Source organism: Nyctereutes procyonoides, unplaced genomic scaffold (genome assembly GCF_905146905.1).
Source record: "Nyctereutes procyonoides isolate TBG_1078 unplaced genomic scaffold, NYPRO_anot_genome, whole genome shotgun sequence".
Taxonomy (NCBI): Eukaryota; Metazoa; Chordata; class Mammalia; order Carnivora; family Canidae; genus Nyctereutes; species Nyctereutes procyonoides.
Window position 1 is genome coordinate 9,510,110 of NW_026575082.1, and position 144,179 is coordinate 9,654,288.

The 144,179-nt window shown below is 35.5% G+C and overlaps 1 pseudogene; it reads left to right on the forward strand.

Annotated features, from left to right (window-relative positions):
- Positions 1 to 129,181: 129,181 nt before the first annotated feature.
- On the forward strand, positions 129,182 to 129,643 carry LOC129514465 (nucleoside diphosphate kinase A-like; annotated as a pseudogene).
- The last annotated feature ends 14,536 nt before the right edge of the window (positions 129,644 to 144,179 follow it).

A 144,179-nucleotide genomic window follows, 5' to 3' on the forward strand; every position in this document is an offset into this window, starting at 1 on the left:
AACCGTTTTTTTTTCCCCACTCTCTCCTATCATACGCAGGTTTTTCTTCTTTCATTTCTAGGTTTCTTTTCCATTCTTTCAGTTGTGCTGGGTCTCCCTGCATCAGTGACAGAATTTGGCACTAAAGCTACAGTTTTGCTGCCTTATCGAACCTCATAGGCTCACAAATGGTAAAAATGTAATTATCTTCTCAATTTTCAATCATTTCCTAATTTGTCTAAGCAAAGAAAAGATGAATTGACAATCCTGTTGTCCAATATTTCTTAAATAAATAGGCATAGTGCCCCATTATCTTTAATCTTGAGTATATGAATGGAATGTTTTGTTTGTAAAAATCATTTCTTTTTTTTTTTTTTTTCATTTCAGTTTTTAAAGATCTCCCCTATGTGTCATGATTTGCACCTATAAAATGGTCCTGGGTTAGAAAAGGAATTTTTAGGGAGGAGAAACATTGATATTTATAGGACTGTATCTAGTGGCCACTTACTAATAAGTAATGGACCTGAGAAAAATCAGGAATGACTTTTTTGATTTAAAAAAATGATAAAAGCTTATTTTTGAGGAAAAAAATTAATTCATCAGGAGTAAATGGATAGCCAAAGCCATATCTGCAACCAATTGCTATCGCAAATTTCGGGAGGAAGTTTGAAGCATATGCTGTGAGTTTATTAGAGCGGACATAAAATACCACAGACTGAGTAGTTTAAGCAAGAAAAATGTATTGTCTCACAGGTCTGGAGACTCGAAATCCAAAATCAGAGTTGTGATAGGGTTGGTTTCCTCTGACACCTCTCCTGGCTTGCTGATAGTCACCTTCTTGCCACCTATCCACATGTCCATCTGAACCTCTGTGTCTTAGATTAGGGTCCATGCTATGGGTCTCATTTTACCTCAACCACCTCTTGAAAGATCCTGTCTCCAAGGCAGTCACACTCTGAGGTGCAGGAGGTTCAAGGCTTCAATATACGAATTTGGCAGGGGTGGAAGGTGCAAGTTTTATTTCAACCCATAACACACATGGGAGCCTGTGATCACTTCCATGATTGTCTTCTTTAATTATGCTTTTCTTTTATTGTTTTCCTGGGTGCAGTTTGGAAGATATTGAAGTCATGCTGCTCTTTCTTAGACTGGTGTGTGTGTGTCCTTCTCAGTTGTTTTCTAGTGGCTTCCTAGGAGGAGCAAGAAAATTTAGTTAGGAACTTTCTTTTCATATTATTTTCTCTCTTTTCCTACTTGTAATTTGAAATACAGCCTTTTTACATCCAGTGAGTAATGATCAGCAAACATATTTGGCTTTTTTAGATAAGGTCCCATGGCTTCTGGGAAGTTGTCCTATATCTGGATTATCATATGCAGCCATAAAATACTAATAATTTTTCCTCAAAAATCATCACTTTGCCTTCACGCTCTAGCCATCTATATTTAATTTTCCCAAACTACCCTAATGTTAATGTTTCTCTATTCTTTCGTGTTTGGTGTTCAATGTCTAGTAGCTTCCTCCAGGAAGGACCACACAAACTAGACTCTGAGTTTTTGTGTCAATATAACAGTTCATCTGTAGCCTTTACACATGGAAATAATTTCTCAACACATAATATATTTTCTCTCCTTGGGTGTCTTTTAACTATTACTACAATGACTTGGTCTCCTGACACTGGGCTGAAGGCAGTGCTAAACCACTGAACCACTCAGGCTGCCCATTGATTTTCTTTTTTAAGGAATTTTTATCTTACATATGTTGTTTCTTCCTTGTTCATGTTCTACATCTGTTATGTCCTTTTGGACATTTTTAATTGATTGTCATTTTCCCCCTAATTTTTAAATTACTCTCTTTTACCTTCTATTTATTTTAAGTCAACATATATGATATTCATTTTCTATTTTCCTTCCATGTAGTTCAGTCTTTATTTCTAAAATAGTTTGTTTCTATTTTTTGACTTATTTCCTATCATTTATCCATTTTTTAATTCTGATTTAGGTTGTTCCTTATAATTATTATTTTCCCTTATATTTGTTTCATTCTATTTTTTTTTAAACTATTATTTAAACTCTAGTTTCAGTCATATTGGTTTCAGGAGTAAAATTTAGTGATGAGCCCTGGGCGTTATATGCAAATGTTTTGTTCACATTTAGGTTATACTGAACCCTCTGGTGGGTGATCACAATAGCTTTTCTAATATTACCACTCTAGAACTCACCTTCTCTTCTTTAATACCTGTGAAATGAGTGTTTTTTAAATGCCTACCTTCTCTTTGAGCTCCACCCTGGTCTTTTGCTATCCTCATCTGCTGTAGACTAAGTTGATCCTCTCAAAATTTATACTGAAATCCTAACCTCCAATGTGACAGTATTGGGAGGTGATTAGATTTATTTACATGAAGTCAGAAAAGTGGGGCCATCGTGATAGGATGAGTGCAATTAGAGCGAGAAGAAAGTGCTTATGAAGACACAGTAAGAAGATGGCCATTGGCAAGCCAGGAAAAGAGTTCTCACCAGAATGTGACCATATTGGCACACTGGTCTCAGTCTTCCAGCCTCCAGAACTGTGAGAAAATAAATTTCTGTTGTTTAAGCCCACCAGTCTATGGTATTTTGTTATGGCAGCCTAAGCTGACTAGGATGCCAACTTCATCTGGAACTTCTTTTTTCATTGCATGTATTTTCTTTGTGCTGCTAAATTTGAAATCCATTCCTGGAGATTTTCTTTCAGAGAGTGGCTTTATCCTGGAAGAATAAAGGATTTATTCTGTTATTTACTAGAGTTCATAAGGCTTAGGAAGTGTGAAACCTTTGTATTTACTTAAGAATTAGAATGTACAAAATTTTTCAATTTTAAAAATGAAGAAAACTGTTTCTGCTTCAACTGCTGTTTGCATATTGGTCAGCCATATTTGACAGAGATTAGTATTAGTGATTGGGGAGTTCCCGATTCTTTTATTATTCTTCTATCATGCTTCTATTATTCTATGGTTAAAAACCAACATGTTTCCTCACGAATTTACCATATCTAGGAAAATTATTGCATAGGTGTTAGGATCACCATTGCAAAAGTCCGATATAAAGTTGTTTTTCTGTCAGGGAATCTTAGACTTACAAAATGAAGCCAAAGATTCATGTGTGTCTATACTAGTTCTGTGCATATATTCTCAGCAGTATTATGGTATGCACTTGATAAATAGAGATGTTCTCCCAAGAATGTTAAGTGACTTTAAAGTGCATAGACTACTGGACTTTCCTAATTATTTCTAGTATCCATCACCAAGCTCTACATATAATGTATGGACTCTTAGGTGAGAAAGTGAGCTTTGGTGTTAGCTAGTGTTCCAGGAATGCAAAAGATTATGTGAGGCTAAAAAACACTTTGAATGATTTATTTTTCTGAATTTAGTCCTTAATATCAGAGACTTTGAACCTTGATAAAAGAGTTTTAAATAAGAACCTAAGCTTTGAAAAACATGAGTTAGCCATAATCTTGACTATATTATTAAAGAAAATAAATATACTCTCAAATAGTTGTAACAGGTGACCTAATAATAAATATTAGAAAATTTAGCTTATTCAGAAATGAGAGTTCTCCTATTGTTGGGGTTTTCTTTCTCTTTTTCTTTTTCTTTCTTTCTTTTTTTTTTTTATTGATTCAAGTATCAGGAAAAAGAGCACAGGCTGTTAATGGGCTCTCATGGGAAAGAGCCTCTGCTATTTGGACAGAATAAACAGAAGATATATTTTACTGCTTCTTATTAATACAGTACTGACTGTGTATTCTTAGAATCATTTTCATCCAAAGTATTAATTCTTTCCTCTTTGCCATTTCTAAGATTCTTTGATTTAAAATTTAATTTGTCATTATACATGTTTAAAAACACACTTGCCGGCCATTTGGGCAGCAGTTAGTTAAGCAGTGGGTTGAGCATTGGACTCTTGATCATAACTTGGGTCGTGATCTCAGGGTCTTGAGACAGAGTCCCATGTTGGGCTCTGAGCTCTGCATGGAGTCTGCTTGAGATTCTCTCTCCCTCTTCCCCTGACCCTTCTCTGCCTCCACTAAAATAAATAAATAAATAAACCTTAAAAAAATAAAAATACATTTGCAAACTCATAGCAGGTGGCCATATCATTTAAAGTTTTCAACTTCAGCATTAAAAACATAATTAATCTTATTAGCATATTATAGGTGCTTCATATATCACACTGAATTTGCTATCTTAATTTTTGTTTTCCTAAATGCTAATCTATTTTTATAGATGAGACTGTAGGAATAAAAACCAGTATTTTGTGACCTGGTGTTTTTGCACAATTTATTTTTATTAAGTTTAATCTGCATAGAAATAATCGAGGTAACCAAAATTGCCCATTAATTCACTCAGTATTAAATTAGTCAATAAAAGGTTTTACAAATACTATTTAGTTGACATTCAGAGCATCACAATTTCTGTTGATATTAGAATTTCATTCTAGAAATGACATTCAAAAATTTACTTAGAATGCTTAAGTTCAGTGTGAGTAAAAGTGATTCGCAGCATTACTCTATTCCAAAAGATCCTTTATAATAATAGAATATTGTTAAGCACAAGAGTTTATCTTATTGTAACCTTAACTATTTTGGAAAAAAATCTTAACTTATCTGAACCATAAACTAAGGTATAATTTTTTTTTCAAAAGAAAACACAGGGTTCAGAAATGTTAAGTGACTTCCCAGAGCCAGTCTCCCAAATAGGTGCCAGAGCCCAGATTCAAACACCAACTAACTGGCTCCAGCTGAAATTTCTTGCCCTATACTGCCGGGCCCCTACCATGTCCATTCTCTGGTCATCTCTGTATTACGGTTATGACAGCTGCAACCAGAAGGCAGAGCATCACCTGTTCGACCCCAGCTGAGAACATGCAGGTTGAACACATCAAACTTTTTTGCTGCTCTGAGCATTGCCAAGAATATCCATGAAAGTACTTTAAGTATTAATTTTGAGATTACAAGTAACTTTTAAAAAATATTTTATTTATGTATTCATAAGAGACATAGAGAGAGGCAGAGACATAAGCAGAGGGAGAAGCAGGCTCCATGCAGGGAGCCTGATGTGGAACTCAATCCTAGGACTCTAGGATCATGCCCTGGGCCAAAGGCAGATGTTCAACCCCTGAACCACCCAGGTGTCCCACAAATAATTTTTAATGAGCAGGCTTATTTGCAAATAGGGAGTCCATAAACAATGAGGATGCATAATAGATAGACTGATACATAGAAACATAGACATGGTTATTAAACAATACATTGCTTTCTCTTTCAAGCAATATTATACCACTTTGTATATAAATTAAATGAATTACAAAAGGGTATTTTTGTTGCCTTTGATACATTTTTTTCCAATTTTCATTATATATTTTACTTCCATGCTTAACCGAATATATTTCTTCTCTTAACTTTTATTTAATTATAGATCACACTGAGTTGAAGAAATGCAAGTGAATAGTGGTAGTAATGGTGGGAATAGCCACAGGTGAACATTGGCTACTTCCCAGGACTTGGAAGTACATAAGTCAACACAACAACCCATGAAGTAGCACTTTGACCATCTCCACTTTGCAGATGAAGACACCATGGCACAGAAAGTTAAGCACATTTTTCAGGGAGTGCAGTTAGTAAACAGCAGGCGTGCAATACAAACCAGGCAAGGTTGTGAAGCAGGTTTTGTTTTGTATTTGTTTTTTTGTTTTTTGTTTTTTGTTTTTTTTTTTAAATTGAAGTATAGTTGGCACACAATGGGATTTTAGTTTCAGGTGTATAACAGAGTGGTTCAACATCTCTATATGTTATGTTATGCTCATCACACATGCAGTTACCATCTGCCACCATACAGTGCCATTATAATATCAGTGACAATATTCCCTGTGCTCTACCTATTTTCCTCATGACTCATTCCATAACTGGAACTAATAAAGTTGCCAAGATGCAAAAAATACAAATAATAAAATGGAGCTGCAACCAGATGAAGGGAGATTAAGATGAAAACTGAAATTGTGTAGTCTCTTCTTTAGTGATACAGTAGGACTTTGTTTCTCCATCTTTTCCTTTTCCTTTTCCTTTGCCCACACCCCCCCTCCCACCTCCTCTCATTCCCCCTCCTCTCCTCCCCATCTCCTTCTTTCTCTTCTTCTTCTCTAACCTGATGAACACAAGATAAAAGACAACCCAAGAGACTCACAGTTAACCCAGAGCAACATCTACCACATGCCATAGTTGCTTCCTTTTATATCCCTGATGGTTTCACGTAACAAAGTTAAGTTTTTGACACAATTGTTTTTGGGTTTGTTAACTTTATTAAGTTTATCTGTTCAATTACCTATTTATAGCTTCTCATCATTTTCCCAAATTTGCCAATACTATTGAAACGAAGTGTTTTTTAATTCCATAGAAACAAAGTATATTTTTGAAGAAGTTATTAAAAATAGAACCTAAAATCTGGATATAACTTATTTTCTCCTGTTTATGTATCATTATAGCAGATATGTGCATTGAGTGTATTGCTTTACCTAACATTTGTACATAGATGATCTTTCAATGCAGCATATTTTACATAACGTACTTACATTATTTAATATGTTCAAAAAATACATAAACTCAAGTTTAGAATGTAGCAGATATGTTTCCTTCCTCACAGTTAAGTGAATTACAAGTTAATATATGTAAATGCTTAGTGCTAATAACTTCTGAATTAGTATTGTATTTGATTATTTTTTAAAGATTTATTTATTTGAGAGAGCATATGTGAGAAGGGGAAGGGCAGAGGGAAAGAGAGAGAATCCCAAGCAGACTCCCGCTGAGCACAGAGCTTGATGACCCCGTGATCATGACCTGAGCCGAAATCAAGAGTCAGATGCTTAACTGACTGAGCCACCCAGATGCCCCCTATTTTACTTGATTATCAATTAACTTCGAGTTTTTCACATATTATCCTAATCTTTCTTTCTATTGTTTATTAACATCCTTCGATATCTACTTCATAGACAATATGCAATGAACAAGAAAATGTAGATTGTTACTGAAATGAAATTTGCAGTATTTTGGTTTTCATAACAAATATAAGCATTTTAATCACAAATGAAATAATATGGCTTATCAATTCTGTTTTCCATTTAGTTTCTGAAATCAAAATATGAGAGGAAATAAACAAGCATTCAGTTTTAGGAATTTTCCTTAAACAGCTATGTATAATGAGTAAGAGGTATTTGCAGGGTTTTAAAGCTATTTATCAATCACTAAAATGTCCCTAAGCAGTTAATTATTGAGGACAGTTATTTCTGTAGCATAAGATGCCTCATTAGAATGACAAGAGATGGATGGTCTCATTAAACACTTCCTTGTTTTGAGCACTACCTGCCAACTTTGTCTCCTTTGTCAGAAATGTTAACAGCAAGTAGAAATTTTGCACAATAGGTACTCTCTCTGTTATTTTATTTAGGCTTTGGATTATCACAATTTAGAGATTAAAACTGTATGTTGTCTTAAGAAAGTACATTTATTTGAAAATTCACATTGATTACAGAAGAAAAGGCAAATTATATTATTTAAGGCTTTAAAAAATATCACCTACAAATAGGTGTTACCAACAACAACAAAATAGAGTTTTCTTTGTCCTCTTGCCTTCATAAAACCCCTAGCTGAAGGTTTTAGGGGAAAGTTTAATTATTGCCAATGTCTTGTCCTAGTCTTCCAGTTTCTCAGGGGAACTAGTATTCTTTCTGGGAATCTTATAAATGTTGGTATCTTGCTGTTTTTTACAGGTCTCTCAGGCTTTGTCCTTTTTCTTTTTCATTCTATTTTCTCCCTGTTCAGATTTTTTGGATAGAATCTATTGATTTATCTTCAAGTTTACTGCTTCCATCCTCTATAATCTTCACTCTACTACTGAACCCATCCAGTTTTTGATTCCTGTTATTGTAGTTTTGGGTTTCATAATTTTCTTTAAGTCTTTCTTATATCACTTCTCTTTCTTCGTTGAAAATTTGGTATTTTTCATTTTTAATAGAAATTACTTCCATGATAGTTGCTTTAAAATCCTGTTCAAGGGCAGCCCCGGTGGCTCAATGGTTTAGCGCCACGTTCAGCCCAGGGCCTGATCCTGGAGACCCGGGGTCAAGTCCCAAGTCAGGCTCCCTGCATGGAGCCTGCTTCTCTCTCTGCCTGTGTCTCTGCCTCTCTCTCTCTCTCTCCCTCTCTCTCTCATGAACAAATAAACACAATCTTTAAAAAAAAATAAATAAATGAACAAACAAACAAATAAATAAATAAAATCCTGTTCAAATAATTCCAACATCTGCTTCATCTCAGTATTGGTATTAGTTGATTGTCTTTTCTTGATCAAGCTGCAATGTTTCTGGTTCCTCTTGTCTTTTCTTTAACAGATAGTCACATGGTTTTAGATTTGACATGCCAATCTTGACTTACTCTTTGGGGCGATAGTTCCAGGGGCTATTTAATTTTTACAGCACTGGTGGTAGTATTTTTGTTTGATTTTTCTGTTTTATGGTCCCTCCCGATGATGTTGTACAGGGAAGAAAAGTTTCCCCAGGCCAGACCACCAGGTGCCTGCAAGTGTCCAAAGAAACTCTGGCCAATGGAGATGAAGCATGTTTCCTGGCTGGTTCTTCCTATGGTGGGGTTCTCCTTGGCATTGCCATCCACTGCTTTGTATCTCTGTGTTGGGGAGGCATATCTCAGGCCCAGAGCCCATGAGGGATAATTACAATAAGATCCCCCCTTTTGCCGTGCTAAGCCACACAGCATCCCTGGATGGAGATACTCTCAGTACCTAGTACTTCAACCATGGTGATTAAAGACACCTTCCTAGCCAGGTTTTTTTTTTTTTTTTTTTTTTTTTTTTTTAAGATTTTTATTTATTGGGCTTCCTGGGTGGCACAGCGGTTTGGCGCCTGCCTTTGGCCCAGGGCGCGATCCTGGAGACCCGGGATCGAATCCCACGTCGGGCTCCCGGTGCATGGAGCCTGCTTCTCCCTCTGCCTGTCTCTCTCTCTCTCTCTTTCTCTCTCTCTCTCTCTGTGACTATCATAAATAAAAAAAAAAGATTTTTATTTATTTATTAATGAGAGACATACAGAGAGAAAGAGTTGTGTTTATGCCATCTTGTCTGGATCAAAAGAACTATGTTTTCACAAGAGTTAAAATATGAATAGATGTTTTTACGCAGCCCACTAGCACCCTCCATAAGATCATGCCAATATCCTCTATAAAAGTGAAAACAGCATAGAAAAAGGAGCAACATTCTATGAGTCTGTAAAGATCAGACTTAATTCCTTAACCATGGATTTCAATATATTTCCTTAAGTATCTCACTAAATTCAATGCTGCATCCTGAATTGACTCAGGTGTGGTACCCATATATCAGTTTATTTATCAGGGTACCACAAGGAACTTTCTTTTAATTCCCTACAGCAAGGTTGTATTTAACTTATTATATAATAAAGTCTAAGGATAACAAAAGAGACAATAATAAGATAGTAATTTGCAACTGGTTCTTGTTCAATAAGTTCTAGGACCTGGTGGATTAACTCATAGTTTTAGAAGGCTGCTATCTAGTAGTTCTAGAAATCTTGATTTACTGCTTAATCTACCTGGTTTATTTTATTTTATTTTTTATGATATATATATATATATATATATATATATATATATTATTGGTGTTCAATTTGCCAACATATAGAATAACACTCAGTGCTCATCCCATCAAGTGCCTCCCTCAGTGCCCATCACCCAGTCACCCCCACCCCCGCCCATCTCCCCTTCCACCACCCCTAGTTCGTTTCCCAGAGTTAGGAGTCTTTATGTTCTGTCTCCCTTTCTGATATTTCCCACTCATATTTTTTCCTTTCCCCTTTATTCCCTTTCACTATTTTTTTTATATTCCCCAAATGAATGAGACCTTATAATGTTTGTCCTTCTCCGATTGACTTATTTCACTAAGCATAATACCCTCCAGTTCCATCCATGTCAAAGCAAATGGTGGGTATTTGTCATTTCTAATGGCTGAGGAATATTCCATTGTATACATAAACCACAGCCTCTTTATCCATTCATCTTTCGATGGACACTGAGGCTCCTTCCACAGTTTGGCTATTGTGGACACGGCTGCTAGAAACATCGGGGTGCAGGTGTCCCGGCGTTTCATTGCATCTGAATCTTTGGGGTAAATCCCCAGTAGTGCAATTGCCGGGTCGTAGGGCAGGTCTATTTTTAACTCTTTGAGGAACCTCCACACAGTTTTCCAGAGTGGCTGCACCAGTTCACATTCCCACTAACAGTGTAAGAGAGTTCCCTTTTCTCCGCATCCTCTCCAACATTTGTTGTTTCCTGCCTTGTTAATTTTCCCCATTCTCACCGGTGTGAGGTGGTATCTCATTGTGGTTTTGATTTGTATTTCCGTGATGGCAAGTGATGCAGAGCATTTCCTCATGTGCTTGTTGGCCATGTCTATGTCTTCCTCTGTGAAATTTCTGTTCATGTCTTTTGCCCATTGCATGATTGGATTGTTTGTTTCTTTGGTGTTGAGTTTAATAAGTTCTTTATAGATTTTGGAAACTAGCCCTTTATCTGATATGTTATTTGCAAATATCTTCTCCCATTCTGTAGGTTGTCTTTGAGTTTTGTTGACTGTATCCTTTGCTGTGCAAAAGCTTCTTATCTTGATGAAGTCCCAATAGTTCATTTTTGCTTTTGTTTCTCTTGCCTTCGTGGATGAATCTTGCAAGAAGTTGCTGTGGCTGAGTTCAAAAGGGTGTTGCCTGAGTTCTCCTCTAGGATTTTGATGGAATCTTGTCTCATATTTAGATCTTTCATCCATTTTGAGTTTATCTTTGTGTCTGGTGTAAGAGAATGGTCTAGTTTCATTCTTCTGCATGTGGATGTCCAATTTTCCCAGCACCATTTATTGAAGAGACTGTCTTTCTTCCAGTGGACAGTCTTTCCTCCTTTGTTGAATATTTGCTGACCATAAAGTTGAGGGTCCACTTCTGGGTTCTCTATTCTGTTCCATTGGTCTATGTGTCTGTTTTTGTGCCAGTACCACACTGTCTTGATGACCACAGCTTTGTAGTACAACCTGAAATCTGGCATTGTGATGCCCCCAGATATGGTTTTCTTTTTTAAAATTCCCCTGGCTATTTGTAGTCTTTTCTGATTCCACACAAATCTTAAAATAATTTGTTCCAACTCTCTGAAGAAAGTCCATGGTATTTTTATAGGGATTGCATTAAACGTGTAAATTGCCCTGGGTAACGCTGACATTTTCACAATATTAATTCTGCCAATCCATGAGCATGGAATATTTTCCCATCTCTTTGTGTCTTCTTCAATTTCTTTCAGAAGTGTTCTATAGTTTTTAGGGTATAGATCCTTTACCTCTTTGGTTTAATCTACCTGGTTTATAGCAGGAACTGTCTCCCTCTTCTATTAGAAGGTATTGTAATAAAAAAACAATTATATTGTTTATACTTATTTCCTCAGGGGCTATGATAAACATAAATGAAGAGACAAGAGGGCAGGAAGGTAGGTTTGGCTTGATGATTGTGTGTGTGTGTGTGTGTGTGTGTGTGTGCGCGCACCAATGCAACCTCTACTAGATCTAAACAAATGCAGCATTCTGTGTTTCCTTGTGCCCCTTTCATTCTGCACCTACTCCCACAAAGTGTCCTTTATTCTGACTCTAACAGAAGTCACTTAATTTTATATAAATGAAATCATACATATAGACTAGTTGTGTCTTGTTTGTTTCACTCAAGCCAATATATGCAGATTAATCTGCATTTTTGCTCATGTTGACAATTCTTTTTATCTGAGTTGTTATCTACTGTAAGAGTATAAAATGATTTAATGATCGATATACTAATTTTTTATCCATATTCTATTTATGGACATTTGAGTTGTTTTCTAATTTTAGCTATGCTTACCCATGACAATTGCTTACAGTGGGTGAGAACATAGTCAAATAAGGCTCTGAAATTCAGTGCACCACCTATATAAGAGCTGTAAGGTTTATTCTGTAATATGTATTTGTATGCATGCACACACACACACACTTCTACATAATGCCTGAAAAATAATATACTGTCAATAAACACCTTACTTTTTCCCCTTCCTTTTCTGCTTACTTTGGAGGTTCCTAAAATAACAGTTCTAAGTATTATGTGTTTTAGGGGTTCCAAGAATGACTTTTATGTACTATACCAAAAATAATGCTATTTACATTTATTTGTGGAATTAATGATCTGCAAGAATAATTTTGTTAAAAATCAAATGACTATTTCTTATAAAGCTAAATATAGTCTTATGAAACAATCCAGCAATCACACTTCCAGCTTTTTTCTCAACTGAGATGAAAACTTATATCCATACACAAATCAGAACATGAATGTATAGCAGCTTTGCTCATTATTGCCAAGAACTGGAAGTACGTATGGTATTTGTGAACAGGTGAGCTGATAAATTGTGGTAGAGCCATACAATGGAATAATTTTCAGTGGTAAAATAAATTATCTCTTAGGTCATGAAAAAATATGAGGGCACCTTAAATGCATATTACTAAGTGAAATAATCTTGTCTGAATAGACTACGTACTATACAACTCTGACTGCAGCAAAACTATAAAGCTAGTAAAAGGTCAGTGGTTGCTGGAAGCTTGGGAGAAAGTGGGGATGAATGAGCACTGGGAGTTTTCAAGATAGTAAACTATTTTTATGACATTGTAGTGGTGGAAACATGACATGATGCATCTGTCAGAACCCGTAGAACTTTATATCACAAAGAGTGAACTCTCATGTAAATTATAGACTTTTGTCAATACCAATGCTATAGTATCGGTACTCAGTTGCAATAAATATATCACACAAATGGAAGATGGAGAAAACTGGTGGAGAGATAAGTATGAACACTCTCTATACTATTCCTGATCAACTTTTCTAAAACTAAAAGCCTAAAAGTGTTTTTTTAAAAGCCTATTAGGGCAGGCCTGGTGGCTCAGCAGTTTAGTGCCACCTTCTGCCTAGGGTGGGATCCTGGAGACCTGAGATGGAGTCCCACGTCAGGCTCCCTGTATGGAACCTGCTTCTTCCCTCTGCCTGTGTTCTGCCTCTCTCTCTCTCTCTCTCTCTCTGTGTGTGTGTGTGTTTCATGAATAAATAAATAAAATCTTAAAAAAACAAAGCCTATTAATAAAAATATGAAATGAATGTATACACTTGCATAGTTGCTCTTCACTGTGACAATGAGGACCTAAATCACCAACATAATATATCTCTAGGTATACAGAGTGAAATATTACATAAAATGTCTGTAAGGAAAATAATATTTTGGCCCAAAAGTAATTTGCTATACAGAATGTTGTCAGCCTCAGAGTATACTATCTGTAAATGTGTAGTACAAATGTACTATATACCATTAATCGTCAACATGTTTATGCTTTTTTTAAAAAAGATTTTATTTATTTATTCATGAGAGACACACAGAGAGAGAGAGAGAGAGAGAGGCAGAGACACAGGCAGAGGTAGAAGCAGGTTCCATGCAAGGAGCCCGACGTGGGACTCCATCCTGGGTTCCAGGATCACACCCTGGGCTGAAGGCGGCGCTTAACCACTTAGCCACCCAGGCTGCCCCATTTTTATGCTTTTAACTATATAAAAATGCTGGTGTTATCTTCTCACTGATCCTTTTTTTTCTCATAGGAATCAAGTGCTCCTGGAGCCCATATGTACTTATTAGAGATGGAGCAATAATAATCAACTTCTTACAATTTAACTTCACCTTTTAAGTAAAGATTTTGCTTGTATTTTCTAAAATTACTTTTTTCCAAACAAATGCCACAGTTTGCAGAACAAAAACTTCATATCATGACATCATTATTATTTGTATGGTATTTTAGGATGCTTAAATTAAAGTGGTTTTTAGCCTATTGGTCATTACTATAATATTTACTTGATGATTAAGTTTTTACTATGACACATGGGCAGTAACTTTCCTGTTTACCTTATCTAGACAGTTGGGCTGTGACAGTGAGGAGAGGAAGGGATGGGTGATAGCGCTGACACTGACATTTCTGATGATAACTTAATGGCCCTAAGTAACAATCAGTTTTTTAAGTAAAGCTGTAAGGAAAGTACACAATTTAAAAAAAAAATTCTTTATAACTTAATGTATCTTTAACACTCTTCAAGGTACATAGGGAACACAAAAGAGTTGTTTCTTATGGGATGAGAAGCTCATTAGTCTCCACATACACATGAGACTGAGATAATTTATTGAACAATAATGAATACCTACAATGTGCATTCTAATGACAGTTAATTTGGTCAAATGTGAAGTCCTGTCTTCAATATATCCTAAGGGAATCAAAGAACAGAGAAATGTACATGACCCAGAAATATTTCTGGAAGATTTGTATTAAGCCTGACATGAATGTGAGAGCCATAGATGTCTTCACCTTTCCTTTAAATGTTCAACAATTACAGTCCTTCTGGTGGGTTCCCATGCTACTGATGTGTCTTTATTCAAGAACTGTCTTTATCTTCACCCCCCACTAATGTATTTTCACCTTTCTCTCTCTCTCCCTCCCTCTGTCCCTCCTTCCTTCTCTAAAAAATAAAGAAATAAAATGTCATATTCCTGGAAAAGTGACTATATTTCCAAGTAATAGGATCAGTATTCCTCCCTTTTTTAAGATTTCACATATTAAGATATCTGATCCTTTATGATATTGCAGTGCATGTGTTCATCTACTGTTACCTATCACTGTGTTTATAAACATGGAAACTAGAGGATAATACACCAAAATGCATCAGGCCCTACTGTTTGATGCAAACATGCAGAGGTCCAATCCATTTATATTTTCTATTGATAGGAAATAAGTCAAAATTAACTATTGTGGGATAAGCAATATTGTTGAGTTCTGACTGTATCTGCTTTAATTGCTGTTTGAACATTAAATCAGATTTGTTAAAAAGGGTATCCTAAAAATAATAGTTTAAGCATTTATCAATATATAGGGTTAAGAAATTTTTTAAAAGATTATTTATTTGTGAGAGACACAGAGAGAGAAGCAGAGACATAGGCAGAAGGAGAAACAGGCTCCTTGTGGGACTCAATCCCAGGACCCGAGGACTATGACCTGAGCCAAAGGCAGATGCTCAACTACTGAGCCACCCATGTGCCCCCTGGGTAAAGCAAATTTAAATGAATCAACTTAATTTTAATGAAATTATCAGTATATTACTCTACAGGAAAAAAAATCACAAAAACTCAAAAATATGGCAAACCCAAGAGAAATGTTATGTTGCACTAATAGCAAATCTTTCCCAAGTTTATGAGAATTACTGCCTTTCTTCCTATGTTTGCATTTGTGTCCATAGTTTTAACTTTTTTTTTTTTTGATACTGCATGGAAGTGAGTTATTTTTATATGAAAAAGTCCTTAGTAAATCTAAGTGATTTTGTAAGTTTTTTTTTCTTTTTTGAGATTTTATTTATTTATTTGACACACAGAGAGAAAGAGAGAGCACAGCAGAGGGAGCAGCAGAGGAAGAAGGAGAAGCAGGCCCACTGAGCAGGGAGCCCGATGTGGGACTCTATCCCAGGACCCTGAGATCATGACCTGAACTGAAAGTTTAACTGGCTGAGCACCCAGGCACCTGTGTTTAGTAAGTTTAATGTTGAATATCTAGTTTTAATATCGTGCCTTAACAACTCTTTGACAGTCTTTAGTTGTAGTTAAATTTAGAGGGAGAAACGACAAACATTCATTCATTCATAAGAACTGAAACAATCACTTCTTATGCCATAACTAGGTTGGCCATGATATACAGAGACCATTGTGGGTTTATTTCTTTAATTTTTTTTTTGATCAATGATACATTGAAGACAAAGTTAAATGTGGCATGAGGAAATTTTCCATGTTTTGACCATTTGACATCTTCCTTTTCACCTTGTGACTCTGCTCAATATCATCATTTTTCTCAGAATCAAAAGCCAGTTCATTTCTTGTGTACTTTATTCTATTTATACTCTCTTAAGCTTGTTTGGGCTATTTCCTGTTCCTTGAATATCTCTCTCAAATTCTTTATATAAATAACTCAAACTTTAATACTTGTATATTCAACTCTGCCTTGTGTAAGAGCCTTTCATGCCCTTTCTTTGAACTGTATGAAACTTTGCAATTTACCTACAGTTCCTCGTGGATACCATTTGGGCTCTTAGAATATTCAAATGGTTTGGTCACTTGAAAAAAAAATCCACAATCTTCTTCATTTTTCGTCTAACTTCTTATTCCATCCTGTGCCTGTCAATGTGTCTTGGATACATTTTTGTAGCTCAAACATACATAAAATAATGAAAAGCAAATTTAAGAACTTAGAGGCTGTAGTGATTTTTAAATTAGATATTATGTAAATATAGCTTAAATGTAGCCTTGTGGTAAATTATAAATTATTTCATGTGCTCTAAGAAATAAAAAGCATTGATCAAAACTTTACCATATTTGTTCTTACACTTGATGAATTTTTGAATCAGTATAAAGATTTTTTTTAATTTGTATTCATTTTACACAATTTCATTTTGCTTCATTGCAAGGGGAATGCAAGTCACTGAATGACTTGAAACTTTTATTCTTAATATAGAAGCAGTATAGAAAAAATATTTGAGAACAATCAGAAAAGCTATCCTTATAGTTTCAAAGACGGTCAACTTTCATCTCATTTAATGGTGGTCCATGACTATTTTTGCATATAAATGATTTTAAAAGGGCATTCCCCTTGAAATATGAGATTACAATTTATTCAGCCCTATGTTGCTGGGAAATCAAACACTCATCATTGGTCATTCTTCCTTTATTAATTTGCATCTTTTCCCCTAATTTATAGCATGTAAACTTCTGTTGAGAAAAAAGATAATTATGTATCTCCTCTCCTATGAAACAATGACTCTAAAAATGTTTCTCATTTCTATTTTGTTAAGATCTATTAACACTGGGTGAAGAGTTGAAGGAGTTTGAGAACTGTCACTGACAGCCCTGAGCCCAAGCCAGGAGTACTGTTTGATATCATAGGAGCTGCAAGATTATAAGTCTGGCAAGGCACGCTCATTGCAATCCTAGGAAGCTGTAACTTAAAGGAAATGATTTTTAGGTGGGCATACAGCTACAAGAATTTTCAAATGTTAAACAGTAACTCCAGCATTATCAGAGTCAGGTCTGGTTACACTTGCCATCCAATCTGGCTGAAGTTTTCATTAATGATATTGGTAAAGGTTTAGATTCATTGAACAGAGAGATACTTTAGTGGTTGCAAAAAGCATTGTCTTTGCAGACAGGGTTCCCTAATTTACTTTTTGGTTTACCTTTTAATTAAAATAAAACTTCTCAATCTTAGCTTGATCTAACATTAGAACAGCTTGAGAAGAAAAGCCCTCATTTCCTATGCTCTGCCTTCTACTGAGATAGTGATGGTTTACCTTAGCACTAATACGGCTTAGCCTTCCACTTGGGCATGAAGGTTTAACTCCACCATCTGTTTCCCTTTTTGCAATTAAGAATAAAGAAATGTTCTTACTTGTAGAAAATATTCAGCACAATTATTCCACGTGATTTTTCCTTTCGGGATCATTATTTAGTATGCATTAACGGATGTATTACTTCCTCTTTAATTTGGGAGTAATATTTGAACCACGATTAGGGACAGAGGCAAGAGCATGTTTTCAAATTACTGCTCTAAGACTAATAATAATAATAATACAGAATTTCTCCCAAAATATACAAAGCTGGTTGTTCAAGTAGTTAAAGGTTTTACTATTTTTTCTCTATGTAACTGTTTACTCTCTCATTTGCTTCTTTGAACATGGACTTTTTTTTGTTAAATCTCTCTAATCATGTGTTTTAGTATAATTTGCTTTCAAGGATGATTAAAAAGTTAAATGAATACTATAGAGGTTTTTTTTTGTTTAGTTTTGCTTTTTTTTAAGGCAATGAAGGCCATAAAGATATATATAACTGAAGCTAATTTCTGCTCAGTGTCATATGTTGGCCAGCTGGAGATATCTTTTCCTGAGATATGTAGCAAAGAAATGGAAGAAAATAAAATTTCATCATCATTAAGGAAAAATAGCGTCAATTTCCTTTTTTTTTCTTTTATACAAGAAAGCCTTTTTTTTTATTTTTCTTTCTTTCTTTATTTATGATAGCCACAGAGAGAGAGAGAGAGAGAGAGAGAGAGAGAGAGAGAGGCAGAGAGAGAAGCAGGCTCCATCCACCGGGAGCCCGACGTGGGATTCGATCCCGGGTCTCCAGGATCGCGCCCTGGGCCAAAGGCAGGCGCCAAACCGCTGCGCCACCCAGAGATCCCATAGTATCACTTTCTATCTTCTCTTTGACTCATTAAGAATGCCCTTCTCCCATTCATTTTTAAATCTTCCTAGTTTAAATCCCTTAAAGTTTTTACTGGATGCACTATTAAAAACTAATAAACGCAGGTTACTTATTGAATCAAGCTTGAGGGGATAAAGAGATTGCATTGCCCAAGTCTGTATTATATGCCAATGAAAATTTTTTTTGTTATCATGGGAGAGTCTATGACTATATCTTAGACAATCAGTATCAATTGGGTAGAGGACATCTAAACTGGGGCACAGTGACAGAATTTTTGTTTCAAAGAGGAGCTTGATTATTTTCAATGCTAAGTTTACACTATGCCAAAACTATGGTAAATCTAGACAAGTCAACAATTTGATTAAGGTACAATATTTTATATATTTTAAGTGATTTGCATTGCATTCTATATTCTATTTTTCTACATTGTATATTCTATAGATTTCTTTGTTATGTCAAATTCACACAATGATTCTAAGCATTTGACACTATGGCATAATATTTCTATTATAAATATTTCAAATGATTTTATTTCTTTTAAAGTTTGTTTGTGTTGTTTATGAGACATAGAATCCGTGGGTGCCTGCAAGCAGGGAGATGGGCAGAGTGGGAGAGAAAAGAAGATGGAAAGAATCCTGAGCAGACATCTCGCTGAGCAAAGAAACCAGACCTGCTACTGGGGCTTGATCCCAGGACCCTGAGACCCTGAGCTGAGCTGAAATCAAGAGCCTGCCCCTTAACCAACTGAGCCACCCAGGTACACTTAAATGAATTTATTTCTATGTGAGGAATTTAAAGCTTAGTAGAAACTTTCTAAAAAAATTATGCTAATACAATCTATTGAGGTCAATAGAATCATGAAAGTATCACTTCCTATTAATTCCCATATTTCCTGATTGATATTAATATGTATCCAGCTTGCTAGTTAAAAATATTCATATTTCAAGGTACCATTTATAGAAGTAATACCCACCAGAGTTTTTGTTTTTATCTCAGTCACTTACAGACAACAAAATTGTAATTAACTAAAGAATATGAAAATTGAATACTTGGCAAAATACAATATATTTTTGCCATGAAACATAGACTCAATTATCAGGGGCTAATTCTTGGACATTTTATTTTATTTTTAAATTTATTTACTTTAAAAATATTATTTATTTTTTTGACAGAGAGAGAGAGAGAGAGAGAGAGAGAAAGAGCACAGCAGAGGTAGCAGGAGAGGGAGAAGCAGAATCCCCACTGAGCACGGAGCCCAATGGGGGCTGGATCCTAAGACCCTGAGGTCATGACCTGAGTGGAAGGCAGATGTTTAACTGATGGAGCCACCCAGGTGCCCCTCTTGGGCTTTTTAGATTCTTATTTTTAAATAAGAATGTAGTGAATGGGATCATACTCAAATAGCAATACAAAAATATGCTTAAGTAATGGCAATTGAATACATTCATGATAAATATTAAGAAAATAAATGTTTAAAATGTATTCAGATATTTGTCAAAGTATTTGAAAGTGAAATTTTTTCCTTGAGAGTGAATATTTTCTGTAGGGAAAATAGAAGGCAAATCATTTGAATTTGTGCATGTAGTTAATGAATTTGGATAGAGTGTTCTAAGGAGCAGCTTTTAATTTAAATGCTAAGATGTTTTCCCTGATATCAGTAGAGTCATTTAGCATGTATTAATTAAATAATCAGATATAAAGTACTTACCATTTTTAAGGCATGCTCATGACTGCAGAACTGATACTTAATATATGACCATTATCTATAACAGTCTACTGAGAGAAATACGGTTATAAAATGGTTATTACATTAATTATAAAATTATTATTATATTAATAAGAAACAGTGTGTAGCATGTAGAACATAATGCAAAAAGGAGCACAGACTAGGAAGATATTAACTCAGGGGAATAACAAAAAGCTCCAAAAATGAAGAGATTTGACTGAGTTCTGGGAACGAATGAGAGGTCATTGATAGGAAAGCCTTCCATGGTGAGGGGTTGGGGAAGGTTGCTACTGCTACATAACAAATTATCATAAAGGTCATTAAACAGCACTAATTTATTACATCAAAGTTCTATAGGAGTTTGTTTAAGGTCACACAAGACCAATGTCAAGTATCAGCCAGACTGAGCTCTTCTGGAAGTTTGGAGAAGAATCAGAAGAATCTGATTCTCTTTTGACTGTTGGCAGTATGCCTTGTGATTGTGAGGCTGAGATTGTTCACAACTCCTAGAGGCCATACTTCAGTTCTTGAATCATGCAGGATTGACTTTTTTTTTTTTTTTTTTTTTTTTTTTGGTGCTCTGACTTTCTTTACTATGGCCAGCCAAGGGGGAAAAAAATTCTCTGCTTTTAAAGAACACATACATGCAATTAACTCCACCTGATGATCCCTCTTTGATCAATTCAGTGTCAACTGATTAATAACTTTAATTACATCTTCAGAATCCTTTTGGCCATGTGTTATAATCATGGGAATTATAATCTAGGGTAAAAGCCATGGGAGCCATCTTAAAATTCTGCCTAAAACACATGAGAAACACAGAAAGTGCAAAGATTAAAAGACTAACATTACAAGTTTATTCAAGTTTATTTGAATGCTTATGAATAACTTGTTGAATCTCCTTTAGAATTTGTCAGGGCTGACTAGGCTATGGAGACATAAAAGAAAAATCTACGTTTGGAATGAAGTAAACAGCTGTTGAAGGCTCTCCATACTTTATAACAGGCTTCAGGTTAATCTGTAGATGGATTTCAACTGTACGTACAGATAAGTGAGTAAGACTGTCAAAGACCAAGGATCTAAAACAGCTCTGCCTTTTTTTTTTTTAAGATTTTTATTTATTAGAGAGAGAAGAGGGAGAGCAAGTGCACACCAGTCTTGGGAGAGACAGAGGGAGAGGGAGAAGCAGACTCCCCACTAAGCAGGGAGCCTGAAGCAGGGATTGATCCCAGGACCCTAGGATCATGACCTGGACCAAAGGCAGACACTTAACCCATGGAGCAACCCAGGGGCCCCTAAAACAACTCTGCTTTTGAAGGTGAATAATGTCAAGTTCAAAGAGATCAAAGAGAAGGAACACTCAATCTTTTTTGATTATCTCAGCTAATCAAGTTTTAAAGGATTGAATTAATATCAACAAAACAAAACAACAAAATACTGGTTTAAAATAATCAAAGCAGGGCAGTCCAGGTGGCTCAGCAGTTTAGCCCAGGGCCTGATCCTAGAGACCCGGGATCGAGTTCCATGTCAGGCTTCCTGCATGGAGCCTGCTTCTCCCTCTGCCTGTGTCTCTGCTTCTCTCTGTGTATGTGTGTCTTTCATGAATAAATAAATAAAATCCTAAAATAAATAAATAAATAAACAAATAAATAAATAAATAATAAAGCAGCCAGTTACTTTAAGGGAATTAAACATTGAGAAAGAATACCACTTTTTAGGACACTGAAAACATGTGTATATGACATAGTATTGCTAAATGTATGAATTAATTAATAAACAAAATGAATTAATCAATAAGTGGATTAAACTAGTAAGAACACGAGTGAATAAGAAACTCATTAATCATTTATAATTCCAGTTAACAATATGTGGGTTTTTTCCATACCACCAAGGCAATTCTGAAATACTAGCTGAGTGTCCTGCAACTAAACTCAATCTGACACTCTCCACCTGGAAATAACATCAGATCTCACAGGTTGAGGTATTAACAGAGCACCTGCCCTCCTGCTCCATGTGCCATCGTATGTCCAGGTTGTCACCTGTGCTTCTGACTGATTAGCTATAGATCAGAGGTTCCAATGACCACTTTTTGGATTTAATTTTCTAAAGAGGCTTGGAAAACTCAGAGAAATGTTTTACTTACTAAATTACTGGTTTATTTCAGAAGGAACAGCCAAAGAGAAGAGATGCATGGCACACAGTCTTGGGGACGACACAGAGCTTCCATCATCTCTGGCCATGCCATGCTCCTGCATCTCCATGTGTTCATCAAACCAGAGCTCTCTGAACTCCAACTTGGGTGTTTATGGAGGTGTCATTGCATAAGCATTGTTTATTAAATTATTAGCCATCAGTGATTAGATTCAACCACCAGCCCCTCTACCGTCCCTAGAGGTCAGAAACATGGGACAGAAAATTCCAACCCTCCAATCACCAGGTTGGTTCTCCTGGCAACCAGCCTTCGCCCTTAGGTGTGGCCCCAAAGTGACCTCATTGACATAACAAAAGGCACTTTAGTAGGTTCCAAGAGATTTTAGGATCTCAGTCAGAAACTGGGATGGAGGCCAAAATATTTTTTTTATTATAAATCCTATCACAGTCATGAGCAATGGAAGTGGTACCAGTTAGTAGAATGAGCAAATAAATTAATTGCTTTGGAAACAGAAGAGCTTATATACTTCAATGACTTAATGACTTGATGTCAATGTGCAAAAAAATTCATTTATAAAGACATTTGCTATGTTTAGATACTTAACATATTTTTGGAACACAAAAAGATAGTAAAAACTAATAGATTATAACAATTGTCTTTTTTTAAAAAATCGATATGATCCCTAGACTGTTAGGTATTGGCAAATGCTTGCAGTTGATACAAGGATTTGGAAAATTCACTTATAATATTACTGTGAGAAATTAAAAATGTGTTCGTTGCATAAAGATATAATGGATATATTAAATTACATGGACTGCTGAAATAAAGAATGTTAATTGTTAGACTTAACTTAAACATAGGCTGTAAGTTCAAAAGAAAATTCAGCATTATACAGTATAGTTTGCCCTCAACTTTAAGATAACAATAGTATTGATTTTGTTAGAATAAATATAGTTCTTACTATATAATAAAAGTTTTTGATGACAGGTGCTTTTTAAAAAAATATATTTATTTATTTGAGAGAGAGAGAAAGCATGTGTGTGAGTGGGAGAGGGGCAGAAGGTTAAAGAATCCTCAAGCAGACTGCCCCACTCCCCTCCGCACCGAGCTTGGATCCCAGGACCCCTACACAGGGCTCCACCTCAGGACCCTGAGATCATGACCTGAGCAGAAATCAAGAATCAGATGGCCAACCAACTGAGCCACCCAGGTGCCCCTTGATGACAGGGTTCTAATTAAAGTTATATAGACAAATTACAATTATGGTTTCAGTCTACTAAAATATGTTAATGGAGATAAGCATGAATTCCAGTACTGTAGTTTAGAAAACAGTAAATCCATAATGAGAGTATAAAAAGAACACATGCAAATTGAATTATTTTAGACTTGTTGAAAATTACAAGAATTTTTGCTAAGTTTCCATATGGTTTTACTGCTTTACCATCTTCAAGTTTTTCTAAGTGACTCTCAGGGCATTACCTGTCTGCCTTCATAAAAATACAAATGTTTGGGCAGCCCAGATGGCTCAGTGGTTTAGCACCTGCCTTTGGCCCAGGGTGTGATCCTGGAGTCCCAGGATCAAGTCCCACGTCAGGCTCCCTGCATGGAGCCTGTTTCTCCCTCTGCCTGCATCTCTGCCTCTCTCTCTCTCTCTCTCTCTCTCTCTCTGTCTCTCAAGAATAAATAAATAAAATCTTAAAAAAAATACAAATGTTTCTTAGCCCATTCCAATACAAGTGTCCATCCATTTTCTCTGGATAATTTTTTTTTCATAAAGTTTATCACCTCTTAAAATATTATAAAGTGCGTATATTAATCATTTTTAACACCCACCTGCATTTGCACCAACAAACCAGAACATATTTCATTAGTGCAGAAACTGGTTTTTGTATACATTAATAGGCACCTAGTAGAAGCAAAGTAAATATTAACTGAGTGATAAAGAATGGATTAATTAAAAAATAAAGTATGTATTTACATTTGCCATAAAGTAAAACATTCATAAACTTGGTATAAGCCAAGAGAAGTAAACAATCTGAAAATATTACATAATGAACAATTAAAAGTACTAATTCTGGTTATGTTTGAGATCTGATTTGGCAAAACATATATTATACCTTCTTTTAAGCACTTATTGAATAGAGATATGACAGTCAATAAATTATTATAGCTGCTTAGAGGCCAAAATTATAGAAATTCATTAAAAATGTTCAAAGCGCTTGTTTTGTTATAATGCAAAGAGAAGTCTTTAGAGTTTTAGTTTTTTGAAATGGAAAGAATTGTTTTAGGAGAGTTACTATCCCTTTTCACTGAAATTATTTGAAAAATAATTTATTTTACATATTTCAATGGGTTTAATGCACAGGTCTACCTGAACTTTTGAACCTTAAGATTCTCTAGGACAAAAATGCCTATTGCTAAAAATAAAGTGTAAAAGTCATGATCAAGTCTCAGAATATACCGTAAAAATGTCTGGTTAAGCATTACAGTGGAATTGTTGTAATAACACTAAATCGATTATAATTTTCAAGTGTGAGAAAATAACATTTAACAATATAATAAAAATGAATAGCTACCCACCATAGATGTTTTCTGAAATAGCTATTTGGGCACTCTCAGATACATAATTAAAAAAAAAAAAGCGGTGTACATACTGCTACCCAATGATCCAAAAGCAAAATAGCAACAGGGCTAAATAGTTTTTTTCTGGCTAAAATGGCTTCTATTTTCATTTATAAAATATGCATATTTTATTTTAATTTGCTAAACCTTTCATAAAATTACACTATATTCAATTAAAATGAGAACATAGTTGAAAGAGACATAAAGATGAGAATTAAGAGAGCGGTTTCTAGTCAAGATTTTATTTTTTAGTGTAAGACCATGAAAAATTAACTTCCATGGAATTCATAATCTTGCTTTGTAAAGTGCAAAGATCAGGTTATATATGTCTAGGATTCCTCCTATCTTTTGGAAGATAGTCTTTATCCATGGGTCCTGGATAAAAGACCCAAGCCTTTGGAATTTCCTGACAAGACACTGCAATGGGACCTTCTTTTGTTGTGATATTTTATCTCTTGTGCCCAGTTTCTGGAGTTGCTTCAGAGCCACAACAATGAAATGGGTTTCTTGTTATTCACAACATGCCTTTTCTGCCATAACAGGATATATGACAATGAAGTGACTTTTGGATGAGTATAGGGGCTGGTTGCCAAGGGAATCAATCAAGAATAGGGGGTTGGAACTTTCAAGTTCACCATCTGATTTCTGGGGATTCTGAGAAGGGGGTTGGAAATCAAAACAATCACTAATGTGAAATCACATGCTACCTCTGGGTAGATACTGTCAGAATTGCCTTGACTTGTAAGACAACCAGTTGGTGTTTCTAGCATCTTTGCAGATGGTGGTGGTGGTGGTGGTGGTGGTGGTGTGTGTAGGGGAGGATCCTTATTTATGTTAGAATTGGGTGCAGAACCAAAAATAACAGCCAACCTTTCTGAGTCTCATTTTATAAATCTATGAATGTATGATTTGGACTAAAATCATCCCTGCAGTATGTATCAACACTACTATCTAAAACTAAAAAAAGCAACTGTATCTTTCCAATATTTAAGAACTTTAGGTTTTGACAGTAGATTAACAATCATTTTGAAGGTTTTTATAATTTGATTCATAGAAAAATGACACAATTTTGGAGCGCTAGTAACTAATGTCCATAACTTCAAACACTGTTATTTAATTCATATGATCTATATGAAAATACTCTTAATAGGAGATGTATTTATGGGGCACCTGGGTGGCTCAGTCAGTTAAGCGACCAACTCTTGATTTGGGCTAAGGTCAAGAGCTCAGGGTCCTGAGACCAAGCCCTGAGTGGGGTTCCGAGCGCATCACAGGGAGTCTGCTTCTCTTCCCTCTCTCTCCCTCTCTTTCTGTGCCTCCCTCAGCTCCCACACACTCTTTCTTCCTCTGGAACAAATACATAACTCTTTAAAAAGAAAAAAATAAACAAAATATAAATAAATAAAGAAGATGTGGTTGTTTGGTAATTAATCACACAACTTTTATTCAATATCACAGATAAAATTCCATGCGGAGTGCCTTACATTCTTAGTATTGTCTTCAGGACAGCACAGTGAGGCAGTGTACATATGGCACATTTATTAGATGAGGAAATCTAGAAACTTAATCGCTTGATTTTACACAAAATGTGAGCATATTATAAATGGAAATTCAATCTAAATTTTAGATTCCAAAACCTATTGACTATAATTGATCTACCCAAATCATTCTTTAATTGGAATAGAGTAAAAAAGCTGATTTTAAAGAAATGTCTATTTCCATTAGAAAAAAAATGTATTATATAAAAAGTAAGTTGAAACCATTGTTTTAAAAATAAATATAACCTTAGTTGTATTTGGACATGAGGGGATATAATAAAAAGTAATTTGGGGTAGTGTGTGGGATAGATTCAAGAGGATGGTAAACTTGAAGTGAATTGGCCTGGTCAAGTTCCTGATGAATGATGGATGTGTGTCATTATGCATTCTTCCAAACCTACAGAATTTACAGCACCAAGGGTGAACCCTAAGGTAACATCTGGACTTTGGGTAATGATGATGTGTCAAGGTAGGTTCATCTTTGGTAATTAAAAAAAAAAAGGAAAAGAAAAAAAAGAAAGAAAAGAAAGAAAAGAAAAGAAAGAAAGAAAGAAAAGAAAAGAAAGAAAAGAAAAGAAAAGAAAAGAAAAGAAAAGAAAAGAAAAGAAAAGAAATAAAAGTACTATCCAGTGAATGATGTTAATGGAAGAGACTATGCGTGTTTTTTTGGGGGGGGCGGGGGGCAAGTCTGTATGCGAAGTCTCTCAATCTTATTGTGAATCTAAAAATGCTTTAAAGAGGTAAAGACTTTGTTTAAAAAATAATTCCTAATGATTTTATGAAAAAAATATAGAAAACATATTGTTTGAAATATGTTCAAAATTATATTAAACCTACTATAAACATGCCTGTAAGGTACATGCTTTTGTTTTTATAACAGAAAGCATTCAGTAATGTAAAATATAGTTAATTTAGAACTAAACAAAATAAAATAAAACTAGTTTTCTCTCTCATTTCATTCAAGATTAAAAACAAATCATCCACTTAAGTAGTATCTATTGGTGACTAGTCTGTCATTCACCAACAGCCATACAGAAACTCCAGTACACAGACATGCTTTACGTTTTTGCTTGTCACATTTGCAAAGTCCTCAACGGCCAACCCAGTGCACATGGTAGAGCGTGTAATCCCTGTGTGTGGATATTCACCTATGAGTGTGGATAAAGAGAAAACTATGGCAAGCAGTTTGCAAACAACCTATCACAGTTGCCTACAAAACCTAAAGAGCATCACAGAACTCTACTTCTTTATACCTTTTGGAAGTCCACATTTCTATGTGAACTTTAGGAAACCTGATGTTGCAGGCTCAGGAATCTTCAAGAGTTTCAATTCTTATATTCATACGTTTTCTTAATTTATATGCATTTTTTTTTCATTCCTAGGTTTCTAGGACACTCACCAGTATCTGCTCACCAGGTCAGATTAGCGTGTCATCAGTAGTATTACAGAGCAAGGTGATGTTTTGTGAAATGGAAACATATTATCATGGAGAGCAGAAGAGTCAACATTGCCTGCAGGGGACACAGTGAAGCTATTGCTGTCCTGACCATGAGGTGGCAAAGTTGTATTAATTAATCCTCCTGACTGATGAAAGAAAAACATTTGCCAAATCATTGCCACACACTGCGGCTATTTTTCTGCTCCAGGAGAGTCCAGCATCTGTCATTGCCCATTCGTTTCCTGCAGAGGTAGGTGGGTGGACCACAGGAAGTTTGGCCTCTTCATGCCATTTCCATACTTAAGTGAAATACGGGCGAGGTTTACACGCAACCTGAAGTCCAGAGGTGTTAACTCTCCAAGGGAGGCTCTTTGAACCAAGACAAAAGATGGTAGGGAGCTCAGCAGATAAATTCCGTCTCCTTTCTCCTTCCTATTGCTCTTCTGAGATGTGCTATATAGATGAAGTTTGTCTGAAGACATTTTTGAGGCAAAAAGACACATCTGCGTATCTGTTCACATCTTGTGAAGCAGTAGACTCCATGGTAACAAATCACCTTGCGTTTCGTCCATCATTCCCTGCCTCATTTTTCCTTGTCCTCACTCTCATTGACCTGAATTTTCATCTCTCAAATAAAACATCAGTGATTTATTTTTGCCTCAGGCTGAGTTTCCTGGATCCTTGGGATACTGTCAATTTAAAAAATGTGAAAGCTGGGAAGAGACCAAAGGTTGCCCAATAATTATGTCTCCATGTCACAAGCATGGCATGTTTTCAGTTCAAAATGGATTTCCTTTTTGTCTTTCACAGAGTTCAAGAACTGGCCATCTGTTTTGTGAGACACACTTTCCTTATACCCCAAATATGTTATTGATACTCAACTCCTTAAGCCCATCTCACCTACTCCTGCTCTGTATTGAATCCTATCACATCACCATTTGAAACTTTCCTCTTTCTAATCCAGAAAAATCTTGTGATTTCAAAATTTTTTCTGAGTCAATGGAAGCAACAATTAACATGAATTAGCCAGACAGGTTAAGCAAGAATGACTTCAAAACAGGCTCAAGACAGGTAGACATTGATTGCTTATAATATCAACATCCATATGTTTTAATCAACTATATATACATATATAGCTGGAGAAAATAATATTTATTTTAATTATTAATAATCCAAAATTCAATATTTGATTTTCTGATTTGGATAATATTTAATAGGATAGTCAACATCTGTTATTAACCATATGAGTGGGGGAAAAAACAGGTCCTTCAACTATGTAATGTATTATTGGATCTTATTTTGATCTAAATTAGTCAGTGGAACAACAGTTGTACCTATTACCCAGAGTATCTCTTAGTCATGAATCATCAGACTACCTTCTTATATATATAGTTGATCCTTGAATAACATGGGGAGTTAGGAGTGCCACTCACACACAGTAAAAAATATTGGTATAACTTTTGACTCCTTCAGAAACATAACCACTAATAGCCTACTAGTGATGGAAGACTTACCAATACCAGAGTCAATTAATACATATTTTGTATGTATCATATACTATATTCTTAAAAGAAAGTAAGCTAGAGAAAAAAAGTCAAGAAAATCATTTTCAAAAGAATACACAGTACTGTATTTATATTTTAAAAATCCACAGATAAATGGATACATGCAGTCCAAATCTGTTTTTCAAGGGTCAATTGTACTGTGAAATAAGAATAAAAACTGTGAAGTAAATTGTGTCAGACCACCGTGTTGTGAAAATTACCACTTTTAAACAGCTTCATTGATGAATAGTTGACGTATGATAAACTACATATATTTAAAGTAAGCAATTTGATAAATTTTATATATATTTACACCTAAAAAAAACATCATCACAATCAAGATAATGAATTTAGTAATCGATGCCCAATATTTCCTAATGCCACTTTGTATCCCCTCACTGAGATTCATAATCCCCCCACAGGAAACCAATGATGCACTTTATAGCTATACATTAGTTTGTATTTTCTAAAATTTTCTATAAATGGAAAAATTGACTAAATACGCCTTTTGTCTGGAGTCTTTTGCAAAATAAAATTATTTTGAAATTTATCTATATCCTTGCCTATACCGGTAGTTCATTTTTCAAAATCTGAATAGCATTCCATTGTATGAATATGTCATACATTTTTTTAATCCTTTCATTGGTTATAGAATTTCAAGTAATTCCATCTTTGAGGTATAACAAATGAAACTGCTATAAACAATTGTTTGCATGTCTTTGTATGAAAATATTTTATTTCCCTTGGGTAGAAACTTAGGAGTGGAATTGCCAGATCATATGGTAGATGGTCTTGTCTTTTCTAAGGAACTTAAAAATGTTTTCCGAAGTTATGTAACAATTCCATTTCTGCCACCAACCTTACCGATAACATAGTCAATTAACACCTATCTTGTATATTTTATGAATTAGATGCTGTCTTCTCAAAGTAAGATAAGCTAGAGAAAATAAAATATTATTAAGAAAATCATAGAAAATTATTTTCAAGGGAAAATACATTTACAGTATTGTATTTATCAGAAAAAAATCTGTGTGTAAGTGGAACTACACAATTTAAAGCCGGGTAGAGGCATCACCTGTAAGCTCTGTAAAATTTGTAACACTGCACTTGAGGGAATACTTCTTTGTTTTTGTTTGTTTGTTTATTTGTTTGTTTGTTTTTAGAGTAGGGAGAAAGGATGTTAGCTTTAACTAGTACACACAGTATAAGTGATCGTTGTGTCTCAAAGGCGACAAGGTTATCCTGTTGTGAGTGACGGCTCTCTTGATTCTCTTCTAAATTCGTTAGTCCCACTCTGGGCAAATTCATAAAAGTAAAGGAAGAGCAATCTAGCAGCAGTCCAACAGAATTGCTCAATCACCAAGGCGATTCACAAAAGGACAAAGATTATGACTACCCATGGTAGCTTATTCCCATTTTCCCTTTTGGGTAACAATGCCAGAGAATGTGAGGGAAAACAGACAAAGAGCCACAGGCTTTATTACCTGCATGACATCAATAAACATTGGGAAAAGTAATAGATGTGTGCTCTGTAAGAACTCTGAAGCGTGTGACCATTCTTTATTGACATTTTTCCTTTTTTTTTCAATTGATTTGGATATTAAGAGAACAAGCTACTCTAATCTCCTTCCAGAATCTTCACCCAATTTTGACCTAGTTAGTTATGAATAGCTCTGCTTTCAATAATACTTTGCTAGATTTAATATTTTCTCATTATACTGTAGAGTCCATCGTCAGAGAAGCGAGGAGGGTTTCATGGCAGTTTCAGCTTTCTTTAAAATCATAACATTGTCTTGGTTGGGCACTGGCTGTCTTTTGCTTACCTCATTTTTTGTAAAAGACTGAAGGCAATGTTCTCTGTTTTTCCTTATTTTAGAGTCATGAAAAATAAGAGCAAATGAATACCATTGGTTCTTTCCTGCTCTTCATTTTATAATTGTCTTCCACGATTGTAAAAAGTCAGAAATGTAGAAAGTCACACTGATGGTGCTTGAAAAGTATTCTGTTGTTAATTTTAACCAAGCAAAAATGTTGCACCCCAATAAAGGACAGGTAAGAAAGTATTTATATAACAGAAACTTTGGCAAAAATGGGTGGAACAATTCTCTCCTTTCTAAGTCTGCACAATCATGCAGAGCCCTATGTCATTCTCATTAGAAGACTTTCCACTAGAGGATGATTAGCTCTGACAAGGTTTTTTCCTTCTATTTCAGAGACAAAAATCAAACCTGCTGAAGCCACATGTATTCACTCTGTCCACAGAAGAGAAAAAAATATTTTCACCAAAATTCAGCTTGCGAAACTAAATCTCTACTGTGAATAGATATTGCAAACCAGAGTTTTGTAATATATTTACTCTTCTTTAGAGAAAAGTCATCTGGCTGGGTTGGGATCTGAGTGGGTCCTTTATATAGCACCTGTTAAGAACTCCTACAAGTAAATGCACAGCCTGAAGGACAGGAGGACCTGGTGGACATTAACTAGGTGTCTATTTTGAGCTACCTGCCACCATCTGTACATCGTGTTAGGGGTCCTTATTCCTCACAGTTCATATGCCATTCCGTATTTCTTAAATCACTTGAGACATGGAGTATACATCACTTCTGGAACAAATTTTTTTTCTGTTTCCTTCTGGATGCTTTCCTCCCAAGTGCTGCTGACTCTTTACTCATGGCACATGAGTTTTATTTTATGAAGCCTTGACGATCAACTTCTGGACCTTTTAAAGTTGAGCTGTGCCGTGCTGCCACATTCTTAGACACTTTATTCAGATTCCTATCTTGAGCTGAATGTGAGTGATCGTGTGCAGGGAAAACAAAGGGGGATGAGGAAGACAGTAGTAGGAGAGAAAATTATTTGGAGAAATAAATGGCATTTACTGAATAACTTTGAAGTAATTTAAGTAGTTTGCCATCCATTGTATTTTATTTAATCATTGCAGCTACTCCATGAGCAAGATATGTGTCTGATATCAATTCTTACCAAGAAGAAAAGAGAAGCTCAATTATGTCTGGTAACTGATCTAGAGTCATGCAACAAGTTACTAACAAAACAGAGATTTGCACATAGCTTTATTTGTGCAAACAACATTCCACGATGCTGCCCCATATAGAGTGTTGCTGTATTTCATAAAGATTTACATCAATTACCTTCTGTTATTACATTTAATTGGCCCCTTCCCACCATTAGTCAACCTCCCAACCTAAAGAACTGAGGAATGGTTGAGTACAAAATTTATAGTAAACTCCATTTTGTACCAATACCTTAATTTTGCTCTTTATGCATACCACCGGAATCTAGAAATCTCTTTAACAGAGCAATTCCTATGCTCATCCAAAATATGGGATACTAATATTATATAGCAGTAGAAGATCAGTAGAGTTTGAGCCAGTTTAAGAAAACAGAAATGGATTTGCTCATATCACAGACTATATGGCTAAGTTTTAGAACAAGCTTTTGATAGTGGAAAAGTACTTACAGATGTGATTTCGGTAGTATCCTAAAATAGTCTAGTCTGGGAACACTGCCTCATTAAACGTGTGGCTCATAGCTAAAATTTTTACATCTTTTTTTCCCCCCTCCATTTGTTTTTTGTTTTTTGTTTGTTTGTTTGTTTGTTTTTTCCTCTACGCAGACTCCTGTGCCATGGCCTAGACTCTCTGAGCCTGGCATTGAAGGGAGGACTTAGGGAGAATTATACCTACCTGTGTATAGTCCTACAGAGCAGGACTCCAATCCAGGCTCCCCAGACCAGCCCCTAAGCTGCTGCAGGGCTGGGAGGACCCGGAGAAATAGCAACAAGTAAACACGGAGCCTTATCCCCCAACCTGGCAGTAAAGTGCAGGGACCACCTGTCCTGGGTAGATGGTAGGCTGATCATATAGAATTATAATACCAGCGTGTCTGGGAATTTTCATAATTTAATACATCAGTATTGAGGCAGCTGGTGTAGTAATAAGATAGGTATAGACTAAACCAGCTTCATTCTTCCAGTTATTCTGACCCAGATTCTTAGAAGTCATTCCAATTCTTTAACACTCCATCTGAACCAACAGCAGATCTTGGCATACTTCCTTAAACTATATCCAGAAGGTAACCACTTGCCACTACCCCCACCATAACAATCTACTCCAAGATGTATTTTCTAGCCAAAGTGATTGCAGCACTCTTCTATTGTGCCAATACTTGGCACACATGCAGATTAGACTTTATTTACTTATTTTTAATGTGTCAAACGTGACCCTGTGCACTTGTCTGGTCTTTTCCTGCTCTATTCTAATGTAACTTAAATTAACCTTCACCTTAGAAGATGATATGCCATATTTTGCGTAAGGTGTTGTGATAGGAAGATTTACATTTCATGAAAGAAGAGGGACTTTTTTAAAAAGCTTCCCTAAAATGCATAAAACTGATGGCACTTAAGCTGCATTAGGTAATAATTCCTTGTTTAAAATAAAGCCTCCCCAGCCTGTTCACAATTATAATGTTAACATTCATTGATTCATTCAGGATATGTTTTCTCCTTCACAGTGTAGTTTCAAGCATTCTTTATCCCTGAACATTTTTGCAGTCTCCATTGTTTTTCATGATTTATTAACATTTCAGAGAATCATTTATATAATTATTTTGCAACCAATAAATAAAAGTGATTTATTTTCCTTTAGGTCGGGATAAATTTTTTTCTTGCTTGTGAGTGAGGAAACTTGTGATATCTTATCAGAAATTTAGCTCAGACTGACACTAGTGACTCATTGTAGTGTTTAAAAGGAGAAAAAGTACAGGGAAAAAACCCACCAAAAACTGGTCTCATAATATAAATGAACCAACTAATTAAGTTTTAATGAAGCCAGGTCAGACCAAAATGTTTTTACAGTTTAGGTATTAGATGAATTTGTAAAGGTAGGAGAGATGAGCTGGACTTCTGTGTAAGCAAGGACTCCAGCAGATGGTGATATCATGTCACCATAGGATAGTGGAGTGTACTATAGTATAGAATGGGATAGATTTGCGCAGCACACAATGTCATTGTACAGCGCCAGCTGGTAGAGATGTGTTTATAGTTTATAGGAGTTTGTGGAGAAGGTTCGGGTGCCTGAAAATTTCTGAAGAAGAAAGTGAGAATCAAGTTTTAGGAGGACCAGCATCCAGCCAAAGATCTATCCTGGGATCTGTAATTCTTCAAGAATTTTTGAAAAATTATTGTTTTGTTCATGTGAAGAGTCTAGTTTCTGGATGAAAATACAAGGGCAGGATTTACTGGGTAACAAAATGAATTTTCTATACTGGTTAGATATTGGCCAAGAGTTTCTTTGGTTATAGGGCACCCGGGTGGCTCAGTGGGTTAAATGACTGACTCAGAGATTTGGGCTCTAATCTTGATCTCAGAGTCATGAGATCCAGTCCTGTATCTAGCCCAGTGCTGGGTGTGGAGTCCACTTGAGGTCCTCTCTATCCCTCGGCCCCTCCCATCTCCTTCTCTAAAAGAAAAAAACAAAAAAAAAGTTTCCTCTGTTTCTATCTAGGCAGAATTTGGTCCTAAGTCCTGTGATTCTTCACCTACTGTGCCCAGAATCTCAAGCAGCCCCAAGGATCTTGGGGTCTCACAAGCCCCTCTTCTGACTGCAGTCATGGGAAGATTATCACCAAGACATAAGTTTGAGCTTTCAAAACTAAGGAAATTCATAACAGTTCACCGTAGATTATTTGATATTCAATGCTATAACTTAGAAAACCTCTGATTTCAGATGCATTTCTACTATTTTATATTCAAGTGACTCGAATTTTGAACTAGAGGCAGGACCTGTATTTCCTGTTTCCTGCTTTTTTTTTTCTCTCATGAAAATTCAAACATTATGATTTTTGTCAGCTGTCTCTTATGGATGTAGCATGACATTCTTGCCAATCAGCAGGAGATGAGAAGTAAAGTATTAATTTTATAAAGTACTTAGCAATCTTTATGTGGCACTTCGAAGGAGATTATAAATATCATTAACACTATTAAATTCGATGCTTCAATTTACAGTTGTAGTTAATTATATATTGACAAAATTATCACAGCAGGGTATTTTAAACATCACCCTTGATGTACAGTACATATAATTTTATGTAGCCTATTAGCCTTTCAAAATAGTTTCCCCTCCTCATTAACATTACTAATATTAGTTACAAATACTTGCAAGGGCTTTTAAAAAATAAACTTTTATAGCATTCTGCTGCTAAAGAAAAATCAGTTATAATATTTAGGACAGATACACTAAACTTTGGTTCATGTTGCTTTGATTGCTCATATGCACATACATAAAACTTCGAGAGCAAAAATGACAATTCTAGAAATGTTTCATCTTGAAAAATCTTCAAATATATCAAATATAGATATAAATGTGTGTGCAAGTGTGCTTTTCCCCTGAAATGGCACATAGCTCATTAGCTATTTGCCATGGTTATGATTATGCCTTATTCATAATAATTCAAAATGACTACCTTATTGCAAATCTTATATTCTCATAGATTGAGCTACATATGCACACTTGTGGAAATGCCATAGTTTTATTACATATATATCAATTGGGAACTAAATATAGCGTTTGTGAGGGGCTTTGGGGGTTTGTTTTTTAAGTAGCTTTCTAAGGATGCAGTGTGTCAGAGTATTCTCTGAACAGGGTGTGGGTATCAAGGCATTTGTTCTTATGAGTCAAAATAAATTTTAAAAATTATAGAAAATTCTAAAGATGAATGTTTATGTGTAAGACGTGCCATATGTGATGTGCTTGTGTTAAGACTTATTTGTTTCAAGCAGGAACTGTAACATAATTTTTATTTGGTACCTAGATTTTTCTAAATGGAGTTTGTTGACTTTTGCTGCTTAGTTTGTTGAGTCACAGGGGCCTGAGTTTACTACTGAACAACTGTAGGTTTCCTTGGGTTGGAGTAAATCTAAGAACAAATTAACCTTCATGCATACATTTACTGAACATGTTCAAAACATGTGAACATTAAGTAAAATCGAATGTGAGACATTAAAGGCAATCCTGTGTCCACCAGCAGGGAGATTTCTCAACAGGGACATGATGACAGAGTGGATCTGGGCTAGGAGGTGAGCCTGCACCCTGGAATTCCTTTTGCAACTGGAAACTCTGTCTAGGAGAGTGCCAAACAGAGTGAGAACACCAACAGTCTTCATAAACAAACATTATTGCTCCACATTTTACATATTTCTTAGGTCACCACATAAGTCCATGCAATGAGATACAAAAAATCTCAGCCTAACTCAAAATTCTGCCTAATAACCTACACTTCACTTTAACTCCGTTACTAGCTGTGGTCCATTTCCCTTTATCTTTCCTGAGAGTACGTTTTCAGAGCCTTATATTTTAACTTTACTTCCTGCTTACCCTTTCTTTTATTTTCAAAGCAACTCTTCTGTATTTGTCATCTAGTTTATGAATGAAATAACCATCATCCCGAAATTATTCTAACATTAGACATGGTGCTCCCCGGGGCTGACTGACAGCCTGGTAGGCCTTTGTCTCTTTAGCCATGTGAGAATATGGGCAATTTAATTCTCACATTCAGTTTTCAGCTTGGCTTTTAAGCTGTGTGGTGTTGGAGCTTCTGGGTCCACCCATCTGACCTCACAGTGATACAGGCTTGGTGCAGGAGGCAGGCAATCGGATAGGATTTTGTTCCCTGAGTGCTCAAAGACTGAAAGAGATCTCACTCCACCTTTTATAAACTCAAATAAGGTCTCAGAACTCAGTGAATGACTGCCTCTTGGAGAAAAACATCACTGCATTTGGAGGTCCTTTAATTTCCAGTTTGAAACTCCTTATACACAAGACACCTGAGTGTTCTGCTTATTTCCCTTCTCTCCAGCTTAGCCCACCCCCTTACCAGAGCTCAGAATCACTGCTCCCCAGGGGAAATACCAGTGGAACTATAGCTCTTAACTCTCTATTGCTTTTAAACACATGTTCTTTGTAATTTGTCCTGGTTAAGTTGATAGAGTGGACACGTGGGCCATCAGCACCTATCTTATCTCCATCTCAAAAGTGGAAGTCCTCCTCTCTTTCTGCTTTTAATGATAATAATATAATTTCAAAAGTAAGATAGTATTTGCATTGAAAAGTTGCTTTCCTGTATGCATTCAGATGATATCAGAATTTATGTCCATTCATGTATTAAAATTGAAAGCTCCACCGAAAAGTAGTAAGTATGAAAACACTGAACAGCCCAGGTCTGCTTACTTTAGAAGGACGGCACACAAAGGAAAGAGCTGGCCATTTGGTAGAACTAGTAAAGATCTGAGAATGGTTTGTCAGCTATTCTGGAAATACCTGTGTAGATGTGTTTATTTAACTATGAATGTGGAAAAAAAATATTTTTTTAAAGACTTGGGAAATGAAGAAGTGTTAATTTTATATAGACTGTTGAAGATTTCAGTTCACGTCGTGAGCCCTGGGTTGTGAGATTAAGCTCTGTGTTGGGTTCTGCACTTAGGATTCTCTCTCCCACTCTGTCTGCCCCACCTCTGCCCCGCTTTCTAAAAAAAAAGCTAAATTGAATCTTCTTAAAGATTTTTTTTTAATTTTTATTTATTTATGATAGTCACACAGAGAGAGAGAGGAAGAGACATAGGCAGAGGGAGAAGCAGGCTCCATGCACCGGGAGCCCAACGTGGGATTCGATCCCGGGTCTCCAGGATCGCGCCCTGGGCCAAAGGCAGGCGCTAAACCGCTGCACCACCCAGGGATCCCATTTTTTTAAAGATTTTTTTTTAATTTTTATTTATTTATGATATAAATTGAATCTTCTGATTGTCTCTCATTTTAAGAAGAGTAATAGTTTTAAGTGAAATAAATTTATTTATTTATGTGTTTTCAAAATGATCTGTGAAATATCAGATGTTTATTTATACTGAATATATGGGTTGTTTAGCAAAACTGCTTCTATTTATAAAAATGGATCAAAAGCAGATTGTAATATACCTCAAACATTATTAAGTAAATGTATCAACTTTCATCTCTAATTTAATATCTAATAAAGTTCAAAGACCAAAGGCAACCATTTTAGTTAACTATAAGGATATTTATGAGCGATTGGAAGTAGCAAAATTACTTATTACAAAAGATGTATTTTATAAATATCTTCCAAACAATGCAGAGGGACTGTGTGGAAATGGTATATTTTTTAAACTGAAAACTATCCGCTAAAAATACTGCAGTTTTAATCTGTTTGTGTGCAGGTGCAAGAGAACCCCTTTGTTTTGTCAAATTGCACAGATTTCCTTTCTTTGAAGTTTTGTATGTAAGTGAATGGAGAGAAAAAAATAGGTGATAATTATTCTAAAAAATAGGGTGTGATTTCATAAAAGGATTTAAAAACCTCTGATTTTATTATTATTTTTTTAATCTTTTCATTATAGGGGTTCATGGGTGGTTCTGTTGTTTAAACATCTGACTCTTGATTTTGACTCAGGTCATGATCTCAGGGTTTTAGGATGGAGCTCTCAGGCTCCCTCTGCTGAGCATGGAACTTGACTGGGTTTCTCTGTTTCTCTCTGCTCCTTCCCCTGCTCTCTCTCTCTTACTCTCTCTAAATAAATAAATAAATACATCTTTAAAAAATTTTTTAAAAAAAGTCTTTCCGCTATATTCTGATGTTGCTTAGATTTTTATGCAATGGAAAGAAGAATCTATAATAATCTGAAATAGTAGTTTCTACAATTGTATACAAGAAAGATCTTTGTAAATTATAGGATATTTTGTTAACTTTTATTTTTCTGATGGCTCTTAGAATCAGAAAAAAAGGAGTATAGAATCTGAAAAAACTCTTGCTTTATAAAACATATTAAAAAGCTTGCTGACAAAGTAGATAATACATAGCTTCCTTTGAAACGTAAGGGATTTACTTGAAATAACCATTATTGACCTTGCATGATTGCTAGAATTCTCACCAAAAAAAAAAAAAAAAAAATCACTATTTTGCGCCTGTTTATTTATTTGCTTACTAAAGGTAACAAAAGATTGTTGCCTAGGAGAACTGACACACTAAGTTAATATAAATTCAAAACAAATCCAACAGCCATTCATTTATTATATGATTTCTTCATCTATTATGTATGTGGCATTGAGCTGGGTGCTGGGCTGACATTTTTTGTTAAGTTTGTTATTTTAATTCCAGTATAGTTAACTTACAGTGTTATATTAGTTTCAGGTGTATGAGATAGTGATCCAACAATTCTATACATTACTCAGCACTCATCATGCTAAGTACTCTTTAACCCCCATCACCTGTTTCTCCCACCCCCCCCCTCTGGTAACCATCAGTTTGTTCTCTATAGTTAAGAGTGTGTTTCTTGGTTTCTCTCTCTCTCTCTCTCTCTCTCTCTCTTTTATTCCTTTGCTCCTTTGTTTTGTTTCTTAATTCCCACATGAGTGGAATCATATATTTGTCTCTCTGACTTACTTCATTTGGCATTAAACTCTCTAGGTCCATCCATGATTTTGCAAATGGCAAGATTTCATTCCTTTTTTGGTTGCATTATGTATATATATATATATATATACACACACACATATATATACATACATATGTATAATGTGCATAAAATTTATATATATGTGTGTGTATATGCATATATACTGTATTATATATATTATATATACATATTTTATATATATATAAACACCACCTTACACATACACAACCACCTCTTCTTTATCCAATCAGTGGACACTTGGGTTGCTTCCCTAATTTGGCCATTGTAAATAATGCTTCAATAAACATTAGGGGGTGCTTATAGCCATTTGAATTAATGCTTTTGTATTTGGGGGGTAAATATCCAGTAGTATGATTACTGCATCCTAGGATAGTTCTATTTTTAACTTTTTGAGGAACTTCCATACTATTTTCCACAGTGCCTGCACCAGTTTGTATTCCCACCAACAGTGCCTGAAGGTTCCTTTTTCTCTACATCCTTGCCAACACTTGTTGTTTCTTGTGTTTTTGATTTTAGCCATTCTGACAGGTGTGAGATGAAATCTCATCATGGTTTTGATTTGCATTTCTCCGATGATGGGTGACATTGAACATTTTTTCATGTGTCTGTTGGCCATTTGCATGTCTTCTTTGAAAAAAGTCAATGTCTTCTGCCCATTTTTAATTGGATTATTTGTTTTGAGGAGTATTGAATTGTATTTTTTTTGTATTTTTTATACTAACCCTTTATTGCATATGTATTTGCAAATCTCTTCTTCCATTCCTTTTTTTAAATAATAAATTTATTTTTTATTGGTGTTCAATTTGCTAACATACAGAATAACACCCAGTGCTCATCCTGTCAAGTGCCCCCCTCAGTGCCCATCACCCATTCACCCCCACCCCCCGCCTTCCTCCCCTTCTATCAACCCTAGTTCGTTTCCCAGAGTTAGGAGTCATTCCATAGGTTGCCTTTTAGTTTTGTTGATTGATTCTTTTGCTATACAGAAGCATTTATTCTTATTTTTATTTTGTAATGTAGTCCCAATAGTCTATTTTTGCTTTCATTTCCCTTGCCTCAGGAGACACCTAGAAAAATGTTCCGATGGCAGATATCAGACAAATTACTGCCTGTGCTCTTTTTTAGGATTTTTATGGTTTCAGATCTCATCTATAGGTCCTTAATCCATTTTGAGTTTATTTTTGAATATGCTATAAGAAAATGGTCCCCTTTCACTCTTTTGCATGTAGCAATCCAGTTTTTCCAACACTATTTGTTGAAGAGACTTTTTCTCACGATATACTGTTTCTTCCTTTCTCTAAGATTATTGACAGTATAATTGTGGGTTTATTTCTTGGTTTTCTATTCTGTTCTATTGATCTATGTGTCTATTTTTTGTGCCAGTACCATACTGTCTTGATTACTACAGTATTGTAATATAACTAGAAGTCTAGAATTTTGATAGCTTTGTTTCTCTTTCCTATGATTGCTCTGGCTATTCAATGTCCTTTGTGATTCCATACAACTTTTAAAAGTGTTTGTTCTAATTCTGTGAAAAAATACTGTTGGTATTTTGATAGGGATTGCATTAAATCTGTAGATTGCTTTAGATAGTATAGATGTTTTAACAATATTTATTTTTCCAACCCATGAGCATGAAATGTCTTTCCATTTCTTTGTGTCATCTTCAATTACTTTCATCAGTGTTATATAGTTTTCAGAGTACAGGTCTTTCACCTCTTTTGTCAAGTTTATTGATAGGTATTTTATTATTTTTGGTGTTTTTGTAAATAGTATTGTTTCCTTAATTTCTCTTTCTGCTTCTTCATTAGTATATAGAAATGCAACAAATTTCTGTACCTTGATTTTATGTCCTGTGACTTTACCAAATTCATTTATCAATTCTAATAGTTTTTTTTTTTTGTGGAATCTATAGAGTTTTCTAGATATAGTATCCTGTCCTTTGCAAATAGCCAACATTTTACTTCTTCCTTGACAATTTGGATACTTTTTATTTCTTTTTGTGGTCTGATTGCTGTGGCTAGAGCTTCCACTACTATGTTGAATAAAAGTTGGTGAGTGCAGATATCCTCGTCTTGTTCCCGATCCTAGGGGAAAAACTTAATGTTTGCTGTGGGTTTTTCATAGAAGGCCTTTACTATATTGAGGTAAAGTATTCGAAAGGGGCCATTTTCATTCTTTAATCAGAATAGCCCAGAGTAGATCGACTTTGGCATAATACATAGTTGCTCTTGTTATATTAACAATCTGTGTCTTAGAGCCTCACTTGCCCCTATCTTAGTTGTATTTTCAGGCATACTTCACCTGATAGCAAAATGACCACAGAGGACCACTGGCCATTCTACCAGCCTGACAAGCCAGGGTGTTAGTTTCCTAGGACAGCCACAACAAATCCCCACACTCTCGATTTCCTTGCAACAATAGAAATGTATTCTCTTGGGAAGCCTGTGTGGCTCAGCAGTTGAGCATCTGCCTTTGGCTCAGGGTGTGATCCCATGATCCAGGATCTAGTCCCACATCAGACTCCTGGTAGGGAGCCTGCTTCTCCCTTGGCCTGTGTCTCTGCCTCTCTCTCTGTGTGCCTCTTGTGAATAAGTAAATAAAATCTTAAAAAAAAAAAAAGAAATTTATTTGCTTATGGTTCTGCAAAATGGAAGTCTGAAAACAAGGTGAAGCTAGGTTAGTTCCTTTCAAAGGCCCTGGGGGAGAATCTGTTCTCAATCTCTGTCCTAACTTCTGGTGATCACTGGAAACCCTTGGGGTTTTTGAAGCTGCATCACATCTACTCTACCTCAGTCTCCATATGTCCTCCTCTGTGTTTGTCTCAAAGTTCCCCTTCCTTTCTCTTCCAAGGATACCAGCTATTGGATTTAAGGCCCACTCTAAATCCAGGGTGGTCTTATCTCAAGATCCTTAATCATGTCTGCAAAAACTCTGACTTCAATTAAGATCACATGAGTAGGTACCAGGACTTGGAATTTAGATCTCTTTTTGTAGGACATTATTCAACCTATTACACAGTAAGACAGACGTGCTTTTATATCCCAGTGGTTCCAAAAATGTGTAAAGGATGCATGTCATTTGCTGCCTAACCTATTTGGGTCAAAAGCTTAGCCATGAATCAATCATAGTGGCCAAGGGAAAAAGTATATTGATTGGCCTGGTTTGGGTTCCTGCCCACTCCTGAGGCCAGAATGCAGGCTTTGCCTCTTCTTCATACCTTGTGAATCGAGTAGAGAGAGATCATTCATCAAAGAGAACTGGATTTTGTTACCATAATAAAGAACATTTAGCTAAATCATAAAAGCTACTATATTATTCCTATCTTCAGATAAACAGTATTTGCTAGATGAATGAATTGTTGCAGATTATAAAATCAGGAAAATATAATTTTATTATAGAATACTTGGGCACAACAACAAAGAGTTTCATTTGCTCTCACACTTGCAGTGGTATGTCCTTGGTACTTTGAAAGTGACTTCCTTGCATTCTATAATTATACTTTAGTTTAAAAATAATGTCGGGTCTTGTTTTTATAGCATTATTATATGAGCAGACTGATAATGAAAATCCTCAAGTAGTTCCAAAATAATTAGAACTAAAGGTACAAATCACATTTTTATAGCTGATACTTCACATTTTCAAATATATGCTAAAAGCAGTAAGTCAAATTTACTTTCTGAAAACATAGCTGAGAAGTCATAGAGAAAAAGTTGAATGTGCTGGAGAAAAACACTTCATTTTCATTGGTTGTATTTTTTTTAATGAACTATTACATTTTAAAAAGTTAATAGAAGATTATGAACTTACACTTGCATGTTTTATCATCTACGTCCAACATATTTTGGGTAATTGTTCTGGGAATATTTTCTTGACTGCTCTCCTAGCCTTTTCTGAAACTAGCATTATTCTGAAGAATATACAGAAGGATGATTGTCAACTTAGTCAAATCTCTACCAGCAGTCTTAAGGGATGTGTGGTTGGCACGATGGCTGTTAAAAGTCCTAGAGATTATGGTAGTTAGAATTCTAAGATGGTCTCTAAAATCCTCCTCCTTGGCATACACATCATGTGTAATTCCCTCCATCTCGCTCTGGGTAAGACCTGTGACTGATGGAGCTGCCACTCCTATGATGAGGCCACTCCTGTGATGAGGCCACTCCTTACATGGCAAAGCTGATGGGACTTGCCAGGTATAATAAAGGTCTCAAATAAGTTGATTTGAGTTAATCCAAAGGGAGATTTTTGTGGGTGGGCCTGGTGTAATCAGGCAAAAACACAAGAGGGACTCAGCTCTTCATAAAGAGCCAGGATCAAAAGCAGCAAACTCTGTTGCTGCCCCTGAAGAAACAAGCTGCCACGGATTCCACAGTCACAAGGAAGAGATCCCTGCCAACAATCTGCACAAACTTGGAAGCTGATTGTTCCCTAGCCAAGCTTCTCGATGGCAAAGCAATCCAACTTTGATTTCAGCCTCGTGCGACACTGAACAGACGACCCAGATAAGCAGAACTCACATCCGTGCCATGTAGGAACTGAAATAATAAATGTGCTTAAGCCACAAATTTGTGGTAATTTGTTATGCACTGATCAAAAATTAATTCAAAGACAAAATAACAGAAACCATGAATAACATACTTATTTATAGATTTTGGTTACATTTTCTAGGTTCACTAAATCCAGAGGATATTTATTTCTGCGTTAAAGTTAGAGGGGGATGTTTTGATAATAAATAACATTCCCATATACTTGATGCCCTTCTTACAAACAGGGCAGACTAGAGCCATCTTAGATGCCATGGTGAGGAAAAAAACAGGGCTGCAGAAGTTGGTCTGGGCTGTAAATGATTCATGTGGCTCTTGAATGGTCTCTTGAATGATACTTCTAATTGTAAATTTTCCATGATGATGTTACCATTTGAATACTCAAAGATAGTTTTCTCACTTTCAATTTTCTATTCCTATTTGAATTTCCATTCATTAAAAAAAAAAATTGTGTTTAAAGGAAGTTTCCTTTTTTGCCTAAATTAAGCAACCAAAATTTTTATGGTTTTGAGCATTTAGAGTTTTAAGCATTCTATAAAAATGTCTCAAATTCATACACACACCCGCAGAAAAATATTCTAATAAGGCTCAGATGTACAGAGACTTTCCGTATTTAGATGCCAGTAAGCAAATTTATAAAGCAATTGATCCATAGACCCTTCTTATGTTTCTTCTCTCAGGGCCATTACCTTCCCCAATTCTTGATCCATTGCCACTTTGCTCCAAGAAAATGACTCCAAACGTACTCTTCTCCTACTACTCAAACATAACTTAGCTTATCAAGGGATATTTCCCTCATGGCCTGGAAAGTAATTGCTTTCTTAATCTCTGTCAATCTCATGAAGATAAAATGTTACGGTTTGAATAATTCATTCTTTTAAGATTATTTACAATTTAAAAAAGTATTGCAAGAAATGTCTCTTTACCCAAAGGAAAGAACCCTTAACAGTGGAAATTTTAGTACTGACAGGCTGGTTTTTAGGATTGTCACTTCAAACCACATCTCTCAGGCTGATTCCTGTGAAGTTCTAGTTCATGTAATACTAGTCTTTTCTATATCTAAGGAGGTCTCTATTCAGTAGAGGTTTGCTTTCTTTAAATTTCTAAATGTTCCCCCTTGTAAATTCATCACTGAACTCCACTGTATTCCTTAGGACCTTTTTTTCTTATTGCATTTTCAATCACTTTGAACACTTTCTTCATTCATTCCCTAGGCTGAGAAGCCCATTCTTTGAACTTTACTTCATTAGTTTGATTTCCAGGCCTGTCATTATTCTTCATGCTTCCCTGAAATTCTCTCTAAATTGCACACGTTCTCTCATTGTAATGAATCATAGACTTTGGCATACATTTTAGAAATGCGGTAATTTTGTGTATAAGGAGTTTTGCACATTAAATTGCAGTTTATATGGTAATTACTAACAAAGGCATACCTCCAGTGGGGACCTCTTGCCTCTCCTCGATATCCATATATCCAACTGCCTATTCAACATCTGTTTAGATGCTTAACGGGCATCTCTGCTCAAGCCAGAATGTTCCCTGCCACACCCTTTCCCATCCTTCCCTGCTTCTCCACAGCCAACAAACCCCCTTGCCACAGACTTTGCCATGTCAGTAAAGGGAAATTCTATTCTTACCCCTGTAAAAATGCAAAAATGCATCAACAATGTCCTTTACTTTGTTATTTCCCTGACCTCTCCCAGTGAGTCAGAAATTCTTCCATTTTTACTTTTAAAATACACCCACAATTTGTTTCTTCTCCTCATTGCTTGGGGGTGGGGGGATTTGGCACCTGTTCTTGCTCAGATTCATGGGAGTTACTTCCTAATTGCTTCCCTGCTCCCACTCTTCCTGCCTTTCCATCTCTTGTCACACAGCAGGCAGACTTTTTTTTAGATATCTCCTTCCCCAAAACCTCCCAATGGCTTTGCTTTAAAATCACGAATGTAAACGTCCTGTGCCTATGAATTCTAAGATCTGGGTCATTTTCTCCTTCTGTGTGGCTTTGCCTGTTTTTTGTTTTTGTTTTTGTTTTGTTTTGTTTTTAATTGTTGCTTTTTGCATATCTGTCAATTTTATATCACATTCCAGATATTGTGAGTTTTACTTTGTTGGATGCTCAGTGTTAGTTTTTAATTCCTCTAACTAGATGGGGCTTTGCTCTGGGATGTGATTAAGCTACTTGAAAACAGTTTGATCATTTGGAGATTTGCTTTTAGGGCTTCGTTAAGTGAATTCAGAGGAGCCTTTAATCTAAGGATATTTTTCACCTATGACTCAGATTTCCTTTTCTTCTCCCAGAGAGACTTAAATCCACCCCACCCCTTGCCCCACATACAGATTCTTTTCCTTGGTTGAAGGTACAGAAACTATTCTCAGCACCACTTGAGCTCCCCAGACTGTCCCTCCTGCCTCTGCCTGGTGGCTCCTTTCCTAGCCTCTGTGATTTCCTAACCTCATGTCCCTAAAGCCATCGTTGGGGATTGATTCTGTGGGAGCCTATGCTCCCTGAGGTTCCACATTTCCTGGGTTCCAGGCGAGGACCTGAACTCTGACCCCTCAACTTAGAAAGATGCTGGGCTATGCTGGGTTACCCCTCTCTGCTCTACATTCTGAAAACTTTTTTCCAGAAAATAAGGACAGCTGTGGGGTTCAGTCACTTGGTCACTTTCTCTCTGGGACCCCTGTCCTGTGTGGCTTTTTGTTCAGTCTAAAAATTGTTGCTGCCCTATGTTCTGTCCAGTTTTGTAAAGATTGTTGAAGGCAAAGGGTCAGTCTGTTCCCTGTTGCTCTGTTCTGGTTGAAAGTGGAAGTCTAGAGGTGTTTTCTACAGAATCAGTGTTTGCAGGTTTTGTTGTCTTTTGTTTTTGCAGATAGAGCTTGTGTCAATCAATTCAGTGTAGAAACAGCATTTTCTAGAATTAATCTTCTTGTCCCAAATCAATAATATTACCTGATTTTTAGAAAGTTCTAGCATAACAAGAATTGCTATCTTTGCCTTTATTTTTCTTATTTTCAGAAGATTGTGTGTGTATGTGTGTGTGTGTGTGTGTGTGTGTGTGTGTGAGGGAGAGACAGTGACAGAGACAGACAGACAAAAACAGAGAGATTTTTGTTTATTTGCTGTGATTGCCTTTAGGGAAACTGCCTGTCCTGAACATAGTTATACCTCCAGCTATATGATGCTCTCACTTTGCTTAGGTGGTATATTTATCATCTGTTATTAAACAGTCCTACACGGCTGTTCATGTAACTTTTCTGCATGTTTTCAGCACCTTGGTTCCAGTCACTTCACGGGTCCATTTTAACTGCTATGGATTAAATCCCTCTCTAATCCAAGGTGCTGATCTCATGGCTACATAATTTTTCCTTGTCCTCGTGCCTTTGCTGGCACCAATCCATGCACCTTCTGGTGTCTGCATATTAGCTTATGTCCATCTAAGTTAGGACAGATATCAAACCAAAGCCAAGAAACTGAAATTTTAAACAAAGAATGCGGGTCCCCTGGCTGGCTCGGTTGGTAGAGTCTGTGACTCTTCATGTCAGAATTGGAAGATCAAGCCCCAGGTGGGGTGTAATGATTATTTAAAAATACAATCTTTAAAAAGTTTTTTTTAATGAAAAAAAAATAGAATAAAGAATGAGTTAAAATTTTATTTTGAATATCATTTTTTTGTATTTTTTTCTATTTAATTGTTTTCTTGGCATTTGTGGGACACTGAAGAAGAGAAAATATTTGGAAAATGTTAGTCTTCAAAATAAGCCTAAAGGAAATATTTTCTGGTCAAGTAGAATTTTTTTTTCACAAGAAAACACATTAAAAAGAAAAGCAATGATTATTATGGCAATATTTATTCTTTTTCTATTAAAAAACTCTGTTTATAATACATTTTCTATATTCTGTTGAAAAAAAAAAACTACTTTGATAATTTTGTCAATGCGCCAAAGTATTTTTAAAATGACTTTAGGTGGGCCTCCTGGGTAGCTCAATTGGTTAAGCAGATGCCTTTGGCTCAGGTCATGATCTTGGGGTCCTGGGATCAAACCCCAAGTGGAACCCCACCTTGGACTCCTTGCTGGGTGGGGACCCTGGTTCTCTCTCTCCCTCTGCCTACTGCTCCCCCTGCATGTGCTCTCTCTCTATGTTAAGTAAATAAATACAATCTTAAAGAAAAAAAAAGTTTATCTCAACATTTATTGAAAAATAAATAAATAAAATGACTTTGGATAATAATATTACAAAATTGTTCCCTTTTTAAAAATCAGTATTTTTCATTTAATACCTCTTTGTTTTTCCATAAATGCAGCCTCCTTAATGTCTACTTCCTCTTTTCTCTTAATATAATATTCATATTGCTCTACACAAAGTTACTTCTGCAATTTAGTATAAATTTTCTTTTCATTGCATGTATTTATCTTAGGACACCATTCTTTACTTATCCGGAAGCCAATTTTTCACATTTTCCCAAGAAATTTTTAACTTGTTTATTCTTTTAACATTTCACAAAGACATCCACATTTTTTAGAATAGCAACAAATAAGCAGAGTGTTTTCAATATTTGTTCTTTATAGATATAAAATAATATATTTTATCTTTATAGATGTAAAAATATATCTATTTATCTGTGTAAAAATATATTTTACCCAGAGCAACCCGATTACTGTAACTATAACAGCACAAACATGCCTACCCATATGACACATGCACACACGCATACACACACACGTGCATAAACAAATCTCCAAAATCTGTAAGAAAACTAAAATTACCTTCTGCCCTGAGACTTTACTGCCAGTGGCTTAGTTAGGTTCATTCTTTAAGTAAAACTAGGTTTTAGAATGGAATCTGTAGTTCTTTCTCATTAATAGTAATACAGAAATAATAATAATAATTTATTTTTTCTTTTTGTTCTCTACTGAACAGGCCTCAGTGCATTTCAGTTGTTTATATCAAGACAGAGTGAAGTAATAATGGATTTAATAGAGCTCTTGCTATATGAGTACTGGCAGCAAGGAAGAGATAATATACTTTACCTCTTTCTTTCTTAACAGAGACCTTTTTGTTTTCCTTAAGTAGGGATCAAGTGAATTTCGTAGGCTGTGAAACAGATCTGATTTTATCTCACTCTTTTTTTGGTCATGATATTTTCATGTTGTCTGAGTTTTATTTTTTTTATCTCCATTTCTGCCCTTATTCTACAAATGCAATTATTTGTTATTCTTGTTTACTTAAGTTATGGGTAGATTATATTCCCAACATTAAGAACCTCAACCAGCATGATTTTTCTTCCGAAAATCCTTCACTTACCATTTGTTTCTCCTATACATATTCCTTTTTTAAAAAAATGTTTCTTTGTATATATTCTTTGTTTCCTATGTTTTTTTTAATAATCACTTATACTTGAATGAGATGAATTATTTCTAGAATCGTTATTTACTTGGGCTTCATCTGGGAGAGACCACAGTTTAGGCAGTGGAGTTTCGTAAAACACACGGTTGTGTCCTGAGTTTCTTTAGCATTGACCTCTGTGAAGCCAGCCCAACTCAACACCGTCAGGTTGTGCCAGATGTAGTGGCATGTCTTCTGGGTCTACGTGGAAAACTCTGTGATTTCACATTCAGACCAAATTCTAATTTATTCCTTGAAGCCAACTGAAGCACAGTTTTGCTCCAGTTAGATGCCTCAATTCTGTATTTCCTTTGTGGGAAACAAAAAACCAGCATTTTCACCTTAAAATATCCCGCTTACTAGGGATGAGGGTGTATTTGGGGCTTTGAGATCTGCAGTCATGGATGTTATTAGCTCATTCTCCTATATACTTTTACCTAAAGTGTTGTTTAGAGGCTTCCTATTTTTCATTCAGGGTTTCTAATATCTACTTCCTCAGTTTTAACTGTGGGTAAGGATTTGTGCATTTCATTTTTAGTTCTACTTGAGGGTGATTTAACAGGAGGAAAAGAAAAGGAGACACAATCCATTTATTCATCCAGAATTCTTCAGCAGTGCTTTAAAAAGCAAAAACAAAAACAAGTGTTGTCCTTTGCATCATACCCTCCTAATACCCTTTTGTGATGAACACATTTGCTCCCTATCTTCCAGCAATATGGAAAACCAGTTATCGGCAATTTCTTTTTTGTTCAAACAGGATATAAAACTGGTTACCCAAAGATATCCAGTGATTATTTTCTGGAATGTGGTTCTTTGGGGCAGACATACATATATCATTGTTCAAAGTACTTAGAGGAATAATGGAGCTGCGATCACTAATTTAAAGGCCAAAGAGTTAAGATGGCATTTCAGTAAGGTTGTGCCGTATCTATCACTAAGACATTACTTTTTCTATCTTACCTTTTAATACAGCTAGTAAAATTGAAACCTTTTTAAGGCTCATATCATTTTGCCTAAAAATATTTCTTTTTAGGCCTATATTTCTCTTTCTTACTGAGCAGGAAAGGAATGAATACAAAATACTCTGTCCTTGAGGTTATTTAGAGCTGAACTCTTGACTTTTTCCCAGCATGAAACTGTGAATCCTGTTAGACGAAAAAGGCTCAACCCTTGAAGTGATGAAAGCTCAGAAGTGAACCCCACACATCCCACGGTCGCCCTGCAGCCCCTCAACTGCCAGCAACTTCTCTAAGGTTTCATATAATTATTCAGAACCATTGACTCACCTCTTCCAAGTGCTGGTGCTACTTCTTCTATCTTCTCTCTGAGACTGTGTTTCTGATGGAGCCACAGAGGTGAATGTGAGTTCACAGGATGTAGACACCTGTCAGAGTTCCTTAGGAGTCCAGTTTCTCTAATTGTGTCAGCTCAGGGTAACCTACACAGTCCACCGCAATGAGGGGATACAGAATATATCTGTACTTCATATTTCTTCACGTTGCTGGCTGAGAGCAACCATAAATGTCATATATTTCTTAGATATCACCGCACTGAAATAAAAATTATTTTCTCACATATGTGATCTTCTCTATGTTGCTAAGATTTCTCCGACTTAGTAATCCTATCCCACTACCAATTAAAGAATTGTTGTTTAATTAATTCAAAGTATGAGATTAATAGATTCTGGGGATCTATGTGCTGCATAGTGATTATAACTGACAATATTGCATTGTGTACTTAAATCTTGGTGAGAGAATAAATCTGAAGTCTTCTCCTCTATCATGCCTCTCCTGCAAACCAATGGTAGCAATGTGAGCTGATCAACTTGACGATGATAATCATTTCACAGTGTGGATATTCATGAAATTATCAGGTTGTATACCTTAAAAAAATCATGTTGTACAAACTAAATATACACAAGTTTTATGTGTCCTTCATATCTCAATAAAGCTGGGGAAAATATAGTTTTCAGACATAAAATATTTTTGAAATAGAATGATATGGCTTGATAACTTCATCTACCACTATTTATATTAGGCTTCTGTTACAATTTATCTCAAGAGCATTTTTGAATGAGACATTAGAGGCAATAAGGTGTATCATCACTTCCCCCCCCCATTGCTTTTAATGACTTTTCAAAGATTTTATTTATTTATTTGACAGAGAGAAAGAGAGAGAGCACAAGCAGCAGGAGCAGAAGAAGACCCCCCACTGAGCGGGGAGCCTGATGCAGGCTCCATCTAGGACCTGAGATCATGACCTGAGTCCAAGGCAGACACTTACCCAACTGAGCCACCCAGGTGCCCCTGTTTTTATGACTTTTAACAGTATGCTTGCTTCATGCAAAACGAAGACAGTACTGTTAGTTTAAAATTCCATGTGTCTTCACCAAGAAAGTAGCATCAAGGCTTTTCAAATGTGTTTATTACTATTATCATCATTGTTAATTATTATTAACTCATTCCTAATGCTGGAGCAGTCATGCAGCTTCATTGCTTAAGCAGGCTGTTTTCCCACCTCTTTTCTTCTTCCTTTCCATATTAGTTAACAATCAATTATTTCTTATAACACTAAGAATGCATACATTTAACTATTTTCATCAAGAGCCCCCACATTTATACCCTCCTTGTGAGTCTGGCCACCTGCCATAGCACATGGAGCAGAGGCCAAGTAGCTTTGTCTTCTAATTGCTCGGGTAAGGGCTGGGAAAAGCATGTTGAAAAACACAAAAGCACCTGGGACAAACAGAACAACATGTAGGATCATAATATATATGATCCAATGTTCTTCTAGGCATCAAAGAAAACTGCAATTCCTCACTATACATAGTAAAGGAATACAATGTATACAGGAATATAAGTGAAGGAATATAATATACAGGATATAATACACACAACTACAAAATTATTTAGCAGAAGGATATTTTCTTATGTCTCTTCATCAGTTTCAATGAAACCTCTGTTGCTGGATGAACTAGATGGCTCTTAAATACCCCCCCTCCCCAAGCAGCATGCTTTCATAAACTTTTACACAGTTGGTGCATAAGGAATAATGGTTGGAACAGTTAGATTCTGATCTTGATATTTCTCCAATCTTTAATTAGCCTTAGGAGAAAAAAAACTATTTTTTTCCTGTTTCTTCAGAGGTGTTTTTAAGCTGTGGCATGCTTTAATAAGTTAAAGAACTTAGCACTTAAACTGTTTTTTTTTTTCTGTACTAAATGATGAATTTTCCAGAGAAATTAGGAGACATGTATATACACCATGTAGCTTGTAGTCATGTTACTTAAATTCCTAGGAAGAATATCTAATAAATGTATTGAATTGACACAAAATAACTCAAGCCTTTTCAAGAGTTAACCACATGTATAAATTGCAAATACTACTGAATAGGCCAATTGTTAGTTTTAAAAATATAAGGATTACAGAGTTTGAAATTCTTATTTAAACGCAATGATTTAATATAGCTCTTGTTTACATACACAAGTTTGTGTGTTTTTTTTTTTTTTTTAAGATTTTCTATGTATTTATTCATGAGAGACAGAGAGAGAGAGAGGCAGAGACACAGGCAGAGAGAGAAGCAGGCTCCATGCAGGCAGCCCGACATGGGACTCGACCTGGGTCTCCAGGATCACACCCTGGGCTGAAGGCAGCACTAAACCACTGAGCCACCCGGGCTGCCCACACAAGGGTTTTTTTTTTTAGAATTTGAGCATCTAAAGTATGATGATAATGATAATCATGTAAAAACTCCAGATAGTTAAAAAACTTCCTAAAGTGGAATACTATAATTCTTTCACATATTTTAGTGAGAGAATTTATCTTTAAAATGCCTTAATAATAAAATCAAATATGTTAATTGTGATAAGTGAGATTGAGATGGGTTGATAACAACAAATACACTTGTTTCTGGGTAAGACACTTTGTAGATTTGCACTCAAGTAGCCACTTCCTTATTAGGACTTAACAGAGAATTAAAAAATGAATTTTATTTTTTTAATATTCAGCATATATATGCTTATTATAGCTAGGTAAGCATAATTACAATTTTATCCCAAGTGAAGTGCTCAGTTCCTTCACTGATCTAGTCACTATGTGCTTGAAATATTTTACAGATTTCTTGTTAACAACTCCTTTATTTTTGTTTCTTTCAGCCGATATAGCCATGCAAGCCAATATTTAGTCTGTTGGAATTTAATGACTAAGTCAAAAGCTATGCTATCTGCCACTTAACAGGCCTACAGTTTTTTGTTGAGTTTCCTTTGTTTATATGTTTCCTACATTCGGCAGCGAGGCATTTACATGCCCATAGGTTTTTATGTTAGTAGTACAATGGTGCCTGTGCCCTTTCACTTGATTGGTGCACATGGAAGATATCAGAAGGCCCCAGTGAATCAATCAGACTCATTACCTTCAAGTAACGTGTTAGCCTTTTCACATTTTTTCTGTCTGAAAAGGTGATTTGAATGTTTAAAAAAATACATTACCTTCAAAACTTGCACTGACAAGGATATAAACTGAGAATGTGCTGGTTTTGCAATTATATATTAGTACATTATGCGTAAAATTTCCTTTAGTAACATCCTAAATATACATCTAGCTTACTTTTTAAAATTGTAATAGAAAACAAGCAAGTTCACAACTCTTTGACAAGGTGTTTATATTAATACCTAATTAAAAATTACTAGAAACTGAATTTAGTTTATCTTTAATTTTATTTAAAGTGATGTTAGATTTGAGTAAGAGGTGCAAAAATTGCTTAATATATATCATACCAATTACTAAAGTTTCTATGACTTACAGTGAGAAATACAAAAATTTGAGTACTGTGAATTTTAAGTTAGCTACTTGCATGTTTTATACTCATAGATATACAATAAATACTCAATGAGCTTGAAGAATCTAATTTTTAATCAACTACAAAATGGATCTAATTTGATATTTATGTGACATTGAAATAATATCAAACTACAAAGTATTAAAATGTTGGTGGGGGGAGCTTTACTTTTAATTTAGCACATCATCAAGGATGTTGATGCTACCAGCCAACACTTCCAAAGGTGATTGGTAGTATATTTTAAATGAAACAAACTAAGACTGAATGTTAGTGTCCATATTAAATATATTCTAGGGCTATCGTGGAATATTTGCCACGGGTGAGGGCAATGTTTGCCAATGGGCGAGGGCAACAGGTCTCTCCTGGTGATTTTGGAAACATTTCACCAAATACATTTCCTTTACTCCTTTGCATTCCATTTGCTGAGAACATTTGTTTGAGAGTAGAGGCTCTCAAACTTGAACATGCATGAAATCACCTGGAGGAAAAAAAAAAAAAAAAGAATACCCTGGAGAGGTTGCTAAAAACATATTGTTGGGAGCCCCACCCAGTTTCCAGTTAAGTAGGTGTGGGTGGAACAGAGCCCTAGAATTTGCATTTTTATCTATTCCCAGGTCTCATTGATGTTGCTGATGCAGGGAACACACTGTAAAAAAAAAAAAAAAAAAAACTTCTGGAGAAGAAATGGATCTCCCCTGACCAAAAACATAGCTGCAATATAGTCTATGCTTGTTCTTTTTTAAGTTTCATTTATTTAAGTCAGCTGTACACCCAACGTGGGGCTTTCAAGCTCATGACCCTGAAATCGAGAGTCTCGTGCTCTTCTGACTGAGTCAGTCAGGTGTCCCACTTATTATTTATTTTTATTAAGTATATTAATCTACCTGTTAGAAGTTTGCTTTTTCTAACAACTTGCGTGTGGTGTGTAAACTTTGGGCTTCCTTTATGATTGCTTTTGGTGATATATTTTATCATAACTATTATTACTAATGCTTCCCTAGGAGAAAAAAAATACTTGTGAAACCCCTCCTATTAGATACGCTAATATATTAGTATAAACATATTATAGAAGCATTACACACAATGTAAGAAATAAATAGAAAAGAGAGAAAGAAACTAAGAAAGGGAAAAAAAGATTCCTATGACCTAACAAGGAAACACAAACATTGTAATCATTTTTGACTGTCTTCTTATATCTCTCTTCAGAACGCTTGAAAGGAACTATTTAGTGATGTCATGGTAGTAGTTCAAATCTCTGATGGTGGTGATGTTCACACCATGGAGAGTGGCAAATTCTCCTTCTGCTTCGAGATTCATTTTACCAGCCCACTGTGGATTGTTACTGCGACTTTTGTTGCTTTCTTTTGTATAAATTTGGGTTAAGTATAGCCCTTGCATTCCCTTGGAAAACAGGAGGAAGACTGAGAAAATTGAAATTACTGACGCTTCCCTGGATCTAAAATGCTCCCTTCTCTTAACGGTTGTGACGTTACTATTGGCCCAAATTTATGTTCAAATTTACTGAGGCCTGCCCTTGGTTTATCACACAAGATACCGCACCAGTCTGATGGCTACTTCTGAAATTCAAAATTAAATGTACCATATTATGCTCTAAATAATAATCCTGAGCTGAATACAAAAGGCTTTCATACCCCATGTATTGTAATGAAAACAATACACCCAACTTTAGGTATATGACAGGTTCACAGCTGGAACAAGGTTGCCTTCTGATCTTTCAAGCTATCCAGTCTTTTTTTTTAATTTTTTTTTAATTTAAATTCAATTTGCCAAGATATAGTATAACACCCAGTGCTCATCCCATCAAATGCCCTCCTTAGTGTCTGTCACCCAGTTACCCTCCCCACCTCCCCTTCTGCAAACCTTTGTTTCCCAGAGTTAAGAATCTCTCATTCAAGCCATCCAATCTTTTTAATAAAGAGACAGATTATCTTATTTCCATAGTTTTAATCAAGGTGATTTCTTGCTTGAGTCTGGTTATTCTCCAAGCAAAACTGAGCATCACAGAAACTTATCCTGTAGGTGAGGACATTTACACACAAAACAGATCTCAGGGTAGTGATGTTTCTACAAAATCAGTATTTGCAGTACTGCTTTGAGACCTAGGAATCATAATGTACTCTGGCAGATTTCAGTTTCAAGTGATTAAAAGGGGGAAAAAAAAAGCTCTATCTTAAGTGTGGCTTTTTTCTTTTATATCCATTATAATAACAAAACCAAAAAACCTTAATGTGGCAATTAGATGTACAAACAGCTGTCCTTGCCATAGCAAATAGCAATAATAGTCAGGGAATTGTTTTTTCTTATGTTAAAACTCCAATTTTACATGAACCAAGAGCTGACTCATGAAGGTTTTTCCATATGCTGAGAAAAGAACTTTTGCAGAAATTCTCTAAAGGTCAGAAAGCCAACACTCCAAACTCCATCCAGCAAACCTTTTGTCGTATCAAAAGGACAAAGGAGATATTTTCAAGTTGATTTATCACAGAAACAAGTCAGGGGAAATATTTGCTGCTGTAGTCCAGGTGTTCATGGAAACAAAAGTCCACAAGGGTTCTTGTGGACCACATTTCCCTCTGAATTTTGAGTTTAAAAAGCACCATATCTTCCATGTTATGTGATGTGTTGAGATGCTAGGAACACTATAAGTCTTGGTTGCTATAAAACTGATACCTCAGGAATAGATGAATCTTATTTTTTTAGACATTCCTACTTTAAAATTTGCATGTGTTCACCTCGCGTAGGATTATGTCTTTCATTAATTACAGGGAATTATCAGCTTCTAAATTTTCTGCCTGAGAGTTTTACCTTGAAAGGGCTGCTAATAATTTCCTTAAACCCATTTGAAAAAAAAAAAAAAAAGGAGAGATAAGGACATTTTTGAAAAAGGCAGCTAAAAAAATCAATATTTATTTTATAGATATTTTAAATCCTTTTACATAATTAGATCTGTAAGAAGTTATAGACTTGGCCCTTATTAATTTATTCTTTCTCTTCTGCTTCCTACTTAGATAAATGACTCTTTTGAGCTTTAACTAATTCTCTATCTTGAAATTTTATTGAGCATTCAGTCATAAAGTTCTACAAATATATTAGGTATATTTTCTATATTTGGTTTGTTGATGAAATAGTTTAACATTCTTATATCCCTTTGATAAATGTAATTCTTAAACTATATTTAGAATTATAAAAGGGGAAAAATTGCCTTTATGAAATTATGTAACTCTTTTCTAGTTTGCTTTTTTTTGCCAGGAATTATATGATAGATTTAGTGGTCACTAATAGTTCTTATGTTAGTCAAATTTATTAAATTATTAAATTATTTGCTTTTCCTCTTTTCTGTCTCTCTCTACACACGCACACACACACACACACACACACACACACATGTTCCTGAGATTATCTTTGGGGGGATATATATATTCTATATATATACTCTTTGTACATCTATGTATGATCATAACAGTTTTCTTTAAATTTTTACCATAAGAATTTTTCAGTGTATTTTCAGTGTATGAGCTACCTTAAGTTACTTTGGGAACAGTATTAATATGTTAATTATGCTAGAAGCATCTTAAACTTATGATATTTTTATCATATACAGTGGAAAGTATAAAAGCGTAATGTATGCATTTGCATGTATAACTTGAAAGAAACATTCTTTAGCTTCTGTTTGTTCTTTTCACCAAACACTGTGTTCTCTATGTGTAGGACAAGTTGTGTAACTTGCATTCCAAATAAGGTTATAATCGTCATAAAAGCTTGGTTAAGGTATGTGAGCTACTAGATGATGGATAACTCTTATGAATTTTAATTTTACTTAAGAGATTCTAGGGATTCCTGGGTGGCGCAGCGGTTTGGCGCCTGCCTTTGGCCCGGGGCGCCATCCTGGAGACCCGGGATCGAGTCCCACGTCGGGCTCCCGGTGGGTGCATGGAGCCTGCTTCTCCCTCTGCCTGTGTCTCTGCCTTTCTCTCTCTCTGTGTGTGACTATCATAAATAAATAAAAATTAAAAAAAAAAGAAATATCAAAAAAGAGATTCTAAAGAAATACTACCAAAATAAGGAGAGCTGTAAAAGATGAGAGTTGACCTGGATCTAACTTTAGGTGTTGGTTTTGCCAGCAGTTGGCTTGGCACTGACAGGCATTTAGGCCTTCACGTTTTCCTAATGCACATGAACAGTTTCACTGAACAAAGCCTTGGACAAGACCATGCTATAACTAGGACATGCCCTTATCTTGACTAATATGACTGACCACTGTTTCTCAAGCACGTACAGCTTTGACGTCACTCTTCCTCCGTTCTAGATAAAGTTATTAAGATAAGCATTGCCCTAGTTTTCTGAAAACATCTGAGCAAAGCCCTACTTTCATAAATCCCCCCTAAAAGCATCTGTCATAATCCCATATCCAAAATATATCATTTCTAACACGCTTTTAAGAGCTGCTCCCGGGCAGCCCCGGTGGCCTAGTGGTTTAGCGCCACCTCCAGCCTAGGGTGTGATCCTAGAGACTGGGGATCCAGTCCCACATCAGGCTCCCTGCATGGAGCCTGCTTCTCCCTCTGCCTGTGTCTCTGCCTCTCTCTCTCTCTGTGTCTCTCATGTATAAAAAAAAAAATCTAAAAAAAAAAAAAAAAAAAAAAGAGCTGCTCCTGTGTTGTGTGCAAAGAGGTATAGAACAGCAGATGCTATGGTGACAAAAGCAAAGTTTCTACAGAAGTAAGACATCACTGCCACAGACTGGCCCTCAGGTCAGTAACAGGGTGACCTCTGCAATTTCCTATCTCTTGTCAGTTCTTCGTGAGCTTTACCCACAGCTGGGTCATGAGTTCATGCTGGATGGAGTTTGGTTCTTTACTTGAGCCTCTTAAGTTTTTGGCTTATTTTGTTTGGCTTGATTTCCTGGGAACAGGATTCCTTGGATTGCCTGTTGTGATTATCTGAACAGATTTGTATTATTCCTGGTGAAATTGTTTTCTGACATTCTGGCACCTGTTCTTATGGTCTGCTTACATGTTTGGAGTCATGAGTATTGATTGTGAAGAGGATGAAAAGTCTGTAATGAAAGGATGGGCATAGGCCAATTAAGTCTTGACTCAAGGCCAATTCAGAACTGAAGACCTCAGAAGATCTATCCATGTCTTGAAAAAACTTTGCATTTTATCATCATTTTGAAACTACAAAAGGGCTTTTGTTACTATGAATATATTTCATTTTTTTCATGTTTTTCAAGCTAAAAGAAGCATAATCACATTTAAGGAAAAAAAATACCTGAATCTGCCTGTGCAAATCTGTTTCTGTCCATCATTCTGGATTTCCTTTTTTTTTTTTTTTTTTTTGCTTATTTTGTTATACCCAGTATCCAAGACATTTCCTCCTTGTTTAGAATATAGGGCAGTGATAGCAAAACATGTGAAAGTATCAGGTAGTTTAGCTTCATGGTGTTCACCACACTTAATAATTCCCCATGCTGTACAGATTCTTCTATTGACAACAAACACTTGACACTTCTCAGATAATTGCTTTACTGCCTCTGAAATATCGTTGCTTTCCTCTCATGAATCATTACCTATCACTTCAACACTGAACTCAGCACCTCATTTCCTCTCCTGAGGAAGCCCATGATCGCTTACCTGTGATAAGGAAAGCTTCATATCCCCATGCTCTTTAGATAACTGACTAGAGATGTTCATCTGGGAAAGCATTTTGTAAATATGCAAATATTGGAATTTGACCAGCTTTGGGCAAAGCTCAACATTATGAGGGAGTAGGTGCAAAGGATTAGGAACATTTAAAGGGGATGATTTTCAGGATATAACACAACCTAGGTCAGGCATTAAAGGAAGTGAGAAGAGAGTGATAATTAGAGAAATCAAATTTGTGTCAGTGAACTGGGAGTCTTGAAGCTGACTCCTATAATAAGCAGAACAAACTAAATTAACTGGGAAGAGAGCAAGTAGAATTTAGAGAAAGGAATACTTGAAATTGAGATTTAAATAAATTATGGTTATGGGGCTTCTGGGCAGCTCAGTTGGTGAAGGGTCATCTGCCTTTGGCTCAGGTCATGATCCCGGGGTCCTGGGATGGAGCCCTAAATGAGGAATCCAGCTCAGTGGGGAGTCTATTTCTCTCCCTCTCATTGCCCTTCCCCCCACTCTCTCTTTTGCTGTCTCTTAAAAATAAATATATATTTATTTATAATTAATTAATTGAAACTTTTTTAAAAATTTATAATTATTAGAAGTGGTAAACCCAAGTGTAACCTTTGGAAAAATGTGAGTTTTATACCATGGACGTCTTATAAGACGTACAAGATGAGAAAATGGTGATGAAGAGTTCAAGGATCAAGAAGACTGGATTAATCTTCTATAGAGATGTGAAAATTGCGATTCTAGGAGAGGCTGTGGTCTATGGGCCCAGTCAGCCTTCCATCTGAGAACAAAAGTAAACTCATAAGATTGAGAATAGAAAGCAATTTCTTGGTTACTTGAGGAAAGCACAAGGCATGGACTTAGAGAGGAAGAGAAGGAGATTGGCAAGGGTAGGGACTGAATACTGAGAATAATGATTCCAATGTCGATGTATACTGCAGATGAAAATGAACAATCTGAGAAAATGACCTGGTGATGTTTGAGATAGAAAGGAGGATGGAATTAGTCCTAAACTTCCATGGAGGCTAGTACATAATAAGGATGACAAATAGTAAACAATATTTGATTTGAATTATGTGTCCACTAGATGAATGTATCCCTTTGGGAAAGGCCAGTTTCACCATAATTTGAGACTCTGTGAAAGCTTACAGGGATAACTTGGGGTCTCCAGTATAGTCGAAAGCTTATGGTGGACCATCAGCTTGAGCTCTAGGTGGAGTGTTGGCTTCCTAGGACTCTAAGGAAGCTGCATACTACTTACATACAGATTTGACTTTTCTCCAAACCACCAATCATTACATACCCTTGAGTTAGTCACTGAATTTTCCTGAATCTCTGTTACTTGTCTATATGATGATGCCATGGTATAGCCAGTGTAACTCATGACACATTCTCAACTCTTCAGAACATAAGGAAGAAAGAAGAAATTTTTTTAATAAGTGGAGAGAAAAAATAGGTTGCATAGTAACTTTACTTCAGGTACAGTATCTTATACATTGAGATACACATTCAAAGACCACGTAATTTAGAATGGTGGTAACCAGGGCCTGAGAGTGGGGAAAATGAAGAAATGTTGGTCAACCAAGGCTATAGACCTTCAGTTATATGGGATGTATAGTTTCGGGAGATCTAATGTACAACTGTAGTTAACCCTGTGTTTGTAGGTGAAATCTTAATGTTCTCACCTCCCCCACACACAAAAGTTGTAACTATGTGAGGTAATGGATATGTTAATTAGACTGTGGTAATAATTTCACAATATATAGGTATATCATAAATCACATTGTATAGCTTAAATATATACTTTTTTAATTTGTCAAGTATACCTCAATAAATATTGCTGCAAAAAAGAAAAAAGCAAAAGAAAATGGAACTTACTTTTCACGTAGGTCTATCAAGCCTAGTACAATTCTTCGTACACATGGTATAATAGAAACAGCACATTTTAAAAGAGCTCCTGGAGATCTAAATGCTAACAGCAATGCAAACTGAAAACCTAAGTACTTGCCAGTGAAGGAAAAGCTTATAACGTTAACTATTGTATGTTAGATTACATTAGGAAGACATCTGGAACTGGGGGGACTTTTAGTATTAAACCAACATTTCTAAAAGACAGATACCATATGATTTCATTCATATGTGGAATTTAAGAAACAAAATGGATGAACATAGAGGAAAGGGAAGGAAAAATAAAATAAGATGAAAATTGAGAGGGAGGTAAACCATGAGAGATGCTTAACTCTGGGAAACAAACTGAGGGTCGCTGAAGGGGTGGAGGCGGGGGAATGGAGTAATTGGTGATGGGCATTAAGGAGGGCATGTGATGGGATGAGCACTGGGTGTGATATGCAACAAATGAATTACTAAATTCTACCTCTGAAACAAAACAAGACAATACAAAACCCAAGAGTTCCTAAGTAGATTCCATCACACTGTTAAAATGAAATGTTCAAATGCTGACTTGTCTATTTGAAAAATTTTAATTTCATTAAAATTATTTACTCCTATAGATTTTAGAAAACATCATATCAAATACTAATTTCAAAACTTACTTTTTAAGAATATGAAAGTTGATATTTTTAAAAAGTCAGCTTACATGAAACAACTCATCTGAACTTGCCAATAACATTATTTATTGTATATTCGAATATAAATCTTGCTTTCAGTCTGTTATGATATATCATACATAAATATTGAGCAAATTAAGAGAAATATGCATTGAGACAGATCAACTTGCTTTTCCAAAATCACATAGGGCACTTCTTACTGTATATAGTTTTTCCAAATCATTTTCTCTCACCCTTAATAATACAGATAATCCTTACAGGTTCTAGAATTGAGTATATAAAGTATATCTAATGTAACTCCAACCTTTTATTTCATAATTAATAAAATGGAAAAGGCAATATAATAAGATTAATGTTAAAAGATGGTTTATGCAAAACACTTAATGAATATTCAATGCATGCCAATCACTATAATAGACTTATATTATATCTTTTTTTTTAAGGTTTTATTTATTTATTCATGAGAGACAGACACAGAGATAGGCAGAGAGAGAAGCAGGCTCCATGCAGGGAGCCCGATGTGGGACTCAATCCGGAACTCCAGGATCACACCCTGGGCGGAAGGCAAATGCTCAACCGCTGAGCCACCCAGGTGTCCCATATGTATATCATATATATACCTATGTATAAGTTATTATTGCATAGAATCTGAAGGAAAGGAGGTTAATGTACTAGTTAAGAAAGTGAGATTTTATGAGACTGACAGCATTAACAGCTGAAGTAGCTCAGAGAATTTGTGGAATCTCTTCAGATAAATTGTAAAGAATGAAAAAATTATCTTTTGATTGACCAACCTTTGAAATTTCAATGTTGACACAGATAAGCTGGATAACAGAGTCACTTTCCAAACTTCTTTTAAAATTCTAATGATTCCAAAAAAAAAAAAAAAAAAAGCAGAAGGTCAGGTTGCTTTTAAATAAACTGAAACAGATTTCTAAGTGTCTGGGGGAAAAAAAAAATCACAAAATGTCCTCTTTCTAATCTCAAACCCTGTAAAGCAGACTGGAAGGTAATTGAGATAATGAAGACTTTTCATTTTAGATTATTCCTACTTTGAATTTCACTCCGATGTGAAATTGAGCAATCTTTCTGATATTCAGTTTCCCTTTGGTAAAAATAAGACAATAACAAGACTACTTTGCAGAATCCGTGAACAGATTAAATAAGACACGTAGGAAGATGCTATCTAAGTGTACCATACATGCATCCTTTTTTTCTGTAGAAAACCCTAAAAGCAATTTTTACAACATCAAGTATGTTGTAGAACCTAATTTTTTTCTATTATTCTGATTGTTAGGTTCTAAAATTTAGAAATGAACTTGTATGCTGTTACATCATGATGTTTGCCATTTTTAATAGGCTTCTTTTTAAGAATGACAACGTCTTGTCTACGTGTACATGTTTTATGCAAATGTAATTCCATCACTGTATATAGTTTGCACAAATTATTCATTGTTTTGGAACACAATTCTACATTGCCTTAGGTTCTTCAGGATTTGGAGTATTGATGTTATGGGATCCAGCTGTTTTTAATAATGGAATGTGATTATATTCTTACTATTCAAAATAATATCAGGTTACTTCATTACTGGAAAAATACAATCCTGTCCTATTTCATTCTCCATTTATATAGTTTAATATTCTTTGAATACGAGAGCTTTTCTTTGTTTATCTGAATCTTTAAAAATACTTGGAAATATCAATCAAATCAGAATATACGTTTGTATAACTTGAATTAGGAAATTAAATATGTAGAAGAAAATATTTCTGTATGCATTTAATTTTTTTAACAGATTTTAGGAATTCTGAGTTAGATTTCTAAATAGACAAAACCTGTATTGCAGATTCAAATTTTGCTCTATAATCAGGGCCAACTATGAGTTCAGATTCTTCCTATTTATAGGTAAATGCACTTTATTTCAATATGTGCTTTGATTTTTTATTTCTTTATTAGTCCAATGTTTGTCTAAAACCTGTTTGCATCCTTCTAAATCACTAAAACTAACATCTTTTCTTTGAATGTGCAATGGCTTGCTCTTGTGATTTATGTGTCTGGCATGAGATGTGTAAGTAGCCAATGCAGAGAAAATAATTGAACACATTTCTACTATAAGAATTAAACACAGGAATCACTTAATCAACATTCCCGTTTGATTTACTATGGATAATACAAATCAATCAGTACCTCCTGACACTGGCCCATAAATACTTTATGTTAATGGTCTTATTGTGGATTATTTCCCTTTGGTTGGAGATTTGGTTGAAGTCACAAACTTAACCAAATAAGCTCATATGTTGATAATTTATAGTGTGACTATCATAAATAAATAAAAATTTAAAAAAAAAGAATGAAGGATAAATCAAGACATTCGGAACAGAACACTGTGAAACTATGCCCCTTAATATATTTTCTTTGTCTTTTATGGAAAGCTTCATTTACATATTAGCTTCATTTACTTGATATAAGCTTTACATAATATAGCTTATTTGATAAAGTTTCATTTACCTGATATAAATATTTGACAGATATTATAAACAAATACATAATTGTGGACATCAGCAAATATCTATTCTAATTTTGTGTTACTTTAAACTTTGTGCTTTAAATGTGTAAAGTCTATTTTCCCTTGAAACCAGATGTCCCTTAATTTTTAGGTTGTGTTTCTGAGTCTCTGCTCTCTCCATTATCTCCTAAAGTGATTTTTGCTACAGACCTTAAATGCTAGTATCAGTAAATCTATTGGACATTCAGCCTTGGAATTGCAGTTCCACTTTTGGAGTGTCATAGAGAGTCCCACGTATGGTAATTCCATAAACACAAAACAAAGTTTTTAAAGTACATGCAAATACTTCTTTCATTCAAAAACCAGCACATTGACGTAAGAAAAGCGATTACCCCAAATATCTATCCTCATCACTACATTTGTCAGCCTTATCTTCTCTAAATGAAAGACAACTGCATCAGAATGCAGCAGAGATTTATGTTTCCCATTCTTCCGAAGTCATAAATATTCTTTGCTTTGCTATATAGTGTGTTTGAGCAATAGAAGCATTTAGGTGAGAAAAATGACAAATTATTTGATTTGTCGAGTCCTCTCTCTCAGCATAAATATCAAACTATATTTCTGAAATATATAGTTTCTTGTGTTGCTGAAGAACCTTTGCTCTTCTTCAATTTCCAATACATTGCTCTTGAGGTTTCTACAAATTGATATGTTTTCACAGCGTTTGCAACTATATTTTATTATGTTGAGTAATTCATATTTTGAAAAATATATGCATTTAACTTAATGTTTTAAATTTATATCATTTATTTTTATGATATGAAATTATTTATCAAATTTTATTACTGGAAATTTAAAGAAGTTTTCATATGCCATCAATTACAAGTTGAAAATAATATATAAATCAATCATTTTCTTCTACTTCAAATTGTTTTAAGAATTTCACAAACAGTAATTACTAATTAAAAGTTTCTTCAAAATTTGAATTAACTCTAAAAGTAGGATTGACAGTGACTCAAGAACCATTGACTAATATGGAATTACTCTCGATAGAATATGAATTGTGCAGAGGGAGGGGCACGATGGCGGAAGAGCAGGGTCCCCAAATCACCTGTCCCCACCAAATTACCTAGATAACCTTCAAATCATCCTGAAAATCTACGAATTCGGCCTGAGATGTAAAGAGAGACCAGCTGGAACGCTACAGTGAGAAGAGTCCGCGCTTCTATCAAGGCAGGAGGACGGGGAAAAAGAAATAAAGGAACAAAAGGCCTCCGAGGGGGAGGGGCCCCGCGAGGAGCCGGGCTGAGGCCGGGGCGAGTGTCCCCAGGACAGGAGAGCCCCGTCCCGGAGGAGCAGGAGCTGCACCAACCTTCCCGGGCGGGCGGAAAGGGGCTCGCAGGGAGTTGGAGCAGGACCCAGGAGGGCGGGGATGCCCTCGGGCTCCCGGGGACACTAACAGACACCTGCGCCCCGGGAGAGTGCGCCGAGCTCCCTAAGGGCTGCAGCGCGCACGGCGGGGCCGGAGCAGCTCGGAGGGGCTCGGGCGGCGGCTCCGCGGAGGGGGCTGCGGGGCGGGAGCGCGAATCCACCAGCGCAGGCCCCGGAGCACAGGGCGCCGGGACACAGCCCAGGATCCGGCCTCCCCAGGGACAGGCAGAGGCCGGGAGGGCCCAGGACAGCGAGGACGCTCCTGCCCCGAGCTGAGCAGATCAGCGGCCCCGCCCCGGAGCCTCCAGGCCCTGCGGACGGAGAGCCGAGAGCCCCGAGCCCCGTAGTTCCTGCGGAGGCTGACTCCAGGCTTCCAGAGTTGCCATAGCAACTGCAGCTGTTCCTCCTGGGGCCTCACGGGGTGAACAACCCCCCTGAGCCCTGCAACAGGCAGGGGCAGAGCAGCTCCCCCAAGTGCTAACACCTGAGAATCAGCACAGCAGGCCCCTCCCCCAGAAGACCAGCTGGACGGACCAGTGATACTCCCCCGTGTTCCAATACAACTTGTTTTTGGCCACTCTGCACTGAGCAAAATGACTAGAAGGAAAACCTCAACTCAAAAGAAAGAATCAGAAACAGCCCTCTCTCCCACAGAGTTACAAAATCTGGATTACACTTCAATGTCAGAAAGCCAATTCAGAAGCACTATTATACAGCTACTGGTGGCTCTAGAAAAAAGCATTAAGGCCTCACGAGACTTCATGACTGCAGAATTTAGATCCAATCAGGCAGAAATTAAAAATCAATTGAATGAGATGCAATCCAAACTAGAAGTCCTAACGACGAGGGTTAACGAGGTGGAAGAACGAGTGAGTGACATAGAAGACAAGTTAATGGCAAAGAGGGAAACTGAGGAAAAAAGAGATAAACAATTAAAGAACCATGAAGACAGATTAAGGGAAATAAATGACAACCTAAGGAAGAAAAACCTACGTTTAATTGGGGTTCCCGAGGGCGCCAAAAGGGCCAGAGGGCCAGAATATTTATTTGAACAAATCCTAGCTGAAAACTTTCCTAATCTGGGAAGGGAAACAGGCATTCAGATCCAGGAAATACAGAGACCCCCCCCCTAAAATCAATAAAAACCGTTCAACACCTCGACATCTAATAGTTAAGCTTGCAAATTCCAAAGATAAAGAGAAGATCCTTAAAGCAGCAAGAGACAAGAAATCCCTGACTTTTATGGGGAGGAGTATTAGGGTAACAGCAGACCTCTCCACAGAGACCTGGCAGGCCAGAAAGGGCTGGCAGGATATATTCAGGGTCCTAAATGAGAAGAACATGCAACCAAGAATACTTTATCCAGCAAGGCTCTCATTCAAAATGGAAGGAGAGATAAAGAGCTTCCAAGACAGGCAGGAACTGAAAGAATATGTGACCTCCAAACCAGCTCTGCAAGAAATTTTAAGGGGGACTCTTAAAACTCCCCTTTAAGAAGAAGTTCAGTGGAACAATCCACAAAAACAAGGACTGAATAGATATCATGATGACACTAAACTCATATCTGTCAATAGTAACTCTGAACGTGAATGGGCTTAATGACCCCATCAAAAGGCGCAGGGTTTCAGACTGGATAAAAAAGCAGGACCCATCTATTTGCTGTCTACAAGAGACTCATTTTAGGCAGAAGGACACCTACAGCCTGAAAATAAAAGGTTGGAGAACCATTTACCATTCAAATGGTTCTCAAAATATACCCTAAAAACTATAGAACACTTCTGAAAGAAATCGAGGAAGACACAAAGAGATGGAAAAATATTCCATGCTCATGGATTGGCAGAATTAATATTGTGAAAATGTCAATGTTACCCAGGGCAATTTACACGTTCAATGCAATCCCTATCAAAATAACATGGACTTTCTTCAGAGACTTAGAACAAATTATTTTAAGATTTGTGTGGAATCAGAAAAGACCCCAAACAGCCAGGGGAATTTTAAAAAAAGAAAACCATATCTGGGGGCATCACAATGCCAGATTTCAGGTTGTACTACAAAGCTGTGGTCATCAAGACAGTGTGGTACTGGCACAAAAACAGACACATAGATCAATGGAACAGAATAGAGAACCCAGAAGTGGACCCTGAACTTTATGGTCAACTAATATACGATAAAGGAGGAAAGACGATCCACTGGAAGAAAGACAGTCTCTTCAATAAATGGTGCTGGGAAAATTGGACATCCACATGCAGAAGAATGAAACTAGACCCCTCTCTTGCACCATACACAAAGATAAAATGGATGAAAGATCTAAATGTGAGACAAGATTCCATCAAAATCCCAGAGGAGAACTCAGGCAACACCCTTTTTGAACTTGGCCACAGTAACCGGAGAAGGACAAACAGTGTATGTTCTCATTCATTTGGGGAATATGAATAATAGTGAAAGGGAATATAAGGGAAGGGAGAAGAAATGTGTGAGAAATATCAGAAAGGGAGACAGAACATAAAGACTTCTAACTCTGGGAAATGAACTAGGGGTGGTGGAGGGGGAGGAGGGTGGGGGGTGGGGGTGAATGGGTGATGGGCACTGAGGGGGACACTTGACGGGATGAGCACTGGGTGTTATTCTGTATGTTGGTAAATTGAACACCAATAAAAATTAATTTATAAAAAAAAGAATATGAATTGTGCAAAAAATTTTATAATAGCAAAATTATTGTTTTTGCTAAATTGAAAGCAGTAAAATATTTTTTTTAATTTTATGTATTTATTTGAGAGAGAGAGAGAGAGAGAGAGAGCATGGGTAGAGGGAGGGACAAAAGGACAAGCAGACTCCCTGCTGAGCAGGGAGTCCAGTGAACTTGAGATTGATCCCAAGACCCTGAGCTCCTTACTGAGCTGAAGTCAGACACTTAGCCAACTGAGCCACCCAGGTGCCTGAAAAGTAGTAAAATATTTTTGCATAAACATAAAGAAATTGTCACAATTGATGAACCTATATTGATACCTTATTATCACACAAGTTCACAGTTTACATTATGGTTCACTCTGGATGATGTACATTCTACAGATTTGGAAAAATGCATAAAGACATATATCCATCATTATAGGATCATTCAGAGTATTGCCCTTGACTTAGTCTTGAGAACATGTTCTTACTTTCCCTAAATAATCTCATTCATATCTGCAACTTCAAATCAATATATATATGGCTATGAACTCCAAATGTATCTCCAGCTCTAACCTCTTCACTAGACCCAGACTTTATATGTTTATTTCATCAACATATCCAGTTACATACTTGAAATATCTCTTCAAACCCACATATATATCATATGTTAAATTCATGATGTCCTCCCAGTCTCTTTACCGTTGCGTCCCATCTCTGAATGTCAGCAGAATTTATGAAAGCCAAAAACCTAGCACCATACTTGATGCCACATTTTATTTTTCCCAGTGATGAATTCATCATCAACAATCAATCTCACTTCTTCAGTATCTCTGGAGGCTCTCTTTTCGCCTACTCTTTCAAGCATCCCGATGTCACACGAGGACCTGCTCCTCCTCTACACTGAATTTTCTGCAAATCCTCTTGTTCTGCTCCATCTTTCTCTATTGGGTCGCCAGAGTGGGGACTTCTAAATACAAATATGATATGACATTCTCTTCCTTTAAACTGTTGTGTGGATTTTTACTGTTCTTAGAGTCAAAATCAAAATCCTCAATATGGGGATCCCTGGGTGGCGCAGCGGTTTGGCGCCTGCCTTTGGCCCAGGGCGCGATCCTGGAGACCCGGGATCGAATCCCACGTCGGGCTCCCGGTGCATGGAGCCTGCTTCTCTCTCTGCCTATGTCTCTGCCTCTCTCCCTCTCTCTGTGACTATCATAAATAAATAAAAATTTAAAAAAATAAAAAAAACAAACAAACAAAATCCTCAATATGGTTCCCTTGGACCTGATCTTCTAGTCATTGCCTTTCAGTCTGGTACCAAACATCTCTATTCTCCACAACAGTTGCAAATGCAACAGCTGCATTTGCATTCCGGCAGTTACTGGAAGCAGAAAGTTGTCACAATCCTCTGTTTTCACTGACTCAAATACCTTTTATTTTTTCTTACAGAGGGAATATCCATTCTTTAGATCTCAGATATAATTTCCCCAGGGCAGCCTTCTCTGAACTCTTACTGTACTTGTACTCTTCTGATGTGTTCTCACCAGCCACTCTACAATTTGTCTTCATAACAACATCACAGTTTTATTCATATATGCGTTTAAGCATTTTCATACTCTAATCTGTAGAATGGACAGCACATATTTTTTGCACTTATTCTGGCATATAAAATATTTAATTAGTTAATTAATAGTCTTGTAAACTCATTTCTTACTTCTGCAAGTACTTGACTATGGCCAAAATATTTCAAAAATATTTTCAAATAACTTAAAAATCATTTTAATTATTTTTAAATTAAATTTAATAACCTAGCAAACACCAAGATTCCAACATTCTGGTTATTCTAGACTTTGGTTTGTTGTTGTTGTTTTTGAAAACCAATTTCATTAATGCATCTCTTCCCTGTGAATGTATAATTAGAGTTTTCAGGTAAGCTTAATGTTGATAGTCTTGAATTACATGTTGTGCCATTGATAAAGGAGCTGCTTCAATGAGAGCACCATACCTGGAAATGAGAGACTTTTCAGATTTTATTTGCAGAGCATGGAGTTAGCATAGCACTGTATATATAGTTTGATACTCTTACCAACATCCTTGGTCTTTATCTTTTTGCTCATCTCTGTAAGTACAACTGAAGACGCATAAAATATGAGCAAATATATTGTTAGTAAAGTCAATGTTCACTAGTTTCCCATTATTTATTTCCTGTCCTCCAGGCTGTAAGCTCTATTGATCCTTACTCTTAGCCAGCATCTAATCTCATAACCTTTAAGACACCAAAAGTGGAGACACTCGAAATCTATATTGAATTTCAATTCCTTCCAAAAGGTTTTCTAAAGAGAACAGCATGAAGTAGCAATTCTAACTCCAAGACTGATAATTGGTTTCTAGCCCTAGTTCCTGGCAACTCCACGATCCTAAGTCATTCAACAATTCTGTTCTCTAATTTCCTCATGCACAAAATATTAAATTCAATTAATTGATTTCTTGGGTATCTTCCATTTTAACTAGTTATAAGTAGAGTCAAGGTAGAAGCCATTACATAGGTTATTTTATTGCCGAAACTGAAATTATTATATGAAATTCAAAAATACTTCTAAAACTATAGTATGAACATTTAATGTAGATATTCATATATTTATGTATGTATATATGTATACAATGAATACTTTATGTAACTGTAAGGTAATTATTCTCATTCTCATCAAATGGTAAAAGATAATTAGGTATATCAGATTACTTCCTCTGCAAATAATACAAATGGCAAAAATCATGCTTGATTTGAATAATTTTATTTGAATTAACTGTGACATTCCGTTTAGAATTAGATTTTACTAAGTTATATTTTCTTAGCATCACTTGAAGAAATAATTTAAACTCATCATTATATTGAGTGAATCAACAATTTCTATTGAGATTTGGTAGACTAGGCCAATTTTCCAATATCCAACAACAACAACAACAAACACATAGTAGCCAATACTCTACTTTGTTTATAGCTTCAGGATGATATTCTCTATCTTTATGGTCCATATTGCATATTCTTCATAAACGTAGAAATTAGTTAGTTCTTCTTATCCTTAGAAATGAATCTGAAATTGTCCTCAAAGAAGTGACTAGAGGCAAAGCCAGCCAAATATTTTCTGCAGCCTAGTTCAGGGTTAAAAATGTGGATCCTGGTAAGAATGAAATATATATACAAGCACAATCTCCAAAATACAAATTGTACAATTTTGGCGAGTCAATATCTTCATTAAATGTTCATATTTGCACTTGAAATTGTTCTTTCTCAATATACAGATGAACAGAAAAATTACATTAGTCCTTAAAATTTTTCAGTACTCTAAATGAATTAAGAAGTAAATTAAAAGCAAAAACTGAGTCAGTTATAAAATTTGCAGTTGATAAAAACTGCAAGACTAATTAAATATTGCATAAAAACACAGATAATTCTATAAAACAAATAAGATGAACTTAAAGTATAAGAAAACTTTTCCTTTCTCCCCCACTCTCTTTCTCTGAATAAATGACTAAATCTTGTTCCAAATTTACCAAGAATAATTGTATGGAAACATTTATGTGCCTTTTTTCTGGGAAGAGCCATTTGCCTTCACAGATTTTTCTGGATAACAGAGCATCCCTTTCTCTGCAGAGAACAATGAATGAGAACAATGTTTTCAAGATGATTTGTCAAGCCTGCAAGGCATACTGCCTCAATTTGTGGAACTAAATCTTTTGCTAGCAGAAAAGCAGCCCAGGAAGTCAAGTAGGCCAGATTTAAGGAGTCCACCGAATTGAACTGTAGAGATTTAGTAGTTTCTAAATGTCACAAGGCGCTTTAGTACTTTGTGTTTCAGAAGGGAAATTGGATTAAATAGTAGTTGTCCTGGAGGCCTCTGATCCATTCCCCATAAGCTGTGGTCCTTGAGCTACTTTAATCAAACCTTCAGAGAAGTGTAAGAGTGTGTTAAATGCCCAAGACCCACTGGGACCACTGGAAATCTCACTTTTGTGGTTTGGGAAGTTCTGCTAAATTATTCAGATTTTATTCCAAAGTAGATTTGCCAGCAGTGATATGATGTCTCGTGGGTGTTGCTTTCTTTCCACTGGTAGACACAGATTCTGTTTTTTAAATATAAACTAATTTCTTCCTACTTAAAAAAGAAAAAGAAAAGAAAACTTTGGAATCATATAAGCTTGGAGGGTAGCATCACTTTTGAAAATAGCTGGATGCTTAACTTGGCAATATTTGTTAATTGGCAAAAAAATGGAATTTATATCCCAAACCTCTTGTTCAGTAGTAAAATACTACCACCACCACTGTTACCATCACTGTCACTCTATATTATAGTTGGGAGAATTTAGAGAAGTCAAATATATATATAGCCTGGTGGCAGAATAGGTTTTAATTTTAACCCAAATCCTACTCATCTGAAAAGTGTTTTGACTGTCTAACTTCCATTTTCTACATTTAAAATATTCCTATCATTTTACAAAACTTATTCTATTTGTTTTGGTGAACAACTTGTAGAAAAGTGTTTCCACAGAGAAAAGACAGCCTTGAAGTGTGGTGTAAAAACATGGGCATAAACTTAAAGAAGACAGAAGACTCAAAGCGACCATCATTCCCATTCATGCCAAGAGTAATGGCCATACTGACACCATCTCTTTCATTCATCTGTCACTTCACGTTCACACAGTTTATCTCTGTTTGTTTGTTTAAAGATTTTATTTATTTATTCATGAGAGACACAGAGAGAGAGGCAGAGACATAGGCAGAGGGAGAAGCAGGCTTCCTGTGGGGAGCTTGATATAGGACTCGATCCCAGGACTCAGAGATCATGACCTGAGCCAAAGGTAGATGCTCAACTACTGAGCCATCCAGGTATCCACGCTTCTGTCTCTTTATCCTTGCCATGGGTTCCTTGAGGATGGGTCTGTCTTGTTTCTTGCTTCATCGCTTGTATCTGACCCATGCCTGACACAAGGCAGTACTCAATAACTATCTGCTGGATAAAAACAAGTTCTTCCCAGAACACAGGCCAGACAGCACATCCGCTCTAGCACCCCTGGGCTACTCAAGGCCCTGTGTAACCTGTTTTTCCATGGGAATCTGACCACCTCCTTCCTCAGCTCATCTTTTTTTTTTAATATTTTATTTATTTATTCATGAGAGATACAGAGAGGGAGAGAGAAGCAGAGACACAGGCAGAGGAAGAAGCAGGCTCCACACAGGGAGCCCCATGTAGGACTCGATCCCGGGTCTCCAGGATCACACCCTGGGCTGAAGGCGGCGCTAAACCGCTGAGCCACCCGGGCTGCCCCTCAGTTCATCTTTGGATGGAGAACTAGACTGGCCAAGGAGGGAAGGGGAAAAAAACATATTTTGCTTAAACTATTACGTTTGTCGTTGTTTTTGCAGTGGTTTAGTGCATTCTTATTTAGATGTGCTTCTTTTCCAGGTGAAGAGAAAAATGTAGTTAAAATGTAGTTAGTATAAGTTTATGTAATTTTTTCGGTGCTCGTTTAATGAACAAAAGACAAAAGTCTATAATGCCATTTAATTTAAAAAGAGATAGATTTTTAAAATATTCTTAGAGTTGTTATAATGTTTTGAGATATCTGCATCAGGTCTTAGTGACTTCAGGGTTGACATTTAGCACATTACAGTACAAAATTATAGTTGAGTTTAGTGTTTATTGTAATTTCATAGTTCTGAACATTTGCTCTCCTTGGTATTAAAATACTAGAAAAATAGACTACGAAGTTGCTTTTGCATGTATATAACCATATTTTTGCTGGATTTCTAATAATTGCTATTCTTTTGTACATCTGTTTCCATATTTTCACCCCTTCCATATGCAAAAAGTCTAACTGTTTATGTTCCATTTTTAAACAAATCATTTATCTGCACTGAAATTCTTAGTCAATGGAAAAAATATTTTTATTTTCATTTTTATATACTCAAATTGCTAAAACAAACTTTCTAAAGACAAGTAATTTTTTATTTCTTCCAATTTAAATCACTTAAATATCTTCCAGACTTAAAAAATATATAATAAGTATGTATCTCTTTGATAAAATTCAAACAGACTATTTAACACCATTGATATTAAAAATGTTATTTCTGATTTTTGGTTTTGTTTTATAATTGTTTTTGAAATTAAGCCCACTAAGCACACTATTTTTAAATGCTACACTCACTTTATTTATATTTATGTATCTATCAGTGTATGTATTTATGTATGTCTATGTACATACGTATGTATGTATCTACTCATCCATCTACCCACCTATCTATCCACTTACTTCTCTGTTACACTATTTGGGAGTATGCCAACATTCCACCCTTGTTGCTTCTTCAGATACCTATTAAGAACAAGTTTTACAAAATAATAATGCGCTTATCACAGTCAGAAATTTTAAATCAACAAAATTTTAATAATGGAGATATCTGTCTTGATTTGTTTCATTTTCATGATATTAACATTATTGATAATCTAGCCAACGTTTCACAAAATTTAACTTGTCTTATTTTTGTTTCTCATAAATATAATCAGACTACATGGCTTTTTTCTTGACAGAAATACTATGATATCTTCAGCATATCTTTCCACAGGAATAGAAGGAATAGAATGCCAAGTGGATGATATTATTTTTGATCACATGGTTAAGCTAGTGTCTACCAACTTTCTCTATCAGGAGGGTAACTTTTCCTTTTCAGTTAAATAAGTAAGGATTTTCATAAATTGATATCTCCCAGTAAAATAATTATTAAAATGATTTTGTAAAATGGATGATTTCTAAATTTTTCCAGCATTCTACAATAAATGATTTATATTCTTCTCCAAAATTGAGTTTTTCTTTTTCTTCACCCCCAAATCATTGGATTAAGGTAGCTATCTCTCAAGTAAATGTACTTTTCTTTTTTTTTTTAAATGTACTTTTCAAAAATAAATTTTAAGCTTGTGAACCTGAGGATTTCAATTTGAACTATTTTCTATCCCTTCAAAAGCAATGGCCACTATGAACAAGAAAAAGGGATTTCGACACATCTCCCAATAAGTTTTAGATTGGGGAATAAGTACCTGTATAGTGTGATTTAGACTTTTATGACTAATCTGAGATGCAAGAGCTTTCTGAGACAAACAGTGTTAATTTGCATTTATATGGGACTAGATTGCCAACCCAGAAAACTCTATGGGAATTCTGTCAGGTTGAAAGCATCACAAACCTCATTTGAAAAATGAAATGCATAGAATTTATTATCTTGTTATTATGCATATGAATTATTATCTCTTATCTGCAAGGACATAAATATGGATGATAGGAAATACATATGAAAAGAATTTTGCCATGAATTTCATACATGTGCCTATGTAGTTCCTTTTTCTTGAAGAATTATGCCCATTTACTCTCCCACTATTTCTTAATGTATTGAAAACATCTCCCAAATTATAAAACTGCACACCCTACAAAGATACATGCAACTTTCATATGTTTAAATGCTTAAGAAATAAAGGCACAAAGGTAAATAATGAAGATTTATCTTTATGAGCATAAACATTCACATATTTAAACCTGCAGAAAAAATTGGGGAGAATGACAGGGAAAACAACTTCATACTATAACAGACTACTGTATCAAAATCACACGTTTTATCCTCACTGTTCTTATGTTTCAACAAAGCCAAGCAAATTGTCTACAGAACTGAGGTTAGAAATATGAGTGTGTCATACATTTTGTGTAACAATAGATTAAAAAATAATCACACTAATAATCATGAAATTTTGCTGCTATTTCTGTTGTTGCTTGATGATTTCCATGATATTTAAAGAATGAGGACATTAAATAAAAATTTAATGCAACCATTCACTTGTTCCTGTGCCCAAATAGTTTCTTGATATAGAACTTGGTGTTTTAGTTTTACAACTGTAATTAAGAATCTAAATATAATTACAGGCCTATTCATGCGTGTAGTAGCCACCAAGATCGACTACTTTCTTTGGTCTATTGAGTTATAGTTTATATTCAGTAAAATTCATACTTTTAGATGTACAGTTCAATGAGTTTTGACAAATGTATATAGTCATTTAACCATCGCCACGATTCAATATAGACTATTTCCATTACCCCCAAAGCTTCCCTTGTGTACTTTGTAATCAGTCCTAACCCTACTTCTTGGAAGTCTCTTTTATGATTTTTGTTAATAGGAATAAAATCAGAGTGTGCAGCCTATCTTCTCTTGCTTAACAGAACATTTTAATTTTTTTTTTAATTTTTTTTTTAATTTTTATTTATTTATGATAGTCACAGAGAGAGAGAGAGAGGCAGAGACACAGGCAGAGGGAGAAGCAGGCTCCATGCACCAGAAGCCCGATGTGGGATTCGATCCCGGGTCTCCAGGATCGCGCCCTGGGCCAAAGGCAGGCGCCAAACCGCTGCGCCACCCAGGGATCCCGAACATTTTAAAGGATTATCTATGTTGTTACATGTATCATAGTTTATTCCTATATTTTTTTTTTTTTTTTGCTGAAAACCATTCCTTTTTACGATTTACCAAAATTTATTTATCTGCTCCTCAGTTAGTATTGAGGAAAAATCACAGTAAGGTATGTATCGTTGGCCCACTTTGGATTTCAGCAGATTGACAGCAACAGTTGAAAATGTTTCACACTTGGGAAGGGCAGTCTCTTTCACAGTCTTTTGACCTCTGCTTGGCCACAAAAGGATGAGCCAGGCCTCTGAATACTTTCTTACAAAGGGATCAAGAGTCCATACAAACTGTGCTGGGCTGACCATGTTTTGTGGGAATACCATCCCTTGTTTTAGGCTCCACATATACTCCTTCAATCTGCTGAAGTGTGTGTTTTGATGGCCCTCAGGCACAGCCCCATTATTATCCTTAAAGAATAATGCTTTGAAATGTGTAGGAGCATGGACAATTTCTACAATATGCTTTATGAATAATTTATTATATGCCAAAATATGTGTTTTTTATGTAGAACATTTACAAATATTTATTAAACATCTATTGTGTACCAGATATTATTCACAACTTTGGGAAGACAGATGTGAACAGAATGGAGGTCTGTGTTGTCACCCAGGAGGTTAAAGTGGTAACAGGAATAGATAAGAAAATAAAGACAGGAAACTGTGACTTACTTCAAAGTCTTGAAAAGAGTAAGGCAGGCAGAGAAAAGCACAAAGGTAATGATTGCTAAGAGGGACCTAATAACAGTATGACTGGGATTACTGCATTCAAGGATTAGGGAGGAACCAACAGTTTTACAGCCCAAGTTAAAGTGAGATCTTTTAGGCCAAATCAGTCCTTAATTCAATGCATATTGAATGCGTACAAAGTGCCAGGTGTTTTGTGAAATTCTGGGTATATATTAACAAACAAAATGTTCTTGGGGCTTATTTTCTTTTATGGACTCTACACAGGATTTAAAAACCCAAGTATTTGACAATAACATAAAAGAAAAATCCCTAAAAACTGTTAAATCAATGGGGAAGTAGATAATTTAATAATTCCATCAAGATCCTAGGCAGAGTTTCAATATGAGGTAGTTATTTTGATTTTCTTCTCTTTAAACCAACAGTTACCAAACTCATATCTAATATGCAAGGGCTTACCTCATTTATAGAACTATGTGGGCAAAATTAATTATACATAATTTTCTCAGCAAAGTTCTAAATAATGTGGGGCTAAAAAATAAAATGACTCACTGTACAAATTGCTTAGAATCTAAATTAAGTTCCAAATAACTTTGGTGATTTTGCCATATATGACAAGAGAAAAAAAACAGAAAGCATTAAAATAGTGTGTATAAAATATTAGATTAAACTTTATTACATGTCAAAAATATAGAAGAAAATTTAATGCAGTATAAATGACCCATAAATGTATATGTCTGCATTTAGAAAATCCCGGTGATCTCAAAGCCTAAAATCCCTGTCAGCCAATTTGAACTGAATTGACTTGAGCTATTGCCACCAAGAACACCCGGGAGCATAAGGTCATAAAAAAAGGAGATTACTCCAGTTTAAATCATAAAGCAATTGCATAGTACCTCAAACTGAAACTTTTAAAATTAATTTTTGCTTTATTTATGTATTTACTTACATTTAGAAAGTAAGAAAAATGGACCAGGATATTATTTTTTTTCTCATTTCATGTGGATAGTGATCCATTATCTTCTCTTCTGTTTAAACAGATTTATTGAACATAAACCTTATATGATGGCCTTGCAGAATTAGGTATTATATGAGGATTTGTTCTGACATGCCCATTAAGTTGACTGAGTATACCCATCATGAAAAAAATTCTAATGGCCATCACTGCCAAGTTAACCACGGGCTCTGAAAATCCATCTCTGTTCTTTGAGGCCTATCATAAATATTCTTATCAATTAATTGTGCAGGGAATCCAGCTTTCCTTCAATGAGCTGTATTAGTCATGATAGTATGGATTAGAGAAAAAGACTAAGATTTATTGAAAAGCATAAGCAGATTTCACTCATATTCATTGGCTTTCTTTACATTTAAATGGAAATGTATGACAACGAATCCTATCAAACCATTCTACATGTTGATGGATTCAGAAAAAAAATCATTGGTCACCTTATGCTCTCTAAAACACAACTATAAATATGTTTTAAACTATTTGGTATTTTGTTTGTTTTGAGTGGTACCTGAAAAGATTATGCTATAAAGTCAGGTAAAAAAAAAAATATCTGAGCCTAGAGGCAGAAGTGTTTCTAAAAGCCCAAATCCTCAGGAATTTGCAGACATCACAGGTAGAGCTTTGGACATGGACAGTGTATTGAATGGGGATTTGAGTCAATGTATCTAAATTTCCAGCTAAACTCTTGCAAACTCCTCTTCCATCCTTTTCTTAGCTTCTGCTGCAGTATTTTTCCTCCCTCACCTTTTCTGGAGAGCACTTTGTGATTACTTCTCTATTAATGATGTGTATCATGCAATATAAAATCATTAATATGTGTTCTCCTTTGTGTCTTCTGAACGCTGAAAAATCTCATCCAAACAAAATATGCACACATTCTCTCTCTAGGACGGTGACTGGATGTATTCATCTCTATATTTCTAGATGCTTAGCTGATATAATATACAATATCCATACATTAGGACGTATGTGCTATTAGGATAATGTGCTAGTGATACTTATCTGCCTTATTATAGGTAATCAGTAAATGGTATGCTGAATGACTACTGGGATGGATGGTCAATGAATGGGTGGGTAGTGTTTTTTTTTTAACTATTGTAGCTTTGATGCTTAAATTCCTGTAATTTGAGCTATAATGCTCAAGTTTGTTGAAAATATGTTAAGATTATCTCAAAAATTAAAGGACAAACAACTTAGTAAAGGCAAAACAAAATTAATTTACATATGTATTTTATTGCTTATTTTATATGCATCTACTGCTTATTTTATTGCTTTGGCACAAAGACTATTGTAAAATGCACAAAGAATTTTCAGCTATGGTGTAATTTCCAAAGTTGAAATGAGTTTCTGCTCATAGCTTATCCAATTTTGGCGGGGGGGGGGGGGCATTAAAAAAAACCTCACAATTATATAAGTCATATAAAAGCATTTGATTAACTCTTAAATTAACTAATATTGACTTCTAAATAGCTAGTACAGACATAAAAATGATACTATTTATACATATGTCCATGTCTGCTATAGGTAAATTGGATTTTTCTAGATCTGACATTGAAAGAATATTACCAAAATTAATATTTAATTATTGAGTGCCTACTATAACTTGCACTGTCCCAGATGACTTAAATATTTTATTTAAATAATATATAAAGCATATGTGCAAAGTAGTAATATTAATGTCAAAGTCAAATATTTTCAGGAAAATTAGATCAGTTTCTCAAGGTCTCTAAGTTGGTAAGATACAGAGGAACAACTTGGCCACCAATCCATTATCCACTCAGTCAGGAAACAGTTTAAATTCACCTGCTACCAATAGGAAAACAGAGCTAAGGAAAGGCCACTGTAGGACCTTCCTTGTTCAGATCTGTTGGATTAACTAAAACAAAATCGTCTGTTTTAGCTGTTGCATTGGAGTTGCTCTTTAAATGTATTACCAATGAAATTTATCTTATGTAATATTGAGAGAGAAATAATCACATACATTAAAAAATGTTACACTTGTCAGGAAAAAATCCTGAAAGACTTTGATAGGTATATTTTCTGTATAGATAATGTCCATGTCCATCTATATCCCCACATGATCATACCATTAGACATTCTATGACTTCAGAAAATACCTTTTTGTTCTTTCTTACCTCCAAAAGAGGTTAAGCTGTGCCTCTTCGTTATTTCATACTTTTGGCAATCTGTTATCACAGAGGTTTATGTGTTTTATTTGTTCAGTAGGTTGTGGATTTACTGAGCTTATACATCATTACTGTTGTATCCCCATACATATTTGACATGCAGCAAGATATTATTAAATGTTTACTACACAGAAAAGGAAGAACAATTTCTATATGCATTCAAATAGGTATCAGCAGCTAATATTCATAGATAGAAAAGTTAGAAGTAGTCTCAGGTAATTATAAAGCTATCCCTTCAAAATAGGAAACTGTCATTTAGGAACCCTATGGGAAACATTTTATTAAGTGAGTGTTGGCTTATAAAATATGAATATGACCTATTCAGGCAAATCTTTGTTTGCTATGATACCTGTAATGGTAGCAATCATTGTGGCATAATTTTTAGGAGTCTCTTTTAAGGCTTCTGGATTTGTTCTCCAACTATCATCTTCTACCAATATAGCTGTTATATGAAAATTTGATGTTGCTTTTATTTGGAGAAAAAGCGTTGCAGAAATTTATACCATATGACTATATTCTATGAAATACATGATTAATATATGTGTAAATGCACTTTCACATCTATGCATTTATGACCTTGCTCAAACTATTTATGTTTTTGTTTGTTTGTTTGTTTAGAGATGGAGAGAGCAGGGGGAGGAGTAGAGGGAGAGAATATCCTAAGCAGGGATTGAGTTCAGTCACATGACTCTAAGATTGTGACCTGAGCCAAAAATCAAGAGTTGGAGGCTTCACCGAATGAGCCACCCAGGCGCCCCTTTAATCGATTTTTAACATGAAAAATGAGATTATGGTAACTTTCTTGAATTATATTGAAAATTAATCAGTTAAATAATAAAAGGGGTTTAGAAAGTAACTGAAACATGGCAAAACCTCAATAGTGTTAGATATTACGAATATTCTTCATGTAAAGGAAACCTATCATTACAGAATATAAGAGAAAGCTTAATCAAACAAATTATATTGGAATGTAAAAAAGTCATGGAAGTGGAATGCTTGACTTTTAATTTGAGATTTTAATTAAAAAAATACAAAGCTATCATGCAGTCAATTAGCTTTTGTGGTTTGAAATTAGTGGAGTAATAACAAGTATTTAGATTGTAATATAACCATTCCCTTAAGGCTCATTTCTTAAAATTCAACCTGGCATGGTTTTAAATATTCAATTAATTTATTAAAAATAAATACAAATTCAAAACTACAGCTATGAATTAAAATTTTTGCATTAAAAGTAAAGCATCCATTTGTGCAAACCCCGAGTTGAGAATTCTTGTCAGTAGCCATTCACTGTTTCTTACATTCTTAGTAGAGCAAACTATTTCAAATCTGAAAGGTAAATGTTAAATGGAGAATCGGGAATTCTATATTCTGTCTTTAGCAAACCACGGAGCCATGAGTAAATGCTTCACAGTCACAAGCATTGCAAATTTCTACATATTAAACCAACCAAAAGAATAATATATTCAATATGTTCCTAGAATTTCTGCAACTTCCCACTCTTAAAATATTGCAATAGAGAATATCTTTTCTTACTTTCTATTCACAGATTACTACAAGCCTAATATGTCTGTCTGAAAAGTTGCCGAATGAAAGAATGTACTGAAATATATGCGAAGAAAGATGTCCCTAAATGCTGCCTTTTGAAAGGATTAATCTTCTATGAGTGATTTATTCTATTAAAGTAGTTTACTCAAGATAAGATAGCAGTTATTAAAAAGTGTTATACTGAGAACACTTTTCCTCACAGACTTTCTTTTCCTTTCTCAGATAATTAAACACTATCTTGCGAACACTACATTCCCCCTCGCCTTTAAGCATGTATGAGTAAATTACATTTTCAAGAAATTCTTGCTCCATCCATCTTCTTTTCAAAGTGCTGTTTTGTCACTATGATCCCTGTCATATTGAAAGCCTGGAAATGCATCGTTTCTCAAGTGAAATCACTTGTGTGTTTTCCTACACCTGTGCAGTACCTGTTAGCCAATAACAAATAATGCTCCTGAGGGTTGAAACGTGGTGCCCTTATTCTTCTTGGACATCTATTCATATGATTTCAAATATCAAGGGTACCAGGACAACTTTGATTTATATTTCTAGACTTGACCCTTTGCCCTCTCTTTCCCTGTGTGTAACACAGCTGCTGGACTTTATTGATCATAAACGGGACCAAATTTTCACCTTCCTTTCCCATTTCTCCCTTCCTTCCAATAATTTTTAAAATAATTCTGGTAATCCCCAAACCTCAGAAGCTATGAATCATCTTTTACTCTTCCCAGGCCTTGCTCTCTCTGTGGAATCAGGTACTAAAATCTAGTCTCTTCTGATTCCAGCTTTTCTTCTCTCATTTTACTACCCAGCACTTTACCCAGATGTGTAAACACTCAGGCAAACTTATTAAAATATGTCAATAATGACTTTGTTTGGAATTAACATTAATGGTAAATATTAGGGGTGCCTGGGTGGCTCAGTTGGTCTGACTCTTGGGTCTGGTTCAAGTCCTTACCTCAGGGTCGTGAGATGTAGCCCTGCCTAGAGCCCCAGATTGTGTCCCACGCTGAGGATGAAGCTTGCTTAAGATCCTTTCTCTCCCTCTCCAGCTCCTGCTCTCTCTCTCCCCCCCTGCAAAAAAGAGTAAATACTAATATCTTGCTCAGGTTATATTATTTCCTTTGCTCAAATTATTCCAAGGCCTCATTTTTACCTCCTTATATAAAACTCACGGGAGATTCAAGAACCTTTGGAAAAAAGCTTCAACTTCATATGCTTATTACCTGTTGACCAGTTTTATCTATTCAGACTCAAAAGCAGTTCTTTTTCTCCCCTCTTATAGATTTCTTTTTTAGCTTAAGATGAATTATTCATTCAGTATTATTTTTAGGGTCTTCTGTCTTCCAGGTTCTGAGTTAGGCATCAGAAATTACAGATGAACACGTTATACTTACTACTCTCAAGGAATTTTGTTTTCCTTTGGGGAGGAAGGGGGGGATACAGATAAGTGGACAATTTAGTTCTATTCACTGTGAGCAGAAATGAAGATATCTGCAAGGAGCAAGGATATGGGTAGCTAGGGTGCAGTGAGGTCACTGAAACACAGATTCACTGAAGAAAAGTTAGAGAAGGACTCTCCAGGTAAGAGAAAACCAGTGCAAATGGAGATAGAACAAGGTATCTTGAGAACCATGATGTTTCAAGAATAACAGAATCAACCCTTTATGGAGGGCAATCTCTTTGGAATAAGCCTTTAGAGTAATGATTCAAATTTTTATTGGAATGAGTCTTAGTATAATCAAAATTTAATAATGATTATTTTCTCCAATTTGTATATAAATGGTTAATTTTTGAACATGTATTTACATTATTAAATGAGATTAGTCCATGTTAAGCATTACCTTTATACAAGCCAGCATTTACTTGTAGGTTCTTGTATGTCTTTTGTGATTATAAGGTTTTAAGGGTCAGTTTTTGTATTTGGATTAGGTAAAGGATTCAACAGTATATAAATTGGCTGTCTGGATTCCTAAGGGTTGGTCAGAAAGGTTAGGTTATTCATTGCGAAGAAAAGTGAAGGATAGGCAAACTTCCATGCCCATGTGGCTCCCTGTACATGACTCAGCCTTTAATCACACTTTCCTTTGACCAAGCTAACCCCTTTCCCCCTTTAAAGTCTCAGGTTCACTGATTACCTCCTGAACATATTTATGAAATTGTCTGCTGTGCTAAGTAAGTATTCTTTCTCTGTTACCCAAGGTGAATCTCTCCTTAAGTGTATCATTGTCTTTATACAATGATTGTAAAACAATCTTTATTAGAATTTATCTTTCATACTACATTATAAGATTTATAGGAATTATCTTCCAAAGAGTTTTATTCTCAGAGCCAAGTGCATGGTTTGGTTTACAACAAGGTCATTCCACCTGTGAACTTGCACATTTCCAATAAGCATGTTTCTGCAGCCATGCATTTCATAAATGATGCTAAAAGAAGAATAGCTTCACAGAAATGAAAACATAATTAATGTAAACAGTTGTCACACACACACAGACACACACAGAACAAGTAAGGATATTAAGGAAATTGTATTTAGAGGATTGAAAATATGCAGAATATTCCAGATCTAAAGCTTCAAGTGTCTCAGCAGGTGGCTTTGCTTTACACTTTCTAGGAGGCAGCAAACATGTGGCAGATGGGTTGATTTACATTTGGGTTGTTTTGAAGCAGGGAGAGTTTCAGAAAGTTATCTGAACAGGAAATGTTTTTCTCTATGGTTACCTAGTTTCAGGGTAATAAGCAGTTCTAATCACAGCTAATGAGTTAGGAGACAAAGGATGGTGAGTTGTAGTCTGTGTCTGGACTTGACAACAGGTTCAGGCAAAAGAAGAAGGTCTAATACTTTTCACAGGCAAACAAGCAAGCCTTATGAGAATCATGCAAGAAAGTGGAAAAGAGTCTTATCTAAGCCAAATGGAGAAGGGTCCTTCTTTGTAGCAAGCTATTTTCCAGAAGACATAAAAGGTGGGAAATTTGGAGGAAAAAATATATTTCTGCACTCATTGTTCTCTGAAAGTAAGAATTCAGGAATAGTTCAATGTTATGTTAAGTCAATCGAAAAAAGAGGTGATTAGACTGAGGTGACTCTATTGCTACAGTGATCTACCAAAACCTAAGTCTATTTGTTAAGATAGAGACAGTAGACTAAAAATGGAGTCACTTGACCTAAGCCCATTTCAACAAACGGAAACTTAATACCTAACATAATTGCAGTTTCAGCCTTTCCCTGGAAGGCAATCTTAATGAGTCAGTCTGGAATTTCTTGGTCAGCACTAGAGAGGTAATTCACTCATCGACCCCTGCCATCTGCCGAAGGAAGGTGATCTTGTCTAAAACAATCTACTTTTTGCTAGTAACTTTTGTGGAGAAAGAGGCAAACAAAATATAGGAAAAAAATTTAAAGTTCCTTATAACCCACAGCCTATTGATAAATACTTGAGACAGAGTGACCTTCCTCAACAAGCTTAGTTGCCTCAATGTTAATACTTTGCTAGAGACATAAGGCAATCTTAGCTTGACATAAGCCTAACCTCCAGGATCCCGTAAAAATCCCTTTGGAGACTTCCTAACAACAGCTACACCCTCAAAGTCCTGGAAATATTTTTATTTTTCTAAAGATTTTATTTATTTGTTCATGAGAGACACACAGAGAGAAACAGAGACATAAGCAGAGGGAGAAGCAGGTTCCCTGTGGAAGCCCTATGCGAGACTCACTCCTAGGATCCTTGGGATCATGCCTTGAGCCAAAGGTAGATGCTCAACCACTGAACCACCCAGGCATCCCCAAAGTCTTGGAAATCTTGCTTCTAAATCTCTTAGAGATTCATACTTTCCCTAACCTTCTCCCAACTTTAAAGTATATAATAAGTCATTCCTCACATTCCCAGTGCAGCTTCCTGCCCACAAGTCCTATCCCTGTGCTTTAATAAAACTACCTTTTTGTACCAAAGATATCTCAAGAATTCTTTTTTGAAATTTTGCCCCCAGACCCCAGTATTTCCCATCATAACTTCTTTGTCCTGCCCCTATCTGCCTCTACAAATCTTTCATTTTATTTTTTTGGAGTTCCTATCTATTTGTTAGATGGCATACTGCCTGATTCATCAGTTGTTGAATAAAGTTAATTAGGTCTTTAAATGTACACAGGTTAAAAATTTTTTTTAACACTGTATATACCTCAACCTTAGAAAATCAAAACACTAAGGACAATCAAATCACAGACACTGGTTTTCAACTCTAACCAATCCAACCATTTCCTTTCTTTCTTCCCTACGTTTGCTATAGAAGTCTTCCCACCTCTCCCCACCCCCAGAAGAGCACTCTTTTTTCTTTTTTTTTTTAAGATTTTATTTATTTGTTCATGAGAGACACGCACACACAGGGAAAGAGAGAGAGAGGCAGAGACACAGGCAGAGAGAGAAGTAGGCTCCATGCAGGGAGCCCAATGCGGGACTGATCTCAGGACTCTAGAATCACATCCTGGGTGGGCACTAAACTACTGAGCCACCCAGGGATCCCAGAAGAGCACTCTTAACCACATCTGGTGGGTGCTGCTCAGTTGCAATAGATTTTGCTCCAATAAATTCTTAAAATTTGTAATATGCTTTAGTTTATCTTTTAACAATTGCCACAGCTAACTGAATATGCACAATGAGGGAGTTCCTGGTATTCATATTTAATGCTGTTTATTATCAGCTACTGTAACTTGCTTATTTTTGTCAAAATTAATAATTTTAAATATATTAGGGATTGTTTTCTGCTAGAAGATTTTCTTTTTTTCACAGAGACTCCTTCATAGGTCTTAATTCCATTGCCACCTTTGATTTTTTTTTTTTTTTTTGGTTTCAACATGCCTCTAAATTACAGTAATATATCATTACTTCCAACAGATGTGAACTTATTTTTAAGGTCAAAAATATGAGTCCAAAAATGTGCTAATACAGGGGGAAAAAGGTTGATGCTTCTGTTTAAGTTCATTAGTAAGCAAGATTTTTTTTCTTGTTCTACATAGAAATTAGGTTAACTTTTCAGTTTCAAAAGTCTTATAAAATAAATGACCATGTGTTTGATTTATACAGGCAACACAGAAACCAGGCACTTTAAAACTGAGGGAAAAAGGGACATGGATTTAATGCTAGAATTTATGCTTCATGTAATTTGTTAGATGTGGGTCAAATTAATGAAATATTTCATTGGTATTGTCCTGCCAGAATTCATAAGTATGCTATAATTTTGCACTGGTTACTGTTCTTGAATCTATATTAAAATAACAAAGATTCAGTGCTATGATTGATGGTGCTATAATATTGATTGTTTATAGGCTTACTGTTTCTTTATCATGTAACCCCAGGGAGTCCTGCCTCCTTTTGAATGTATTATTCTCACCAACTGGGCTATAGGGATAACATGAAACAATAGCAGATTTCTTCTTAACCTTTCTATCTAACAAATTGTAGCATTGTTAATAAGACTCAGTTGTGACATAGGAGAAAAATAATTATTTCTTCTTTATAATAGATTTTCAGAAAAAATATATATGGTAATGAATGTAAGATAGCCCAATTCATTTGAAATGCAAACCTATCAAGAGAGAATGGACAAATTTATATCTAAAGAGTTGACATTTTGTGGATAGAATATTGTTCTCATTTAGATATCTTTTCAACATCATTAAAAAGCAGCCATAGCAAGAAAATATCTATGCCCCCCTAAAGTATATAATTCTCTTCTTGCTATAGAAATATACTCAGAGAGGGGTGTCTGGGTGCCCCTCTTTGTTGATTGTTTGATTTTGGCTCAGGTCACGATCTCAGGTTCTGTGCTTAGTTAGCTCAGTGTCTGCTTGAAATTATCTTTCTCCCTTTTCCTCCACTTCTACCCCCATGCTCTATCTCTCTCTCAAATAAATAAAAAAACAAACATTTTTTTAAAGAAATACATCCAGAGTAACAAAATATGGCAAACAATGTAAAGATGTTTTGTCTGTGTTTTTTCTTTAACCTGCCTAATTCAAAGACAGACCTAGAAAAAGAAGACTTAACTCTAATCTCTGTGATTGATGACAATTTTTCAAGACCCACTACCCAAAAGACATAGTCAATAAACACACTCTTAAAAATATAACCAACTCTCTTCTCCTCCATAATGCCAATTCTAAAAGATTTCTCACTAAAGGATGGTTTGTAGATTTCCAACAGAAATTTTAGAAATATTAAACCTGTATTACCATCCCATCTTTGTTAAACTCTTCTGTAAAATCAGAAGTTATGGAAATAATTGTGAAACTGTTTAAAAATTCATGTCTCTTTGCAGAAGTAAGGGAGATATAACCATTTTGAAATACAGGCTGAGCATTTCTCTGAAACAAAGACCTATTGTCTGAGTGAAAGACCATGCCAGAGTCTTATCCCATCCAGAAGGGTGTCTGTTTACCCCATTTCACAGCCTCTAGCCTACCTGTCTTACCTGAGAGGGTAATTGGGAATGAAATAACACTTGTCAAAGTCATAACCTGGGCCATAGACCCACTAAAACTTAGATGCCTTCATAATATTATAAAATACCTCCTTTTACCACCACCTTACCACTACATTAACAGAGATCTGGAATTAAAAAAGTGATTATAATTTACATAAATACAAGACTCAGAATCTAATTAAGAAGGAGCTCTTAGGGAAGCTCAGAGACAACAGAGTAGGTAAATACAAGAACACTGAAAGGTGACAACTCAGGCACAGACAGCTACAGCAAATATTAAATAGAGCCTGACTCCTAATCAGAAAAACATAAAACCCATAAAAAAAAAGTTATTTTACTTTGGTTCATATTTCCTGATACATCATTTCCAGATTTTAACCAAAAACTACAAGGCATGTGAAAAGGCTATAGAAAACATGGTGTAAAGAGACAAAGTAAGCATGAGAACCAAAAACAGATTTGAAATTATGAAACAAAGAATTTAAAATAAAATAAAACTTAAATGAAATAAAATAATTGACTAATAAAATAGTTGATAAATAAAATTCTTAATGTGTTAAAGTCTCTTATGAAAAAAATAGGTAACGTGAAAAAACAGATGGGTGATGTAAGTAGAAGGTTAGAAACTCTAATAATCAAAATGAAATGCTTAAAATAAAACACACTGTAACAAAAAAATAGAATAACTTTGATGAGCTCACAGGAGATTGGATAGATTCCAGAAAAGAATTGATGAGCTTATCTATCAATATTTCAATATTGATAGTATCATCATTCACTGTAGCTAACAGATGGAAACAACCCAGGTTAATCAATGAATACATAGATAAGGAAAATGTGCTATCAATATGCAATGGAATATTACTCAGCCATAAAAGAATGAAATTTTTGATATATGTTACAATGTGGGTAGATACTGAAAATATTATGCTAAATGAAATAAGCCAGACATGGAAGAACAAATATTATATGATTCCCTTTTATATGAGACACCTAGACTAGGCAAATTCATAAATAAAGAAAGTAGAGTGGATATGAAGAGGGGCTGCAGAGAGGAGAGGGCAACAGGGAGTTATTTGTAGTAGGTAGAGTTCATACTGAGATGATGAAAAACTTTTTAGGTATAGATAATGGTGATGTTAGATCACTTTGCGAATGTATTTACTGCCACTGAAATTATACACTTACAAATGGCTAGAATGATTTAAAAAAATAAGATTTATGTAGCTTTTTCCATGATAAAAGAAGAACATGTAAGCTTGAAATTATTTCAATAGAAACTCCCTAAACTGAAAGGAAAACAGAAAACATTTTTAAAGTACATAATATCCAAGAACCATGCAAGAACTTCAAATAGTTTTCCAGACATGTAATCGGAACACCAGAAAAGTAAGAGAGACTAGTGCAGAAGAAATATTTGTATTTGTATTATTCCAATAATGGCTGAATTGTTTCCAAAATTAATAACATACAATGCTTCATCTCTAGGAATCTTGGACAATACAAGCAGGGTAGACATCAGTCTATGCCTAGACATATCATATTCAACGACAGAAAACCAAAGACGTCTTGAACATCTTGAAAGGAGACTGGGGAATAATACATCTTGCCTATAGAAGAACAAGAACAGGAATTGCATAGGACTTCTCTTTATAAACAATGCAAGCAAGAAGAGAATTGAGTAAAAATATTTCGATTATTGAAAGAAAAAACACCAGCCCGACTCCCTCCCTGAAGGTTGCTATCAATGAAGAATCCACCTTGAAGAGGAATTCCCTTCAACTTCCTTTCCCTTTCTTCTAAGATTTAGGACCTCTGGAATCCTCAGGAATATTGTACGCTTTTTCTCTGTGTCAGTAGAGGGCTTTGCTGTTGTTTTGTCTGTCATTTTCATGACATTTCCTGGTCAAAGGGAGCTCCTTCTGGAATTAAAGTTAGCCTCTGATTCCTGCCACTTAGCACTGCAAGGTCCTCTCCATATTTTAGGATCCCCTGTGACTGTCCCTTGGTTGTTCCCAGTTTAGTTAGCAAATGAAAAGATGCAAATTTAAATGGTTTTCTCTCTCCTTGAGTTTAGTTAAGACAGAGGTGGTAGATTTTTCTTTTGTCCTTCTGTTCTTCTCATTGCTTACAATGATATCATGAGGACTGGGAAGTGTTGATTAGGTCCCCTCCATATTTCTAGTGGGACTAGAAGGTCTATGTGGGGACGAAGAGGCGCACCTCATGATGGATTCTGGGAGCTTTCTCAGAGGCAGAGGACAAGCCAGTTGAGATCACTATTTCCATATTCCCCAAATGTGAAGAGTTGTGCCTTCACAAGTGCTTGGAATTCCCTCCCCTCCAGTGAGAAAGAATATGTGTGCCTGAACTTATTTCTTGTGGCATCATAGACTCTTGACTGCTAGGTTCTGGGCTTTGGGATCCTTATTACTTAAGAGTAATTGACATAAAATCATGCTTAGCGTGCTGCCTTTTTTTTTTTTTTTTTTTTTTTTTCTGAGCTGCGATGTCACTCTTATGCTTAAAGTATTGCTGCCCTGGAAGAAGGAGTGATTACCCTGGTAAAACACAGCCATGTAATGTATCCATGGGAGCACTAACCCAAGCTCACCTCTGTGCAAAACCCTGAGAAAACAGGGATTTGTATACCTACTGACACATGGTCTTCTAATTTCCAGGCTTTGACAAGTAATATAAATGCTGTTGACCACAATCTCTGTGCAATATTACTTAAAAGTAATATGTTCATATTATGTTAATAAATTTATCAAAGGTGTATCAAATCCAAGGCACAATTAAACATTTAAAGCAACACTAATAAAGTGATAAATCATGATAAGAAATATATTTTTGGGCTCTTCAGCATAATTCCAGATTTTATAAAGGCAGAAAACCAGAGGTAAAAAAATCACACCAAATTTTTCATATTTATATTAACAGCCTTGTCACAGGAAAGCTAGGCATTATTATTCCTCAGACTTAAAATTTGCTTCATAGCTTTTCCCCCCTGAATTAGAAATTTATAGTCCCTAGGCAATAGAGAACCATCCAAATTAAAAAAAGAAACTATTAATTTCCTCAAATGATAATCTCTTTCAGTCTATAACTTACATATAAAGTTAGCTTAACATAACTTAATATTGAATATGACAATATCATTCAAATCAAACAAGTTCAGCTGTGCACTCCAAAACTTAGCAATAAGGTGGGAGAAGCCTAAAAGTAAACATAATAAGCAAGGATGGCTTCGCTTTGACATGAATACAGATTAAGAAGATTGATAAGTATGCTGAAAGCTAAGTGAAGGTATATGATCACATTCCAAACCTCCAAATATTTCAAATTATCAGTCTCTTTAAACTTTGTAGGCTATGAATTGCCTAGGAATTAACCAAATATTGTAGAAAGCTCTATTTTAAAGCAGGTGACAGATGCAGTTGGAGTATCTGCAAAAAACAGAACTGTGTTTGTATTTCACAGGAAGGTAAATTTTATCTACATACAACTAACTATATGTGTGTGTGTGTGTATATATATATATATATATATATATATATATACATATTTTAAATTTTCTTTGTTTATTTGACAGAGAGAGAGAGAGAGGAGAGAGAGAGAGACCATAAGCAGGCAGAGCAGGAGAGGGAGAAGCTAGCTCCACGCTGAGCAGGGAGCCCAATGAGGGGCTTGATCCCAGGACCCAGGGATCATAACCCAAGCCAAAGACAGATGCTTCACCAACTGAGCCCCCCAGGTGCCCCACAGCTAAACATATTTAATAAATATTCCCAGAATAACCAAATGTACAACTTTTGAAAAGCAGCAGTTCTATTTTGCTTTGGTTCTGTTTTTGTTTTGTTTTGTTTTGTTTTTTTACTCTAAATATTCAGAGTCTAGAGAATTGCAGATTTTAATATAAGAGTATTCCTCTTGTTTTGACTTGGGAAGAGTTCTATAACCCATGGTTTAAATGGATGATCTCTAAAGACACTGAATAACAGAAATAAAGGAGGTTTTTTTCTAAACACAAATGATGTAGGTACTCTTAAGGTCAAACATAATGTCTTCTCATTATTATATACCTGATATTTATAACACTGATAATAAATCCTTACTTTTTTGGAGACTGCATACAGAGGCAAATTTGAGTACAATTTGTTCTTTTGCAATTTTACACAACTGCAAAGTCATGTGCGTATTTTAAAATCTGCAGATAACTTATTCGTGGCCTCCTAAAAGAGTAGGCCAGCCCTCATAGATCAGCAGATACAGGTAAGGAGGGGGGAGCTCATTGCTGTGACAGTGGGCTACTCTGGGTCTGTTTTCCCATCTAAATAGCTGGTGGAAGGGTTTTTGCCCTTCCCTCTTTTTTTCTTTTTTCTTTCATCTTTCAGTGCAAAAAAGAATTCGGAACAAGCCATCCTGTTGATTAGATTTCCATTGTGACATTCTTTTGATATTTGTCCTGCGCACTGTGCTTCACTTGAATTTAGTATTCTGGAATATTAAGAATGGATTCTTACTATTGATCATGGATTAATGCTACTGGAAAATTTCAAAGCACCTACCCATCATACTAAAGGTGCAACTAATATTAGTTTTCAGAGCTAAGAGGTAGTCCTACCCATGCTTTCAGGTAAAAGTACATCTGTTCTCATCAACAAATCTGATACAGCTTCCCAGAGTGAATGTGTCACCCATTCCTTCATTGTCTCCGCCTTCACATTTCCCAGCACATGTGAGCTTCATCCCCTGACCACATCTTCCCTGCAGAAGATATGCACCCCCCACTCCTGTGGTTTGCCAGCCCTAATGTGCATCACATTGTGAAAAGAACTTTTTCCTGACCAGTGGACCTGTGTTCTTTAAGTCAAATTTCTGTGTCATCAGTTGTGATGGTGCCAAGAGGAATGAGAAAGAAGTCTTGTCCTCCATAGCTACTTCCCCATTTTCTCCAGGGTTGGTTAGCTGGTTTGCTGGGGCCTTTCGGAAGGTTCTTTATTCCAGATCTCACTGATTGTTCAATATAGTCTTCAGTTTCTCCTTCTAGAGTCAAAGATCGGCATCATAGCATCTGAGTAATTCCTTAAGTCTTTCTCATACAAATATAAATTTTCCTTTACCAACACCAATGACTTAGTTTGACTTTTTCACAAATACATATACAATATGTATTATATAAATATTATAATACATATGTATGTATGTACATACATATATCCATGTGTATGTGTATACATATGCATATGTTTACCCTTTTCAATGTGTTTTCAGTTTTCAGGATTCCATGGAATTCATCTTATATGTATTCATTCCCAGCACTCACTCATTACCATGGTATTACTATGGCAACATGTTATCTGATTACTATCTGATCAGGCTAACTTTTGTACAGCTACTGTTCAGTGATATGAGCCTATCCAACAAAAGGCGTGTGACATTCTCTCTTTGTATGTGTCTACTGCTCCCCTATTACCTTCACTCCCCATTAACTTACCCAGTGACACGTATAAACCATATTTCACAGGAGTGGAGACTAAATGCACAGCTCAGAATTCACCTGAAAACTTCAATCTCTCATCCCCAAATTCCTTTCCAAATCATTTTCTTATGTACAAGTCAGAACATACTGAGTTTTCCTTTTTTTTTTAATTTTTTTTTGATTTTTTATTTACGATAGTCATACAGAGAGAGAGAGAGAGAGAGAGAGAGAGAGAGAGAGGCAGAGACACAGGCAGAGGGAGAAGCAGGCTCCATGCACCGGGAGCCCGACGTGGGATTCGATCCCGGGTCTCCAGGATCGCGCCCTGGGTCAAAGGCAGGTGCCAAACCGCTGCGCCACCCAGGGATCCCTGAGTTTTCCAATATAATCTTGGAAATACCATAAAAATTCCGAGATCTTTCTATTTTTCACTATTTCTTCTTATAGCATTAAAAAAAAATTCTGCGGTGATTCAGAAAGAAACAAAAAAGATTTTGAGTCATCTTCCACGTTTTCCGTGTCATTTTTGGTCTCTATGAGCCTTGATAGAACATATTACAGAGCTCATTCCTCACTGTTGCACTAAAAACACAGGATAGATTCCTTCACTGTCTTATCTTCATTTGGAGGCTTTGCTTTTCCCCAATCCCATCTGTCTGTTTGCAGCCTCTCAGCTGAATTTTTATTCACATTTTTGTCTCTCAAAATTAATAATTAAATGGTTTTGTGGGGATCCCTGGGTGGCGCAGCGGTTTGGCGCCTGCCTTTGGCCCAGGGCGGGATCCTGGAGACCCGGGATCGAATCCCACGTCGGGCTCCCGGTGCGTGGAGCCTGCTTCTCCCTCTGCCTGTGTCTCTGCGCCTCTCTCTCTCTCTCTCTCTCTCTCTCTGTGACTATCATAAATGAATAAAAAAATTAAAAAAAAATTAAAAAAAATAAATGGTTTTGTGTTGCTGTTGGATAAACCTTCAAGCCCAAAACTCTAGTGACCCATATCTTTCCATCTACCCCACCCCCAGATGTTCACTCTCAAAATAAATCTCAGATACATAAAATTGTGATACCATTTTAAAACTCAAGTTGTTAAAAGTTTACTGCATTTATCCATTTATAAATATGAATATAAAATTATTATGCCTGTACATTTTAAAAAGAAAATAGGTCTATATATATACACCTTTAAATTTCATTCAAGAGAACATGCCTTATAAATAGAAGTATGCAGCTATTATTTATGTACATAATTATGACTCAGGTTTTAAAGGGATTGCAATACAGTTATTAAACTGATTTCAGAATTGTTCTGATCTCAAAAACAACATGGACTATCTACATAACTTTTCTGTTCATTATCCACAGGGAAAATACTCCACTTGGGGCCAGCCGAAAGCAAGAGGTAACCTAAAGGAGGTAACCTTCTCCTCTCAGAAGAGGAGTTTCAGGAGAACGAAGTACAAGTGTATGTGTGAACCAATGAACATCACTGTCTCTGGAAATTTAAATGCCCTTGCAGACACCAGATGTATATAAAAAGCTGTGAGGGATTTCTGATAGTAAATGAAAGACAACACACTATTCTGAAGACCTTAAAATGGTGTGCATGAGATTCAGTGGTTAGAAGCTCATGGACACATATCTGAGCAATAAATGCATCACTAGTTTGGAATTTTAACTGGTGCACTTTTTTTTTTTTCTGGTTGCTATTTTAACTGCAAATTCCAAATGCCTTGAGATATAACACCAGAGGGGATCTGTCATAATAAGTGACTTAGAAACTCTGTGTTTAAGGAGGAACCACAATCAAATGCAAAAAAGGAAAAAATTAATTCAAAGCAAACATATGACCCCCCAAACCAGCAAGACCTACGATTGCAAGGGTCCACCAAGAAGTCAGAGGAAAAAATCACCATGTCACCTGCCCACCGCACCTCCCACAGGCCTGCTACATGCATTGCCTTTGCCGCCAACCTACACAACTGCTGTGGAACCCTTGCTTCCTGTGATGCTTTTAGGGGACAGAAAGAAGCTGTCTGTCTGTAAAATGACTGTAGGAGCACTGTTGGTGGTGAAAGCCTCTCTGGAAGTGGGGAACAGTGAAATGGGTGAAGGGAATTAAAAGGTACAATCGTGATCCCTGGGTGGCGCAGCGGTTTGGCGCCTGCCTTTGGCCCAGGGCGCGATCCTAGAGACCCGGGATCGAATCCCACGTCGGCCTCCCGGTGCATGGAGCCTGCTTCTCCCTCTGCCTGTGTCTCCGCCTCTCTCACTCTCTCTCTCTCTCTGTGTGTGTGTGTGTGTGTAACTATCATAAATTAAAAAAATAAATAAATAAAAGGTACAATCTTCCAATTACACAATAAATAAGCCTATGAGATAGAATGTACAGAAGGACAACTATAGTTCAATGATACTGAATTGCACATTCCAAGTTGCTCAGAGTAAAATCTTAAAAGTTCTCATCAGCAGAAAACAGAATCTGTAACTCTGTAACTATAAATGATGACAGATGGGAACTAGACTTTTCCGGTGATCATTTCATTATGTACAAATCATTACGTTGTACAACTGAAACTAATATAGTGTTGCATATTAATTAGACCCTGATTTAAAAAACTCCCCAAATTTAGTCCAACTGAAATTGCGCCCAGACCTAACTTCTCAATTGCATTTCCTTCTATAGATCATTACATGGTATGATGGATTTTGCAAATGGACACTTTTTCTCATAATCAAATGGATTTTAGTTATATCATTTGCAAAATTTTCTAGAATTATTTGAATTGCCAGGCTTCTTCATTTCTCTGAAATTAAGCATTATTTTTACGAAATGATTCTGTTACTTTGTCTAATTCATTACAAGTGCTCTTGAAGATTAAAATCAGTTTACATGTTATATAATACACTTAAGATTATTGAGCTGGAGTTCACCTCATCTTGTTGCTAATATCGTTGTTAAAATCCTCAATTTTGATGCTATTTGGTCTAAGTAGCTTTATTGCACATTAACTTTGAAAAGGTAACATACTAAAAATTGAAATAAAAAGACTTCTTTTTCAATATAAATGTATTCATAGACATGTAAATTAGACTTCAAACAGGGATAATAGCTCTTCAAACAATATTTGGCTGCCTGTATAGAGTACACCCACAGGCCAACAGTTGGCCAATCTTTGTTATTTGTATTATAATATCTAGTGAGAACAGCCATAAAGGAAGTTGCTTTAATATATATTTACATTAATAAATATGTAGTCAGGAGCTCTCTGCCATCCATACCTTGTCAGGACTTTTCTAATTACTTCATTCTGTTATGGTTGCTGTTGTTTTGTTAGCCATTTTATGATGATAATGATCTCTCTTAAGGCTGCCAAATGTCAAGGCATTTTGTGTATTTCAGAAACTAATCAAATTTAGCATTATCAGTAAAATAATGCAAGCAATTTTACTCCTTATAAAGCACACTCAATGATATGGTTGAGATGGCCATGAAAAGATTTTCATAAATCTAGGATTTTGAAAATTTTCTTTTAAAGACATAACTTTCTCAGCATGAGTGAAAAATGCAATCATGACATTTCAGCCAAAGAACAGTGCTCATTAATTATCTGAGGCTTTTCGGGAAACCAAGGCTGTAAACTGACTGTTCTTTCGAAACTCATGATCATAAATAAGTAATTACCATTCACTTATGACTAAGTGAACAATGACAGACCAAAATCACAGGTTTGTCCTCACTTGCTCACATTTTTGGGGGACAGGGAGCAAGGACGAAACCGCTTGCCTTTTTTTTAAATATTGACTTTGCTGTTCTTAAACTCACAGTCCATTCTTTAATACAAGTTTTATCTTTTTTTTTTTCGTTCTCTTTCCTGTTTCTCTTCTCATCCGATATTTTCCCCTTTCTCTGGGTTTAAGTGCACAACTGATTTGAAAAGAGCTTCCGCATGTAGGGTCAGGGCCAGCTTTGTTGGGGAATCCAGAGGAAGACACTTGTCCTGGGTGAGACACCAGGTCTGCCTGTCAATCAATTCCCATCCCAGCTGAAGAGGTCACCGACCCAGCAGTGGGGCAAGCCGGGCTGTCAGAAGGCATTAGAGTCAATGTATTTACAGCAATAAACATGACACAAAGACCCTGGTACAAAAAGTTGAAAAGGGAAAAAACCATTAATGTTGTTATCTGAAAATCTAATGTTTTCACAAAGGATAAGAAGGGCAAAAATGACAAATTTCCACCTCTAACTGGTTAACTCTCTAGGTGATGTTTAAAGTAACCAAGAATGAATTACAATCAAGATTTTCCTAAGTACCTTTTTTCCATTACCTTTCAAAAAAGTATTAAATGAGCTTTTTTATTTGTTTGTTTTTCTGGCTTCTGAGAGTCGTTGAGAGCTCAATAATTTAATCCCACGGAACAGGAGAGATTAAACACCAGGAGGTGGGCAGGTCCACATTACCGACACTAGGCTATCCCTGGTGGGAGACAGGAGCAGCGCTGCTCATTACTTGAAAGGGATTGGTTTGTCTTCCGAATTCCAACTTGAATAAACATTCATCAATAATGAAAGAAATATTCATGTTCTGTATTGATGATAAACATTCATCAATAATGAAAGAAATATTCATGTTCCGTATTGATGAGTCTTTTTATATTTTCTGTGTTTTGTTGAATATGTTTTAATAAACAAATGTTGCTTCGGCCTTCCTATATTCCCAAAGATCAATGAGAAAAAAAAAATCTACCTGTCAAGAGGATGTGAGTTTTAAAGCAAATTTACTCAGAGGACTAATATTAGATTCAACTTCCTGTAAAAGGTTTAGAACTAGGCAGTATTATTGAATTTTGTCTTTAAATTCAGTTTTGGTGCCCTGTAAAAGGCAATAAATCATAGTCTCTAAATCTTATTAAATGGAAGTAACTGAAACTAGACAACACTATCTTGATAAAAAAGCTAAAATTCTTAAATGGCTTGATTGCTAGTAAAAATACAGATAAAATGATCTTTAAGAGATCCCTGGTCAAGTGGGAGTAGCATCAAGGGTAACAAATTATTTTAAAAAATAATCTGAGCAGTAATTAAGCCTGAGATTTTTCTCCAGATATTGAAATTAAATATGAAATTTCTTAAGGGAATTTCTTTATTTTCAAAGCAGTTTTAAAATTTAGTTCATAAAAAATTGTGATTTGTTAATTTCCTCACTAAGTATTTTGAGGCATACAGTAAATATTGGAAAGTCTTCAAATTTCTTAAAGCATTCAACTATTTATGAAGTGCTAAGAACAAAGATCAAGATGTGTTCATTAAAAATACAATATATTTTTTAAAGATTTATTTATTTATTTGAGATGGTTGGGGAGGGGGCAAAGGGAAAGGGAGAGAGAGAATCTCAAACAGACTCCATGCTGATTGCAAAGCCCTGTTGGGCTCCATCTCATGACCGTGAGATCATGACCTGAGCAGAAACAGAGTCAGTAGCTTAACCAACTGAGCCACCTAGGTGCCCCCCAAAATACAATATTTTTTAAAACATAAAAGAATATATAGCAAATACTTAGGATGTAAGTCAAATGTGTGGTTTTCACTAGGAGATTTAACATTCAATTTTTGAGTATATTCTATGTAAATCATTTATTTATTTATTTTTAAAGATTTTATTTATTTATTTATTTATTTATTTATTTATTTATTTGGCAGAAAGAGACAGAGTGAAAGGGAGAGAGAGGGAGCACAAGCAGGTAGAGCCCCAGGCAGAGGGAGAAGGAGAAGCAGGCTCCCCACTGAGAAGAGAGCCAGATGAGGGGCTCAATCCCAGGACCCTGAGTTCATGACCTGAGCAGAAGGCAGATGCTTAACCGACTTAGCCACCCAGGCACCCTTGTAAATAATTTACATAATTGTTCATCTCTATTTTGATTATCGCAGATACTCATATAGTTATATTGTGCTGTAGAATTATAATTAAACAATTATTCATCAGAGGTAAAGTTGCTCAAAGAATATACTTGCAAGTGTTTTTATATATGATATCTTTGAAGGATTTTAATTTTCCTCTTCCAATAATCCATTTTCTAATGCATTCTGTAAGTATGAAAACACATAGACAAATGTAGGAACTATATACAAAGGCACCCACTTCTCAGCTAATATACATTACTTTCTTGCATGTGGTGGCAATTTCTTAAGTTTCAGAGAAAAATGAGAAAGGGCCAGTATCCTTGCAAGAGATAAGGGAGTGTTAACATAATTTTTTTTAATTTTTATTTATTTATGATAGTCACACACAGGGAGAGAGAGAGAGAGAGAGAGAGAGAGAGAGAGAGAGACATAGGCAGAGGGAGAAGCAGGCTCCATGCACCGGGAGCCCGACGTGGGATTCAATCCCGGGTCTCCAGGATCGCGCCCTGGGCCAAAGGCAGGCGCCAAACCGCTGCGCCACCCAGGGATCCCACATAATTTTAATATAGTTGAAATTCTCAAGCTAAGTTGCAAACAGTGGCTTATAAAATTTTTGAAGTCAGATTTTGGGAAAATAAGTGAAGCCAGAGCAATACAAGGCAGTAAACATAAGTGAAGATGGAGTTTATTCATTTATTCTCTTACTCAATAAGGTTTTCATAGCTTTCACGTTGTGTCATGTAGTGATATAGGTACAGGTAATGCTGCTGTGCAAAGAAAAGGAAAAAAAAAAAGGCAAGAGTTTCCTTTAAGGAATTTATATTCTAGTGAGTGATGACAAAATAAAGATGATCTGTAAAATATATAATGGAAATAAATGGCTGAGTAAACATCACTTGATGCAATAAATAGCATATTTGTAGTCTTAACTATTTAAATTTACATATAGTTTGAGAGATGATTCTTAATTGTAAAGTGTATGCATTGATAACAAAAGCAAAGGAGTTTAGAATCTTGGGAAAGTATGACTCAAACAGAATTACTCAAGTCCTAGACCTGCTTTGAGGGTCAGGGAGGACCCACGAGTTCCCAGCTTAATGAGAAGGTGCTCAAATCAGTAGATAAGCTACCGGAGGGTAGCTTAGAAGGGGCATGCATGCAACCAATTAGCTTCTTACACAAGGATTTATTTCAAAACCTAGATTCTGAGTTGTTTAGTGTTGAGGGAGACTGATTTTTAGTTCACATAATAAAGACATATCTGACTAAATTCAAGGCTTATGGATTATAAATGTTTAGGAGCTCAAATCCAATCTCACATTTGTATCTGTCACTTTAATTGCAGAATGAATTAACATCCATAAGAAAGTCACTGTCTTCAGAATCATTGCTGAATTTTTGTTGATTTCAATGGAGTCATTACTGTGAAGATATGGCTGGAGAACTAATTTTCATTAAATTTCATAATAAGTATATTACAGAACTTATTAAGAGTTTAAATAGGGCACCTGGGTGGCTCAGTCGGTTAAATGTCTGCCTTCAGCTCAGGTCTTTTACCTTCAGCTCAGGTCATGACCCAGCATCTCTGATCCAGTCCTGTGTGGGCCTCCCTGCTCAGTGGGGAGCCTCCTTCTCCCTCTCCCTCTGCCTGTCGCTCCTCCTGCTTGTGCTCTCTGCCAAATAAATAAAATAAATAAATAAATAAATAAATAATAATAAATAAATAAATAATCTTTAAAAAATTAGTTTAAACACAGGTAGGCACTATTCTAACTACATTCTCACTTTCTGTTAAAGAAGGTAAGTAAAACAACACAAATCACAGCCAGCAGACAACAAAGAAAGCTGTCAATATCGATGTCCAAAAGACAAATCATTGAGCTAACTTCCTCCCTGAGCAAGTTGAATTCTACTTACACACCAAGAGCACTGTAAGATTTGAGTATGACTCTGTTGTATTTCCTTTTAGAAGTGTCATTGTTTCAGGCAATTCAAAATATGCACATGAAATTTGGAATTCACTAAAAACGAATAGGATCAGCTAGGTTCATGGATGCCATTTGTCATGTCTCCTTGGCCTATTAGATCTGTCTCCAATATAATACATCAGTTTCATGTAAAGCAATTTCTTATACTCCTGAAAAAGGCTTTTCCTCGCTATTGTCATCGGTCATAGATGAAAACAGTGCGTGGAACACAGTGAGTGCTGCTTGATACTAGAGCATAAAATGCTTTAAAAATATGATTGGATTTAGTGGTCATAACAATGATGGACTGTGTGTACTGAACCAAATAAACGGTGTGTTGCCTTATACTGCTTGGCCAAGACGCCTCATCTATACTCTGTCTCTTTCTACTTCAACTCTTGAATTTTTCAGTACAGCACAGTAAAACTACATGGTGTTAAACAGTAATAGGGTTCCTCTGAAATACACACACCCAGTGAGTTATAGTAACAACCATTTGGATATATAAGTTGAGCATTAAAGAGTAGTAGTTGTTTCTGTAACAATGCTATTCCCTTAAAATCTTACTGGAAGAAGAAAAAACCCAAAATTTTTGTATTCTACTTCTGAAGTTTTCATATGCTTTTGATATAATAGAAAGGTGTTGAATATAAATGACAATAATAGCTCACATTCCTATAGAAGTTTTTATTTTCCCAAATGTCTTAACATTGCTATTTTATTTTATAATCTTGGCATCTCCTAGATTGTAGATTGCTTAAAAATGATCTAAGAATGTTTCAAACATTCAATTATAAAGAAAAATATTTTCTTCAATCACTTCCAAACCATATTTGCATGCTTAGACATGCAAGTTTCCTACTGATGTCTAATCCTGAAGATTTTCATTGTTAACATCACTAGTTAGCTCTTACAACATGGACAGAGCAGATAATTTGTCATTTTGTGTAGTAAAGGTACCTGAGGGTCAAGAAAGCCAAGCTGAGACAAGAGCAATGCCTCTGGAATTTACTTTGCACCACACCATCTGACCAAATCTAGTAACTGAACACTTATTCTTTCCATGTTACAGTTTGGGTTTACATGGCACTCAAATCAGTTAATTTGATAAGTTCCTGAAAAAGTGATGGAATCATTGCCAGTCCTAATAGTCACTGAAATTTTGTAATTATAATCAAATACCTATACCCATATAGATAGAACGGTACAGAAAGTGTTATGATGATAAACTGGAGAAGCCATAATTTTCCAATTAATCAAGAAAATTCTTATTAACACTCTCTGGAAAAATGGCCCCAAATTACTCTTGTGCATTTTACAAAGAAGTTCTCATGTTAAGAAAAAAAAAAGTTCTCATGCTTTGAGTTTACAAAAGTACAATGACATATTTACAGTTTGATTCCCTTCTCAAGTTTTGGTGCAACAAACTGGTTAAGCAATCCTATCAACAAATAAAGTAGTGGTATTATGAGATATTAGAAGAACTTTCAGGAGTGCCTAGGTAGCTCAGTTGGTTAAAGATCTGACTCTTGATTTAGGCTCAGGTCATGATCTCAGGGTTAGTGAGATCAAGACCTGCAAGAGCTCCATGCTGGGTGTGGAGCCTGCCTCTCCCTCTTCCACTTCCTCTGCCCTTCCTCCCCTATCTCTCTACCTTTCTACCCCACTACATCAGTGCATGCATGTGTGTGTTCTTTTGATAAATAGATAAATAAATAAATAAATAAATAAATAAATAAATAAATAAATAAATAAATAAAAAGAAAAGCTTTCAACGGTGTTTAATTATCCAAGGGGAAAACCTACGTGACAAATATTTATAAAAATCTACTTTCAGGATCCCTGGGTGGCTCAGAGGTTTAGTGCCTGCCTTCGGCCCAGGGCATGATCCTAGAGACCTGAAATCGAGTCCTGCATTGGGCTCCCTGCATGGAGCCTGCTTCTCCCTTTGCCTGTGTCTCTGCCTCTCTCTCTCTCTCTCTCTCTCTCTCTGTGTGTGTGTGTGTGTGTGTGTGTGTGTGTGTCTCAGGAATAAATACATAAAATCTTTAAAAAAATCTACACTCATTAGTGGAAGCAAATTAGATGACTATGACACTTTTCAGTAGGTGTGGATCCATTTCTAGTGGAGTTAAATCTCTAATGTCAATTTTTCACCCTGCCTTTACAGTAAGGAATTTCAAAGGTGGTCACAAAGCCCTATTTGAAGGATACATAATGGGTCTCTAATTAGAAGTTATGCAACAAAGCTTGAATAGGAGACAGAGACAAAAACAGAAAGAAATAGAGAAAATATTACCAGATGACCTGGTTGAAAAAAACAATAAAAATATGCTTTATACCAAAAGAAATCCTAATGCATGTAAAAAATGCATGTATTTTGTATATTCAATCTAATACCAACATTTGTTCTGGGAACTGTAAACTAATTAGAAGACAAATTCAAAGGTACATTTTGCAGTTCATTAAGTCATCATAAGGGCCAGGTTTATTATTGTTTAGAAAAAGATATTTCTAGGAAGATATTGTGATCACGCTGGGAGATTGAAAGGTCAGACTAAAATAGATGAGAAAATTCTGTTTTCATTTTCGTATTCCTAATGTATTCACATCAAGAGATTCAGGTGAATATTTTGTAGAGACAGTTCAAATTAGCAAATACTATCAGTGACCCATTAGTATTATTTTAGCAATTTAAAGAATGGAGAGATTTATAGCCTGAAATATATTATGTACCAACTAACAGATTAATAAAAAGTGATGTCGGAAGGATGGTATTGCTGTTGGCAATGCTAATAAAAACACTCATAAATTGTTTCTTTTACAAATCACTTTCACAAAAAACATTTTATTTTAACCTCAGCTTATGAAACACAGCTGTCTTGACAAGAAATTCTTTCCTTCATCGACCTCACTCACTAAGTGCACGTCATTCTCTTTGCATATCATTAAGTGAAAAGATAGTTTCCTAAAAATAATCTATTCTTCTCTTTATATGCTTATAGAAGATTTGATTACAGTTGTAACCAACCTTTCTTCCAGAGGAGCAAATTACTTCTGAGCAATTTTAACTACTTCCTGATAGAATTTATAAACAAAAGGAAGGTATTAGTACAATACAATATACTGATCTCTGAAGCCAAGGAAGTTTGTCTCCAAATGTTAACAACCACGTGGAAATAGATGGGTTAGGAGCATCTGGGGGTGGGCTCAGTAGATTAAGTGTCTGCCTTTGGCTCTGGTCATAATTCTGGGGTCCTGGGATCAAGCCCCATGTCAAGCTCCCTACTTAGCATGAAGTCTACTTCTCTCTCTCCCTTTCTCGTCCCTTGTCCAGCTTCTGCTCTCTCTCTCTCAAATAAATAGATAAAATCTTTTTAAAAAATCATAGAAATATTCCATTGTATACATAAACCACATCTTCTTTATCCATCATCTTTCGATGGACACCGAGGCTCCTTCCACAGTTTGGCTATTGTAGACATTGCAGCTATAAACATCGGGGTGCAGGGGTCCCAGCGTTTCACTGCATCTGAATCTTTGGAGTAAATCCCCAACAGTATTGCTGGGTCGTAGGCCAGGTCTATTTTTAAGTCTTTGAGGAACCTCCACACAGTTTTCCAGAGTGGCTGCACCGTGTTCTCATTCATTTGGGGAATATAAATAATAGTGAAAGGGAATATAAGGGAAGGGAGAAGTGTGTGGGAAATATCAGAAAGGAAGACAGAACATAAAGACTCCTAACTCTGGGAAACGAACTAGGGGTGGTGGAAGGGGAGGAGGGCGGGGGGTGGGGGTGACTGGGTGGCAGGCACTGAGGGGGACACTTGACGGGATGAGCACGGGGTGTTATTCTGTATGTTGGCAAATTGAACACCAATAAAAAATAAATTTATTATAAAAAATCATAGAAATAGATGGTTTAAATACCTCTACACACAATGACTGAATGAGTATAAACAGTGTTGAGAGAAACATCTAGTGTTGGTACATTCCCTACCTAATGTGCTAGATATGGAAGGGTAAAACATGAAGGACACCAGCAACAGCACTCAGTCAAAATACTTTATAAACTTTTTTTAAATTTTTATTTATTTATTATAGTCACACACACACACAGAGAGAGAGTGAGAGAGAGAGAGAGAGGGGGGGGGGAGAGGCAGAGACACAGGCAGAGAGAGAAGCAGGCTCCATGCACCGGGAGCCCGACGTGGGATTTGATCCCGGGTCTCCAGGATCATGCTCTGGGCCAAAGGCAGGCGCCAAACCACTGCACCACCCAGGGATCCCTCAGTCAAAATACTTTAGAATGAGTTATGGAAGATGTGTGGTTCATCTTCTGCACGCTGAAGACCCTAGCTTTGACATCATCAACAAGTGGCTGTTAAGACCATGGCAGTAGAACATGAATCTCCTCATCATTGCAGCAATGCTAGGTTAAAAGTTCTTTTAAAGAGCTTACAGAACCCAGACCCTGCCTAAGAGTCATTTAGGAAATCATATAGAAAGAATATTTACATTTTTGGGTAAAGATCATAGCAGATATTTGAGTGTTTTACAAAGTAAGCAAACTTCTGTGCTATACTTTGAATGAGCTCAGCCATTCAGCACAACATTTTGTTTAAGATTCTATTTATTTGAAAGAGAGAGAGTGTGTGTGCAAGCACAGGGAGCAGTCGGCAGAAGAAAAGGGAGAAACAGGCTTCCTGCTCAATCTCAGGAGCTCGATCCCAGGACCCTAAAAACATAATCTGAGCCTAAGGCAGATGCTTAATCAACTGAGCCAACCAAGTGCCCCCTGCCCAGCATTTTTAATAAAAAATCACAATTAATATTTCCTGATGCATTCCTAACGTCAGCCATGCTACACAGTACTTTATAATGATTATTTCCTTTTATATGCACATAAAACCTAACCTAAACTATGCATGATTTTATATGCCCATTGAACAAATAACTTAAATCATTTATACTTCTCCAGGGTTACAGAGCTAGATAGCTGAATAGCCAACATTTGAATCCACAACTCTGTATATCACTCAAAATAGATCTCTATAATCTACTTACCTTCTATAGGTTTCTCAAACTACATCTTTTTGTTACTGTGTTTCTCAGAATTTTTTGAACCACTTTTTTTTTTCATTATTTTTTAGGACCACTTTAAATTCCACATTCAATAGTAATGCCACATAACTTAGAAATGTGTATTTTCAGGCAGCCTGGGTGGCACTGTCTTCTGCCCAGGGTCTTATCCTGGAGACCCAGGATGGAGTCTCACGTCGGGCTCCCTGCATGGAGCCTGCTTCTCCCTCTGCCTCTCTCTCTCTCTCTCTCTCTCATTCTGTGTCTCTCACGAATAAACAAATAAAATCTTTAAAAAATGTGTATTTTCAATCTTATTATCCAAACCCTAAAATTATAAATGCAAAGGTTTGAAAAAAAAATTTTGTCTAAATACACTTTTAATCAGTAAACTTATTTCTTCCATTTTCCTGCCAAATAGTTGAACACAGTCAGTAAATTATCTTCTGAGACAGTCCTTTCTGCTTTAAAAAGTTGTTGTAATTAGTATGGTCACGTGAAATTGAAATATTTGCTTATGAGCATCTCATACAAGTGCTTTTATTCTATATTTTGAACATCATTAAAACATCTTATTTCTTCAACTGTAAGAATATTTTAAGTAACTGAAAGAATGTTTTTCCAATTGTAACACATTTAGTCTCTTTAATTTCACTCTTCTTATGCTGTTTTACCTCTTACCACTGTGATAACTTTCTTCTGAGCTTTTTGCAAAGTGAGTCAGCACAGTATAGAGAAGTGAGCAGAGTGTTTGGACCAAGTTAGTTCCTTGATCTAAAAATATGATGCCCTATCAAAAGAGGATATGTACTTCATCCCACATGCTGCCAGTCAGCATGGATTGTGAAATGAATAGATTTGCAGTCAGAAAATCTGATTCAAATGTTTCTCCACTACTTATTAGATATGTGACCTTGCGCCAGCAATAGCTTCTCGGAGTTTTATGATTTTTGCCCTGAATTGCTTTGAAATAATTTTATACATGAACAGTTTCATATTGTTGAGATCACTTCCTTTTAAAAATTATTCATAAACTATATTTAAACATAATATCTTACATCAAATTTCTCTTTTGATAAAAGGTTTGGGTGACAGTGTACCAGATTACGGTTGGTAGGATGATCCTCTAATCTCAACTTTTTGTTCTGTTAGTGTTTTAAAGCTGACGGACTAACTGTCATGAGCTTTCTGGTGAGCAATCTTACCATGGGTATTCAAGTTTAAATCACTGTCAATATGCTGCAGCCAATGACTACCATGAACAGACATGCAGGCTAACACATTTGAGTTTATTGACTTGGTACAATCAAGGCAACTGATGCCTCCATCAGAGGATGTGAGAAGAATTTGACTACAGGATTTGGTGATCTAGGAGGTGTTCATAGATGCAGGAATTTGTGTTCAGGAATTGGGGTTAATTTTATGATTGGATGTTGTAATAATTTCATGTCAATTGTTAGAAGAAGAAAAAGGGATACAAGCTGTGATTGTTCCTAGAAACCACTGTTACTCATCTTAGTAAGGGAAAATTCTTCTTATCATCTGTATTCAAACATGGTTATGGAAATAATGTCTTTGTTTTGCTTCCTCATGCTCACATGGTAGTCTTGCCTGTGCTGATATTCTGTGAAATTATTTGTGTTCAACAGAACACCGAGGTCTAGTTCCTAATGTGAGGCTAACTCCTGGGTGAAAGGTCTTTTCATGTGCTCTGTTTCTATTTTGGGCCAAAAGCACACAAAGTTAGACTGGAACACTTGGATCCATTATAACATTTTGAAGGATTTTGCGGACCAGGATATTGTCCAGAGAATGCTTTTTTTTTTTTAATTTAATCTTTTGTTTTTACTTAAACAAATTTATTATAATTTTTATTGTGCGTACTTCTAGAAATTATAAAGGTAAAGAAAAATGATCTGATTACTCCTTAATATCCAATATTAGGGATTATTTTCTGGGGTTTGCCCCTTGGAAATAGTTCCAAACTACTTTTTTTTTTATCATTTTTCTATTATGTAAAATTAAAAGAAAATTATCTGGAATTTAGAGGTTTTATATTCCTTATTTATTTCAAGTTTTCATTTAAATTCTAGTTGGTTAACACATATGGTAAAATTGGTTTCAGTTGTAGAGTTCAGTGATTCATCACTTACATATACAGAGAATGCTTCTTATGGTTGAATGAGAGCGAGTCCTTTCTTTTCCTTTTCCTTTCCTTTTTTTTTTCTTTCAAAATGAGTTATTGAATCATCTGACATGACAATATCTATGCAAGATCATTTATGATTTTGGAAAAGACAAATCAGTTAACTCCAACACAGTGATTACCAGAAACAAAATGGTTATTAATCTTTGAAATAGACCCTAAAACTAAAAGCTTAGATTACCTGATTCATACAATGAAAATGTCCTATTTCCCAGCTGAGTTCTTTTTGTTGGTCGGTTGGTTTTTGTTTTGTTTTGTTTTGTTTAGCCTATTTTGTTGATGAGCTGTTCCACTTAGCTTACAGTATTTATAAAGTTAAAACAAAAAATATTGCTATCTTTCAAGTTCCCCTTTGGGTAGCTAAGAGGAATCCAAGACTTTTACGAATGTTCAAGACCAACTAATCAGCTGGGATTTGGGAGAAGTTGGGTTTTCATATGAAACTGAGACTTAAAGGAGCACAGACTTCATCAAAAATGGAAGCCTAACTCATCTCAACTGAAGTAATTCCCTTCAGGTGAGAAAAATGTTTGAGTGCAGATAAACAACTCCTGCATACAAGGCTGGAGTGGCTTTGAATAGAACAAACTGTTTACTGTAGCAAGAAAAGCCCTAATACAGTTCCGGTTCCTGATGGGCTACATTTTTCTGGCAGTGTTTTAATGACATCTCAAGCCATAACTTCTGAAGTATTTCTAAGAATTCTCAGCTTTAAATTTCTTGATGCAATGGATGTCTAGTAGTCAGGAGGAAGTTATATATTTCTTTGTATGTGGCAAATGTGAATCTTTGAATTAACTCTTTGGAGTTTTATTCTACCTGATAAGGTCCTTTTCAATAGTGCCCACTGGAGGAGAGTTTCTCTTTGATGTCATTTCTGGAAGACCAATATCCCTTCTTGAGTTAAGTCTTTAGATAAATGCAACTTAAATGTGTTGTGATATTGTGGTACTTATCTCTTGTGATATTTAGTCATAGTAGCCCAAATGAGATAGAACCTAGGATTCAAGGAGTAAAATTTCCAAATGTGTGGGGGCATCCTCTTATTAACTTATAAAAAGATAGCTTGTGGATCCTTAATGGGATTGATCTTAACATAATTGAATGCAATGACAGTGGCTTAGCCCCAGGGTGCTTAAGGGTTTTTGAAAGTTTTGCACTTAATTGTAGTTTTATTATCTTATTAGCTATCTTTACTTTTTGCAATGTATATGGATGATAAGGTTGGTAAACTTCCTGAATAAAGAAGATAGCTTTGGAAAGCTATTTGAAAATAATGCTCGTAAGACTTGGGTTCCTGTTATTGTGACTCCCTAATTTGGTAATTCCAAAGCTAAGCAAATATTTCCCCACCATTATTGTTATAGCTCTCCATAAAGGCAAAGCCTTAACCCATCCTGAAAAGAACCAATAATACCCAGAATATACTCTTGGATCATTTAGAGGGGCCCAATGGGGCCTCAAGTTTTAAATTTCTATTCATCTTGTTCCTTTACAGTAGAAATAGTATGAGATTATGGTAATATAAAATTACATTAGAGAAAAGAGTATATATGTATATGTATATATACTTATATATATGTCATATATAGGCTTATCTGTTCTTAATCTTGTTATATTTATTCATAAACTTGACACCAAAATAGGATACTTTTCATATGAAAGACATTCACATGTCTGATCCAACTCTAGAATTCTCTGATTTAGGAAAATATTGGTTCTCTCATGAATCAGAGAGAAATGGGTCATTTGATGGTATATTTTATAGGATTGCTTCCAATGTTTCTATGCAGTTATCATATTCCAAATATGTTTTCACTGAAAATCAGATTATTAAATCAGATATTTAAAAGATCCTGCAGCTTATTGTATTTCATATGCTGCTATTTTGTTTTATTCCCATCCCCCCCCCAAAGTTTAGGTGAACACAATAGGTCTATCATCCAGCACTTTTGTGAATTAATATTCTATGACCTCAAGAATTGAGGGAAAAAATAAACTTGGAGAAAGTAAAATGTTCATTATACATACAAAATTTAAATTTATTACTAATATTTACTGTAATACTATAAGAGACCATCTAAAAGTAATTATTACTTTTTACTTCAAATGCAAATATATAGTCTATTATACTTAGAAAGCAATGGCATATATTTTCAAACTAGACTTGTCGATGTAGAGAATAAGAACATTTTAAGGCTAGTATATCACAAAAACACTAATGCTCTGAGTCACAGTGGGCTTCATTAATTGGGTACTAAAAATAAAGTAACTTTATGCTGAAGAAAGTAAATCAAATAAAAGTTGTTTTTCTTTTCCTCCTAATACAAGCTTGAAGAATATCCCAATTAGTTTTTAGTAAATAACTGTATGGACTGAACTCTGGAATTCATGTGTTGAAGCTCTAACCCCCAACGTAACTGACTGTGTTTGGAGACAGGACCTTGACAGAGGTAATTAAGGATAAATAAGGTCATCAAAGAATGGCCTAATCCAGTTGGATTGTTGACCAGGGATGTGTGAGCACAGAGGAAAGATCAGGTGAGGACATAGTGATAAGGTGGCCATCCGCAAGCCAAGGACAGAAGCCTCAGGAAACCAACCCTGCTGATACCGGGATCTTAGACTTCTAGCTACAACAACTGTGAGAGATGAATTTTGTTGTTTAAGCCATCCATTCTGTCGTGTTTTGTTATGGAAGCCCTTGCACCTCATATTATAATTTATTTGTTAAATTGTTTAGAAACAATCTATCTGCCTTGTATGTAATAGAATGATTGATTTTCTTGCAATTTTATGTTTTTTTTCCTCATTTTGATTTTCTCATTTGTCCAAAAGCTCATGAAGTTTAAAATGATGTAATCTGCCCACTACTAGTCTGCTGAAAAATGAGCACGTATCACTCTCTGACACTAGTAATAGAAATACTCTTGTCAAATATTAATTATGTACATATTAAGAACTTTTGTAGGCAGAAAAAAATATAGAATGCTAAATGAACAAAACCATCAGGAGAAATTACTTAGACAATGGTTTTCCTCTCTTTGCTTCTCAAGATGTACCTTAAAATTGTTGTTTTAAAAAAATCAACAAGCAATATGCAGTATTCTCATAAATGCAGTCTTTGCTATTGTGAAATAGTTCAGCATTTACTCTAGGCCAACTATTCCAGAGAGAACCTCAGGAATATCGCACCTACATGGTTTAGCAGGGTAAGTACAATAAGTAGTTAGGAGAGGCTCAATTTGTTAGAGGTACATTAATATTACACAGAAAAGAAGCTTCTGGACAGTTAGCATGGACTCCATGTTCCAATTTTTGTTTCTTTTGTATTTTACCATCCCAAGTTATGTACTCAAATAATGAAGTATGGCAACCACACTTGTTGCATGTACAGGTTTTAGTCTAAAATAATCAAAGATAGGCTTATCACATATGTGCTTATTTCTCTTCAAATCCCAATAATTCCATAAAAATACAATGATGAGGGCCCCAAAATAGGACACATATATGTGCGCGCGCACACACACACACACACACGCAAGTATTGCTATGCACTGGGTATTATACAAAGATTATCCCAGAAACAGACATATTCACCGTTTAAGAGAATAAAGTTAAAAATGTGAGTAAGATAGAAATTATTTCAATTCACTATAAAAGAATGAGAATAGAGAATGTCATAGATGAATATTAGAGTAGATGATCATGTTATATATAGTAAGACTGTTTTGTTCTTCAACTTTTACTACAAAAAAGAGCCATTAGTATGATAGTGCATGGACGAAAATACTATTCATTTGTATGCATTTTTATACTAAGAAGATGGAAAATAGAAACATGTAACTTCATGTTGCACAAAGCTGGATAGCCTAAAGGCCTAAGGATGTTAGGAAGATAAGTTGTCATTTTTTTAAAATGCTGTCTTTTTTAAAATAGTAATGCAATAATTAGACCATTTCCAGGAGAAAGCATGTATTTGCATTTATTTCTAAAGTTAATCTTCATATATAGACAAAAATTCTACACTTTAGTTTTTAAACTTTGAAGGGAGAAATTATCTTTAAATCTTATTTATACCCCATGAGAGAACTCAGTGAAGAATTTTACTATTATAATTTTTTGGTACCTAAGAAAAAAAAACCAAGAAAATGCCAGGAAGTACTACCTGTAATAAGGCACTAACGGTCTCTGGTGTGATTAAATTTAGTTATTCCTAGGGCACCTGGGTGACTCAGATGGTAAGCATCTGCCTTTGGTTCAGGTCATGATCTCGGGGACCTGGGATTTAGCCCCACATTGGGCTCCCTACTCAGTAGGGAGCCTGCTTCTCCCTCTTCCCCCTTCTTGGGCTCTCTCTCTCTTTCTCTCTCTCTCTCTGTCAAATACATAACTAAAGTATTTAAAAATAAATAAATAAACTTAGTTATTCCTGCTTCTTGGAAAAGAGACGTGTTTCTTCTTATTAATTTTAACAACAATAAAGAACATTCCATGACATATTTGTCACATTCTGAAGTGAAAATAGATTCATGTCCTTGCTTTATACACTTGCCAGGACCCAGCCTTGACAGGTTTGACTGTGCTGGTGCCACGTCACCATGGTGCACCTGGCTATGTTGGATCACAAAGAGAAACACAGTCTCCTTTTCTCAGTAGGGTGCTTTAGTGCTTGGCAATTAACTGAATGAATCCAGCAGAGCTAATAGACCAAATTATTGTTCGTTGTTTTCTACTGCTTTATTAATCACTGCTCATCAAATCTGACTAAGATCCAGCTCTCTGGTTCATTTCTTATTGATTTCATTTGTGTGAAAGGACCCATCCAAGCTAAATGTTCTTAGAGATGGGAAGAGAAGACGAACTTCCTCTTGGCTTCCTGGAACTTTCTCTGTGCCAAATTACAAGGCCAGTGGTTTGGCCCCAAGATATAAACAGAGTGACAAGGAACAGATTAATAAAAAAAATAAGCTACAAAAACAGGACAATTTGCTGGGAGAGTTGTCAAGAAGTACCCACTGTTATGACCACACATTGTGCCTTTCATGCCTCTGGTACACCATAGTCATGCATAATAAGTTTGCAGAAAGCAAACATATGCAGAATTCTCTGGATTTTGACTGCAGAGAACAATTCTTCAATTGGACCATACACTGGGGCATTATACATATTTCCTGCTCCTTGACTTGGATGCATATAAAGTGCTTATTCATTAAACATGTGTCTTGAGTCTTTAGTTTGAAATTATTCCTCCCCTCCAGTAGGTCAGAATCTGGTGAGGAAAATAAGCATGCATGCACATTTTTACTATGGTGCTGATAAAGATTATAGAAGAGGAAAGATTAGGAAAGAAGAGAGGAAACGAGACAAGTGCAGAAAGCTCAAAGTTGCGTGTCTCAGGCTCTCCTGAGGTCACAGATCACAAGAAATTACCTTGTATTAGACGATGTACAAAGAACAGGTAGGGAGGGGGGAAATGCATGGAGCTATGCCTGGTTTCTTAGATTGAAAACTACAGAATCAGGTAAAACAGTTCATTCATTAGGGGATCAAATATATTTCATCGAGAGTCAACTTTCCTCAGGAAACTACAGTTTTCCAGTGTGGTGGAAAGGGAGATTGGCTTGAGGCTCCAGCATCTATCATTTACACAGGGGAGGGCTGCTGCTGCTGTGTTGTCTTGATGCCAGACCCCTTTCTCTGCATCCTTTCTTTTGTTCAAACATGTACTCCGCCTTCATGTCACACTCAGCATCGTATTTTATAGTCTTCTCCTACCTTCTCCCTGTGCTTACTACTTTACTGAAAATCATAAAATATTAGAGTTGTTTTACAAAGAGCCTTGGAGATAATTCTCTTCATCTTTAAGTTCTGTTTTGTTGAGTTTTAATATTTTTATTTTTTTTAAATTTTATTTATTTGTTTGACAGAGTGAGAATACATGCAAGCCGGGGGAGCCCAAGAGGGAGAAGCAGGCTCCCCGCTGGGCAGGGAGCCCTGGATACAGGGCTTGATCCCAGAACCTTGGGATTATGACCTGAGCCAGCGCTTAACCAACTGACCCACCCAGGCACCACCTGGACGCCCCTAATGTTTTGATATACAAAAAAACCTACACATATTTAATGCATATGATTTGCACTTGGACATAGGTATAAACCAGTGATATCAAAACCACAATTAAGGTAATAAACATACCCATCATCTCTGGAAGTTTCCTTGGGTCTCATATGTGCATGCCTGTGTGTGTGGGCGTGGATGTGTGTGGGTGGGTGTGTATGTATGTGGGGAGCACACTTACCATGAGATCTATTCTCTTATATGTTTAAGTGCACAATACAGTATTGTGAATGAAAAGCACAGTGCTGTACACATTATTAAGCCTGAATAAAGATGGAAATCCTATGATTTGTGACAACATGGATGAACCTAGAGGACATTATGCTAAGTGACATAAGCCAGTGTCAGAACAGACCCTGACTAATTCCACTTATATGAGGAATCTAAAATTGTCAAATACACAGAAGCAGAAACTAGAAAGGTATTGTTAGTGGGTTACAGTTATACAAGATTCCTTTCCTCTACTAGAAGAATTATTTTATTCAGCTTTCTGTAGTACAGATTGAAATGAGATTTGATGATACTCCATAGAATTTCCTAATGAAATATTCAAATAAAAATGGATTAAAAAGCTCCTACTTACATTTTAAAAAGCATATTTGCTCAAATGGTAAATGTCATTGAAAGTGAAAAAATTCTAATGCCATTTTATTATTTTTAATTTTTTTCTAATACCATTTTAATTAAAAAACACAAACAAAATAAGGATGGCAAGGATTAAACAAATACAAATACATTTAACAGTAAGAAAATTTAGTAAAAACAAATGCAAAATTTCAAAATGTAGGCAAATCTATTTTGCTAATGTTGTGCTTATACAGACAGCATATTAAGAAAAAAAAGGTTTTTTTTAAACCAAACAAGATTTGATAAGATAACTTGGTGAGAAAACTGAATACAAAATAAATATGAACAAAAATCAGTGTTCTCAACAACAATAATAGTAATGACAATAACAACAACTGACATTCAAGTCACAATAGGAAATAAAAATATAAGAGTAAGTCTGGGATTTTGTTTCACATTGAAATTATAATGAATTACAGATAATTCTATATCATAAAATACAACAAAGCCTCAGATGTAAATATAAGAAACCTAAACTAAAATCAGAGGTGAGAAGACTTTTTAACTGAGGTTACATTAAAGTATTTCATATAAAAAAGTGATTATAAAAAGTAAATAGACAAATAGCTGACTTGAGAGAGAATAACTGGTGGTTAATATTGTTAATATTCAAAGAGCTCTAGAAAACAGAAAAAAAGTATAAATAGAAAAACAAAAATGTTACTATAATATTAAATATATACTCACCCTTTGATTTACAAATTTCACTTTTAACTTTAAAATAAAAATGTTGGGCAGGGGGTTGGGGTGACTGGGTGACCGTCACTGAGGGGGGCACTTGATGGGATGAGCACTGGGTGTTATTCTATATTTTGGCAAACTGAACACCAATAAAAAATAAATTTATATAAAAAAATAAAATAAAAATGTCAATATGTTAGAACATATATAAAATGATGTTTATTGAGTGTTTGGTAGAAGCAAAATCAGAAACAAGTTTAATGTCCATGAATGGCAAAGAGGATAAACTGTTATAAATTTGTATTAAACTACTCAAAAGTTAGTTTTATCTCCAAATTTTTCTTGTTAGGATCTCCATGATGTACAATGAGTATTAAGTTATAATAATGTGACCTATTTTCTAAAACAATGAAAACAATCATATATATATTTTCACATCTTTTATACTATTATGGAGAAAAATACAAAAGAATTTTTAATAAAATCCTAAAATAATGGTGAGAGATTTATGCAAAAGGGAAGGGAAGGAAAAGGGGAGAACAAGAAATGATCATAAATAAAAAGGATGTTTCATCTCCTTCCTCCTATCTTGATGCAGTGTCAGCCAACCTGAAACATATAGAAAATGCGAAGAGAACAAGAGACACACCACTCTGATACCACACATTGTACACCACCACCCCCTGGTACCAATGTCCAATGTGCTTGTAAGTTGTAAGGTGAGGAAAAGAATGGCCTCACACTCTACTTATTTTATTTTTTAAAAATTTTACTTATTTATTTATAAGAGACACAGAGAGCAAGGCAGAGACAGAGGCAGAGGGAGAAGGAAGCTCCCTGCCGGGGAGCCTGATATGAGACTCTATCCTGGGACCCGGGATCATGACCTGAGCCAAAGGCAGACACTCATCCACTGAGCCACCCAGGTGTCCCAATTGCCCCCTATTTAATTAAATATTCCTAGCTGATACACATCCTAAATTAAATTACTAGACTCAGTAATGAGATTAAATATTGACTTCCAATTTTCCTTTCTAGTAATGTCCTTACATGGTTTTGGTATCAATGTCACATTGGCCTCACAAAACTAGTTGAACATATTGTACTATTTTTGGTTTTGAATACTCTGGAAGTGTTTCTAAGATGTATACTCTTTCTTCTTCTAGTGTTTGGATAAATTAAGAAATCTGAGCTTTGAATTTTGATGTGAAAGTTTATTAAATATGGATTCAATTTCTAGGAGATGTGTTATAATTATGTCAATTGAATCAATTCTTGAGTTAAACTGGGTATTATATTTTTCAGGGAATTTTTTCAACTTCAAACTTTTAAAAAATTTTAATATCAAATTGTCAGATTGTTCTCGTTTTACCTTTTATTGTCTCTAGGATTATTACTAGTGACAACTTTTATTCATGATAATTTCTACTGTCTTCTATTTATTTATCTCTCAGTCTTGATCTTGTACTATGAAGTTTATTACTCTTGTGAAATTATTTTAATTTAGCTTTGTTGTTCCTCTGTTGGATATTGCTTTCAATTTCTATTTCCTGCATTGGATTTGAGTTGATCTTCCTTTTCTGCTTTCTCAAAATTGTTGCTGGGTCTTTAATTTGAAGAATTTATCTCTCTTCAACCATATGCATTTGAGGCTATAGATTTCCCTCCTAGCATGACTAAAGCTGCACCCACACATTTTAGTAAGTTATCAGATAACGTAGCGTGTACAAATTTAATCATCTGAAATTTGAGATATAAATTTAAAATATCCCAATGGTGTTTATGATTTGGCTATTGCTCCTTTTGTGTTTTGTCAGATTTTGGTTTAATATACTTTAGGGCTATGTCATTATCCTTATGCTCACGTAGAACATACTTTTGAGCTAACTGGGGGGAGCCACTCTATTTGTGGTTCATCATTATTGTAAATATGTAGTCTTCAGGGATCCAGCCTTTAGTTCTAGCACATTTCACAGATTTCTCTCTTCTTCATTGGGTCCTGAGGACAGCTATTATCACTACAAACTCAGGAGATTGCCAAATACTGAGTGTAGCTTTGTCAGCCTTCCATCTACAGTTTTTGAAGAAATGAGATTTTTCAGGAGAAAAAGCAGTGTCAAACATTGTTCTCCCATATCAGGTCCTTCCTCCATCTCTGGACCTTGACCCCTCTGATCAACACTGCTTACCAAGTCCAAATATTTTCTCTTAATATTTTGCTTGGCTTATCTAGTTCTCCTTTTTCTTTTTTTTCCATTCAGAGGGTTGATTTCAATCACAGTAAGGTGTTCTCATAGTATGTTTCTTTTTTTTTCATTATTTATGATAATCACAGAGAGAGAGAGAGAGAGGCAGAGACACAGGCAGAGGGAGAAGCAGGCTCCATGCACCGGGAGCCCGACGTGGGATTCGATCCCGGGTCTCCAGGATCGCGCCCTGGGTCAAAGGCAGGCGCCAAACCGCTGCGCCACCCAGGGATCCCTCATAGTATGTTTCTGACAGAGGTTGATTGCTTGAAGATTGTTTCCAGAGTAAAGTGAGAACTTATATTTTTGAAAATCTGGAAAAATAATTTAGTGTAAGACTTTTAGTTTTATATACCCAAAGTGGTGGGGAGGGGACATTAAAATTCACTGTGTTGTGCAAAACAACAGCAACAACAACAACAACCGCCCCCCCCAAAAAAATTCTTCTCTTTTAAGAACCTCAGATTTTCTTCTGCATTATTTTAAAAGAAATTTGACATTTGCTATATGAGAGTTTCTTCAAGTTATCCGCATGCTATATTTAATATACTCAGCCAGGGAAAAGTGAAAATTTACTACATTATACAAGTCTGCTTGATATTTTTCTTTATCATAAACTCTGAGGTGTTGAAAGAGTTAATAAGAATTGCTATAAGGGAGGGATTCAATCAACAGGAGTTGAGGTCATTTTTAAAATGAGCTCATCTTATCCTGATACATAGGTCTGGAATACCTTATTTGAGCATGATCTTTCACGTTAATGCCTTTATTACAGTTGGACAAAAACTCTATTTTCCCCCAAAACCTGTTGCCTCACATTCTTCTCAGCCACTGAAAGCAGCATATGTTAAAGCAATGAGGCATGGACACCTCTGGGCTTTCATATGCTGGCATAAGGGAAAGGAATGTTAATGCTCAAAATAAAGAAATATTAAAAACCCAGATACTTTGGAATAATATTCCTCACTACTTCATGGTTTAAAGTTGTCATCTTATGCTGTTAATGGAACTCAGATTTGAATAATAAGTGTGATTTTCTCTACATTAGTGCAAGAAAAATACATGCCCAACTTTCTTAGAAACATTTGCTTTTTTATTTACACATTCACTTATTCTACATATAATTTGAGTACCAAGCATGTGTTAGCATGCCATTGCCAGATATGGAAATAGTGCAACATTTGGTTAAAAAAACTATGCATTTACATAGTCAACTCCTAAAATAAATTACCCCTTTACACTTTACTTAAAATTACTTTTTAAAATACATACATTAGACATTTATATTTACATTGCTTATCACATATTTGTCACATAAACATTATGTGTTTATTATAAATGCTTATCAGAATATACATTTCTAGAAGCTAAAACTTGAGAACAAATTTAATATACATATGTATAAATATAGCTAACACTATGTCATGCAGATTTCTAGAAAGTGGGTAAATTCTTTAGAGATAAATCAATGCTATTAATGAAGTTTAGACAAAAGCAGTTAGGGAAGCTATATTTTATGATGCTACTTAAATAATGTGATTAAATGAATATTATTTAAATAATAGGATTAAATAAAAACGTTATAGATAATACCATACACTAGTCATAGAAGAATTGGCACATTTATTTGTCCCAGCCCGGAGAAAGAAAAAAAAAACCTCCACAAGTGTAGATTCATTCTCACTCATAGAGTTAAGATACACAAAAAATAAAGGAAGCACAGTAATCCTTAGAGAAATATTTTAAGATACAGGAAAACTTTTTACAAAGTATGTTTTGACTTTTTACAAAGCAGCTTTGTCAGGTTACCATCCTTCGTTAATTAACAGAACAGTCCCAACCCTATTCCTTGAGTCTATGGACCAATCGTTTAATTTCATATGAGTCAAGTAGACTAATTCAAGAATCTGCACTAGGTACATGAACATCAACAATATAGATTTACAGCTAGAATATTTTTAAGCCAAATATTTTAGTTATTTGCCTTGAAAGAAAAGATAGATTTAGACTCTTACTCAAAATTAAAGTGAAGATAGCATGGAAATATATTTTTAAGCAGTGATCAAACAAGGCCAGCTTCCTAAGAGTCAGAGGTATAGTTAGAAGTCTCTCTGCAGTCATTATTTCAGAAACAGTTCTCAACATGTGTGTGTACTTGTGTGTTAATATTTAATGCTGCTCCTTTGACTCTCATATATATATATATGAGTATATATATATATATACTCTCCTTCCTGCTTATTTTCTCCTTGTTTCAATATACATATCCATTATCTTTTGTAGATTATTTGTAAAATAAGTCATTCAGGGATGCCTGGGTGGCTCAGCTGTTGAGCATCTGCCTCCAGCTCCGGTTGTGATCCCCAGGTCCTGGGATCAAGTCCCACATCGGGCTCCCTGCAGGGAGTCTGCTTCTCCCTCTGCCTATGTCTCTGCCTCTCTCTTTCTATGTCTCTCATGAGTAAATAAGTAAAATCTTTAAAAATAAATAAATAGATAAATAAATAAGTCATCACAGTGTATAGAATTATATATTGAAAATTAGAATTTCAATAAAATAAAAACACGAATTTTTTTAATATAAATTACATGAAAGTAATTGCCTTTCCTTTATTTGCCAGCCACATAATAGGATGATTTGTTTATTTTATTTTTTTTAAATGTTTTTGTTTTTTTTAAGATTTTTTTTTATTTTTATTTATTTATGATAGGCACACAGTGAGAGAGAGAGAGGCAGAGACACAGGCAGAGGGAGAAGCAGGCTCCATGCACCGGGAGCCCGACGTGGGATTCGATCCCGGGTCTCCAGGATCGCGCCCTGGGCCAAAGGCAGGCGCCAAACCGCTGCGCCACCCAGGGATCCCGGATGATTTGTTTAAATTTAAGGTTTACTTTAGAGAATATCACTTGCAGTATAGAGTTATATTTAGATAGTTATATATATAGTTTTACATAGTTATTTATATAGTTAAGTAGAATTTATGTACATTATTCTATACCTTAAAATGTTTATAGATTTTTAAATTATAATCGTTATTATTTTATATTATTATGTACATCACAGGAAATGTGCTGGTTCTTTTTTGTATTTAAGGTACTGATCGATATTAGAAGATTGTCATTCAAAAAGACTTTTTCTTTTCGCTTTTGACTGTAGAAGAATATATTCCTGTTTACTAAAAATAACATGAGTTATTTTTATTCTTCATGCTGAAGGAAATCTGTGTTAGCAAACTTAATGTTTCATAATTAAATTTTCTATTTTCCCTATCCACTTAAACATCATTAACACATTTATTAACACTGAATTCAATCTGCTTAGATAATCCATAAATCTGGCAGCAATTTTCAAGTTAATACCTACGCATTACATTTACAATTTTTTTTACTTCAGATATGAGTCATTAATATAATTAATGTACCACTGATGAATTATGTATACATTATTTTGGTGACTCAGTCATGAAGTTTAATGACAAATGTCAATTTCAGATGGTGTTGTCCTACATTTTTCTTCCTGTTTACAGTTTCTTAAGAACAAAAAAAAATCTTATAAAAATTATGACATGAAAATCCAACTACTGAAACAAATTTTTAAAATGTACAGGTTACTTTGCTGAATTTTATGTGTACAGCTTATAATCATTTGGGAGGAAATGGAGAATTTACTTATTTTTAGGTGTATTTAGATGTATAGGCATTACTTTTCCAATATCTGTTATTGAGAATCTATGTTAATACCTTTTGTTGTAATTAATTGTTTACTCTTAAAATTCCTATTTCTCTAAAGATTTACACTTTAAAAGTCACCCTGCAGGACTTCTGTGATTTCAGGCTGACATCCCCTAGTTTTTCACCCTTATCGTACCTACTTTTCTTGACACAACCATTGTTTTTGACATTCCAAATCACTTTCGGTTTTTTAAGCACACTATATTTCTTATAATATTGTCTTTGCTCTTGCTCATGTTTCCTTCCCAATAGGTAAAAATTTCCTCTATCATCTTAAATCATAGCTCAAATACCACTTCTACTCTGATCCCTTCCAGACTTACACATCCCTTCCTCATCCCTTTCCAAAAAAAAAAAATTAATCACACTTCTATTGTTTAGACATGTTCTGTAACCATACAGATAATAAAACACTCATCACACTGCATATATTCTTTTATTTATATGTCTAACTAACTCCCTGAAGAGATGAGACAATGTAATATATAATAATATACTTTGGGTATAAAACATAAAGAGAAAGAAAATGTCTTATTAATATGCATGTACACTTTTATATGTATATACTCAGGGTTTATCAATATAATATTCCCTCCGTGATACTAAATCAAACACGCCCTGGAATTCAGTAAACATAACATCTTTTATAAATCAAAAGATGTTTCATTGCGGTATTTTCAGGTATAATATACAATCTTTATACCACGGCTGCTTACACTTGAGAAATGTTAACTCCCTCAGTATATGATGACAACTTTTTCGCTGCCAGAAATATACAAGACAGCAAAGGCTTGTACAAAAGAGTAGCTTTTGTTTTTGAGTATTCCTGTTTAAGTTTACAAATTACTGTTTTACTCTTTTCCAGTTTTATTGAACTATAACTGGCATAGAACACATGCAAGTTTAAGGTGCACAACATGATGCGATACACGTACACATTGTGAAATGATCTAGTGTACAGCATGATGACTTTAGTAAACAAATACTATATTATATACTTGGAGTTCCTAGAGAGGAGATCTTAAATCTTATTACCACACACGCACAAAATGAAAATAATTTGAAGTGATGGAGGCGTTAACTAACCCTACGATAGTAACCATCGTACTTGACATAGTATTGATTTTCTTTATGCTTTTGCAGGGGGAATGCATCAGCCCTGCCCTTTGAAATGAGAAGCTGATGGGATTATTTGTGTTGATCTTCAATATAAACTTTTTTTATTTAGTCAAATATGTATCTTTTAATTTCAAAATAATAGCTCTATCAATTTCTTCTGAAGACATTGGAAGCACATGCAATTTTTATTACCTGTAAATGTCTTGCAAATATTCATCATCAGTAATGGCATTTTTTTCTCTAACCCAAATATCCTGTTTTTTCTCCTATGTTCTTTTTTATGTGAGAATTTTTTATCGTCCCACATGATGATTATTCTCTGGATGTGGTGTTGAGTCTCTGAGCACCTCTTAAAATGCAGTTCTCTGAACAAACAAAAATAGAACACTTCATTTTTAGTTGGAGTGGTGCAGAACTCCTGCCTGCCGGACCACTGTAATCTATCCTCTACCTTCTGCCACTTTACTGGAAGTGTTTCTGTTTTCATCCTTAGAGTCCGCATCCAATACAAAAATCTAATGGATTTTTCTTCAGAGCAACAACAATTATGTTACTTCACTTTCCTGAGGCAATGACAAGGTTAGTTACCCTTACATTTTTGGTTCTCTATCATTCTGATAATGACAATCTCCACATCTTCCTGCCGCTATAATTTCTTTGTGTTTTTCTTCACGTGCTTCTGTTTCTTTTTTTACCCTCTCCTTAATGGTGCTCCTCTGATTTCATTCCATATTCTCTCTGGTTATTTATCTACACCCTCTTATACACTATTTCCTAAAGGAAATTCAACCATGTCAATGGTTTCACTTCATATACCGTCCTCGATGGGTCCTTCAGAACCCTGTTTTCAACCATTTATCAACCATCTCCCACTGATTCTTTGAGGATGGTTAAATCATGTATAATTTTCCCCTGAATAATTTATTCCAAAACAGAAATGTGTGCTGTCTTGGGGCAGAAAGGAATCTGTGCTCTGTATTACTCAGAAATGTAAAGGTCAGGAGAAGGAAGATTTTCCCCAGATACAGCATGTCAAAAACTTGAATCCCCTTAAATATAAACTAGCATAATGTATCCAGGGTGACTGGAGAAACCTGGCCAACTCAAGAAAGAGAAGACCTGTTACCGTAGAAGACCTGGTACTATGGTGGGGGCATCTTTTGTGGTATTGAAGGAGGGAGAACTATCATGAGTTGACTAAGTAGCCTTCCAATCCTGGGTGGTTTCTGCTTTAGGTGTTTCACTTATATAATATTTCACTTGCTTATTCTTTTTTGGTGATTTTGTTTCTAACATTTAAATTGTAAAAGCAGGGATCCCTGGGTGGCGCAGCGGTTTGGCGCCTGCCTTTGGCTGCCCAGGGCGTGATCCTGGAGACCCGGGATCGAATCCCACGTCGGGCTCCCGGTGCATGGAGCCTGCTTCTCCCTCTGCCTGTGTCTCTGCCTCTCTCTCTCTGTGTGTGTGACTATCATAAATAAATAAAAATTTAAAAAAATAAAATAAATTGTAAAAGCATATTAAAAATTTAAATAAAAACATCTAACATCGTTTTCAAAAATTCTCTTTAATCAACCATTAATGTAAAGTTCATAATTCAATAAATTTATATATATTATAGCATATATAGATAGATAACGTGTGTATGTATTGTACTATATGAGAAGTGCCCTCCCTTTTACATTGTTTAATTGCTCCAATTTCCATCTGATCAAGCAATCAAGGATTTATTATTATTACCTTCTCCATTATCCTTTACTGAAATACTTAATAGAATAGGAGTTTTATTCAGAACAGAAGAATTGGTTACACTTTGCAATTCTAGCAGGCATTAGCTTCTGGAAGTCTGAACCAACAGATGAGAGATTTGATTTGCTATTGCTTCTGCTATTCACTGCTATTGTTTTGAACAGGCTAACCTTTTGTAGAAGGAACAGTGGTGCTTGAAACATGATCTCCTTCTCTTTTTATTTTTTTAAAATATTTTATTTACTTATTTATTTATTTGAGAGTGAGAGAGTAAAAGCAAGTGGGGCGGGGGACAAGGAGAGAGAGGCAAGCTGACTCCCCACTGAGTGCTCAGTTCTATGTGGGGCTCGATCTCAGCACTCTGAGATCAGGACCTGAAAATCAAGAGTTGGACCCTTAACCGACTGAGCCTCCCAGGTGCTCCTCCTTCTCTTTTTAAAGTCTAAATTCAATCATATATTCATAATTTTTCCTAAACAAACATTAGCCAACAGGGAGTATTTGATCCATATTATGGTGAAGAGAAATGGCAAATTTTGGACTCATCTAAATTAGAAACCTACTAAAAAAAAGATAACATATGGAAAATATTCCTGTAAAATATCAGGAATAATTTAATAATTTTAAAATATTTTTTCACTTTGAGATGCTTGGTCATATTCAGTTTATTCATGGCTTTAGAAGAACTGTTAGATTATATTTAGGTCTATACCTCCCTTTCTACTCGCATCAATGAACTTTGAACAGAACGGGGTCAAGGTGTTGAGATTAGTACACAGATCACATTGTTAGTGTTTTGGTTATAAACAGAAGACAGAAAAGAGAATAAAAGTACATTTGAGAGATATGATTCTGATACACGATCAATTGAACCTTTAAATTTAATTTTGCTCTTTCCTGAAGGTCTCGATAGAACAAGAACAATGTGACAAAGAGACATAAATCCATAAAATCAGACTGGGTGAGTTCTGCATCTTCAACAGTTCAAGTTCTGATATCCATCGAGAGACCCAAGTCAGGCATCTGCTCAAACTTTTTTTTTTCTTTTTTTCCACAAAAGTTTGCAATGAAAAGAAAATGTTTGACACTTATTAATTTGGTCAAATTCACTGTATGTCATTGTGCATATGGTATGCTCTTATATATACACATACACTTTCCCTAGAGCAAGAAGATTTTACCCTTCCTATTAGATATGATTCTGGCAACTGTCTCATAGGATTAGAAGCTACTCTTGCAGAAGGCAGTGGCATTTACAGGACTGAGAATAAGGAGAGAATGGTAATCACAATTCAATGTTGTGTATCAATGTACATAAAAAATTTCCTTCTTCATGACATTAGATCTACGAGATTAGGAACAGAGCTAATAGCCCATTTCTTTTTTAATGGAAATATTAAATACTATTTTCATTAAAAATAAAATCCAGTGGTCCCTTCTAACATATTTTAAATCTTTTATTCTTTTTCTAATATTCAGGACAAAGAATATACCCTTGAGAATATAAAATCAAAAGTATACTTGATTTTAAAGTTAACATAATGGTTCTCATATTTTTATTTCCTTTTGTTACCAGACTTAAAATGGAGCATATACTTACTAGTTATAGGGTAGTTGATTAATGTAATTTTATATTAGATATTGCTTGTACATATTGCACTATTTTAGCAGAGAATTATTTATTATGTTGTAATGTAACATATTGTAATATTTTGATACATTGTATATTAAAGAGTATAATTATTTTAACAATAGTCATTTTGATGCTGGCATTTCAGGTTTTAACATTATATATTTCACTTAACATTATTAACATTCAAGCTCAGGATAGACAGTAAATATTTGCATAATAAAAGGAAATGAAAAAATATAGAATCCAGTTGATAAACTCCAGAGGGGAAAAAAATCTATAAATTTAGATTTACATTTTCTTTTCTTTTCTACTTAATTCTGGAAATTAGGTTTGCCCCTCTCATATACAAAACCATGAGCTAGTTTGTGTTTACTTCATATACAACCATATTTTAATAGAGACCAAATAAAAATCATCTAATCAAATATTATGAATATTTTTGAATTGGAAATTGTCAACATTTGTATTTCTCTGTCAATGCTACTTATACAGTTATAAAATATTTTCTGTATTTGAGGATATAATATTCACCTGTAGTTTAAAAATGCTCTGTACATCTGAAGGCTTAGGTTCCAGGAAAATAACATTTTTTTAGTGTCTCTTTATGTTCATTTAAAAGAGTATAAGCCAAAAAAATTTTAAAAATTAAAATATAGGTCAGAAGGAGTTGCAGCGGTAGTAGCCGGAAAGGACCATGGCCAACAGTGAACACACCTTCATTGCCATCAAGCCTGATGGAGTCTAGTGCAACCTTGTGGGAGAAATCATCAAGCATTTCGAGCAAAAGGGATTCCGCCTCATTGTTTTGAAATTAATCCAGGCTTCTGAAGACTTTCTCAATGAGCACTATATTGACCTGAAGGACCATCCATTCTTTGCCGGCCTGGTGAAGTACATGCAGTCAGGGCCTGTGGTTGCCATGGTGTGGGAGGGCCTGAATGTGGTGAAGACAGGCCAAGTGATGTTCAGAGAGACCAACTCTGCAGATTCCAAACCTGGGACCATCCATGGGGACTTTTGCATCCAAGTTGGCAGGAACATTATCCATGGCAGCGATTCTGTGGAGAGTGCAGAGAAGGAGATTGGCTTGTGGTTCCAGCCTGAAGAGCTGGTGGAATACAAGAGCTGCACTCAGAAGTGGATTTATGAGTGCTGAGTGATGAGGGAGCAGACCTCAGTGCTTTGCCTGTTCCATTCCCTCTCCTTCCCATGAGCAAGGGGCCAGGCTCTTGAAAATCCAGTTATTTTTGAGAACTTCCTTATAACCTGGGGGGGACCTCTTGGAGCTGGGAGTGCTTCCTGTACAGTATTATGGGACGCCATCAGATTAAAATGTTTCATCCCATTGTAGGAAAAAAATTTAAAATATAAAGAACATAAGCCATAGTTAGACATGACATTTCTTTGATAGCAGTTCAGATCTGAACATGGTAAAACATATGTTTTACAAATAAACATTCCTTAGCCAGTAACCTATCAGTCACTGACATGACTCATACCACCAATACAGGGTAGAGGGTCCCTTCTTCCCACATTTACTTAAGTGTGCTTTGTCCAGCACCATCTCATTCAGGCCCATACAAATAAGGCAGTAGACAGTATGGAATTGGCACACAAATTTTTAATGTTGATGAGCTGGTGAATAAGAATCTGTAATGACAGAATCAAAAGACTAGTTCTGTTATAAATTCTATGCTTTTTATTTTTATTTATTTATTTTTTTAATATTTTATTTGACGGGGGAGAGAGCACCAGTAGGGGGACTGGGAGAGGGAGAAGCAGGCTCTCTGCTGAGCAGGGAACCTGATGCGGGGCTCACTCCCATGACCCGAGGATCATGACCTGAGCCAAAGGCAGACACTCAACCAACTGAGCCACCCAGGTCCAACAATTCTATGCTTTTTTAAATGAAGATTGGCTGACTATTTCTGAAAGACTCCTAATCCCCTTTAGAAATGACATATTGTTTAGTAAGTAGAAGAATTCAGTTGCCGAATGTAGCTGTACTTAATGCATCGTTGTAAACACTTGCCAGGTATTATCTTCATAGACTGTTGTAACCACAAGATGAGTTAGGGAGTTATATTCCCTTATTTTACAAATGAGGAAATTTTAACAAAGGCAACTGAAGTAACTTACAAGTGGTGACACAGGTTTTAGAAGGTCACTCACTCTGATGCCCTGGCTTTTCTACTAGATTCTTACATCGACTTCCCACAGTAACCAATTTCATCCATGAGGAAACACACCACACACACAGACACACATTTAATCCTCAACAGTATCCATGCGATGTGGCTTCATCAAAGATCGATAAAACAAACAGCAAATAGATTTTCATTGTGTGTTGCAGTTTGTTTTATTGATCTCATGTCTCAAGCTTGATTGGCTGCCTTTGTTGTTTTAGGGCACAGACATTCTCAATCGAGTTGACTAGTGGCCCTTGTTCTCCAAGACGGTAGGAGGCCAAAGCCCTAAACACTAAATTGAGCCTTCTGAGGACATTGGTGGGATTTCAAATACTAAAAATAAATCACTAATTATCACAAAACTATTTCTAGACAAGTCAGAGAGGAACAGTTTTGTAACTATTCTACGTTTCCAGGAACTGAGACAGAAGTTGAGGTTCTGCGTTCATGTGGTCCCTTCCAAAATGTATGAAGAAATCCAGAATGCAGATCTTCCAGACAAAGATCAAACTTGCTCTTATTCCTGTGGTACCATCTGTATTTCTTAAAATTCAAGAAAAAAATGTATTCAAGACGGAAACACATAGTCCAAAAAATGCCTTCACCAATGTTAGAATGATGCTCTCTGAAAATAGCAGTAAGTTGGTAGCCATGGGCAGGAATGAGCAACTCTTGAGCGGGTGCAACACAGACAGGCAGCATTGATCACTCTGTGGTGCCCAAGTGAGCCCAGCTCACGAAGAATTCAGAGCTCTGAGATATGCTAATTATGACTCAGATGGGCCAGATAACATTTCATGCTCTCCTTTAGACACAAAAAAAAGTAGGTCTTTGTATAAGAGATCCATAATAGATGTTTTATGTTCCATCGTATGTTTATTGGCACTGCCTCACCAACCTTGCAGTTATCCAAACCTGGCATGCTGATGAATGTCTTGTTTCTCGCTGGCTATGTTTAATTCAAGTAAAGGTCCGTGTTAGATTTAATCAAGATATTCTAAATATATAATGCTTATATAACAGAACAGCAATTAGGCAAAGCAACTTTGTAAAGCTATACAAAATTGTAGTAAGTGAGTGTGTCTATATTTTTAAAACCCTAACATTTTCTTAGTAATAATAGGCAGCACAAAACATAGGAAATTTAATTCAGCTCAGATTTATCATCTTGAATGATAATGGTTTACTTATTTGTAATTTTATGAAGCCCCATAGGTATTCAAGGTGTGCTAAAAAAATCTCTCAAAGGTAGATCTCAATTTCCTCTTCCTGACTCTCCTATGTAAGAAATATTTTGAAGGAAAAATATGTCTTCTTATTTTCTATTGTGAGCAATGCTTACAGGTAAATATTAAGGACTAAAAACTCTGATAATAATGTAACTGCAAAGAAATTGGGTCCCAAAGAGTACTTCATCTTGGTTAACCATCCATTTTGCCCTTTAGAGCAATCACTGAAATACCTTACACAGCCCTAGGAGTCTTGGTCATAAGGGAAAAAATAAATATTTCTTAGTATAGAAATGATACACACATAGCACATCTCTAGACAAGACTGTAAAATATTCAACCTGGGTACCTAACAGAATTATAGGGCATGAATGATTCCTATATTACCTAACTAAAATTTCAAAAACACCTGGCCATTTAAAGGTGCCCTATAAGACATTAACAATACTGTCATATAGTTTCTCGGTAACAATCCCCTCAGTCATGCTTTGACAGGAGACCCCTGTTTACGGCTGAGATTTTTCCTCCAAATCCCATTTTCCTATCTCCTAGTTATCCTTATGGGATATCCTTATGGATATCCAAATCCATATCCTTATGGATAGTTATCCTTATGAGAAACTATGCCATTTGCGTTATAATACTAAAAGCATTGGAAAACACATTGCCGCTGTTACGAGGGCAAATGCTGATTTGAGCAGATAAACAAGAAAAGAATGGCAATTTAATAGAGGGGAATTTTACACTTAATTTCAGCCTTATAACCAACAAACAGGTAAATATACAGCACATTACCACCACCATAGAAGTCTAATTTTTGTGCTTTCTCAGTTAATGTACTCCCTTGAAAGACAAACTGTACTCTATCTGCTATTATAGAGCAGAATCACTTGTTCTTGAACATTGTATTAATAAATAATAGTGAATCTTCTATCCCATACCTGGCTTCTCCAGCTTAATATTATATCAATGAGATTTATCCATGTTACTCTATATTTCAGTACTTTATTTTCCATTTAAGTGCAATATTCAACTATATCAGTATGTGCAAATTGGATTCTTTTTAAATTTCTTTTCCTCGACTTTTTGTTTGGGCTATGGCTTCCAGTACCATGCCAAATAGAAAAGGTGACTGTGATCTTCATAGTTTTTCCAACCAAAGGGAACTTAATTATTATTTTAACATTGGTTACAACTACTAGCTACATTTTGATAGATGATTTATACCAGTTTAATAAAGTTCACTTCCCTTTGGAATTAGATGACAAATTTTAGTATAGAAAGTGTTGAATAAGGGTACCTGGGTGGTTCAGTGGTTGAGCATCTGCCTTTGGCTCAGGTTGTGATCGCAGAGCTCTGGGATCAAGTCCTGCATCAGGCTTCCCCGCAGGGAGCCTGCTTCTCCCTCCATCTATGTCTCTGCCTCTCTCTCTCTCTCTCTCTCTCTCTCTGTCTCTCATGAATAATTTTTTTCAAAAAAGATGTTGAATATCAGTAAAATCTTTTTCTGCTTTTACTGACATGATCACATATCTTTTCCTATATTCTATTAATTATAGATTTATATTGAGTCGTTTTCTCTATAAAAGCAATATTATGTCCCTGAAACAAACTAATTGATCATAGTAGAATCATTTTATGTACACTGGATGAAATTTTTTCCTATGAACTTTTGGTTTAAATATTTTAGAAATATTGAGCTATAGTTTCCTTTTCTCTCCTTTTTTTCCCCTGCTAACAACGTTACCTATATTAGTCACTGAATCTGCACAACTACTCTCAGAGGAAGATACTGTTCTTAATGTTTCTATATTGTAATTTCCTTGGTAGATTGCTCTATCAACATTATGCTGTATTCCTTATAAAATAGTGGGAAAATCCTCTCTTATTCTCTGAAAATCTGTCTTCAAGTTTGGAATTTTTAAAAGAGTTTTAGAAAAATTCATCAGTGATATCAGCTTGACTTAGAATTCTTTCAAGGGCAAGCAAAAAAATTATTATTTTTTTTAATTTTTTTAAATTTTTATTTATTTATGATAGTCACACAGAGAGAGAGAGAGAGAGAGAGGCAGAGACACAGGCAGAGGGAGAAGCAGGCTCCATGCACCGGGAGCCCGACGTGGGATTTGATCCCGGGTCTCCAGGATCGCGCCCTGAGCCAAAGGCAGGTGCTAAACCGCTGTGCCACCCAGGGATCCCAAGCAAAAAAATTATTAAATCAATTTATGCAATATATTAAGCTAATAATGTAACACATTTTTTGTTTTCATTAAGTTCAAATCTTCTCCCTTCAGTTTGTTTGCTATTTGTCCCATTTGTCCTTTTATTCCTGCTATTTCTTTTCCAGAATAACTTTTTAAAATATTAATCACATGTTTTTATTATTTCATATTTCTCTTTTATTATCACCTTAATTATACAGGCTGTGGTAGGCAGAATAATGCCCTCCCTCCAAGATGTTCCCATCCTCAGCCCAGAAACTGTGACTATATGATCTTAAATGTCAAAAGAGACTTTTTTTTGAGATTTTATTTATTTATTCATGAGAGACACACACACACACACAGAGAGGCAGAGATACAGGCAGAGGGAGAAGCAGGCCCCATGCAGGGAGCTGGATGGGGACTCGATCCCGGGTCTCCAGGATCAGGCCCTGGGCTGAAGGTGGCACTAAACCGCTGAGCCACCCAGGCTGCCCGAGACTTTATTTTTTTAATTGTTTTTATTTATTCATTTGAGGGAGAGGGAGAGAGAGACAGAGAGAGCACAAGCAGAAGGAGAGGCAGAGGGAGAAGCAGACTCTCCGCTGAGCAGGAAGCTCAATATCGGGCTTGATCCTAGAACCTGGGGATCAGGACCTGAACCAAAGGCAGATGCTTAACCATCTGAGCCACCCAGGCATCCCTCAAAAGAGACTTTAAAAGTAAGAGGTGCCTGAGTGGCTCAGTCAATTAAGGGTCTGACTCTTAGTTTTGGCTCAGGTCTTGATCTCAGGATCATAATCTCAGAGTCATGGGATAGAGCCCCCTGGTTAGCTCTGTACTGAGCCCACCTTGGGCTCTATACTCAGCATGGGAGTCTACTTGGGATTCTCTCTGCCCCTACCCACACTTGCCCACATGATCTCTCTCTCTCTCTCTCAAATAAATAAAAATATTTGAAAGTGTGACTAAAGTACCAGACTTTGAGATAGGGAGTTCATCTCTAATTCTCCAGGTGGGCCCAATCTAATCATATTAAGTTCTCAAAAGCAGTAGAGGGAGATAGCTAAATGTTTCAGAGGGAAATAACTAGATAAGAGGTTGACCCACAGTTGCAGGCCTTGAAAGTGGAGGAAGGCAGACATGAGCCAAGGTTTAGATTTATTCCTAAGTATTTTTTTTTTGTTGTTGTTGTTGTTGGGAGTGCTAATGTAAATGGTACTGGTTTTTAATAAATTCTACTTGTTCATTGTTGGTATATAGGAAAGCAATTGACCTTTGCATATTAACCTTGTATCTTGCAACATTACTATAATATTTTATTAGTTCTAAGAGGTTTTTTTAAGATTTTTAAAATATATATATTCATGAGACACATACAGAGAGAGGCAGAGACACATAGACAGAGGGAGAAGCAGGCTCCCTGCAGGGAGCCTAACACGGGATTCTATCCCTGGACTGGGATCCTGCCCTGAGCCAAAGGCAGATAGATGCTCAATCACTGAGCAACACAGGCATCCCAGTCCCAAGAGTTTTTTTTTGTTGTTGTTGCTATCATATATAATCATGTCATCTGAAAACAAAGACAGTTTTATATCTTCCTCTCCAAACAGCGTAACTTTTATTTCCATTTCTTGCCTTATTGCATTAGCAAGGATTTCCAGTATAATGTTTAAAAGGAGTCGTGAGAGGGGATCTTAGTGGAAAGCTTTGTTTACTATTTAGTATTACAGCTACATACTCATAGCTAAACATAATCCAGTTGCTTTATTTACAATTAAGGAGGACAGAATGGTAAGCCAAACAATTGTCTTTTGTAATCTCTGAAATATAAATGAAGTTTTAGAAATATTTTGAGGGGCTTTATTCATTAAAATTAATAGAATAACTGAAGTTTGAACAGTCTTGTGGGTTCAGTCCTTTTAAAATGGTATTACTGTGATCATAGATCTTCATTATTAATGAGGTAATTAAAAAGAGACAATTTCTCTAAAATTATCACTACTTATATTAATTTGAATGACTCTATCTATATTATACTATCATTAATTTGCCAGAGTTTACTTCACACTATCTCTTATATTCCCCTATACTCCTTAGAGAAGTGTGCATACTTGATTGCATCATTTTACCTGTTATATATCTCACTATAAAAAGTTTTATTTTTTATTTTTATTTTTTTAAATATTTTATTTATTTATTCATGAGGGACACACACAGAGAGAGAGGCAGAGACACAGGCAGAGGGAGAAGCAGGCTCCATTCAGGAAGCCAACACGGGACTCGATCCTGGGTCTCCAGGATCAGGCCTGGGCTGAAGGTGGTGGTAAATAGCTAAGGCACCCAGGCTGCCATAAACAAAGTTTTAAATTAAAAACTTTAGATGAATGATTCTGAGAGCATATGTAACTAGTAAGGAATTCTTTACTATTAATTTTGAAATTATAGTGTTGAAAGAGTAACATATTATTATTAATAAGCCATACTGAACAATGTATTATCCGTTGTTGAGTCAAATTATTAGAAATTGCAAAAGGTAAAAGTCGCTTTGATCATCTTAATATTGTGAAATGCATGCTATAAAATGTGTACAACATGATACGATAATGAAACGAGTAATGAGGCATGTATTATTTATGAAAGTGGGGATATTTGAGATATATAGCACAAGTTCCAAAAGATAGAATAAAAATTAAATGCAAAATAAAACCTACATGCAAGCATACATTGATTTTGGGGCAAGTAAACTGAGAAAAAAGTCGCTTATTCTTTTTTTGTGTGTGATGATTTTTTTTCCCGCTTATTCTTAATAGCAACATGATTTCAATAGACACATAAGAGGACCTTAAGACATCAAAACAAATGGGAAACAAACAGCACTGCAGGGAGATGTTTAATGTTATGTAGAAAATGTTATGATACTCAAGACTCTACTGAGTGAGGGATGTCCTTTTGAAGGGCAGGCTAAATATGAAAGATTCTCCCCTGAAGGGAAGGAGACTGTCGAAAGCTCTCTATAGTCCTGCAGTGCAAGCAGAATGTAGAGACAGCTGGGCTTCATCCAGGGGAGTGCGCAGAGTCAGAAAGTCGCAAGACTGGGTGAACCACACCAAAGAGATTTCCTGATTTTCAGTGATAGACAGCAACCATCTAGCTGAGAACCTTGAAAAAACAATTATCCTGCTATAAAGAACTGGAATGTCCTGGGATGAATAATAAGGATTCAATCTATAAGAAATAAAACAAAGTAACAAACCTTCCTCAAATTTTCACAAATTATGGAAAAATAAGAGAAAAAATAGAAGCAGAACAAGGCAGAACAGTGGCAATGTCCTTAATCACAGCTATTTGGGGCTTGTCTTCTCATTAAAACTTATCAAATAAGAATTGCAAATTATCCAAACATCATAGTTTGCCAATAATGGACTGTCACGTGCAAAATTACCTCAATGAAAAGCCTGCGTGTTTTGCATTTCATGGTTCAAGTTAAATCATCCTCAACTAATCCTTTTGTTGATTTCATAAAGTCCAAACATGGGAAATAAGATCTCCTATTGAGACTGTTTCAGATAAGCTGCACTCAAACTGTGAAATAGCATCCAAGGGGCCAATTCCTTGAAGGATGGAGAAAAAGACAAAAACATCAGGTGTCCAGGCTCTCAGTGCAATTCAGCTAGAGTAACATGCATCTGACTGGATCAGTAGTTGAAATCTGAGCAAAAATTTGCTTCTTCAGAAATTTCCAAATGAGAAGAATAAGCTGAAAACCAGTGTGACAATTCATATCTGTTTATATCTGTAACTATGTGAATACGATATATATATTATATACATATATGTATGCATATATGCATATTATATATATTATATATTGTTAATTACATGATAATATCAGTATATCAATATATTAGTATTAACTATATTATATATAATATATATAATGACAATAGAATTAAAATATAAAGACCCTTTCATAGTTTTGAAGACCATCATCCTCCATCCACAAACCAGGGTAACTGTTGATCTGATTTCTATCACTCTAGTATACGCTTTTCCTGAAATATATATATATAAAATACAAAATAAATATATATATACATATATGTGTATATATATATATATATATATATATATATATATATACACACACACACACACACACACAGCATGTCATCTTCTGTGTCTGACTTCTTTGTTTTTGTACGTATCAGTGATTCATTCTATTTTATTACTGGGTAGCATTCCATCATATGGGAATGCCATAGTTTGTTTATCCACTGATATAATAGACATCTGGACTATTTCCAGTTTTGGCAGTGATGAATACACATACTGTGAACATTTGCATGGAAGTTTTTTTGGGACATATGCTTTCATTTCTCTTGAGTAAATACCTAGGAATACAATTACTGGGATATATGGTAAGCATATGGCAACTTTATAAGAAACTGCCAAATATATTCTAACATGACTATACTACTTTGCATCCCTGTGAGCATCTATTGTATTTCTATTTGCTTCACACTCTTGTCTACACTTGGTATTGCCAGGGTATTTAATTTAGCCATTCTGGTGGGTATACAGTGGTATTTTGATGAGAGTTTTATTTGCATCCTTGTAATGATTCTTTATGAAAAGCACAGTTTCATGTGCTTAATTGGAATTTGCACATCTTCTTTGATGATAGATTTGTACAAACCGTTTTATCCAAGATTTTCATTGGTTTGTTTTCTTATTATTGAGTTTAAGAATTCTTCATATTCCACAGGGTACCTGGGTGGCTCAGTCAGTTAAGTCTCTGCTCAGGTCATGATCCCTGGGTCCCAGGCTGGAGACCTGCACACTGCACTGCATCAGGCTCCATGCTGAGCTTGAAGTCTGCTTCTCCCCATCATCCTCTGCTTCTCTCTCAGCTTGTGATCTCAGATGAGCTCTCTCTTTCTCACTCTCTAAAATGAATACATAAAAAATTTAATAAAAAGGGTTCTTCACATTCCAAATGCAAGGTATCATTACACATATATTTTGCAAATATTTTCTCCCAGGCTGTGGTTTACCTTTATATTTTCTAAATAGAGTCTTTCAGATTACTATTGTAAATTTGTAATTTTGATGGAGTCTAATTTGTTAAGTTTTTAGTTTTTTTTAGCTTGATCTTTTCTTTTTAAAGAAGTCTTTGCCTCATTCAAGCTTACGAATATTTGTTCTCCTACTTCTAGAATTTTTGAAGTTTTCACTTTAAACTACAAGAGATTGTATCCAAATATACATGTAGTGAGTAGGCAACCTCCATGTCATATTGAATGGGATAAATCCTCTCCAGCTATGCACATCGCCCTACATTGATAAATGGCTCTGCTTCCTACCTCTTAGTGTGTGAATAGAGTTGATATTACCTAGAACTGAAATGTATAACTATTTTTATGATTATATAATTTTGTATAATAAACTCTTTAGCATGATGACTGAGTCATACCTTAGTATATTTTAACACTATCACCTCTTATTATTTTTTTCATTATGAGTATTAATTCCTTAATTCTAAAAATGCTTTTTTAAAAAGTGCCTTTGCTGGGGGCACCTGGATGGCTCAGTCAGCAGATCATGCAACTCTTGATCTCGGAGTTTTAAGTTCAAGCACCACATTGAAGGGAGAAAGATTATTTAAAAATAAAATTTTTAAAAAAGGTGTCTTTGCTGGACATGGAGAAGGAGGGAATCAAGACTTCACTAAACATGTTATAGTGTGTCCATCAATATGATCAACTCCTCCAGGAGCAAACAAACATAAACCTTTATTATACAACAATTTAGGTAAAGAAGATATACTTCAAAGAATTATAATATGAATCAGTATTTGTTCTATTTAACTACATCTAAGTCTTCTAATTGATAGATGGATGGTTATTTGTTAGAAACACAGATGTTACCATGGTTCACATGTATGTTAACAAAAGACTAGAAACTTTTAGTATATGATGCTAAAGAACACCCAAACTGACATTAGGTATTCTTCTCAACACTTTATATGCTTATTAATTTAATCCTCACAAGAATCCTATGAGGTAGACAGACATTCTTTTTTTTTTTAAGATTTTATTTATTTATTCATGAGAGACACTGAGAAAGAGGCAAAGACATAGGCAGAGGGAGAAGCAGGCTCCCCAGAGAAAGCCTGATATGGGACTTGACCCCAGGACCCCAGGATCACGCCCTAAACCAAAGGCAGACACTCAAGCACTGAGCCATTCAGACATTCTTATTTACAGTTTGCTAAAGGACAAATGGTGCAGAGAAATTATCTAAATTGACCAGGGATCCAATTCTTTAATGTGACACTGGTAGATGGGTTCAAGAGGTACAGCTCCAAAGCCCGTGTTCTTAATAAGTACATCATGCTAAGAATTGCCATGACAAGGCACGGATCCTGGGTATATTCCCTGAAGACCTGTGGGACTATCCCTCAGGAACTTAGTAATAAGGGAGAATAACCGAGAAATTTTGAGGTTCAGATATTAAGTAACTTAAAGGTATATCTTCATTTCCTTTGACAAAAACCTTAATACCCTCAAAGTTTAGGTGGGTTGTGCAGATAGATGTCTATAATGTATCATAGACTTTTTAAAAAGATTTTATTTATTTATTTATGAGAGACACAGAGAGAGAGAGAGACACACAGGCAGAGGCACAGGCAGAGAAAGAAGCAGGCTCCATGCAGGGAGCCCAATGTGAGACTCGATCCCAGGTCTCCAGGATCACACCCTGGGCTGAAGGCAGGCGCTAAACCACTGAGCCACCCAGGGATCCCTATAATGTATTATTGTTGACCAGGATGTACTGCTCTTCTAGGAAGGGAAGGTCCCATTCCTTGTCCTGGGGATGTCAGGCAACATAAGCAAAGGGATGAGTGCCACTTCTAAGCAGAAGCCTTAAGGATTGGTGTGTGCCTTGCCATGTTTAGTTTTGCCCTTTCTTTGAGCTAGAGCAGCTTTTTCAGGCTGCTTCTGCAGTGAATAAAACATGGCAGTGTAACCACAGCTGAGGCGTAAAAAGGGCACAGTGTGATCTAGAAATCAAGTTCTGTTTTTCTAAGCTGCCTGTAATTTGTCATTTCTTACCACAGCATAACCTAGCCTTTCCAAATTGACATGGTGTCCTCCTTTTAACATTTTTAGTTTTAAATAAGACTCAATTCATTAAATAAGTACTTGTCAATATCTCAGACTGACTTTCTCTCAGCTGGCCCAACAGAGAGGTTTGACAGTGAATGCAACTATGCAGCTGCAAGAGGCACTTGGTATCCCACAATTGTGAACCAACAGATAAAGAAAATGTGCATATAGAGACAATGGAATGTTATTTAGCCCTAAAAAAGAAGGAAATCTTGCCATTTGTGGCAACATGGATGAAACTAGAGAACATTATGCCAATTACAGAAAGACAAGTGCTTAATGCTGAATGATTTAACTTGTATGAGGTATCTAAAATAGTTAAACTAATGAAATCAGAGAATAGAATGGTGGTTGCCAGGGGTTTGGAGAAGGTGGAAATGGGAAATTGTTTCTCAAAGAGTATAAAGTTTTTATTATGCAAGTTGAATAAATTCTAGAGATCTACTGTACAACATAGCACCTATAGTTCACAACATGCTTACATTTTGTGCACATAAAAATATGTAACTTAAGATATATTACGTAATTTTATGTAAGATATAGTAAGATGTATATTTTATAAAATATATTAAGATAGTAGATCTTATGTTAAGTGTCCTCACTAAAAAAAATAAGTGAAGAGGACTAAAAGGTACAAACCCCAGTTATGAAAGAAATAAAACATAGAGATAAAAAGTAAGGCACAGGAAATATAGTAAATAATACTGTGATAACGTTGCATGGTGATAGCGCTCATGGAGAACACTATAAAATGTACAAAATGGTGAAATCACTATGTTATGCACCTAAAACTAATAGAACATTGTATGCTATTATACTTGAGTAGCAATTAAAAAAACAAAAAAATGCAAGGAAATTTTTGGAGGTAATAGATAATATCTTGGTTGTGGTGACAGTATCATGATGTACGCATATGTCAAAATTCATTGTGGCATATATATGTATATATATGTATAATGTGTTCATTTTTATATATGAATTATACATAAATAAAGCTAAAAAGAAATAATAAGAAAATGGCAGATCCTGAATAGTCTGATATTCCCCTGGAGTTGAGCTAGTAACTCAACATAAACTATCATAGTTAGCTCATCTTTTTACTAAGGGCAAACAAACCAGAAGTGTTTCTGAGCTTCTCTGATTTTTATTATATTCCCCAAATCAAAGTTATATATGATTGACAGTCTCAATATTAAGACCATTTTGTCTCAAAAATCATAAAGATACATACATATTAGGACCAGATGCTTTACAAGTCTTGTTAGAATTATTATAGGGAATAAGTTTTATATTTCAAGTATTTTCTTGCCCTTTTAGTACATCAAGAAGAACTTATATATTTATGACAAAACATTGCAAAGAACTCCTTAAATGCACTTTTTAAATTATGAGAATAAAATCCGCGGAAACCAGCAACAAGATCAAGAATTAATCTTATAAACATTTCCGCCTTAGCTCTTACTCAGTGAATAGGTAATATGGCATCATTTCGTATGTAGAATACTGATGCAAACCATGATCAATATATAAAACCAAAGGAACTTGTGGTTATCATTCCAACGTTGCAGGTAAACCGGGTCATCTAATTCATATACTTACCAGTGAGACTTAGAGAAATGAGACACCATATTGTACCTAAAGTCAATCTACTTCACAGATTAAAATTTTTAAAGCACAGTTTGAAAGATCATTTCAGGACCATGGCTAACTGTAATGCTCACTGTCAGTGTGATGCAAATTTGTAAAGAAAACCGTAGCAAAGTATTCATCTAGAAATGTGCCAATCTATGGTGCTGTAAAATTAGCTTCATGCAACATAGCCAGAGGGAGAATGTCCTCACTTTCTCTTGGAAAAAGTTTCTACAGATAATTATCAAAGAAGGTCTGAGTAGAGGTGCTGAAGCATGAGCCTTCTGCCAAGTTCAGGTGACAGTAAGTTATAAGGGATAGTGTCAAAGACTTTAGACTTGTTGCTTTAGAGGAACTGACTTATACTCATGAATATTCCCATGCTCATGATCTCAGTCTTTAAATTGAAGGACAGAGAAATAACAGTGAACATCAAACAGACATAAGTGGCACTCAAAAAATATTAAGTATAAACTTATCACAACCTTGAGGTAAAATGTTTTCTTCACTCTCAGGATGGGAAAGGTACATATGCAAATGACTGGTCTTTACATTTAAACCCTTTAACAAGGGGAGTTTTAAGTTCTGGTTTTGAATTGTCCCTTAACTGTAATACGAACCTAATGTTGAACATTAAACAAAACTGTTAATTTAATTTTCAGGAACTAAGGACATTCTCTACTCCTATTCACTGCACATAAACATTTACAAATCATGTTTTTGTTTTTAAACACACACTCTCTCTTTTCCTACATCCCTAACCAATAATTTAAATGTGATGAGGTAGATATAAGAAAAGCACATTTTCATTTCAGTTTAAATTAGTGTATAGTTTGTTTACTGTTTTCCATTCGCCTTTTATCTCCCTATCCAAATTGCAATACCAGTGCCTGAGAAGAATTGTGAAAACCATTTCACTTTATTTTTATACTGTAAACGTTTCATTGAAAATGTATTGGCCCAATGAATTTAACAGTTATGTACCAGCAGGTAGAATGTTTGTTTGAAAATGATTTCTAGTCTTTAATTCTCTGCTCAGCCAGGAGGAGAATCCACAGTGATGTTCTGAGCCTAAGCAGAAAGAACACTAGGTTTCCTTTTATGAGTCATTTGAAAACACATTCCTAGTACTCTCCATTTACACTAAAAATGTTTCCCAGCTAGGGTTTTCAAGAAGACTCAGGTGGATACTTCTCACCTGGTCTCCTCTAATTGGTATCCGGGGGTTGTGATTGATAGCTTAGGAACAAGATGCACAAAACAGCTCCAATG